This window comes from Danio rerio, chromosome 17, assembly GCF_052040795.2.
Source record: "Danio rerio strain M-AB ecotype USA chromosome 17, GRCz13ab, whole genome shotgun sequence".
Classification (NCBI taxonomy): domain Eukaryota; kingdom Metazoa; phylum Chordata; class Actinopteri; order Cypriniformes; family Danionidae; genus Danio; species Danio rerio.
This window is the reverse complement of record NC_141037.1, coordinates 38,084,208-38,228,386: the sequence shown is the minus strand read 5'-3', so window position 1 is coordinate 38,228,386 and position 144,179 is coordinate 38,084,208. Positions and strand designations below refer to the sequence as shown.

General features: G+C 35.1%; 2 protein-coding genes across 3 annotated transcripts; both read left to right on the top strand.

Moving 5' to 3' along the window:
- Positions 1–40,523: 40,523 nt before the first annotated feature.
- colec11 (collectin sub-family member 11) lies at positions 40,524–51,885 on the top strand (the record flags this gene model as incomplete). The annotated part of the gene is given in 7 exon segments (NM_001007331.1): positions 40,524–40,676; positions 41,082–41,212; positions 43,760–43,831; positions 49,041–49,112; positions 49,205–49,258; positions 49,385–49,480; positions 49,739–51,885. Coding segments are annotated over 6 exon segments (816 nt in total). The 5' UTR covers positions 40,524–40,676; position 41,082.
- A 1,894-nt stretch (positions 51,886–53,779) lies between these two features.
- dcdc2c (doublecortin domain containing 2C) lies at positions 53,780–122,798 on the top strand. 2 transcript variants are annotated; one of them, XM_087290827.1, is made up of 13 exons: positions 53,780–55,245; positions 56,436–56,481; positions 59,910–59,986; positions 62,306–62,437; positions 62,509–62,652; positions 63,470–63,524; positions 78,511–78,604; positions 84,434–84,534; positions 84,649–84,774; positions 99,318–99,387; positions 107,696–107,745; positions 118,845–120,148; positions 120,495–122,798. In XM_087290827.1, the coding sequence occupies exons 1-11, from the start codon at positions 54,977–54,979 to the stop codon at positions 107,737–107,739; spliced, it is 1,158 nt and encodes a 385-aa protein (XP_087146953.1). In that variant the 5' UTR covers positions 53,780–54,976; the 3' UTR covers positions 107,740–107,745; positions 118,845–120,148; positions 120,495–122,798. The 2 variants fall into 2 exon arrangements, with proteins under 2 accessions (XP_087146953.1, XP_087146952.1); XM_087290826.1 differs by lacking the exons at positions 99,318–99,387; positions 107,696–107,745; positions 118,845–120,148; positions 120,495–122,798 and having other exon boundaries at positions 54,984–55,245; positions 62,341–62,437; positions 84,649–86,905.
- The last annotated feature ends 21,381 nt before the right edge of the window (positions 122,799–144,179 follow it).

Here is a 144,179-nt window from a genome sequence, read left to right as displayed (position 1 = left end):
CACGTTATAATTATCAACTCAAGAAGTTCCTTATTTCAAATATATAGACACGCTGCGAACGCAAGCGAGAAAGTGAAACCGTTTGTGCTTCAAGGCTGGTTTACACTTCTGCGTCGAGTGATCGGCGTGACCCACGGCGCATGCCTTGCGCGTTGCTTTGCATTTATACTTCTGCACGCTGTTTCTGTTCCTCTGCAATAACACTTCCGAAACGCTAGCTGGCAGTAGGTGTTTGTTCTTCTGTGTCGAGTTTCTTCAATGTTTTTTTTTTCTGAACACTTCCTTAATGTACAAGTGGCTCAAACTTGCTCATTTTGAAGCAGGAAACGGCAGACGTGTAACAACTTTAATCATAAGGTAAACACAAAACAAAACTATTCGTCTGGAGCTCCTTCACTGGACTCGACACTTGTAAACACTCGCTTCAACAAACTCGCCTGGCTCTCAGTCACACTAGTCAGCGCTACCAAGCCGACCAATCACAGAGCTTGCGCTACACGTCGTTGCGACATGTAGTTACATTTTTTGCATTCAGTCGTAGACTGTGCCGTAGCATATGCATACGCTTGACGCAGAAGTATAAATCAGCCTTTAAATGGCCTTGTAAAAAACTACGGGGCACAGGGTAGATTCTGCTTTTCTTCTTGGCCTTGTGGATGTTCAAGGTTTGTTTGAGCTCGGGTCAACCATGGCTTGTTATTATATGTATATATTATTATGATGCAATGTCTCGGCTGTGTTTTTAAAAATAGCGGTTCCTTTGTTTTCATTCTCCTGGCTTGTTGCACGAGCTAGTGATGTATCTCTGTAAACCAATAGTGTTCAGTTGCACGTCTTGCTCTGCCCTTTGATACCCTTTTGTTGTGTTAGGTACCCCTTTGCAAAGAGTACCCAAAAACTGGTATGGTACGGTTTGCTTTTAGGTACCTTTTGACAGTGAAAACCAAAAGCCAAATACATTTTGGAAAAAAGATATAAGATTTCTATAAAATGTACAGACATTCCATAATCATTTTGTAAAAAAAATAAACATTAAATAAATAAAATTTAAATAAAACCAATAAGTTTTTATTTCCCCAATATTTTCATTCATTCATTCATTCATTCATTTTCCTTACACTTAGTCCCTTGTTTATATCTAAAAGAACCACCAACTATTCCGTCATATGTTTTTATGCAGCGGATGCCCTTCCAGCCACAACCCAGTACTGGGAAACACCCATACACTCTTCCATTCACACATGCTCTCATTCACTACAGCCAATTCAGTTAATCAAATTCACTTATAGTGCATGTCATTGAATGCCAAATCTACGCCAACACAGGGAGAACATGCAAACCCCAAACAGAAACACCAACTGGCCCCGCTGGGACTCGAACCAGTGACCTTCTTGCCTTCTTGCTCAGTGCTAACCACTGAGCTTTTATGATACCCCCTTTTTCAGCCAAAGTTTCCAGAAATATTTTATATTATCTGACCACACAAAACTTTTCCAAGGTCTTATATGTAATGTCTAATAAATGTAAGGCCCTTGGTATTCTTTTCTAAACCATTGATAGCAGCACATCTTTATCTAATAGAATGTGTGGTGGAATGAAACAGTTTGAGCGCATATTCCAGACAAGCGATCAGGTGTGTGTGGTTGTAGACCTACGGCAGCTCCAATGACTGTGGTGATTTGTACTTTACTGCAATATTTGTGTAATTTTACGCTCACTAGTACTGTATTTCACTACATGTGACATATTATTTTGCTCTCGCTCGCTCATATGATCGTTCTCTCACTTTTGCCTTCATGATTTTTTTGGATATTGTATGTAATTCACAGGCATCAGGAATCCACTGTGAATATGTGGGAGACTCCTGGTGCTTCCAGGAGAGGTGAGATGTCTGAATATATAAAAATGCAATTATAGTTCCAATTATAGATGCAATTCTAAAATGCAACCTATAATAGCCAAGGAAATTATTATTATTTTCACATAAAAAATATAATTATATTATCACAGAAAAAGTAATAATAAATTGTAGAGTAAAAATACTCATTGTAATGTAATTTTATTTTCCATTAGATTATTCTAACTTTGATTTCATGTTAATTTGGTGCTGAAATAAGAGTTATGATATATATTATATATTTTTTTTGTGAAAATCATACAGTATAAATTTTCTCAGGATTTTATGACTAAATTGTTAAAAAAACAATATATATTTGAAATAGTATAATAATAATAATAATAATAATAATAATAATAATAATAATTATTATTATTATTATTATTATTATTATTATTATTATATAAAATATGTTATATTAATTTCTTCTACTTCTTTATTTGTTTTTATTATTACATTAATATTATAAATTATATATTATATTACATTATCATGCGTTATTAGGGTGGTGCAGTGGGTAGCGTTGCTGGTTCGAGCCTTGCTTGGGTCAGTTGGCAGCCAAGGCTTTTATAATCTATTTATCAAACTTTTACAGATATAACAAAGTAATTTTGAAAACTTTAAACAATTATTCCCACTCCTACCCTCTAAACAAGATAAAATTACATTTATCCAAGAGAAAAAAATAAGAAAATAATAGTAACAAACAAAATTTAAATAAAAAAAACTGTTCAGAATACACTTGTACCTTGATAACCCAATATGACAAACATTAAGCCTCAGGTATTTAGACAATGTCCTTAAATAACATTTGCTTTGCAATTGAAAGATCCTTAGATTTAGCTTGACAGTCATAGAAATACACACATGCTCAGAAAAGAAAATTCTAAATGGGTCTTATGTTTCATAAAAAGCCTTAGTATTGCAGTTTATTGTAAACCTTTTTTTTCACATGGATGAAGCTCATTGCATCTCGCAACCAGTTGTCAAAACTCAGAAATCTTTATTTCCATAATTAAAGATCACACCGTCTTGCTAACAGTGTCAACAATGCAAGGGCCTTAGCAGTACAGCTCTATTACCCTGCTAAGAGGACAATAAGAGGACATGGTCCGATGTGCATCTTTGTCACAGAAAAGAAACAGTTGAAAATTGAAAGCCAAAAATTGATTGATGGACAAAGCCAAAACATATGTATTAGGTATGCAGGTGCATCATTACAGTGATCACATATAGGGTCCAAGTCTAGAGTTATTTTGCTAACCTTACATTTGTCCAGTATATTTGATGAACAAATTTTAATTGGACATGGCAATGACGTGCACAAATAGAGGAGGTATGAACGCGGGAAAAAATCTTGTCCCATGTCTCGTCTTCGAATGTAAGATTAAGATCTGACTCCCACTGTTGTTTAATAAAGGAAAGAGAGGTACAGGAGATCATCCTGTATAAAAAAGAAAGTACACGGTTTTATCTTAAAAAGGTATGCCATCAAACATTTGGTCAAGTTCAGATTTTGGTGAAACATTCAGAAAATCTGGAAATAAGTTTTAAACAGTTTTTAGGTAGCAAGTAGCAAAAAAAAGTGCTATAGAGAAAAGTTTTGTATTAGTTGTGAAAAGCTGGGGAAAGTATTATCGATATAAAATTCACTAACAGTGGAGATTCCTGCTCTCTGCCAAATATGAAATGCTTTATCATTAAGTGATGGGGGAAATGCGGTGTTATGGTTAATAGGTAAGAAGACCAAGGGCAGGCGTTGAAGACCAAAATGTTGTTGGAATTTCTGTGTGGAGTTTGCAAAGTTCTCCCAGTGTTCGCATGGGTTTCCTCCGGGTGATCTGGCTCCCCCACAGTCCAAAGACATGTGCTATAGGTAAATTGGGTAAGCTAAATTGTCCGTATGTGTATGTGTGTGAATGAGTGTATGGGTGTTTCCCAGGGTTGGGTTGCAGCTGGAAGGGCATCTGTTGCTTAAAACATGCTGGATAAGTTGGCGATTCATTCCGCTGTGGCGACCACAGATTTATAAAGGGACTAAGCCGAAAATAAAATAAATGAATGAATATAATGCTTCATTATTATTACTATCAGATTTTGTATTGTATTTATTTATGTATTTCTATTCTTACATACTTTTTTTGGCCCCTTGCTAAAAAAAAGGGCATAAAGTCTCTGTCCAGTAGCAACAGAAATATGAGGGCCAACTCGCAGTTTATGCCGTAAAATTACTTGTGCTAAGAGTTTCATAAATCATCAAGCAGTGGTAATTCTTTGGACATTAATGAGCCCTGATGAATTATGAAAATAGCCTCTGTTTAGTTTACTGTCAACGCATGCAATTAAGTCTGCTCGATACGTCTTGATTGATGCCTTTTTGTCAGCACAACTGTAATGTAATGATGCTCTCAGAATGTTGGCTGAAAGGGCCGAGACAGCGACATCTGAACACTAGCATTCATCGACTTCCTTTTCATTCTGAAGATGCCAATAAAGTATTATGTGACTAGACGATGTGGGCCAAATTCCCAGACACAGATTAAGCCTCGGTTCTGACAAAAAAAGCACAAATAAAGAATCACTATTAGTTGAAACTTAACCTAGAACATTGGCTACATTTGCATCTGGGAATACAGCCCTGAAAGTTCCCCAAACACAGATGAAATCTGGCCTGCATTTGGGGAATCGTCCCAAAGTCATCTTTAGCAACGATCGATGGTCATACTTTGCATTTAAATGTGTGAAGTTGATCAAAATTCAAGAGATCGTCCAGACACCTCGAAGACCATTTGAAAGCGCCTACAGCCATTTGACCCGAGCGCTTTCATCACATGCCCGTTGCCTTTCGGACTTAATGGAAGTGAGCCAGAAGCCGGTGTTGGGACATTTATGTACGGATGTGATTTTCAAGCATATGATTGGGAATCTTCTCACGGGGAAGAACAAATCTGCTTTTCCCAACACCTTGGCAAGGTGTCATATTGTGTTCCTCAGGTGTTTCGCAGCGCATATATTGTGGGCAAAGGTATGCCATGCACTGTTTTCAAAGCATTTTCTTCAGTAAAAGGCAGAGATAAACGTTGAAATGCAAAGTTCAGTGAGATTCCAGCAAACTAGAACGGGCAGATAACATGGTTCGCCCATGTCTTTAAGTGTGTGCAATGGATTTTTCATGTTTTTCTTTTTTTGTATGGATGGGCTATCTTTTTAAACTGGGGAAAATAATGGACAGATTTGAGCTGATATGCAGTGCCCAGCATAAATGCGTATAAACCCTTTGTATAAGAACTCTTGTATCCATTTCTCATTCCTCAGTGAGCAGTATACATATGCTGGCCACTTTATTAGGTACACCTGTCAAACTGCCACAGCATACCTGAATATTGTTGCTGACCATGTCCATCCCTTTATGACCACAGTGTACCCATCTTCTGATGGCTACTTCCAGCAGGATAACGCACACCATATCATAAAGCGCAAATCATCTCAGACGGGTTTTTTGAACACGCCAATGAGTTCACTGTACTCAAATGGCCTCTACAGTCACCAGATCTCAGTTCAATAGAGCACCTTTGGGATGTGGTGGAACGGGCAGGTTCAAGGATGTGCAGCCAACAAATCTGCATCAACTGCATGATGCTATCATGTTAATATGGACTAAAATCTCTGAGGAATATTTCCAGTACCTTATTGAATCCGTGCCACGAAGGATTAAGCAGTTCTGAAGGCAAGAGGGGGTCCAACCCTATACTAGTAAGGTGTACCTAATAAAGTCGGCAGTGTATATGGACAATATATTTGGTGCATTTAAAAGTATATATACAGAAGGATAAATTCATAAAGGGATGTCACCTACCATCTTTAGGATGAAAAAAATAATGCATTTATTTATTAGCATAGCATAAAATAAAATATTTTGTAAGCCCCTGTCTGGAATTGTTGTAATTTATACAGTTGAAATTAATTATTAGTCAATCTGTGGAATTTTTATTCTTTTCTCATCTTTTGTGCTGTTTAATTGAAAGTTTTTTCAAGCACATTTTAAAACATTAGCTATAATAATTAATTTAATAACTCACTTATTTCGCTTTACAATGCAGATCATACATAATACTTTACTACTTGTTTTGCAAGATACCTGTATTTAGACTAAAGCACAATTTAAAGGTTTAAATAGGTTATATAGGTTAAATACATCGTTTACTAGGCAGGTTAGATTATTTAGGGAAGTCACTGGACAACAGTGTTTTTTGTTTGCAAAAAAAAAAAAAAAAAAAAATTATATATATATATATATATATATATATATATATATATATATATATATATATATATATATATATATATATATTTATATTAGGAAGGATAATAATTTACCTTAAAGCACATTATTTAAAAAAAAATTATAAAACTGCAATTATTTCAGCCAAGCTAGAATAAATAATATTGTGTCTTGAATAATTAAATATAAAAACAAAATTCCACGTGCAATTCTAAGTGCAATAAGCCAAATTTTCATAAATATCTCATTGTATAGCATCATACAGAAAGTATCAATATTTAAAAGACGGAAATGTTAGGACGTACTCATTTATGTTGGCCACTTTGTATCAAACACTAACCAATGATTTTGAAAAATAAATATCAAATATTACAAAGCTTCATTTAGACGAGAACCATAGTTAATTGTTCATAATTACAATTTATGACTACTGAAATTCCAGCTACAAAGTTCAGTGAAAGTCCAGCAAACTAGAACAGACAGAAAACACGATGCTCCATGTAGTTAAGAGTGTGCAGCGGATTGCTCATGTTTTACTAATAGCGGAAGCACTATAACCAAGACTCGCTGCAGTGGCAGGACAGAGAGGAATGTCAGAATTGGGATCCTTCAAAAACTCTATATGGTCATGGTGCTGTAAGAATGATGCCACCAGACGATGCTGTGTCTCCTTCCTCACCTCCTCATCCTCTTGCCATTTCCACCTTCAGGCGGTTTCCTCAGTCAGAACTAAAAGCATTGCACTCATGCAGGGTATTTTTTTCGCGCACACATGGAGTCCTCACCTGTTCATCTGTCTATACCTACACAGTATGTAATGCAGCAATATCAACCGAGGCAAGCAGCACTTCCATATTTATAGATTCTCCTGAGAAATCTGTAACCATTTTTGTGTGAAAGATATATTTTCCTTTACATTTACTTTTCATTTGACTAAAAATGAACAATTCACACAAAATTAAATGTGTGCTCATTATTTAGTTGTGTACTACTCATGTTGTTATGTGACAAAAAAAAGAATAAGTGAAATTATCTATTCTTAAGTGATTAATTAATAGATTCTATGTACAATAAATGGTTCATACTGCTAAAAATAAAAGTAAAGTAAGCATTTCATGCAAAATTATTTAATAATCAGTCACATTCCCATCAATGCTATTGTTTTCCTTCAGAGCACCAAAAGTGGACCACTTTGCTGTTTTCTACCTCATTTCTATTTAATAACGAGGTTTAAATACTGCATTTAGTGACATTTTAGCACTATTGTTTGCTGGATTAGCTTGGCAGATGGGCATCATAACCACACATTTTTATTATGGTCATCATAACCAAACATTACAAGATTTAGAATAAAGAACCATGAAAACAATACTTATTTTTAAAACACAAAGTTATTTCATCACGTCATTGGAAAAAAACAGGAATCTGTTAAAGTTTTAAATTAAAATTAGCCATTGTCATTGTTACGAACTCCAACCTTGCTTGGCTCCACACAGCAAGCCAGACCCGTAACAATAAATAATATTCAATTAAAATAATTAGAACTCCTCTAAATTAACGAGGAGCCCGGAGTCTCATCTCCCGTTAAAAAAGTAAAAACAACAACAAAGACGAATGACCAAGTAAATAACATAAAGTCTGATTTATTTGACATTTAGATTTTAAAAGGAGACAATAAAAAGCTAACGAAGGTAATTGCCAAAAAAACAAACAAAACCCAACTGCTAACTAATGCCTAGTTCAGACTGCATGATTTTAGCCCCGATTTTGGCTCGTCGACAGGTTTTGAGAGATCGCCGACAAATGCCTGAAATCACAGGCAAATCGCTGCTCGTGCACGTGAGTGACAATCACACAGTAGTATGAACAATCAAAGACGCGATCTGAGAGAATCGCCGATGAGTCGCCGATGCCTGTGAGATATTTGGGGTGCTAAATATCTGGAGCTGTCCGCGATTAAGTCATGCCGTGTGAATTGAGTTTTGACTGAAAATAACATCAGCGATCGCCTACAGCCAATGAGAGAGCAGCTTTCATTTGTGTGTACGTGTGTGTATACCTGCTGCAGGCCAGCGGGAGGCTGGGGGAGAAGTTAAAAGCGCTCTTTTTCGGTTTATTTGGACCCATGAAATGGAGGAAAAACTAGTGGAGGTTAGACAGGACTCAGGAGCAACCGTGTCTGTTTGACGTTTCATACAGAAAGAAATTAGTTTATTATCAATTTAAGTTGAGGAGAATGGCTAATTCCCTTTAAACCCAGGTGAGCAAACATGTACATGTTCTACCCCATTAAAGGCTTCTTTCTCATTATGTAGTTAATAACAAAAGATATACTACATGTTTTTGGCTGTGAGACGTAGTTTGGACGAAGTTGTTGGTGATTCTCCCTATAGTAAAGTCATGCAATGTGAATGTCTATGTCGCCGAACCATCTTGCAGTGTAAACAAAGCAGCGACGAAATGCTAGCCCAGATAGTCATGCAGTGTGAAAACATCTGTGACACGACTACTTTGAAAATCATGCAGTCTGAACTCGGCATAAGTTTTAACCCTCTTACCTGAACATGAAATTTAACAAATAAAATAACATTCACTTACCACCCTACTAACCACAAAACATGAAGGAAAAGTAATAAAACATAAAAGGCACCCTCCTCAGCTCACGTGTCTCTGTATAGATCTCAAAGTCAACACTCAGCATTCACATTTAACAATTTAGCCGAGTAAAATACAACACAGTTTCTACTCCACAAAACAAAGAACACAAGCTGGGAGAGAGAAGACTCTCAGAACGACGTTCCAGTCCGGTTAAAATTTTCTTCAAACAAGCTGGCCTCCACGTGCTGGCTGGGACCTAATTCACGCACCTGTGATGAAACCTATTCGGAGACAGAGGCAGAGAGAAGAGAACCACATGCAATGCACACACAAAAACAATCAAAAGCCTCATTACTTAAGATATTTATTTATTTATATAAATTATGTTTATATTATTATTTCATTATTTAAAATAAAATACGTAGTCATTTATTAGGTAACAAACTGGCCAGCACATTCAACTTTTCTCAAGCAGTATTTGTGACTTCAGAAGTCACATCAATGCAGCAGCCAATTTAATTCCTCTTAGTCTTTAAGCCTTCTTCGATGGATTATTTTTATAGGTATTTTTTATTTATTTATATTTTTACAATTTATTATGGCATACCGGTCAAAATAGGAAACATGAGCACATGTATGGGACAAATTCTTGATCTTTATCAGTGAGGGGTGGATTTTTCTAAGCATTCGAACCAATGACTGTAAAAAATATGGACGACGCGACAGCCCCTTTTGCCATTGAACGCCTTGAGGGCAAAACGCCTGCTTGACGGGCACAAACTGTCGCAAAAGACTGCTGAAATTGGAGCCAGACATGCGCAGAAGGACTGTCTGATGGAGCCAGAGGAGGAGCCGCGATAATGAGCAGAGTCGAGCTTCCAACCAAACGCTTTATGTAAAATCAACCACGCCCCCCGAACTTCTCACTCGACTGCCGGTGTCTGCACTATAACAAACGCTCACTGATGTAAATAGAAGCACTTACTTTAAAAAAACACAATAATATACGGTTTAAAAACGGTGTGATGTAAGCTGTTAAACTTTAATAAAAGCAATACATGGTGGACTGCAGAAATAAACGATCTTTTATACACTCTAGCCTGAATATGAGCACAAATAATATATTCTCTTATTGTTATATTTGTTGTTGGTATTTGTTATCTTCATAGGGGTAGAAATAACACTTGTAAAATATGAACAATAACATATAAACAACACATACATTTTTAGAAAGGTTTTTATTTTTAATTAGCCATTAACAGAACCCAAAATATAGCCTACACACCATAACGATTTACCATGCGGGAACAATCGTGCGTTTAGAAGATAAATACAGCAAGATTACTAAATATCAACAGGATATTTACACATCCCAACCCTGCAATTTGTCAATTTGTGCAAAAAAACTTTGCACTATTAATACAACGTCTATCTGCTGTAACATCACTAGTATATTGTTTATTCATTTTCGCTTGAATTGTTTATTTATTTAATTTTTTTGCCTCCGTTTTCATTTGGTTTATTCGATGCCTTCATTATATCTGGCAACGAGGAATTTACATTCTTTTTAATGTTAGCTGGAGTGTTCAAATAAAACGCCAACAGTAAATGATGTAAATAAATAATATCTAACATTTACAGCTCTATTAGGTTATATAAGATTCGATTTCAAGAACCTTATAATGATTTATAACAGCAAATTCAGTAGATCACTTAATAACATGCCAAAACTTAAAATGCAGAGACGTGCAAGTTCAAATAACCTTACAGGAGATCAACGTGGAGATTATTATTTAAACACAAAGAGAATTACTGCTAACGATCTCCTGTATACCCCGTACTTAAATGGGTTTATTTTATTGTGCAGTTTTATTGTCATTTTCGTATTTATTATTATTATTATTTAATACTTGTGCAATCGATACAGGTTTATTGTTATTTATTTTGTCCTTTATTTAAATAATTGCTATGCTGTTTGCATCTTTATTCAAAGGTTAAACTCAGTGATACACTTTGCGTTCACATAGTAGCATGCGTTTGTTGTTATATCAACAAAAATGGGTGTAATAACGTTAACAAATGTGAGGGTTTTATATAATGAAGATTCAATCGCGCCAGCTCCGGGCATCAGCGCATAACCTAGTCGCGGCGTCGCGGGCTGATTCCGGCTCGCATGCGGCAGCGCCTGCTCGCTCGGCCGCCGCATCTGGCTCAATTGACTCAGGCTGGAATCGGGCAGTGAGTCCAGGCATCCGGAGTAGGTCCAGCAGAGGTAGTCAGTCTGAGGGGTAAGTCTCCGGCAGGCAAGAACTGGCCCCAGTGTATTTTGCTATCTGGGTGGCTAGGCGTGTATTAGCAAACTAATAAAGCCCGAAAAAAGCTCTGACCTTAGCGAATAAACAGTGTTCCACCAGATCATGTATGTCAGAAACTGTAGTTTACTGCTGAACTCATTTTGTCATAGTAAAATATCACAGAAATCGAGTAATAACACTTCAGTCTTCTGCCGAAGCTCAGACGCCGCGCTTTGAGAAACTGTCAATCACAGCTGTCAATCACGATGACACGCCCAGCATTAAATTACTGCTAAAAACAAACTGTTTACAAAAATGAGGATCTGCACCTATTTCAGCACAATAACCAGTGCCTTAATCGACCAGAACCATCTTTCGGGACATTTTATTGCAAGTGTAATTAATTTTTTTATTTGGGCTCAAGTCTCCTTCATTAACACAGAGGAGGCGGGCTTTATGACTTGTACTGCAGCCAGCCCCCAGGGGGCGATCTAACGGCCGAGACCTTCACTCAAACGCAGGCTTGCGGCACACTTGATTCGAACCCTTCCTGGCTATATTAGCCACTATTGTTTTACTGTTATGGCATATTTTACATGTTCTATGGAGCTCAACAAATGATGTTTGTTGTTTGTTTGAACTACTTTCTCAAAACGAGCTGAAACAACAAAATTTTAAAATCTTTTTGGGACAAGTCACTTGTTTTATTTTCAAACCGCATAAATTGGTAAAAACGAATACGTTAACTTAATTCCTTCATGTTGTTCCAACCCAGCATATTTCTACAGCGCAGAAATTGTCTCTATAAACTTAATTTTATGGCAGGAATTCACAAATTTATGATCAGCCTTTTAAAATATTGTATTTACCCCTCTTAGATATTACATTTTTACTTTTTGGTTTGATGTTTGCTTATGGTGATATAATATGTAGACTAGAGGAATAAATATATTTACTCTCTCTTATTTTAAATAAAGTCAATTTGTTTCTTTAAGTCTACTTTGTATAGTGTCTTGATTATTATTTATGATTTTTAAAAACTTTTATAATTAAATTTACTATTTAATTAAATACATCTGTTTTCCATGAACTCATAAACCTTTCAGTTTGAATGGAAAAAGGTTATGTAAAAATGAGTTTTTGTGTTCACCTGAGGGTGAATAAATAATGACAGAATTTTTATTTTTGCATATAATATTCCCTTATCCAATCTTCACGACAACTCAGTGCCACAAACCCTCTGGGTGACCTCGGGCTACTCGGTTTTCAAAGCAGTTTGTTTTCCAGGAGATTACATGTGAATACAAGTTATGTTTACGAACAACATGACGAAATCCATATGACAGAATGTGAGTACTGAGAAATAAATGTGTCTTTGCCAATTACAATATTTAGACTGTTGAACAGCTTGTTGTGACGGGTTGTTTTTTATATCACTTATGTGGATGAGATGCTAAACATATCTCATGGCTTGGACAGAGAGTATCCATCATGCCTGATGGTTTACAGTAATAGATTTCTTCAGAGAAACTGTTGTAAAGCCGTATTTATTTTTAAACCATCTGTTGAAGCAATTACCAAAATCATGCATTTTGTTTAAAAAAGGGTTTACTTGATTGGGTGTTCATATGACACCTTAATTATCATTATGACAACTGTCATTAGCTCAGTTATGTTAAAACACAAACATGATTTGGTTGAGATGTCTTTATGGCAACTTGACAAACAAATACAACATAACATGTAATTGTATTTCTCACAATAACTTGACATTAATAAGACAATATAACTCTCATAAATCTGTCATAAACATGATTGTTGTATGGCTGTTAAAATTAAATGGAACAAAATAAATTTGTCATCAAAAGTTCTCAGTGAAACTGTCAGTACAGTACAGTAGTTTTTTTTAACAGAGCTATTTAGAACTGAAAGCATATTGTGCAAGCGGCGCATGTGACGCATGTGCATTTTCCAGGCACACCTAGTTGAAAACAGCTCAACCTTTCCGAATGCTGCGTGCACACCGTGATTCATGTAAGTAGAACTAACCAGTCTGCTTCAAACTTTGAACGGAATATACACATTTCAGTAATAACGGTAGACTAATTACCTCAGACAAACACAGCCCACCCAAACAATTAATTTTCTCCATAAACTTGTATCGAAGATGCTGCAATGGTTTGTCTGTTTGTCATCTTCTGAGAAAATGGTTGGTGGGTGCCTAGTTACGAGAGACGACAGGGGGCATGGGCGCATTAAAAATGATGAAGGAAACTACATACTCTTGTCACTTCAGGTGAGAATAACAACACACGTGAAAATGAGTACAGTGACTAGCAGCTGTGGGGAGATTGTGAATAAAATAGGATGTAAGGATGTCGCAAAAATGGCTTTTTGGTTTCTTTTCTTGTGCATCCCAGCCACTAGCTCCCTGTCTGAAAGATTTTTTAGCATAGTGCTAATGTAGTCATCCAACTTCACAATTTGTAATGTAGCAAAATGTATTTGAATAATGATGGTTAGTTCCTTTACTTGAAAGCTCAGATTTGATTGTCATAATTTGTGTTGTTGACAGAGTTTGAGGTTTACTGTATCGTTACTATTCACACCTTAAAGTTTGCTTTGATTGTTCAGCACATGCACTTTACCACTGAACACAGTTTGACACATTTTATTTATCAAGTTTAAGAGTAACACTTATGTTTATTTTATTAGAGGATCAGATATTTTGTTTAAATATTTTTGTTTATGATTATTAAAAGTATCCGCGTTAGTTGGTAAATTAAAATAAAGTGGTTTAAAAAAAAATCCTAATATACTTAAATGGATTATTAAAACTATTTAATAATTATCATTTCCGAATGATGTGATATATCATGAAACATGATATCGTGATTTTTTTTTTCAATATCGCCATGCCCTAGCGCTATTAATATTCATTGACATTTTAATAACAATTTCACTTTGTACCAGTGCTGTTGAGGTCAAGAAAAATATGAATGACTCTCTTATAAACTCATGACACAATTAATGGCCTCATGACAATCATGTTGCTGACAGAATTATATAAAGATATATGCTGTCTTAATGATGGAAAGTTTTCTTGACAAAAATATCTCAAACCATGTCTCACCTATGCATTTAAAATTAAATAAGTGTGTAAATGACACTTAATGACAGTTTTCATAAGCGTGCATAAAATCTCATTCATGTTCATGACAAGTAATGTCATGTTTCTAAAAGTTTTATGGAAGTCTTGAACAACCCTTCAAGTAAGGTGCTATCAAAATATGTTTTGGTCCCATTTCATATTAGGTGGTCTTAACTAATGTGTTCTTACATCAAAAATATAAACCAGATGTACTTAATTTGTTCATAATGTGTCACAGAACAGTTCTGGTGCTATTGAGGTATGGTAAGGTTTGGTTTTATGTGTAGGTTTAAAGATGAGTAAAGGAGTAAGGAATGGTCAACAGTGCTGTTAAGTGTAAATGCAATTACAAAAGTTTATAACAGGTGTAATTTCATGCAGATATTTAATCAAGGATAAGTAAAATATTTACACAATAAGTACATTATTATTAACAAATTATTACATTACTACACTGAATTATTCATTTCAGTGTAAGTACATATTAGTTTAGGTCGCTCAATTATAAAGTAGGACCAGATGTTTTTATATGACCATTTACAGTATACTTATTGAAAAAATAGCAACGTTGAGTTTTAATTTTGATACACATACAGTACATCTGTCCAGAAGAGCTCTGTGTTTGGAAAATAGGCCATCAGCACACATCTAATCCATCAAGTCAAAGCACTCTCAGATGGATGCATTAGCTGGAGAATGCTCACCGCAGACTCAGTAAAGCTCCACGGGATGGGAAAGACTTAAATGAATTACCGTTAACCGATCAGATGGAATTCTGATCTGTTTCTGGCTTTAAAATTGTTCCGAGAGTGGAATCCAATTTGAATGATGAATTAGTTAACCCGCTGAGGAACAGTTGTGTGCGTCTTCCGGCCTTTGGATTCAGCAGATTCTTACACAAATCTGATGAAGCTGTTTTGTGGAAAAAACTGCATACTAAGGGTGTGTCTCAATCAGCTCTTTTGTTCAGTCCAGTGATCAGGGAGTCAGCTATTTTAAGGCAACATTTTTCCTTTCCACTGCACTGAAACATTCATTCCCTGAAAAGTTTTTTTTTTTTTTTTATATTGGGTGCAAACCAGGAAGACGGGGAGTGTAGAAGTGCTATGCACTCTTAACGAACGTTTGGAAATGCAAAATCATGTGAACCAAATCCACAAACATGCATTAACAACAAATGAGAGATGTTTTTCCAGAAGTACACGGTTTTTATGTATACAGTTGAAGTCAAAATTATTCACCCTCCTGTTATTTATTTTTTATTATACAAATTCTTTTCAAACGATGTTTAACAGTGCAAGGAATTTTTCACAGTATATTTTTTCTTCTATAGAAAGTCTTATTTGTTTTATTTTTGCTAGAATAAAAGTAGTTTTTAGTTTTTTAAAACTATTTTAAGGTCTTGCAGCACCTAATAAGGGGGCATGAAAATTTGAGGCAGGCATGTGCCTTTCGCTATTCTGGTCCCCCCCAACCCCTCTCTTCAAAAAAAAAAATTCTGCACATGCCGCTTGGATAGTCTCTGCACGGGGCTGATTTGAGGCGTCCACTTCAGTAAATTATGATGATGATTTGTATGCGTTTACTAGAGGAATTATTATTACCATTAGCTCGCCTGTAGAGTTAATGCATTCAAGTTAAATACATACAAATAAAACGGACCGGGTGCTTTTTAAATTTAATGACGGTGAATGAAAGTGAAACCGGTGAGCCATCTAACAAAAACAAGGCTTTCTTAATCAAATCAGCAGGATACGTTTCTGGATGTTTCACTTACTTTGAACACATACTGACTACATTTACATGGACATCAGTAATAGTTATTTGCCTTAATCTGAATTAGACGATAATATAATTAAGGTGTAATGTGAAGTGCTTTTTGAATGTTGCTTCAACGCGCTATCCACGTTTCCTGCAGAGTCGCATGTAATTTTGGGTGTTTCATCTTTAATTTTTCGACTTTAACTGCAGTTTCACTTACACTCATGAACATTTCATTCATATCCCCACGACAAACTGGGGTTTGAACTGGTGGAAAATTGTTGTTTTATTGGAATTTAATACCGCATGCCGACTGAAAATAATTAATTTCGTGGTGTTTGTGTTTGCGGTCCTTTACTGACAGCCGTGTGTGTGGATTTGGTCACAAAATATGGCAAAAAGGTCCTACATGATGGTAATCATTTGATTGTGGTGTTTACTTCAACAATGCCACTAATTTATGCACCGGTTGGGGGCGCGAGTGAAATTGGACAAACTTGTGGGAGCATGTGTCCTAAAAGGTTGAAAACCCCTGGTCTACTGAACAAAATGGACTAATTTACCCTAACTTGTCTAATTAATTAACCTAGTTAAGCCTTCAAATGTCACATTAAGCGGAATACTATTATCTTGAAAAATATCTAGTCAAATATTATGTACTGTCATCATGGCAAAGATAAAAGAAATCAGTTATTAAAAATGATTGTATGTTATATTTAGAAATGTGTTGAAAACTTCTTTCTGTTAAACAGAAATTGGGGAAAATATACAGGTGGTAGATAAATCCGGAGGGCGAATAATTCTGACTTCAACTGTATTTAACGTGAACAACCAGCTAGACAGGTCTTAAACAATCTAGCAAACACTTATAGTTGTTTTAAGGTTGAAATGCTGCTGGTATATGAACAAACTAATTATTTTACTATAATATAATTTAAAACCTTCATACAATAATATATGAAAAATAATAGTTTGTCTGTTGTTTATAAATTTCACTTTTGATTTTGTACGACAAACACTCTCAAATGTGTTGTGAGCCAAGCTCATCACAATCCTTACTAATTGCTGAATTAATGTACACGACCTACTGATCCACGACCTCTGACACTGATTGACATGCATCCTTACGATGGTGATACTTGCTGAGCAACTTTGGGAAATGATGCAGCTGATTCGGATATTATCATTCATATGAATGAGTGTCATGAGTGATTATTAGCTGATAGATATGGGCCAGTAGGGGTCTCAGAAGGCTGTTATCATCCATCCACATGGTTAATCAGCTATACATCCCATATGGCTGCAGCTGGAAGTTAACAGCTGGTAACAGCCCCTACCAGTGGTAGACCCTAAACCCAACCATCACAGTAATGTAAAAACAGATGTGCATCTAGAGTCTTCACTATTGGTTTAACTGGTTAACCATGTTGATGGATGATAACAGCCTTCTGAGCCTACCCGTATGCGCAGAAGGCCTCTTCTGGTCCATATCCATCAGCTAATAACCACTGATAATGCCCATTCAATCGAGTGATAACATCCGAAGTAGGTGAATGATGCCATAAATGTTCAACCAGGTGAGACATAGGGTAACTAATTAGTTAATACAACACTGTTTTTCATTCTTAATGAAAAAAATAGTCATGCAACATCACTCAGCAAAATTACCCACCCAAAAAGCTGCCCTGTGTATCATCAACATTAGATTGTTCTACCGTATTGAATGCAAGCAATGGTTCATGAGCAGTTGGCATTGCTCGCATTCTCCACCATATGACATGAAATATTTCACTCCCGCTTGTGTTTGTGAGTCAGTCCTAGATCTGTTAGATTATAGATTTGATGCCTACATCGAGTTCAGAGCGTTGCCAGCCTTCTGGAGCTGATAATATTCCGCCACCACCCAACCAGCCTCAAGCTAAGAAGAGAAATCCCAGGCTCCCACAAGCCATTGAACAGATTCCAGTGTCCACCCCCCTCCATTTCAGCCTCTTTCCACTGAGAAGGGCCAGAGAAGCTATTTTATCTGCAAAATTGCTCTAGAAAATCTTAAAGCCCCGTGAAGCGTGGTGTCCTTTGGCAAAAATGTCAGTTGTTTAGATTTTTTTTTCATTCAAACACTTGCAAACCTCAACCCATTTGTGCATTTAAAAAAAATGGGTTTATGCATGTAGCCTTGTTAATAGCGTCCTATTTGCACATGTTTTGCATTTAATTTTTTTTTTCAAGAAAATTGTATTTTAATATGCAGAAAATATAGTTGCCAGTGGGCAAATATGTTGTAAGAACCCTTCTGTGTAAAATTTGAGTAGGAGAGGAACAACATTCTAACTTAAAACAACTACTTTAAAAAGATCAATTCATATTTATAAATGCATTTATTATGTTTAAAATTAGAAAACCATTTGATATCAACCCCCCGAAAATTATCTATCCAATAATTTAATGAATATGAAAACACGCATATTAAAGAACTGATCCATTTATCTTAAAGTGATAAAACACACACTAGTTTCCCCAACAGACTATTTTGTGTCCAAAAGAATTGCCTTTATTTGGGTAAGTTTGGGCGAAGCAGTGGCGCAGTAGGTAGTGCTGTTGCCTCACAGCAAGAAGGTCGCTGGGTCGCTGGTTCAAGCCTCAGCTCAGTTGGCGTTTCTGTCTGGAGTTTGCATGTTCTCCCTCTGTTCGCGTGGGTTCCCTCCAGGTGCTCAGATTTCCTCCACAGTCCAAAGACATGCGGTACAGGTGAATTGGGTAGGCTAAATTGTCCGTAGTGTATGTGTGTGTGGATTTCCCAGAGATGGGTTGCGGCTGGAAGGGCATTCGCTGCGTAAAAACTTGCTGGATAAGTTGGCGGTTCATTCCGCTGTGGCGACCCCGGATTAGGAAAGGGACTATGCCGATGACAAAATGAATGAAAGAATGGGTGGGTTTGCACCCATTTTGTATCCTAAAGAAAGTTGAAGGCCTCATGTGACAGGAAATAAATCAATTCCTTTTTTTGTTTCTTGAAATATTTTATTTGGGTGTTTGCTTGTGTGCTATTGAGAAATTAAACATGAAAGGAAAATGGCTACTACACTACAAATTTTAGATAGTAGATTAGCGTCAATTTAAGCTTTAGAGTTAAAATTAACACTTCTTTAGAATTTATATGAACCACTATAAAAGTGTTAAAATAGCATTTTTTTAAAAGAGTTAACATTATCAACACTCAAGGTGTTAATTAACAAACTCTTATAGTGTAAAAAAGAACACCGCAAAGGATCATATAAACACCCTCACTGTTATGTGTTATTATGTCATATTTTAACCAAAAGGAGCAGTTTTAAGACAGCTTTATTTTCTTTAGTTTTAATTTAACATAAAATAAAGATTAAAAATTATGCTATTTTGTAAGATATATATATATATATATATATATATATATATATATATATATATATATATATATATATATATATATATATATATATTCAGTGTGTAACAATACGCGTATTCGTATTGAACCCTTTGTTATCTTTCGGTTCAGTACGCAATGCAAACCGAACGATTCAGACTAATATCTAAAAAAATAAAAGAGAAAAAGTACAAAAAAGCCCACAATGCTTGCCCCGCCTTCAAGCTCTTCTTATTGGTCCACTGCGCTAGAACAAAACGCAAATCCATTGGTTCAAATCAGCTGTCAATCACTCAGTTCCGATGAACTGGAGCTCCAGCCGCGAAAATGTAAAGGTCTGGATACAAGAGAATGAAAACAACACTGGCAGATTTAGTTTTAGAAACCAGAAAGAATTAAAACAAATGACACATCTGATTAGTGATCGTGCTGAATGTCAGTCCAGCATTTAAACTTATTGAAGAGTGGATAAAAGACTTCCAGTGGTTAAAGTCCACTATGACTAAAGCATTCACCGTAAAGCCGATGGGACGGAGTTTTCAGGTAACAGTGTTTGTCTCATCTACACATTTTAAGCACGAGATGTTCTAACATTATTTAATCATTAATTTAATCGTCATGATGCTGTCAGCTACGAAAATGATACCACATTCACCATTGCATGCATTCACTAAGATGAAACTGACATTGCAGCTCACAAAAAGACCATTACTGCTATTAAGATGACGTTTGCAAATAATAAGTTATAATATCATCTGTGCAACATCAGACAGCACCCGTGAGAACAGCACAGTGATTATTGTTAATTCAGTTCATCTCATTCACGTCGATCAGTGTGTGCAGGGGCGAGAGCGCATGCAGATTTTTGTTTATTTGTTAATTGTGATTAGAGTGTTAAGGTATAATAGAATCTGTTAATATAAAACATGTAGTAACGGTGCTCATAATTTTTGGTGGGTGCGACTAAATTTTGTCTGGTGCGCCTACATATTTGAAGTTAGGAGCACCGGTGCTACTAAAAAAAAAGGTTAATTTCGAGCCCTGTTAGATCTTAATTGGTAGTGGAAATTTCAGGTTTTAAGAAAATGTTAAATGTAATAGAGCCCCGTTACATTATTCCTTCATAAGCCCATTTCAGTCAGATAATTCCTGCTTTCAGATCCAATAAGTGACAGTCAAATCAAGCAGATTTGTGCTGTGTGAAGAAAAGGTGCACACTCATCTTTCTGAAAAAAAAACAAACAAACTTAAAAATAGATTGAAATTCCATTTAAAAACGAAATTGTTGTTTTATTTTTTTATTTGTTTAACTACTTCATAATTACATTTATTTTTATAGGATTTGTTTTATTTGCTGCTAAGCAGAAACCCTGGAAGTGGGGCTGCACGATGTTGAAAAAAATTGACATTGCAATATTTTTTTCCCTGCGATATATATTGCGATATATATATATATATATATATATATATATATATATATATATATATATATATATATATATATATATATATATATATATATATATATATATACACATACCTAAGACTAGGTGTGTTTTAATATTCACTGCTGAGAGTCCAAACACTGAAGAGCAAATTTATCGATACGTAGATCCACGGGTCCCGAACCATGCAAGCTAGTGGCGATTGAGTGTGAGGGAAAAAAAAGCCATGTAGGCTTTAATCAACTCCTGTCTTCTAAACGCAAAAGCCTTGCTGAGCCAGGCATGGCAGAGGCATTTGCAAAAATGGCCAGATACAAAAGAGAAAGTGATAAATGGAAGACATTGACGAGAAATGGAGCAACATATTTGGTAACTAGTTAAGAACGTGCCGCTCCGCAGAGTAGAGAAACCTGCTTTGCGAGAAATGCGGGCGGTGGAACAGAAGCAAGAAACCCTCTCTTGCATGGTTGTGAAAAAGTAGCCGGTCTGTGCATTTTCGCTACAAGCACACCGTGTATGGCTGGAAACATTATAACCCCATTCTTTACTTAAACCGGACAAAGTCAACACGTTCGTTTTTCTGGCAAATACAGTAATTTAAAATATAAATATAAAAGGGGGAGAGAACCTACACTGTTTTTTTAAACATCTGACTTATATTGTTACTAGGTTAATATATCGGCTCCACCCATAATATATATAGCCTATGTATACAGTTTTTTTTTTTTTTGCTTTGCATCGCAACTCCTGCGATGTGAATATCCCGGATGCGCACATCGCGATTTCGTATTTCGATGTATCGTGCAGCCCTACCCAGAAGTATAGCTCTATCACTGTTTAAACTAAACTTAAAAAAAAAAAAAAAAAAAAAAACAGGATCATACCTTTATAATGTTAATTTTAATACATTAAAAAAAATTAAAACCAGAAAAAATCCTTTGGCTTTTTTATTTTTTTGCTTTATCGAAAACGTACCGAACTGTGACACCACTGTATCGTATCGAACCGAACCGTGATTTTTGTGAATCGTTACACCCCTAATATATATATATATATATATATATATATATATATATATATATATATATATATATATATATATATATATATAACGATTTTGATGTCAAATGTCTATATCCAAACATTTTAAGTACTTTTACTCACCAGTTGCCTCTTCTCATTGCTCCTCGTGGCAAATGAAAATGGCATCTAGAATGATCCTAAAGGGATATTGCTGCATAAATGGTTGCAGTAGTCAACACTGTTTTAACTGCATGACAAGGAGGCAAATCAGCTTCTTAAACTGAGAGGGTTATTTTATCTTTATCTAACTATTTTAACACTTTACTCTAAATTACCGCAACATTCGAAATTTAATACTAATGAATTTGCTGTGTACTTTGGTTGCCGGTGGCCTTAAATAGGTTAATAGCACTACATGATTTTTTCTGTTGATAGTTTTATTAGGTGACAATGTTGGCTATATGGAAATGCAGATCTCAGTTGGAAGTGGTTACATAAGCTCAAGAATTTTTTTTTTAAAGCAATGCACTTTTCCGATGACCCTAATGATACTGTCGATATTCCCCAAATTGTAAAAGCCATCCTGGGGGTGTTGACCTATATACTGTAACTGCGAAGAGTTCTGCATCACTGCCCCTTCCCAGACGATCCATTACGATATGTTTTCTGTCAAAGGAGTGATCTCTAACTAGACTGCATCTGAGATATTTTTCTCTATTTCTGGGTTGAAGCATGTGCCCACATTTAGAATGTTGGTGCGAAGTAACCTGGCAACCGTAATCTGCAATATGTGGCGCTCCATGAGAGAAATGATCTCTCGCAGTCGGAGCGGTGATGCACGACGCTGGAAAGATTCATGTTAATAGAGCGCTGGTCGCTGCTTTGACACGTGAGTGAAGGAAAGACACGGAGGACAGCCGATACTGGGTCAGCCACTCATATCCAATCCTCTTGCTAAAATTGTTACCTCTGGAGGGGAGATTACAGATGTAAGAGCCAATGATAGGGTTTGGGGTTCGAATGGGACTCTAGCGGATGCCAGATGATGATCTAGTTAAACCCTTCTCCTAGTGAAAACAGAGTAGAAGCGTGTTTTTATTTACACTCTGCTCCCGTTTTGGCATTTTAATTATGTTTGTTTACCTCGGTGGCACTTGGGGTTTCAAAAGGTCTGTTTTCCTGGTATGTGTCAGGGTGATTGATGACTGTTGGTCGGGTTATTTTTTGACTGAGATGTCACACTTCTGATTTAATGTCCATTGAGTCAGGAAATGGGAATTTGCCTATTTAAAGGGGTAGTTCACTCCAAAATTGTTACATTTATTCATAATTTAGTTACTCGCATGTGGTTTCAAACTTTTGAGTTTCTCTCTTCTATTGAATGCTTAAGAGGATACGTTGAAGATTGCTGAAAACTTGTAGACATTGACGTCTGTAGTAGGTAAAACAAATACTATGGAAGTCCAACATATCTTTTGTGTTCAACAGCAGTAAGAAACTCATAAAGGTATGAAACAAGTAAAGCAAGTACATTCATTTTCAGTTTTGAGTGAAATATTGCTTTAAAGTTGAGCTTGGTACAATTTATAACATACGATTTATTATGAATCCCCTTTTGCTTTTCGCTGAAAAGTTGTAAAATATTAGTGTTCTTTAGTTAAAGTAATGCATTCCTTATTAAACATTTGTGGCATTGCATGAGGCGTTGTATGTGCTCACAAACTTTTGCTTCCCTTCTGAATTTTGTTCTCATTAACATTTGCATTCTCTCAAACATTTATGCCTTCCCTCAAGTAACTTTCCATTCACTTGTAAATTATTTGCGTTGTCATGGCAAACTTTGCATTCACTCACAAAACATTGTAATTCATCATTTGTGTTCCCTAGTTTCACATTCTGTGTTATTTTATATTTGCTTGAACAGTTTTTGATTAGGACACAACATTATTTGGCTACATCCATTTGAAAGTTTGAAATCTAAAAAAAGAAAAAAAGAAAGTAGCACTTCAGGGCGTACCAAGTTCGAATCTCGGCTTGAGGACATTTCCCAAACCTACCCTCTCTCTCTCTCTCTCTCTCTCTCTCTCTACAATTATAAGAATAGATTTTTTAAGTGATGTTCTCTGCAATGCACACTACTAATTGACATATTAATATATTTACTGTAAATAATATAAAACAAAATCTTTAATGGAATATGATCTTAGTATTCTAATGATTTGAGGATATTTTTGGCCTATGTTGTTTTAAATATTGACAGAAATATGCAGGAGCAGTGAAACTTGAGTTTTGTGGTCCAGGATTAGATTCTTAAATTTATTATTATTTTTTAGGAAAATTTTGTTCCCTTTATAACAGTTGTATTTTAGTTGTTAACAATAAAACAAACGCATTCATTCATTCATTTATTCATTTTTTTCAGCTTAGTCCCTTTATTAATCTGGAGTCCCCACACTGGAATGAACCACCAACTTATCCAGCATATGTTTTACGCAGCAGATGCCCTTCTAGTTGCAACCCATCTTTGGGAAAACTAATTTTTTTTGCAAGAGACTTCACTTACTAAGCTATTGGGCTCTATTTTTTCAATCTAAGCATAAAGTCTATCGCATGGTGCAAAAGCATTAAGGGCATGTCCGAATTCACTTTTGCTATTTTAAGGATGGAAAAATACAGTTTGCACCGCGGCGCATGGTCTAACAGGGTTGTGCTTATTCTCTTAATGAGTTATGGGTGTGTTTTGAGCATAATGTGCATTAAAGCAATCAGAGTCTCATATCCCATTCCCTTTAAGAGTCAGTTGTGTCACGCCATAGTGTATTGGCTATTTTCATGGCAGACTTTGTAAGTGGAAAAACTGAACTCCTGACTAGTGAGAAAACAGTTCAACGGGCCATCTGCAGAGCGAGGATAAAGAACGAGCCTTCTCCATTTGGCCTTTTTACTTTCTCTTTACTTTTACTCTTTACTTTAATCCTTCACTTTCGTGGATAAGGAAATGGTGTTCTACGCACTACACTGAAGACCTCCATATCCATATATATTTATTTTGTTTAAGCGCAAAGATTTGTTTCAAAACTATTTCTAAATTCAGTTTTAATTTCTAAATGAATAAATGAACAACAATAATGAAGTGTGGTCAAAAAACTGAGTTATATCCAAACACACGTCCTATTCTTATGCCCCATATGGTGATGCATACGTCTACAAAACCCGACTGAAGGATAAATCTAAACTTGTTTTTATTAAAACAAATAAAAATATGCATATAATAAATAATACTGCTAATAATAACAACATTATACAAATGCAAATTGTCATGAATAAACTGAAAAAACAAGTTCTTAGCAATGTACAATACTATACTATAACATTTTTTATATTCAAATAATATAAAACAAAATATTAATTATCGTTGGGGGTAATACCATTACAAGTGATGCTTTACTTAAAAAAAAAAAAAAACGTAATGTGAGTTACTTTTTTAGTGTAGTTAATTCACTTTTTAAAAAGATTTTTCTTAATTAAAATGATTGTAGTTGAAACCCGCATGCAACGAGAGAATGCAGGAACAGGCAGAAAGGAAGATGGCAGAGCCTTACATTTCTGAAATAGAAAAGGGCAATGCCAGGTCAGCAAAAGTAACGCAAAAGTAACACAATGCATTACTTTTCTTAAAATGAGTGCAACTAGTTACTTTTTTTTGGAAGTAACTCAATATTGTAATGGATTACTTCCTAAAGTAACTTTCACCAACATTGTTAATAATAATTGGGACCTATACAATGTTGTTTTGACTATTGACAGAAGTCTAGCAATGCAACTTAGGACTCGTTTTGTGGTCCAGGATGAGATTTTTTAATTTCTTTACAAAACTTTTGTTCCCTTTATAACAGTTGTATTTTAGTTGTTAACAAATTAATGCAATCCCTCAAGAAATTGTTCGCAAGAAACTTTACTTGCGAAGCTATTGTGTTTACTTGCGTTTTTCAAGCATATAGGACAACGTTCTTGCAAAACTATTGCATTCCCCCTATAAACGTTATGTTCTCTTTCAATACACATTGTTCACTTGATCCCCCTCATGCTTGTGAAGCGCTTTGGGTGTATAGCCATACATGATAAATGCGCTATAAAGATACACACATTACATTACACATTACTTGAAACTGTTGTCGTGTTTACTTTTACAGTATCTTTTACTCCATGGCAACATAACGCCTAAATAAATGAGTATAGAAAAATACAAGAACAGTTTTAGAGCTGAAATATTACAGCTCTAACTGAACAGATGAATTCATGTAAGTGCTTTATATAAAATTATATGCTTTACATTTCTGCTTTCACATAATCCAGAAAATGTCACCATTTACAACCACGTTATGAGTCTTGTCGTAACCTTGCGTAACCTTGTATGTGCAAACGCTGCTAATTGAGCCACAATGTGAAAGTCATCTTTTCCATATGTTGGCATTGTCTGCCGCTTGCCCTCTACCTCTTTCTGTTGCTCTCCCTCATTCCTTCTCCATTCTTTATTTATATGATGAGTCATCAATGCACTGCTTCACCTGAAGGTTTTTCTGCTGAAATGATATATCAAACGCATGGTCCCCCAGATCTGTCACCGGCTCACCAGCAGCTAATATCCTGGCTCCAGATTTAGGTATTGTGTCTACACTGCAAAGTAATTTTGTGTCGAGTCATCAGATGGTAGATAAGCGCTAAGGTCTCTATGAAAAGTTTACAATGCAGCAATAAAGCACCATTATCATGTCGGAGGGAAATAAACCCGGGCTGATGAGCAATTCCTCAAGGCATCAGAATTCACCGCCTGCCTTTTTCATGAACGGGAGTGGGGGGGCATGTCTCTGAGGTAACACTTTCAGGCGAAAGAGTTCTTTCCGTCATATAAATGGATGTCTGTGTGAGCATGTAGTGGCTCGTGGCACGCATTGTGACTGGTGTGAGGTTGTAGGACTCCGACTTCATTGATATTCTGATGATTTTTCCAGCCTGTCTGAGTAAAATGAAAATGCAGTCAGTGAGTAATCATGTTTTATATCAAGACCAAACGCGCCACATTCTGTGCACACACACACACACACACACACACACACACACACACACACACACACACACACACACCACAGTGACCACACACACACACACGCATGCATATCATAGAGTCATTCCACATCATAGTTGTGCATCGGAATAATGAAGAGAAAAATGATCGTTGAGGTCATTTTGTGTATAGTGAAGTCGCTGTCATGGTCAATCACAGCAATGTATGTCTATATATATATATATATATATATATATATATAAATATATATATGTATTCTAATGCTCGGTTTGAACTGCAGCAGATTGCCTTGACCATTTGTACATGCTTAAATGCATTGAGTTGCTGCCATGTGATTAGCTGATTAAAAATTTGCGTTCCCGGGCAGTTAGACAGGTATACCTAATAAAGTGGCCGGTAAGTGTATGGATCCGAGTAAAACTTTTTTTTGTTTTGTTTTGTTTTGATGACTATTGATGCCATTTTTTTTTCCAAATTACAAATAAAATATTGATAAATGGATTTTAAGACAAAATATTGTATCTTTTTTTTTTTTTTTTTTTTTTTTTTTTAGCTTCACATGGGTTAATAATGTAGTATTTGGTGAAATATACCTGACTATCAATAATAACAAATGAAAATGTTATTTTGTATTTTGAATAGCCTTTGTTGCAAATAAAATAAAGGATCTAAATGCTAATTTTAACATTTTTCTCAATCCTATACATAATAAATCGAAAGAAACAGAATCAAGTGATTTTATCCACATAGCTGTATGGAGTATATAGAAATAAATCCTTATGCTGAGTCATATGGTACTATCAGTACCATAGTTTAGATAACCCAGCCAGACAATTTGCTACTAAAGATGTCAATAAAGGTAATTTAGTTCAGAATTTCCACATCAAACGTTATTGAACCATATATTCCGGTCTCATATTGCAGTTTGAAAGCATGAATAAAGATAAATCACCCATGAATCACAAAGGACATGAAATGGTTAATTAACAGATACTTTTTTTACAGTGAATATAAATATTTGAAACTAAAGCTTGAACCATGGATCCATTATAAATTAACTAGCCTTGTAAAGACATTTAAAAACGAATCTACTTTAATTTGAGACATCAGGGACAATATGATCTCATGTTTTATTAACAATAAGGAATATTATCTTATTGCTCACTGTCTTTCATAATGGCTTTTGTTTCCCTCCTGTTCTTGAAATAGCCCTCACAGCACTCATAATAGACACGTCAAACTGTGAACACAAGGCATATTGTGATGAAGAGAGCTGCGTAATGTGGAGGTGTAGCAAAGAAAAACATTAAGACGAGCCAAGGAATATAATGATATTCACAGCTAGGAATTTAGTAATAGGTTTTAAATATTTATTTATTTTTAATTATTATAACAGCTATGAATATGTGTATGTATATTAAACACTTTATTAGTATTAGGAAAATGGAAGTATTGAATTTTCATTTAGCATTAATTGTTGAAGCTTTTATCATGCTGTATGGTAATGCCATAATATTATCCAGGCAAAGGCTGAAAAATGTATATACAATTGCAAAGGGATTGTAAAACATAATATAATGTAAACAAATCACAGGTTAATTAAAAGGTTTATACATTTTGTGATTTTTTTCTTTTAGTTTAGTTATGAATTGCATTATCGGACCTTTATCTCTGCTATGTAAACTTTTGATTTGACTTTTATTGTCATTTCAGAAGTTTGCAATGATATGTTTTATAAGAAATTATATAGAAAGAATTATGTTCGTAAATAAGAGCAAAAGCACTGGACGTTTATTATCAGGCTTTTGTACACTGGAAAAAAATATTCAAAGATGATTCCTTGCATTTACTCTTTTTTTTTTAAAGTGGTTGTACACTATTTGTTTCAGCTTAATTGAAACAAACAAATTAAGATTATCATTACTAAATGTAATTTGTTTGTGTGAATTCAGCTCACATAAATACTTTGCAACAATTTTGCAGAAATCTTTCAGTGTACATTAATTTACAACAAGGGATGGCCAACCCTGTTCCTGGAGAGCCACCTTCCTGCAGATTTCAGTTGCTACCCATATCAAACACACCTGAACCAATTAATTAGGACCTGAACACCACGTGATAATTACAGGCAGGTGTGTTTGATATGGGTTGCAACTGAAATCTGCAGGAAGGTGGCTCTCTAGGAACAGGGTTGGACACCTCTTACAACGTCCACCAAGAATAAGTCACTTTTTCTAACTTTTTAAACTCGAGAGTTGTTGGAGGAAAAATTTATGTCTCAAAATCAAATACAGTATATAATAAAAATTTTTTTTTTTTCATTTTAATTACATTTTGGTTTTAAAATTGTATGCTTTAGTTTGATTTTCAGTAACGTTGCAAGTAAGAAACTACCTGACAAAAGTCTTGTTGTCGATCCCAGTTGTAAGAGCAACAAATAATAACCTGACTTCTAGTTGATAATTTGGAAAAGTGGCAGAAGGTAGACTTTTCCAGATGAATCATCTGTTGAACTGCATCCCAGTCATCCCAAATACTGCAGAAGACCTATTGGAACCCACATAGACCCAAGATTCACATAGTGATCTGTCAAGTTTGGTGAAGAAAAAAATCATGGTTTGGGGTTACATTCAGTATGGAGGTGTGCAAGAGATCTGCAGAGGGGATGGCAACATCAACAGCCTGAGGTATCAAGGCATTTGTGCTGCCCATTACATTACGAACCACAGGAGAGGGCAAATTCTTCAGCAGGATGGCTTCTTCTCATACATCAGCCTCCACATCAAAATTCCTGAAAGCAGAGAAGGTCAAGGTGCTTCAGGACTGGCCAGCCCAGTCACCAAAGATAAACATTATTGAGCATGTCTGGGGTAAGATGGAGGAGACACTGAAGATGAATCCAAAGAATCTCTGGGAATCCTGCAAAAACACTTTCATTGCCATTCCAGATGACTTTATTAACAAGTTATTTGAGTCAGAGATGTATGGATGCAGTCGTCGAAGCTTATGGGAGTCATACACAATATTAATTAATTTCCCACTGCACCGTGACTTTATATTCTATACTGGACATTATTTCTGTTAAGTGACAGGACTTTTGTCTAAGCAAAGTCAGACCTTACTGTCCTAATTAAATCATTAAAAATCAAGGCATAAACATATTTTATTTTGGCAAAATAAGTATAATCTAGAGGCATTGCTTGTCATATAAGCCACTTTAGATACCAAATGTTCAACTAGAAGTCAAGTTATTATTTGTTGTTCCTAAACTTGGGTAGGCGCAAGACTTTTGTCTGGTAAATGTCACAGAAGTTATGATAAAATTAAATAAAAAAAATTCATCTGAACTTTATTCATTAGCTGTCACATCTGTTTAGCTGTGCCTTTACTGATTGAGCACTGTGCTACGTCTGACAGATCGCACTATTATGATTTTCTCTTCTTTTTCATTATTTTATAATCATTTTTAACACATTTGATCTGTTTTTACCTGTTTTTATAATAGTTTTCCTAATTTTTTCCTTTATGTTATATACTTTTATTCCTGTTTATGTAAAGCACTTTGAATTGCCCCTGTATGAAATGTGCTATATAAATAAACTTGCCTTGCCTTAGCTCCATCAAATAAAAGTTTTGAAAACTCAATGAAATCAAGTCTATTAAACATTAAGAAATGAACACCTAACAATGATAAATGCTTTAGTTTATGCTAATTATTGAATAAAATTACATAAACAAATTGCCTGATACTATACAAATAGATTTCATTGTTTGCTTAGTTTAATTACTAATGTTAACAAATTAAGCCTGATTGTACATTTGTTAACAAACAATAGGCTTGTGAAAAATGAAAACATTTTCTATCAATATCTTGAGCAACATAAACATTAGAGACATTGCTGTTGCTGCAATTGTAACAAAAGTTATGATGCTAGTATTAGCTCAAATACATGACTGATCTTTATTACCTATAATGACTCCATTAATAATAATAATAATAAAAAAGTTAAGGCTTTTTTTTAAACTTAATTATTGGTATTATCCATAGCACACAGTGCAGGATAAGAAATTACAAACTGTATTCGTTTCAATGCACTCACAAGACTACAAATAATAATACACATACAATGCAGAATAAAAGGGAAATTACAATGGACAGATCATACAATCATGTCCTCCCACTATTCACTCAAAAACAATAAATAATAAATAAACGAGTCACAAATTAATAAATAAATAATATTAATAATAATAATAGTAGTAGTAAAACAATAATAATTCCTTACATTTATACAGCGTTTTTCTGGACACTCAAAGCGCTTTGCACAATGGGGAATCTACTTATCCACCACCAGAGTGCAGCATCCACCTGGATGACTCGAAGGCCATATTGAACCAGACTGCACACCACATACCAGCTGATTGGTTGAGAGCAGACAGTGATGAAGCCAATTATGAAATGGGGATGATTAAGAGCCAATGATGGATGGAGGCCAGTGGGCAAATTTGGCCAGGATGCCAGGGTTAAACTACCCCTACTCTTTTCGAAGGACATCAGGGCTCGAAATTGCGACCGAAAATTTATCTATGCGACCTCATAATATATTTGGGCGCATTAGTGCGACTGCAGATAATGGTTGTAGTGCGACCTGTTTTGATTTTTTGTAAAAACGTGCTGAATCGCTCTTCCCTGCCGCTATATTGGTTCATAATAGCTGTCATTCACTCAAAGTATTCCGCTGTCAGATGACAGGGAAGGAGCTTTTATGACCACGGGAAATGCAAACGGCAGAAGAGTAAACACTTAAAGCACACAGGTTTGCAAACCCCACCTAAAGTTGAGGCGCAGATGAAAGCGATCATGACACGTCACGTGGTGAATAATGATCCGCCAGCTGAGATCAATCGAGTACGCGCTTCTTGGAGAAGATGCCCGAATCTCCATGCGTTGCATTCACTGCGTGTTCAGCGCAAATGTCCGCTAAAAGTCAAATCTAATACTGTACATATCATCGCCAAAGAAGCTCACCTTTACTAAGTTTACACTGAAACTGCGGCTCATAACAAAGACCGGTATTGCCAGCCTGATTGCGCCGATGGTTAGCGCAAGAATCCTGCTCTGCCTGCTCATAAATTGGGCCGGCTGACTCGCCTGCTTTTCCACTAACACAGAAAAATGAAGATCATCTCAGACTTAACCTTTAAATTGACACAAACTGAAACCAAAACTTTTTAAGAGTGATAAAAGTGAGACTACTTACTTTCTTTTGTCTATTCATTTTTGAGGTGTATATATATGTTTTTTTTATTTACTGATGACTGCTTTGCAGCTTTCATCATTGAATTGAATGATTTATTATAATCTTTTGTTTGTTTTGTAGCAGAAATATTATTTATTAAATTGACATGCATATAAAAACAGCAGTACAAAATAAATATTTCTTACTGCAATGCTTCATTTTTGTTTGATGCAAACTATACAATTATTTTTCATAAAGTAACCGACTTTTTATAGCAGATAACCTACATTCATGCACATTCAAGGCAGCATCATAATGAGAAATGGAATTCATTGTTACTATTATTGTCATTTTTTATCATCATTAATATTCTATGGCCTAATTATTAGACATTAATTTTGGAATTATTGCACACAAATATCAATGTCTTCGCAGCATTAGTTAGATAGTTGTTTCTGTTTTTTGTCAGTCCTATTAATGTTGCTTTACAATACAATAAATCCCTTAAAAAACTATTTGCAGCTGTGTTCATTCATTTTTGGTGGGTGCTCCTAAAATTTTTCTGGTGCTCCTAAAATTTTTTTGGTGCTCCTAAATATTTGAAGTTGGGAGCACCGGTGCTACCAAGTAAAAAAGTTAATTTCGAGCCCTAGACATCGTGTGATTTTTAACAACCACAGAGAGACTTAAGCAGTATAGAGTCCCCTTCACTATACTCTTTTTTTGCGTTTCCTCTTTTAAATAGCTTATTGTGAATTAGAGATGATATCAACAGAAAGGGCTACTTTAATTGAAGGCACTCTAAAGTTTAAATATTTAATCACAGTGTTTTAAAGTTGCTGATAACGATATCATGCTTGTTCATTATCACCATATAACTGAAAATCACCATGTCTAATCAGAAAAAAAGTTGATTATATCTAATTATATCAGAATTTTCTCCTTTCACCCCTTCCTTTTTTTAAAAGCTTGACATCCAGGTCGTCGGTCTCATAGGTTTTATTGCATGATTTACTTCAAGCATCTCTTGATTAACAAGCACAGGTTGGCACCCTTGAACGGGGTGATTTATTCAGCCATCTTTCAAGAAAATAAGTGGCTTTAATGAGCTGAGATGGTTGAATGGGCGTTTCGTCCGACGGCCGCGACGCCTGCCAACCTCCTGATCCTGACACAGCATAAAGTGGCATCTTTTCTGAAGGTGCCCTCTAGTCAGACGGCCCTCTATAGCTGTCATGCTCCGCTGGTCAAGGCTTCGTCCTCTTCGGGCTCTGATCCACAGAGAGCTTTTAGCCTTAGCTGAGCAGAATGCAAGAGCAAAACATCCAGCAGCACACTTTACAATTCAGACTTTATCCTTGTCCGCTCTGGTTCAGAGACGGGACAATGTCAGACAGAACAAAGGGGGTTAAGCTATCAGTGGAAGAAAATCTAAAAACATAACTGTTTTTGTTTCTTCTGCTTGGAGACATTGGAAGCTGTTTTATAAGATTGTAATAGATATATTGGCATTCATTCATTCATTCATTCATTCATTCATTCATTCATTCATTCATTTGTTGATTGTTTATTCATTCATTCATTCATTCATTCATTTATTCATTAATTCAATCATTTTTGTTTATTCATTCATTCATTCATTATACATTTGTCTATTTATTTGTTGAAGTCTTCATTAATTCATTTGTTCAATCATCTGTTTATCAATATGTACATTCATTCATTTATTTATTTGTTCAATCATTCTTTTTGTTCATTCATTCAATCATTCATTCATTCAGTTATACATTCTTTTATTTGTTAATGTCTTCATTAATTAATTTGTTCAGTCAATCATCTATTTATCAGTATATTCATTTATTCACTTGTTTGTATGTTCATTCATTCATTCATTCATACATTCATTCATTCATTCATTCATTCGTTTTTATTTATTTCTTTTTCATTCATTAAATTATACGTTTATTTATTTGTTAGTGTCTATTAATTCATTTGTTCAGTCAATCATCTATCAGAATATTCGTTCATTAACTTGTTGTTTGTGATCATTCGTACATGTATTTTCATTATTTTCTTTGTTCATTCATTCATTCAATTAAACATTTATTTATTTGTTGAGGTCTTCATAAATCTTCAGTCAATCATCTATTTATCAGTCTCTTCATTCATTCATTCATTCATTCATTCATTCATTCATTCATTCATTCATTCATTCAATAGTTAATTAATTCATTCACTTGTTTGTTCATTCATTTATTATTTTTTTGTTTAGTCATTCATTCCTTTCATTATACACTTGTTTATTTAAGTGTTGATGTCTTTATTAATTCGTTTGTTCAGTCAATCATCTGTTTATCGGTATATTCATTTATTCATGCCTTTATTTATTTATTAATTTGTTAATGTCTTTATTCTTTCATTTGTTTATACCTTTATTTCATAATTCATGCATTCATTTTTTTTCATTTATTTACTCATTCATAAATAATAAATTTGTTCATTTATTTGTTTAGTATCTGTTTATCTGTCTTTTTCACAGATTCATTTGTTATTCATTTAATCCTTTTTCTATTCATTCATTTTTTCATTCATATATTTTTTCATTTGTTTTTGTCTGTGTTCATTCTTTTTTTCGTTGTTTATTAATTTGTTAATGTCTTCCTTCATTCATTTTCTGTTTATTCATTTGTTAATTGTATCCATTTATTTGTTATTGCATTCATTCATTCATTCATTTATTCATTCATTCGTTCCTTTATCCTTTAATGTCTTCAATCAATAATCCAATCATCTGTGTTCTAATATCTTCATTCATTCATTTGGTAATGTCTTTATTCTTTATTTTATCCCTTCATCTCTTTATTCATGCATTCATTTAATCCTTCATTTATTTTACTCACTCTTAATTAATTTGTTAATTTACTTGTTTAGAATTTGTTTACATTTTTCTGTATTTATTCATTTGTTTGTTTATTCATTTGTTTGTTTGCTTACTCATTTATTCATTTGTTTGTTCTTTTAATTATCTGTTAATATCATTGTCCATTTTTTGTTTTGTTTATTCTTTTGTTAAGGTCTTCATTAATTCATTGTTTGTTTATTTATTCATTTATTTGTTAATTTTTATTTATTAATTCATTTATTGCATTAACCAATTCCTTAATCAGTTAATGTCTTATTTATTTATACTGTTAAGGTCTTCATCTAATCACTTGTTTTTTACTAATGTTTTTATTCATTTTTTCTTCCATATTTTTTCAATTATGCATTCATTTATTCATTCATTTTTTACTCAATCATAAACAATTAATTAGTTAATTCATTTGTTTAGTAATGTCTTCTTTAATTCACTCCCTGAATTTGAACCAGTGACCTTTTTGCTGTGAGGCGACAGTGCTAATCACTGAGCCACCATGCCGAGAATAGTATAAACGGAGGTCAGAGCCAGCTCTGAGCTCAGCTCAGAGAGCTCAGGACTGCAGCCATACCCACTTTACCATGCAACCCACTGCATATATTTAATTGTGTGTTAATTAATGCATTCATTCATCTTTTCATTCATTCATTTGTTTAATGTTTTCCATAATTCACTTATCTGTCCATCTGTTTATTATTGTTTTTATTAATTCCCTAATTCATCTGTTTATTAATGTCTTCATTCACTCATTTATCTATCTTTTTATTAATGTTTTCATTAATTCATCTGTTTAATATTGTCTTCATTAATTCACTCATCCATCCATCTGTTTATTGTTTTCATTTATTTACTCATTTATCTCTTTAATGTCTTCATTAATTTATTAATCGTTATAAATCTTTTCATTAACTAACTCATTCATCTGTTTAAGAATGCATTCAATCATTCACTCATTCATTTATCTGTTTATTATTATTTTCATTAATTCACTCATTCAATTTGTATTAACATCTTTATTCATTCAGTCATTCATTCAACTGTTTATTAATTTCTTCATTCATTCACTCATTAATGCATCTGTTAATTAATGTCCTCATTCATCCGTTTATTGTTTTCATTAATTCACTAATCTTGTTATTAATGTCTACATTCATTTACTCATTCATCCATCTGTTCATATTAATTTATTAATATCTTCATTCATTCACTCATTCAACCATCTGTTTATCATTGTTTTCATTAATTCATCTGTTTCGCGATGTCTTTAATTTTTCATCTGATAATTAATGTCTTCATTCATTCACCCATTCATCTATCTGTTTTATTAATGTTTTCACTAATTCACTCATTCATCTGTTTATTGATGTCTTCATTCGTTTGCTCATTCATCTGATTATTAATGTCTTCATTCATTCACTTATTCATCCATCTGTTTATTAATGTTTTCATGAATACATCTGTTTATTAATGTTTTCACTAATTCACTCCATCTGTTTATTAATATCTTCATTAATTCACTCATTCATCCATCTATTTAAAATTGTTTTCATTAATTCACCCATTCATATGTTTATTAGTGCCTTCATTTATCCATCTGTTTATTGTTTTATTAATTCACTTATTTACCTGTTTATTATTCATTCACTCATTCATCCATTATTACATTCATTCACTCATTCATCTATCTGTTTATTGTTGTTTTTATTAATTCACTCATTCATCTGTTTAATAATGTCCTCATCCATTCATCTATTTATTGGCATCTTAATTCAACCATCTGTTTATTGTTGTTTTCATTAATTTACTCATTCATCTGAATAGTGATGTTTTTGTTCATTCACATATTCATCTGATTATTAATGTTTTCATTCATTCATTCATTCATTTACTCACTCAATTATTTATCTGTTTTGTTATCTGTTCATCTGTTTATTGATGTCTTCATTCGTTCACTTATTCTTCTGATTATTAATGTCTTCATTCATTCACTTGTTCATCCATATGTTTATAAATAATAATATTATATTATAATAATATATAATATAAATGTTTTCAATAATTTACCCATTCATCTGTTTAGTAATGTCTTCATTCATCCATCTGTTTATTGTTTTCATTAATTCACCCATTCATCTGTTTAGTGATGTATTCATTATTCACTCATTCATCTGATTATTAATGTCTTCATTCATTCATTCATTGTCGATCAGTTTTATTAATGTTTTTACTTATTCACTCATACATCTGTTTAGTGATGTTTTCATTAATGTCTTCATTCATTCATTCATTCATTCATTCATTCATTCATTCATTCATTCATTCATTCATTCATTCATCCATCTGTTTTATTAATGTTTTCACTAATTCACTTTCATCTATTTATTGATTCCTTCATTCGTTCACTCGTTCTTCTGTTTATTAATGTTTTCGCCAATTCATTCATTCATCTGTTTATGATTGTCTAAAGTCACTCATTCATCTGTTTATTGTCTACATTCATTAACTTATTCATCCATCGGTTTATTGATGTTTTTGTTAATTCACTAATTCATCTGTTTATTAATGTCTTCATCCATCTGTTTATTGTTTTCATTAATTCACTCATTCATCTGTTTATTGTCTACATTCATTCACCCGTCTGTTTATTGTTGTTTTCACTAATCCATTATTTATTCACTCATTCATCTGTTTATTGATGTCTTCATTCATTCATCATCTGTTTATTATTGTTCATTCATTCGCTCATTCACCTGTTTAATAATATCTTAAACATTCATTCACTCATTCATCATCTGTTCATTGATGTTTTCATTAATTCACTCATTCATCTGTTTATTAATGTCTGTTTATATATATATATATATATATATATATATATATATATATATATATATGTATATATATATATATATATATATATATATATATATATATATATATATATATATATATATATATATATATATATATATATATATATATATTGAAGTCAAGGAAATTCAGCTTGCCATTGGTGGAAAAAATTAAATAATAAAATACACCAAAATAATAAAGTAGTTAAAAAAAAAGTTAAAAAGTAAGTAGTTAAAAAGTAATATGTATTAGAATAATAACTACACAAAATTTGATGAGCACACATATTATGTGATCAGGGTCTTTTGAATGATATAGTGAATTTAGACACTTTGAAATGATAAGGACACATTTTAGGTTTGATTATAATATACATGACCCCATAGATGCAGAAATAATAATAATAAGTGCCTCCGTCATGCGGTGTCAGTTCAGAAGTGCTGTGAGTGAGAGTGAGAACTGAGCTGCAGCACAATTTCAATTTCAGGAGATTGATTTATGTTTTTTCCCTCATCACGTTATCATGTTAGTTTTGGTTACCAAGGGAAGGATATTCCTTAGCAACAAACGCAAGGAGCAGCACAAAGCACTGGAGATGAATGACACCTTAATGCTTTTATTAAGCTTGTTTATTAGTTCTGCGAATATAAATAGCAGTGCATGATCAGATCTGATTCTTCCCATCAGCAACTGGCTTGTCATTTATTTGTAAATACAATACAAATATGGAAAATTAATTCTATGGTTTCTAGTGCAACCCAGAAAGGAAGCATTGTACACTTACTAATTGTGTTGCTTCAGTTAAATACAATCAACATAATTAGTGCAAAACAACATTAATTGCAATTATGGAAAAAACATTAAACTAATATTGCAAAATATAAACATTGGATCTGCAATATTATTTAAAATAATCTTGAATATAATCATATCCAAAAACATATATACAATTAAAATAATAAGTAAATTACAAAATCAAAAATAGATTTAATATACAACAATAAGAACTGTGTTTTTTTCAATTAAATCCAAACAACTTTAATACAAATCAAAATTAAAATAATGATAAAAAAATTTACTAATAAAAAAACTAATATAATATAATATTATTTGCTGTTTTGTTCAGTCCAGAAACATTACTGCCAAACAGCATTAAGTACAATTAAGAAAAACATAATCAACTAATACAAGTTTAAATCATTTGAACTTATTAAACTAATATTCATTCATTCATTCATTCATTTATTTTATTTTTGGCTTAGTCCCTTTATTAATCAGGGGTTGCCACAGCGGAACGAACTGTCAACTTATACAGCACATGTTTTACACAGCCTTCCAGCCACATCCCAACACTTGGAGATTAATATAATATAATATAATATAATATAATATAATATAATATAATATAATATAATATAATATAATATAATATAAAATATAATACACTTTCTGGCCACTTTATTAGATACACCTGTCCAACTGCCCGTTAACGCAAATTTCTAATTAGCCAATCACATGGCAGCAACTCAATGCATTTTTAGACATGTAGACATGGTCAAGATGATCGGCTGAAGTTCAAATAAAGCATCAAAATGAGAAAGAAAGGTGATTTAAGTGACTTTGAACATGGCATAGTTGTTGGTGCCAGATGGGCTGGTGTGAGTATTTTAGAAACTGCTGACCTGCTGGGATTTTCATGCACAACCATCTCTAGGGTTTACTTTGAATGATCTGAAAAAGAGAAAATATGCAGTAAACGACAGTTCTGTGGGCACAAATGTCTTGTTGATGCCAGAGAACAGAGGAGAATGGTTTGAGCTGATAGAAAGGCAACAGTAACTCAAATGACTACTCATTACAACCGAGGTATGCATCTTGAATGTTTACAAACATGGTAATTGGTCTATAGAAAATCTTTGGGATGTTGTGAAATGGAAGATTTGCATCATGGATGTGCTATCATGTCAATATGGACCAAAATCTTTAAGGAGTATTTCCAGTACCCTGTTGAATCTATGCCACGAAGGATTAAGGCAGCTTTGAAGGCAAAAGTGGGTCCAACCTGGTACTAGTAAGGTATACCTAATAAAGTGGCCGGTGATAAGATAATATAATATAATATAATATAATATAATATAATATAATATATTATAATATAATATAATATAATATAACTCTTTAAATCAGTATGAATCCATTCTTTTTTTTCTTTTCTTCTGGATTTTTCCAGCCAATATTCCACCACATATTTACTGCCACCCTGTGCATTAACACACAAACTGCAGCATTTCCTTCCTCATCCCAAATGACCTTAAACTAAATAATCCCCAATGCAACATCAGTGTTACACTGCAGCACAATAAATAAAGTATACCCCAATGCAATGTAAAAAAAAACAACAAATGCACATTTAGCATCATTTCTCCCCAAAATACGCATCTTAACAAAAACTTGAGAATGCTGGAACCCCCTCAGATGTTTAATTTGTGAGGAATGCGCTGTCAGTGACCCTGATGTTTCACATGGATTTATCTGAGAGAAGTGTTGCAGAGCTGCTTCTTATCTTTGTGTTTACTCGTTCTCACTGGCTCTCAGGCCTGTGTGTGTCTGTGAGATGAACCATTTTAGAGCGACCACCAGTGAGCAAACCTCCATTAACTCCCTCAGATCCAGATCCAGGCTGCTGCATATTATACAGTATAGTGCACTTTGAAATTCAACACAAGGTAAGTCTATTTTACAAGCAATACTATGTCCTGCAGGTGGCAAAGACAACAACGGGATGACTCAAATGCTTGCTTTAAAGTCTGTGGTTACTGGAGACGTCAAGGTGCGAAGGTTTACACTTGAAAATTGACTTCTGAAATGAAGGTGATGGTTGAAATTGGTACTCTTTTTTTGATGTTTGTGGTTTTGGTATGACTGTCACAGCTTATGTTTGTATTTCCATAACCGGGGAGTTGTTGCGTGTTATTGAATCCGCTAATGTGATTTTTTTTTTGTTGCATTTTATGAGTACCAAAGGCTTTGTGAAAGCCATAAAAGCGGCTGTTATGTTTTTCGATTGGCGAGGGATTGTAATTTGTGTTTGCTGTTTGATTGTAAATGAACGTGAATGTTTTTGTTTCTAGGATGGTTGGAGAGAAGCTGGTGGCTTACATGTTGGTCAGTGTGTTAGGTCTGGCACTATTGAGGTCAGTGTTTGGTCAGCATATGCCAGAAGAACCGTGCTCAGTGCAGATCCTCGTCCCTGGGCTCAAAGGTACTGTAAAAAACATAAATAAAACTACATCACAGTTCAGCAAAACTACTAATGACACATTTATTTGAACAGATGTAATGCATGTATGTGACATCTGACACTAAAAAAATTTATGATATTACATTTTTAAAATAAATGGTTTTTATACATTTCAGAGTGTCCTTGGGATGTAATTAGTCAAGTCTTTAATTTGACTGATTTATTGGTGATTTGCAGCATCATCATCATAAAACAAAATCAAGTAATCTTACGACAATTCATAACTTTTTGGTTTAGTGGCTGATTTGTTTGAATTTGTACGATCTCATTCGTACAATTTAATATGATTTGCTCATCCCCAATGATGATTAGATTGGTTTAGGGGTGGGGTTTGTTGCCATACCTCTTTTTAAAAATCATACATTTTCATACAACTGGACGAATACGTACATGTAAACAATTACAAGTGCCACTAAACTGGCAAAACAAAAAAGGGCATAGTTACATTAAATCTGTCTGTCTGTCTGTCTGTCTGTCTGTCTGTCTGTCTGACTATACAACAGTTCTGTCTGGTTCTTGAATCTGATTGGCTGATAGCCGTGCAATATTCTGCAAATAACATCACTAGTACAGCCTTTTCACCCTTCACTCTTGTGTATTATTGTATATCACTCCACCCACAAACAGCGGCAAGCTGAGGACACTCTACAGTTTGACAAAAATTGCTGCTGTTGGACAACATAATGAACTTTTGAGGCTTTTTTTAGTGGAGAAGGTAGTCATAATTTCGCAGCATCAGATTCAGTGCATCGGCTGCCATCAGCCTGTCTGAGCAGATCAAAGAAAGTGACAATTGACGACTGTTCCCTCACAAGATGGCAACAGAGACCACATAATAAATCCTTAGGGGAGAAAAACAGCATTTTCTTAGCGTAAACTTCAAACTACAGCTTACATTCTGATTCGTTCTCTCTCTTTTTTTATGTTTGTATTATACCACAGAAACTGATAGTGTTTGCTTTGCTCTGGCCTATATGGGGTAAATTATTGTGAAATCCCGATTGCAACTGACAAATTCTGGGATATCTCTGTAGATTGATGGCATTTCATGCCGTTCAGTATAATCTTGAAATGTGAGCAAAATCAACTTTTTTGTCATCACTTCAAACATTACGCTAGAGAATCATTAAAACACTAGCTCTAAAGTTTTTTTGTGAACTGACAACAGTTTCTGCTGTTCAAAAGAAAGTACTTCCTCATACAAAAGGTTTTTTTATACACGATTATGCTCCTGAACTGTTGTACAAACGCAATATCACATGAGTAGCAGTGCGATATGTATATGCATACAGTATGGTGGCAGGCACTAAGGCACTCAGTCTGTAGCCTCGAGCCAATGCACGCATCCCACCAGTGTTGATATATAGCCATATCGAACTGCTATCCGAGTGATATTGCTCATATTAATATATGCAATATTGTAATTTAATTACATTTAAAAACTTCAAAATTCAGTTATTTGTCATTAATTAATATATTAATAATTATTTAAAATGTAATATTTTGTATGACTGCTTATTTGTTTTAATATTTAAAAAACTATTTTGAAAATTTCAAAGTAAGATGTGATTGCATGAATATTGATTCATTATTTCAACCATATTTTATTCTTCTTAAAATAGTTTGAAACATTTAAATAGACCCTTGCATTTAATTGACATTCTATGTACAAAGTCAAATGACCCCCCACCCCATGATGATTTTGTCTTTTTTAAATACTTACCAAATTATGTTTAACAGAGCAAGGACATTTTCACAGTAAATCTGATAATATTTTTTCTTTCGCACAAAGTCTTGTTTTATTTCGGCTAGAATAAAAGCAGTTTTACATTTTTTTTTATTGACCATTTCAGGGTCAAAATCAATAGCCCCTTTAAGCTATAAATTTTCCGATACAAAACAAACTATCATTATACAATAACTTGCCTAATTACCCTAACCTGCCTATTTAACCTAATTAACCTAGTTAAGCATTTAAATGTCACTATAAGCTGCATAAAGTGTTTTGAAAAATATCTAGTAAAATATTATTTACTGTCATCATGACAAAGATAAAATAAATCAGCTATTAGAAATTAGTTATTAAAACTATTATGATTATAAATGTGTTGAAACAATCTTCTCTCAGTTAAACAGAAATTTGGGAAAAAAATAAATGGGGGTAATAATTCAGGGGGCTAATAATTCTGACTTCAACTGTATATAATATATAATAAGTCTATTTAATTTGATGCAGACACCAAAATAAGACATCATGTCTTTGTCCCCTTAACTTCTGGCAGTCTGTTCACCACAAGGGATATGAGAGTTTGAATTGTGTGCACTGAACTCTGTGATAGTATATTTATATGTATTTAGGTCATATTCTGAGAATACATAGCATTTGCATACTGTACACAGTACACGTACACACACTATATTAATGCACCAGCAGTAAAAGCTTATGTGATATTCTGAACCGCTTGATATGCAAGTATGATGGCCTAAAGCATTCCTGCTTTTCTATAGGTGAAGCAGGAGAGAAAGGAGAGAAAGGAGCACCTGGAAGGCCTGGGAGAGTCGGGCCATCAGGAGAGCAAGGTAATACTAAACCATTCTCTGAGAAGTTCATTAAATTCTTTGTGCTTTTTAATCAGTATACACTTAGTGTTAAGTCTCTTGTACTCAATAAGGCTGCACAGGCTTGTTTATATAAATTTTGAATGTAATTATTTTATTGAAATGTGTTTTAAAAGTACTATCCATCAGTGTTTTGAAATATGACCTAAATTCTTTACAAATAGATATAAAAATAGGCTGTTTTGCAAAAATAATTGCACATTTTTTAAGCAAGTAAGCAAAAAGGGAGCTGCCAAACGTACACACTTTAGGGAACCCCTGAAACTTCCCTTATCTTGCTTTTAGATAGTTGAGCTCATCTGAGCCTGTATTGACCAATCATGACTTGTGTTTATAAATGCCTTAAATGATTCCACATACTGATAAACAAGGGAGTCAGACTGAATTGACCTATTGGACCTTGATTACAGTTGCTAACTTTTGCTAACAAGATGTTTTTGATACATTTTGGACACCAAGTTCCACCTCTGATCATGAAGGACTTGTATGGAATTATACCTAAGGGATCAAGTACATCCAGGTGGTTATTATTGCAGAATAAAGCTTGGCAGGCTTACTGTATGAGCCGCCAGACGTGTAATGGACACAAAAAGTTATTTTAACTATTTAATTAAAGACAAAGTAGATAGAAACTAAAACGGATGAATGAGGCATACACTACCCTATGTAACAATCAGTCACAAGTTGGCGCCAATTAGTCAAAAACTCTGAAGTGACAGACAAGTATAAAGCCCAATCCCAATTCTATTTTTGTTCCCCTACCCCTTCCCCTTGGCCCTTAAAACTGAGTGTAAAGGGGAAGGGCTTCAAAATGTTTTACCTAAGAAATGGGACACCACTACAACACCTGCACACGTCATCAGATGTCATCGCGATCTCTTGCTTCATTTGAGATCAGATAATGGTGAATTCTGTACTTATTCTATTTGCTTTATTTTTTGGTATTCATCTTCAGGAAATCACTGAAGGCATGTATTATGTTTTCATAACGATCTAATGTGGCAATAAGATCGTAACTGCACTGCGCATTTACACCATATTAATGGCCGTATTAATCTATGTAAACAAGCCAAAAACAACATTAACATTAAAGCAGACACTGTAAAAAGCTCATTTCCAGCCACTAGACTTTTCTGACAGGGTATTTGAGTTTCATCGAGTGACAGAATGTTGTAGGACTGTAATACAGGAGTTATGATTATGAATTATAGATTGCGAAATTTAGCGTTTTTCATTAAGCGTTTTTTATTTTTTATTTTTTTAAGCGTGACAGTAAAACACAAACGCGGTTATAAATGTATTAAAACATGTGCTTGTTTGTTGCAAACATTCGTAATAATGACAAAAATACTAATTTGTGGATCTCCTGACTTCTGGGTGCAACTATCCTGCCGCTGTGGCTAGTGTATTCTGGGAAATTTTCTTACCCCTTGGTTTCGAGTGTGCTCCTGAAAAATCTTCATTCGAAGGGGCATCTACCCCTTCTCCTTAGCCTTACGCCTTCAAGCTTTAGAGAACTGGGACACCCCTACCCCTTCACGGAATGTGCAAAACGAGGGGGAAGGGCTAAGGGGTAGAATTGGGTTTGGGCCTAAGTATAGATGTGAATGTATTGGCTCACAGCCAAGATGATAGAAAATGTTATTATTTTCAATATATAATAATGGTTGTAAAGCCAAACAAAATACCTTGGATCGTTTGGACTGACCAATCAGAATCAAGTAATCCAGAGAACTGTGTAATTAAATACTTTAAAATATACACGACGGATAACTAGATTCATTGAAATTGAGGCTTTACAGATCACTACGCAAGGATGAAAAGCCTTGCGTTATGTTTGCCTGTGATGTTCTTGATGTACAACCTGGCCTGGCGCAAGCTCAATTGCCACTTTAGGGCGAAAAACCCTCGTCCCACCCCTACATCCATCACAATAAATATGATAACTAAGACACATGTGAAGGATGGAAGATTTTGTTTGTTTGTTTATAAAATTGCACTAAAATAATAAAAATACTTAAACTAGTTTTCTTTTTTTCTATTCTGCATTGTAACAAAGCATGTAACTACTATGTTACAGCTGCAATTGCATATTGTGAGCATACTATAATGTCTGTAGCCTTTTGCACAATCCCGAAGAGAATTCCCATTGGCCCGGTCATACATCGGGCAGCAGTAGCAGCACCACTTTCACAAGCATAAGGGATGTGTAAAGCACAATTCTCATGTTCGTTTTCACCAGGAAAGTGGCAGATCTATTGTTTCAGCACAAGTGCACAATGGTTAAGTGACGGTTTATACATAGCTGTTCGTAGTGGTTTTAAAGATCATAAATATGAATATATGTGCGTGTCATGGTGGCACAGTGGGTAGCATGATCGCCCTACAGCAAGAAGGTCGCCAGTTTGAGCCTCGGCTGGGTCAGTTGGCATTTCTGTGTGGAGTTTGCATGTTCTCCCTGTGTTCGCGTGGGTTTCCTCCAGGTGCTCCAGTTTCCCCCACAAGTCCAGACATGCGCTATAGGTGAATTGGGTAAGCTAAATTGTCCGTAGTGTATGTGTGTGAATGAGTGTGTTTCCCAGTGATGGGTTGCACCTGGAAGTTTATTCGATGCATCAGACATATACTGGATAAGTCGGCAGTTCATTCTGCTGTGGCAACCCCAGATTAGTAAAGAGACTAAACCGAAAAGAAAATGAATGAATGAATCAATGAATATATGTGACTCATGATTCTTGTCTGCTTTTTGTCTTACATTACATAAGACTTTCTTTTGGGACATTCTAAAATGCATAAAGTACATTGCAGAGTTCAACCCTCACTGCTGGGAAACACCCATACATTCTCTCATTCAAGTTTTAGTTTATTCAATTGACCTGTCTTGTCTTTGGTTTGTAAGGGGAAACCGGAGCACCCGGAGGAGACCCACACAGACACAGGGATAACATGAAAAACACAAACTCGCGTCTTGGTTCTGCCTGGACTTGAACCAGCGACCTTCTTGCTAACCACTGAGCCAGTAAACGCATTAACTATAAATCATGATAAATGATAAATATTACTCTAAAGCCTACAGACAAGGAGATGATTCCATAATAGGAACACAACGTACTCAATTAAATGTTACTAAGGCCCTGGATGACATATTTTGAAAGTTTCTAGGCAACCACAGAATTAGTTGTCTGTCAGTCTAGCATGACCGCTCGAAAATGTGGTTTGCTGTACACCTTTCCATTCATTAAGTTGAACAATGAAAAAAAAAAAAAAAAAAAACACACACACACACAAAGAAACTGGCTGTTGTTGAATTTTTGCGACTTCAAGTGCTCAGTGCCCCTGCAAAAATAAGAGCTAACCAGGGCAAAACAATGATTTGTTTACTTGGGTGCGATAATTACTACCAATTATCCAGTGATTTAAAATGAATAATTGATTAAATCTCTCTATATCTTGCCACCTCATATGTGTTAATACCTTAAAGTTGATTTATACTTCTTTGTTGAGTGATTGCCGTGACTCAGTGTCTGCATTGCGCATAATCCTACATTTATACTTCTGCGTGCTGTCTGTGTTACACTATACACTTACACACTATACAATAACACTTCCAAAACACTAGCTGGCATTAGGTTTTTATGTTCATCTGTGTCTAGTATCTTCACGGGTGATTTGTTTATTCCGAGTACCTTAATGTACAAGTAGCTACAACTTGTTTATTTAGAGGCGGGAACCGGCGGACGTGAAACAACTTTAATCATAAAATAAACGCAAAATAAAAGTTTCCATCTGGATCTCCTTCACGGGAATATACAATAATCACAGGGCTTGCGATACGTGTCGTTGTGACATGTAGTTACATTTTTTGAGAGGTGTGCGTCAGCGGATGAATGTGAAGAGTGGATATGGCGGGGGTAGGGGTGTGGTTGTAATGGATGAATGTAAAGAGGGTTAGGGAGTCGCGGAAGAAAGTGAAAGTGAACAGCGGATGGGAGAGGAGGGCGGTTAAGGAGGGGGATCGGTAAAATAAGGTGCCGGATCAGATTTCAGAGGTTCCGGATCTGGTGTGTTCTGACAAAAATTAAGCCCTGAATACGCATCATTGTGATATGTAGTTACATTTTTGAAAGGTGTGAGTCAGCCACAGTGAGGACTATGCGACGGCACAAAGCTGTGCCGGACCATAAAGAATAAATCATCCTTTAGGCGACTATCTAGTTTACCTATATGCACATGCCATCTCTGTTTACAACTATAATTGAGGATTTTAAAACAGTTCTTATTGATATAGAGAATAACATCATTAGGAGTTAATATTGCGCAACTAGACGTTTAGGGTGCTCTCACATTATCTATTTTGGTCCGCACCCAGGTTTGTTTGATGTCAGAGCTCGGTATGTTTAGCTTTGATGTCTACTAAACTCTGGTGTGCACCCGAACTCTAACCGAGTCTCCCTAAAAGAGATGGTCTGGGGTACAGTCCATGCAAACTCTGGTACAGTTCACTTCTGATATGAATGCAATCATACCCAATGACGGAAGTGAACCACCAACTGTAGAACAAACTTTAGTTTTCATATCGTTCATTTGTGTGTGTTTGTCTGTGTATCACCTACCTTGTCGACAAGCGGGACTGACCCAGTGCAAACAGTGATAATGACTGCTTGTCTTTACCAAAAAGGACTTCTGCAGACATCACATGATTTTGCAGCAGCAGCAACAGGCAGACGCAAGTAGTTCTCTGTATTTTAGTTTTGGTAATAAAACGTTTTCAGTAAAAGCAGAACGACCGTGATTTGCGGATGTCTCCATTTTGCCGTTTTGCTTTCGTGGTTGTCACCTATTGTAGCAACAGCTGTACACAAAACAGCAGCTTGATGACGCAAGCGTACCAGGGTTCAGAAGGAAAAAAGACAGTGTGAACACAAACCAGCCGAGAAGGTGGCAAGGAGGGACAATCAGAGTTAGGTTCGGTTAATTTGTCATGGACTATCCAGAGGTCACCTGAGTCACATGTAAACAACCAAACCAACGTCATAAGCCCTACAATAATGAGCCAGCATGTAACATCTGTAAATATTTTAAGGAGTACTATAAGCTCTGTGTTCATTTAATCCTGACTAAAAAGCACTGTTAAAAGCATAAAGTACTCTAAGTTTAAGTTATATTGTAGGTCCCCCTGGAGACAAAGGGCAAAAAGGCAGTCCAGGACGTTATGGAAAGATGGGTCCCACTGGGCCCAAAGGTGAGTACAGTTTGTGAAAGCATCTGGACTTTTGAAAGTATTCAGGTTTGCTTGGTCTTACTGCTTGAAGACATAACTCTCTTTTTTCATAGGTTTAAAAGGTGATATGGGGGATCCAGGACCCAAGGGCCCAAATGGAGAGCCAGGTATAGAACTTGCTGAAATATAATTTAATTTATATCATAACTCATAATTGGTTCGAACTCATTAGGAACCAGTTTAATGCTTGAACTGCTCATGTGAATGGCCTACTTTTTAATTTATCTCCCTAGGCGTCCCCTGCGAGTGCGCACCCTTACGGAAAATGATTGGAGAAATGGATATTCAAGTGGTGCAATTAACCAATGAGCTGAAGTTCATTAAAAATGGTACGTCCAAAAAGACAGAATGAACCCTCTGCACTCTCTACCAGTGTTCCTGAGATTACAGTAATGTGAAGTTGTCAAGTTGATTCGCGCAGTTGTTCATTTTGATACGCAGGGTGAATGCACTTAGACAAAGGTATTTAGCCATTAGCCAGAAGCTCTTTTGTTTGACTGTCAGAATGCACTTGTGTGAACGCTGGCTGCTGCAGTGTGATTATAGAAATTCAGATCCTCATTTTTCAGCACTGCCCTCCCCCGCAGCTGTCGCCGGCATCAAAGAGACAGACAGCAAGGTCTATCTGCTTGTGAAGGAGGAGAAGCGCTACCGGGAAGCGGAGGTGTTTTGTCAGGGCCGAGGTGGACACCTGGCTATGCCCAAAGATGCGGCAGCTAACAGAGCCATCGCCGGCTACGTGACTGACGCGGGTCTCAGTCGCGTGTACATCGGCATTAATGACCTGGAGCGAGAAGGCCACTTTGTTTATGTGGAGCGCTCACCCATGACCACTTTCAGCAGGTGGAGGGAGGGTGAGCCCAACAACGCGTATGACGACGAGGACTGTGTGGAGATGGTGTCTTCAGGAGAGTGGATTGATGTCGCTTGTCAACTCACCATGTACTTCGTGTGTGAGTTTGACAAGGACACCGTTTGAGCTTCACTGCGCATCTGTAGAGGGGGAAAAGTCAAGTGTTTAAAATACTCCAGTGGCAAATTTCAATGAGAAAAGGCTACTTTTGTTATATCTATGTTATATGATGTGTTTTATGTACAGTATAGCTGTTAAAACAACAATTAAGTATTATTTTTATGAACTATATATTGTATTTTCCTAAAGTTTGGGTTTTGGAGATTTGAAATGTTCTAGTCTCTAATATCCAACAAGAATGGATTTATGTGATCCAATATACAGTTAAACACAAATATATGTTTTATATTTATATGATTGCTAAATAGTTCTCCCAAAAACAGGCCCATAGCCAGCCTGGTGAAAGTGGTGGGGTGGGACCTTTTTGCAGTTATTTGCCTCATTTTCTATTTAATTATGAGATTCAAATACTGCATTTTATTGACATTTTAAGCACTGTTTTTAGCTGAATTAACCTGTCGGATGGTCATCATAATCACACTTTTTGATGTACCAAATATTTACTAAAGATTTAGAATACAGATTTTAAAATACAAATTAATTACATTATCATTAAGAAAAAAATTAAATCTGTTAAAGTTTAAAAAAAAAAAAAAACTGTAGCCTATTGTCATTTATTAGGAAAATAACAAACTGGCCAGCACATTAAATTTTCCTATTCCAATAAAAAATAATTAAAAGATTTAGAATAAACGTTACTTGTAAAATGTTTTCTCAATTTAAAAACAATACATTGGTGAAAGAAGACTTCTCTTACTTAGATTGTGTGTTTTCTTGCACAGCTTGATGAAAAATATTTGTTAGCATTGGCCAAAACTAGCTAGCTGAAGTCACACCGAAGCCACAGCCAACAGAGGATTCCGCTTAGTCTTAAAGCCTTTTTCGTGAGGGCTATTTTCACTATTTATGATGGCATAGCAGTCAAAATAGGACAATTGAGCTCGTTATGGGAGAAATTCTGGACCTTTGTCAGTGAGGGGTGGGTTTTCCGAATCACCCGAACCCCCTGTCCACAAAAATAAAAATAAAAAAATAAATAAATAAAATTGTCATCATTTACCCATTACGTTTCAAACCTTTATGAGTTGTTTGAATCTGTTGAACACTAAAGAATATATTCTGAATAAATACAAAATTTTGGGTGAACTGTCCCTTTTAATTTGCAATAACTTGAGTCTTTAATGCCACATGATCATTTAGAAATCATTCTGACATTTGTGTTGGATTATTATTTTTATTATATTATTGGAACATTTAAACAGAGTTATACTAGGTATTTTTTTGGAAACCTTTTTTTGTAATATCTGAGAAATAGATCATAATACCGACGAGAAATACAGGTACTGCCATTTGTGAATATTACTGTACAGTACATGCCGCTTAAATTAATTTTAAGAAGGTTACTTGCATTTACTTTTAGGTATTTTTGTAAAAAGCCAGACATAATTGTGAAAGTTATACGAATGTGAAAGTCATTTAAATTACTAAACTGCATTTAAATGTGGTAATGAACTGTTTGTGTAATTTTATGTGCTATAATTATAATAATAATTATATTATATTCCACTGATTTGTCCTTTCTGTGTTTCCTTTTACTTGCTTTCTTTTCTGTCACTGGAATTTGAATTAGCTTTTTTTTTTAATTAATTTACTGAACAGGTCAGAATACTAATTTTATTAAAGCAAACTTGCATTATACAGTATTTTTCCTCTAGACGGAACTGCCAGATTGAGGTTATACTTTATATTTTTATAATATCCCAGATTACCAACAGTGCACCATTCTGTTATTTCATACTTTTTTGGCAGATTAGGCCAGTATCAAGGCCACACAACAGAGAAAAACAAACAAACAAACAAACAAACAAACATACAAACTGTGAGATCAATATTGTATTTCTAACAATAAACCACCATCACAAGCTACCATCATACTGACTTATTTAAATACCCCCTGAAAAACCCTTTCCCAAAGCAATTTTGAGTTTAAATTTAAATCAATGTACACTTTCTCTAATGAATTGTCAAAAACGAAATAGAAGATTATATATTCAGTAAGGATAAGATTAATTATGACAATATATCTTAAACAGAAGAAACTTTACCAATGTTGTGAAATATCACTAATTATGGAAAGTTATTTTAGAATACATTAGCATAAACATAATAGGTACTCCAGGGATTCATTATACTGCATATATTTCATGTCTTATCATTAAATGAATGAAAAGGAAAACAATAACAGCAAATAATTGTACATTTATATATCATGAATTTTACTTTTGTGTAAAATGTCCTTTTGTTGTTTTGTATTACTACAACAAATAATAATCATAATATTAAATATTATTATCAATATTATGGCTATTATTTGTTTTTGATCAATATTACTATTAATATTAGTGAGTTATAATATTATTAATTCATGTTTTCAGTCTGTGTGTTTCTGAAACGCTTATGAATCTCCATTGCTCTGAGATGATGGTTCTGCGTTTTCCTCAGAATGATTTTTCTAAAGTTGTGATGTGACGCTCTCTTGTGGTCAGATGTGGCTCTACATACTGTAATAGTTTAACCCTCATGGCTCAAATTGCACTAACTATAAGGGCTTATGACTAGGTCAAGCCGTCGTGGAATTAACTATGCATGAAAATTTAACCGAAGGGCGGAAATATGATTCATTTGTAGCAAAAGTGACAATCTTCACACCCCTGTTGCCCTTAATAGATTTCCCCCATAAATCTTTTAAGTCCTAGGGTGCTTACATTTCATAATAGATATTCAGAATGAACTTTACAAACATAACCAGGCAACCTTGTTGTGTAAAGTGATCTGTTATTCTACACTGTGAAGCAGACAATGAAACAGACAGACATGAGAGGAGCCCATCCTGCAGGATAGTATAAATGCAGTAGTATAAATAGCAGTTTATAATACTGCTGGTCTTAAAATATTGCAGCACTTTTATTTGACCTTTTTTAATAATAATAATAATAATAATACCATAATCTAAAGACACTATGACTTAAAAGGTTTACCATTTGTTTTAATTATTATTAGTTTATGACAGTGTTTGATCATATACAGATAAAAATTTGACAAATATAAACCCAACTCTGGGTCAAACATGGAATGTTTGTTAGAATATTTAAAAATGTTTTAAATAGAATTTAAAATCTAACCTAATGTTAGATTTTAAAAAAGTTTCAATATAATGTTAACATTTACTTTCGATGTGAATTTATGTTTTGAATTTTTACTGCAAATGTCACATCCATAACGCTGGAATTGCTCATATACGTACATATATACTCTCAGAAAAAAAAAATTAAATGTTGTGGTACAAATTGTGGTACAAACTTTCATGGTAAAAATCAGATCCATGAAGGTACCACTACAGTGACAAGACACTTTGTACCTTAACAGTGTCAAAGGTGCTTATCAAACATTTATTTAAAGTGCCTTAAATTTTTAGTCTACAATACCCGTTTTATGTTTTACCAGTTGTTTTGTATTAAACAACTTAATAAATTATATTTATGAGTTTCTTTAAATATGCTTAAAAATTATGATTTATATTTTAATATGGAAATTATTCATAAAATCACTTTGCCTTTACAGTAATAGTCATTTTCATAGGTATTGTAAGAAAGGAGTGGTTCGACACTTATGTACCTTTTTATAGGAAGAATTGTGTACCTTCAGTAAAAGGCACAGAACAGTATCATAAGAGGTCTTTTCTGTTCATATAAGTTACAACTTTTACAAAGGTACAAATCTTTTCCTCAAGGAACATTGAACCACAGTGTACGTTTTTTTCTGAGAGTTAAAAAATGTCACATAAGCTTGTCATTCTCAAAAAAAAAAAAAAAAAGGAAATCATACAAAACAAGCATAAAATCATACAATTCAATGATAGAACACATCCTTAATCACTGTTTGTTGTCCATCAAATGTGACCTCCAAGTCATAGACTTAACCATGTATTGCATGCATTTTATGTTTAATTTTATGCAAATGGGACGGGACTGACAGAAACACGGGGAGGACTGTTAATTTATTTGTATTGTATATTTCTAGCATTTATTTGTAGAATTTATAATTTCATGTTTTAATCAAGTTTTTTGTTTCTAAATAACAGTTTTTAGCATAACAAAACTATTAAGGCTGTAGGTTTAATTGGGCTGAGGACAAGGACAATGACAGGGTTAAAGAGTTTTTAATTAAGGACAAAAATCTGAGAATCAAATGAATGACAAGTTTCTTTACAGAACAACTCAGAGAAATCAACCACCAGTTCATTTTAGAAATTTTCTGGCATTAAATATTTTTTATTCACTGTATTTAGGCCAAGGTATTTTTTTTTTTTTTTTTTTTTTTTTTTTTTTTTTTTTTTTTTTTTTTTGCAGGGACAGTAAGCTGACACCTGATATTTTGGAGAAGTTGACCTAGAATACGCTGTCTCATACGACGGTGATGTAATTAATACACTGATTAAAGTTTAACCAATTGTTTATTCTTGTCTAAGACAGGTTAACCGATCCCTGATTGCCGCCGTTAAATCTCCAGTTACCTCAGAGCACAGACTAAACTAGAACAAACTTTTAGAGGTAACAGGTAACGAAGCAAGAAGAAATGTTATGGCTATAAAAAATATATTTTTAGTTTATTTTTAGAGACAACATTTTTTTTGACAATTTCTTTAAGTCCTTTAACCTCTGGCTGTCTCCAGGACGAGGGAAACAACGGTTCAGACAACGTTTAACTATTTTCTGTCGTTTAAGTGTTTTCTCTATTCTGTATACAGATTTATTTTTGGGCTTGTCAGCACCTCCTCGTGGTTTACTTTATAATGTCTCATCCACAGCTTCCTCCGACAAAAACGGTGACTGTGTTCAGGAACGGAGATGCTTTTTACCCCGGCCGAAGGTTTATCATAAACCAGCGCCAGTCGGTGACTTTTGACACTTTTCTGAACACTGTCACTCGAGATATCACGGCACCATTTGGGGCAGTGCGAAACATTTACACCCCTAATGGTCACAGGGTGGTGAGTCTGCAGCAGCTGATGCACGGACAGATGTATGTGGCCGCCGGAGGAGAGAGACTGAAAAAAATGGAGTAAGTTAATTCATACACGTGATGCTGATGGCATTCATTAACTTCTGTATGATCGGGCAAAACTGATTGTCACTTTTAAAATGTTTCTAGTCTTGCCTGTAGAGTACTTACATTCACTGTTACTGAAGGAAAATTTATATTTTTATTTAATTAAACGTGCTTTTATTGACCTAGACTAGGGCTGAAAGTAACATTTTTGGTGAGGGTCTGTTGTTCATGTTAGATCTCTCAAACTGTTTTACATTATAGCCACATCATTTTGACTATTATAAAAATAATGAACTTTTACTACTACTACACAGTTACAGATTATGTGAGTTAACGTCAAATACGAAGACTAATGTAACAAGTTGTAACACTATCTGGGAAAAGAAGTAACAGGTCATTTGGTGAAATAATACTCACACTCCAGAGTTTAAAGAACCTTGTCAACAGTTTAAATTGAATATTTGCAGAACTTAAAATTTTTCTATAACAATTTACTTTTTGCCTGTGTGTGCATTTGCGTGTAAAGTCTATTTGTTTGGAAACTTTCAACTAAACACTATAACATGTTGCTGTGGGTTTAATGCATAAAGCATGTTTCAAATAGGTCACTATATATTTGCCACAATTTCAGACAAACTTGTCTGGATCTGGGATGCAGGCTTTGTGGACACAGAAACAACAGCATCTGACAGTTTCTGCACTGTAAAAAAACAGTTGACTCAATTCAAAATTTTAAGGCAACAAACCTCAGGACATTTTTGAGTTGCTAAATTACCCAATTACTGCATTTGACTCAATTTAAGTTGAGTAAACTCATGTCTTGAAGTTTGTTGCCTTAATTTTAGGTTGGGTACACTTTTTTTTTTTTTTTTTTTTTTTTTTTTACAGTGTGCATGTACACCTGTCGGCTCTTTATTTTTATGGCCTATAAGGGGCACACAGTATACAGTGTGTGTGTATACCGTGCACACACACACACACATGACAAGTTACAAATAACTTTGAAAAAAAAGTTAAAACACTCCCTGTTTCCCCCTACAATTTGCATTACCACAGGTTTAATACAGATAGCATGAATAAACTGTGGTTGGTGTAGTAATCCATGGCTAATTTGTGGTTGTTAAAATAAAATAAAACAGTGTTTGCTATAATGCCAAAGCAATTATATTAACTGTATTCTTTCTCTTTTCTTTTTTTCATAGCTATAATAACATAACACAGAAACCAGCAAAAAAGAAAAGTGAATCGGTAAGTCATGGTATCTACATTCTTAAAGGGCAAAAAGTTATCATTCTATCAACGCATTAATAATTTAAAAATATCAAGCTTGGGGAAAAAATTACTGACAGATTTTTGTATTAAAATATACTTTTGTTGTCTTGCAATAAAACTATAACTGAGCTCCTTACAAAATATTGTATATTTATTTGTGCAACTTTTAGAATTTATGACAATTCACTTGACATAGCCTTAATAAAATGATTAAAAAAATTAATAAAGCACTGATGCACATTGGTTATTGTAGATGTGGGTTAATTTTTTTTTTTTTAATTTTCTATATATAAAATGTGCATCTCCTACCCATGCTCTGACCAAAGTGACTTAATCAATTGCAAAATGCTCTTTAAAGAAAGTTTGGCTTTGATTGTATCATTATCCTACCAGAATTTAGCACAAGTTTAAAGATTCTAACTCTAAAGCAGATATTTGTAGATTACATTGAGGTTTGTTTTGCCTTTCTAATTCCACCAAATTATCCCTGTTGTTTACTGTAAATCATATACGAAGTTTCAGGTTTAAATTAGTCTGTAAACGTACCATATACACAGTAAGTGTGCTATTCTGAAGCCATGTAATACTTACTTGCATACAATTTCAGCAATGTATTCAAGTTACTTGTTGGGATGGGATTATAGCTGACCATTAGGTACATTTCAAAATGCATGAGATTTGTGAAGTCACTGCAGAGTGCAACCATATTATAGTGAAAGTTTATCCTTTGCACATATTTTTAAGACCTGCAGGTGACTCTTTATGAGTATTTCATGATAGTTTTAAACCTTAAATTATTTATACAATTAAGACAATGCAATGTTATTTTAATTTTGATTATTTAATTTTTGTTTACCTGAACACTGTTAGACTCCCCTAAACCAAAGCACTGTTTATATCACTTCTGTCTTTTTTCTCGTAATTTGATCATTATAGTTTATGCATGATTCTCTCCCCTACAGAAACCTCCCAGTTTATTTATTTAATAAAGTTATTAATAATAAATCACTAAATTCTTTCTAAATAGAGCTATTTACAGTAGGTGAGACTTTAATATGGCCATTACTACCATACCATGTACTGCCTAAACTCAACAAGTGAAACAACAAGTTTTTTAGTTATGACTACAATTTGCGACTATGCCGCCAGGAGGCACAAAGGGACGGGATGCGAACCGACAGAAACAGCCTAGACATTAGCTGTAAATACTCTGCTACTTGTAAATAAAGATAAACAATGAAACAAAGCATTATAATTCCATCATTAATCATTAAAAAGACATCTAGGCCTCAAAATTTAAATGAATAAAGAATAACAAATAACCTTTGGGGTAAAGTGCTTCAAAACAAGTCCACTATTTGCTTCAGCACCAAAACACGAGTTGCCGTGAGATTGTGTTAGTTTGTTAAATAAAATAATAATCTAGCCTAAATAAAAATAAAGTGAAATAGTCACAGTTTCAGAGAAGCCTATATTAACTGAAAGAAGGATATTTCTGGTCAGTTTGTCACAAACAAGTTGACAAACCAGCGCTGGTGCTGATCACCTGTGTGCTGCCTGGAGCCGCGTCATAAACTCTACAAATAGGCTATTAATGATTTAATGTAGGCTACAACCAACAAACCAACCTTTTTCCATTTGGGAAATTACAGTTATTAATAGTTCCTAAATAATATACATTGTTAAATAGCCTACATAGCCTAATCTACAAATCAAACAAATCCTAAGTTTTTCTTGATGTTTGCATAATGAAAACTTTGCATATTTCTGTGGAGAATTATTTCTGCAGAGAGGTAAAAGTCTGCAGATTTCTGTAGAATTATTTTGAGAGTATCATAACTAAAACCTTAATATATGAAATAAAAATAATACCTTTTTAACTTTTATTTAATGTTTTAAATCCAAATCCAATTAAATTCACTTTATTTGTTAAATAAAGCAAGTTTTTTATACTATATCAAGTAAAAGACAGAAAATATTACTGTACAAATTGCATTGTACATAAATCAGATGAACATTTTCACATTAGTCAATAATATTACTGAAATTAATTTAAAAACTGAATAAAAATAGATGTACACACATTTACTCAAGTAAATAAACAGAATAGTGATGGGCTAAAAATCTGCGGAATTCTGCGCGCGCAGATTCCGGGTGGGCCTACCTATACTTTACAAAAAGTCAACAAATGAGCCTTAAGGCTTATTGTCATTGTCTTTCTTTACACGCACACATGAACCGCGAGTGAGACAGAAGACATAAGACATAATCATAATTAAGACATAATCTTTAAACTAATAACTTCTATTAAAACTGTTGACAGAGGTTTTGTAATATATTACTTCAGCGGAGTATTAATTAAATGCTTATTTCCGTGGAGCAATCTATTTGAGGTAACCTAATATTTTTATTTGACAGGAGAAGAAAAAAACATGATTGGACAAACAGCCTATCCCGGTTTTTAAAAAGGGTTCAATCAGTGTTTTGTCATTTAAGTAAAAAATGTAAAGCAGGATTTATTTATTCTTTTTGTTTAGTTTATCTGGGGTCTCATTTATAAAGGTGTACACTCAAAACAGTGGCAGAAATGTGCTTACGCCACTTGCCATGCAAAAGTTGTGTTCTATAAACCCAAAAAGTGACAGGAGAATGTGCACAGCTGCAAAGTAAGTAAACTTTAAGTAAATTTAACTTCAATGTTGACTTAATTGAACGCCTTCATGACCCATGTTTAAATAATAAATTCTGGTGTACATTCACTTTTAGGAACTTTTCTATGCAAATTTTACAAGTTTTCAAATCTCAATATACATTGCAGAAAAAGCTTAGTATTAAAATATAAGATTTATGGGGTCCTTATTTTTTTGTAAAACTATGACTAAAATGTTGTGTTAGTAATTCGTTGGCTAATGATAAAATGCTTATCCCTCATTTGTAAGTTGCTTTGGATTAAAGCGCCTGCTAAATGAATAAATGTAAATGCAAATGTGAACCATTGGCGTCTCTGCATGGGATCCTAACCCATACGACTGTTGTTTTAAATAGGGTTCAAATCGAGAGTCAGAAAGATGCCGGCTTTGTACTATTTAAAGTTCGGACTATTTGAAGTGACTTATTAAGCTCATAGTTTTTTATAGCTTTCCTCAGAGACTAGAATCCAATGGACCATAATACAGCAATAATCATAAAAATGGCCACTTAGAGTGACTTTGCTTGAGGTTATGGCACTATATGTCACTGTCTGTCACCCTTTTAGCTGCTTGTTTCCATCTGAACAACAACCAACATAGCATTTAAGAAGGCTGATTGAAGAAAAGCAGATGTGTAAGTGCCCTAAATGAGCAGTTGGAACAGTTATTGTCAGTGATGCTCAGCGGGGTCCTGTTCATTTGTCTCCTCTGCAGATTCAACCTGTAGTTCACAGCAGAATAATTGTCCCAGCTCGATGGAAGAGAATCAGTAATGAGTCGTGCACCATCAAGTGAGCCCTGCTTTTAATGTGTCCCTATTGGAAGTCTTCAATGGCAAACCCTCAGGCTACTGCAAAGTCTAATTCTTTAAACAAGTAATACTGTCTAATGGTATAAAATCGGATCAGTGGGCTCTGCTTTACTTCATTATTTATTTCTAATAGCGTCTCTTTTTCTCACATGTTGTTAAGCCCAATGTATACTTTGGTTGTTGCATGTTTTTAATCTTGTACATTAGTGTACTGTTTTTTTTTTATTTAATTATTTCTCAATACTGTTAATTTTTCACAGTATTTCCTTTTTTGTCTGGAGAAAGCCTTATTTCTTTTAATTTGGCTGAAATAAAAAACAAAATCTGCTAAGGTTATTATTATTAGCCCTCTTAAGTAATTACTTTTTTTTCTATTGATTATATAAAGATTCATCTTTGTCCCGTGTCTGCACCTTTTCTTTAAAAAAAAAAAAAAGCAGTAAGTTAATCTTTGCACTTGTTTAAAAGTAGATTTAAAGACAACTCATTTAAATATAATTAAGTCAGGGTCAGTGTATGTTGTTTTTGTTATTCTCAAGACATTTTAACATTAAATCTATTTAAAAGTGCTATTATTTCATTAGATACTTGTACTTTTTTATTCGATGCTTGTACATATAAAAAAAAACAATTTTTTATAACATAATAAGAATAAAATATAAAAGCAGCTGTGGCTAGTTAGATAAATTATTACTAGTAAGAATGATAGAAGTTACTAGTGCGGAATAAATAAATATTATCCATTAGGAAGAATTATTTAATGAATATGTATTTATTTAACAGAGATTTATATTTAATAAACAAGATCATTAATGCTATTATATAGAATAAAGAGCTATATAGTTGAAGTCAGAATTATTTGCCAACCACTTCAGAAAACTGAAAATGTCCTTGTTCTGTTAAACATCATTTTGGAAATATATATATATATATATATATATATATATATATATATATATATATATATATATATATATATATATATATATATATATATATATATATATATATATATATATATATATATATATATATATAAAGGGGGGTAAGGGGTGGGCTGATAATTCTGACTTCACATGTATATTTCAGTATATAAAGTATAATTTAATAAAAGGCACTTACATATAAAAAATAGACAAATATTAGTTCCTGCACTCAATTTTTTTTTACTCGCTCAAACTACTTAATTAAAATGAACTGAAACAACACAATTCTTGAGATTTCATTGGGACAACAAAATTTTTTATGTTTAATCCACATAAATTTGTTAAAAATGTTAAGTTAACTTAATCGATTTGTGTTGGGACAACATGAATGAATTGTGTGGAACACTGCATTTTTTACAGTGTGAATAACAATTAGTATGTCAAAAAAGTAAATGTATAGATTTTTACAGAAGTCAGTTGCATTTTTTTGTTAGTGATACTAATAAAGTAGGTACTATACATTTACAAAAAAAAAACCCTGCTTGCTCAAACTATTTATTTAAAATGAGCTGAAACAACACAGTTTGGGATATTTTCTTTGGGACAACGTATTTGTTTTATGTTCAGTCCACTCAGATTTGTAAAGTTCACTTAATCATTTTGTGTTGGGACTCTGCAGTTTTTACAGTTTAGTCACTATTGATAAAAGTAGCAGTGATGATTGAATAAAGAAATACTAGCATAAACACTAGCAATTAAGTACTAGTAACTACTAAAGTATTTAATGAAAAATGACTAGTACCCATACTAGTATCTCATGAATAAGTACTTAATTATATATATATAAAAATATATGTATCTAAAAATACTTGTAACTTGTAAAAGTACTACTAACTAATGAGTAATTACTAATACATTAGTTACTAGAACATAAAAAGTACATGTGTGGGTAGATCTTTTCCATTAAATATATATATACATATATATATACATATATATATATATATATATATATATATATATATATATATATATATATATATATATATATATATATATATATATATATATATATATATATATATATATATATATATATTTATATTTAATGGAAAAGATCTACCCACACATGTACTTTTTATGTTCTAGTAACTAATGTATTAGTAATTACTCATTAGTTAGTAGTACTTTTACAAGTTACAAGTATTTTTAGATACTAGAACCAATTTAATAGATTCTAGTTTTACTTATTATATTACTTTGCTAGTTGTATTTATTTATTCAGGTGTATTTATAGGTGGAAAATTAAGTTTACTTTGGGCTTTAAAGATCAGTCTGATTTTCTTAAAGCCATAACTGATTTTATCTTGTAGTGTTTTTATCAATGGAGATATCTTGGTTCCTCCAGCACGAATTTTGATTCCAAAACACACGCTTGCTAGCTGGGAAAATGTATTAGCCATGGTGACCGAGAAGGTTTCCCTTCGCACTGGAGCTGTGCACAGGTATGTGTTGAATACATAAATGTGCAGTACATGTGTAAAATGTGAGCGTTGAGTGATCTCATTTCTTTCAGATTGTGCATGCTGAATGGAAGGCCTTTACGTGGAGCGTACGAGCTGCAGAACAACCACAGTTATGTTGCTGTAGGGGCAGAGAGGTTCAGGTCTTTGCCATATCATCTGGCACCAAGCAAAGGAGCAATTCACAGCTTCACCGTGTAAGAACGATTACAAGACAATGTAGTTGGTGAAATTTGCTATCATTTGCTCACCTCTTGCCATTCAGAATCTGTATGATTTTCTTTCTTCCACAGAGTACAAAGGGAGAAGCACTATAGATATGTAGTCCTTTTTGAAGTTATATGATTGCGTCTATGCACAGATTGAATAAATTGCCCTTCTGTTTGAATATATCTAATGCTCAACAAGACAAATATAGTAAATAAAGTAGTATTCATTGTTTAAAGGAATACATTTTAGAATATTAATTAATGTGAAGGCAAACTTGAATTTTTAGCAGTATTACTTCTGTCTTATAAATTCCAAAATGCTGACTTGGTGCTAAAAAAATATTTATTATTACTATATTAAAGTAATTTTACTTAGTTTTTTTTTTTATTGGAATGTATTATTGTGAATTTTTCAATAAAATATTTTTAAATAATAACTTATTATTCAACTATAGTTTATAGTTAATTAATTTATTATAAATTATTGTCATATAAAAATTTATTTAAATAAAATACTATTGTTGAATGACTGTGTATTTAGCCGAAAACAATCAAACAATAAATAAATAAAATAAAATGAATGCATTGGAAATTAACCAATTAAATTGTAAACATTTTAAAGAAGTCAACATTAATATATTATTTAGTAATTATTTAATCTCACATCTAACATACTGTCTTTTTGGTTTTACAATATTGGGTTATTCTCATTTGTTTTCCACAGAAGGAGGATTGGAAAAACCAGAGGAAGAGTTTTCTCTCGTTCTTTTTTCTTCTTTAAGTGACTTTTTTTGTTTATTTTTAGGATCAACAATGACATTCTTCCATCTCTAAGAAAAGAAAAACAACACCGAAATCTGGTAAGGACACCAAAGCAATGAGCATAGTGTAGTGGTGTAACATATCTCAAATCGTTTTGGATCACATAATGTTTTTTTAGTCACAGATCAGATTATTTTTCAGATCAGAAAAAAGAGGAGGAGACAAATGTAATTTACTTTTAATTTACTACAAAAATACTGCAAGAAACTTTTGGTTTTAACAAACAAGGGATCCGCTCTTCGTACGTGGATTACTCAGTTAGCTGGATTTTGTTATTGATGATTTGACATGATTCAGGATTGTTTTATTCTTCAAAACGCATCCAAGAGTTTTTGTCATAGCAACAGTTCTGGCAGCTCAAACCTGCTCGCGAGCAGGCTTATTTTATATAAACAGGATTGGATTGGGTCTTTTCAAGAAAAGGTAATGCTAAAAGTATGTACCAAATGCTGATATTTCCTTATAGTAGTAATTATATACACTTGGAAAAATAGTAAAATAGTTTAAATAAAATAAAAAAGTAAAAAAATAAAATAAAACGTATGCAATCTGCACTCTAAAACGAAAGTGGAAAAACTGTTCTCCACAAAGTGGTTTAAAGAGAACATTTATTAATATGGACTTTTAGATACAAATGCATGCTATTTTAAGGACCCAGCTTTAGTACAATTTGTCTATGATAATAGACATGCACAATATTCAACAGTTTTTTTTTAAGGAATAATAATTTATGCAGTCATGCACTCGTTTTGACAGCTAATATAATGGTGATTTGATGCTTCACTAAAGTTGCAGACACTTTTACTGATATTAAAATGCTTTTATGATGCAAAATTAATTTAAACAGCCAGCTATTCCTTAAACCGATTAAGAAACCTGACTATAATGAAGAAAATCTGCTTGTAATTTAAAATTAACTAAATTGCTAAATACTCTTGACAAATACAGTAAAAGCGTAACACCTGCAGCCCACAACAAAGGTGTAAAGTTATTGCGTATCATATTTTACAAACCGTTTACTGTGAATTTTTATGTAATTTTGCTCACATGGATAATTGAAAATTAATCAGATGATGTCATTGCGCTTCTGTGCCATCAACCAGTCAACCCAATCGTTGGATTGCTAATCATGATTTCAAGGATCGATAGAGCAGTCCTTCACAACACACACAGCGATCTCAGATCAGTTCATCCAGACATTTTAATCTGATCCGCAAACTTGTTTGAAGAACCAAATTAGCCAGAGATCAGTTACCAAGATTAACTGATCCAGGATCTGCCAAATCATCTTAGATCATTTAAGCAAGGTACGAAGAACAGACCCCAGGACTTAGAACCTGTAATTTTATTAATAATAAAATAAAGAAGTAATCAGCTAAATAAAAAAAAAGTAAAATATTCAGTATTGTAAAAAAAATCACTGTTATAATACTGTTGCTGATAATGCTAATTGTATAAATCTAACATAATAACAACCCATATTTTTTTTGTACTTAATTATTAAAATTATAAAAAAATAAAAAAATAAAAAAAAATTAAATTTAAATTAAAAATTAAAATTATTTAAAAGATTAAAAAATAAACCCCACTATAATCCTCACATTGTGCAACTAACAAAATATGATGTTGATTATATGATTCATTTTACAAATTAAGCAAAAAGGTCAGTATTGAAAGTTGAGGTTGGCAGCATGGTGTATTAGGTAAAATAAATAATGATAACAAAAGGGAAGATCATAAAAAAGAATGATGAAATTATAAAAAATAAAAGAAAAGAAAAGGAACATATATTAAACTGAATTGGCTGGGTGGGTGGCATGTTCTTCAAACTTGTGGTTTTATGTCAAGAAGAGTTGTATGCTAGTGCTATATCAGCACTAGTACTCATCTGGAAGGTACAAACTAAAAGTGCCAGATGGTCAACCATTCATTCAACAGTAACTGCTTCAAGTTTCAGAGATTTAACATGCTCCAAGAATGGCAACTAAATATTACAAAACTTGATCACTTAAAATATCGAAGACTATTGTTAATTTTTTAATGTGTCATTTTTGAAGTATTATTCAGTGGCATATTTTTGATGGCTTGTTGTCGCCACCTATTGGTTAAATAATGTAATTGCTGCCTACAACCTTCATTTTTGAGCATCAACTTAAATGCACATGATGGTGATTTTAATCTTTACCATAAACATCAGTGGTTATATCTAAACTTTATACAGTACTTCTGTGTCATTTGACTGTTTGTAACTTCATAACTATCTCAAAAGACTAAAGACTTAATCTCTTTCTTATACTTTGCATTTTTCAAACACAGATTTTAATGCAGCGATTCGATGAGTTAATAAACATATGCAAATCACCATCATTTATAAATTACTGTATGTTGCCTTTGTGTTGAGATCCAGATTTTTTTTAAATAATTAATTGTGCAGCTTACATTGATTGCATTGATGCAGGCTAAAGATCAGTGACAGAAAAACCTTTAATAACCTAAGCAACCCACCACTTCCCAAATAACATCCCACAACTTCTTCCATCGTCATTATGTTTTACAGGAAAGCCTAAATGTTTGCATTCATGTGATTCTAATGCCGCAAGAGGCGATGTTTCTGCGATTGTTACAAATTTAGAATTAATCTACAAGTAAAAAAAAAATATATAAAAAATCCACGGGTCAAGTATGTTTTAAACCGTGGGTTGTGATCTGTATGAATCACGGATCAACCGTGATCCGTTACACCCCTAGCATAGTCTCATTTATTTTTTTTCCTCAACCTAATCTAATGTCTTGAACTAGATTGATTCTGATCAGCCTCCGTCCCCTTTGACCAATCCCAATTAGACTGAAAATCTATCTATCTAATTTCAATCTGATCCAGATATAAATTTGTCTACAGTTCATTAGTGTTGAGGATCAGATAGTTGAGGAAAAAAATGTTACCGTCACAGAATCTCAATGTCTCCAGTCAGGCCGGCGAGTGGGTACATTCCCCTCATCAATCACTGTCTGGAGCGGGTATTGAGTTCTTCTCACCTCTCCTTTTTCAAACTGTCCCACCGCTCGCAGTTTGTGTTACTTGATCAAGTGAGAGCTAGAATCCCTCACCAGGGGAAGACGCTGAACCCCTCGCCTGTACCTCGCCTGTAGAATGAGGATAAATTGTTTTGTGATAGCGCTCGTGTTCGCGTGATGCTTTTGGGATGGTCCAGACTACAACACAAGAGCTAGACCTGGCAAATAAGTGATGGAGAACAAATACACATTTAGTGGACTGGGAGCTGGAGCTCTCCGAAGTAAAACTTTGAGACATCTGGTCATTGTAAATAAGAGGAACGTGTGTGTTGTGTGTGTTGTTCTCGGATTGATTTCTCATGCTTCATCAGCTTCATTGAGTGGAGGAAATAATTTGAAGAAAGTGGCCAATTATCTTTGCTACAATGAAGATGGAGGAGCAATCAAAGTCTCATCAAAGTGTCATTACATTGCGAGGTGTAGTTTTATAATCGGTTTATATTTACCTGTAATGTGTGTTTGTTGAGGGGAACGCAAACACTTTAGCATGTATTAGTTTTCCCATCAGAGAATAAGTAATCGCAATTTGAAGATTTGTTTCATGCACTAGCAGACAATTGTTTTGATGTTTATTGAGTTTGTTTTAATCATTTTAAGAACAGTTTGGGTGCTTTTAGGGTTGGTTTGGTTGCTCAGTTCGAACCAAGTTCAAGTCAATGGATTCCCCTTGTTGGATTTTGTGTGTGTTTGTGTTTTTTTTTTCTCTGAACCATTGTGTGTTTGCATCATTATAGTGGCATCTGAGCAGCAACCAGTTGCTATGACTCATTTCTTCAAAGATATGTTTGGAAACATTTGATTAAGATATTAAAACTTATGCTTAACAGTTTAAATGTAATTCTATTCTATATTAACAGGGTGTCCGCGGGGTCTTCAAACATCTTAATGTCTCAAATCTCAAAATCTAAATTTCAGGCCTTAAAAAATATAAAATTTACTGAAATATTGTGTTGTAGGTCTTAAATCTTTTTTTAAGCAGGTCTTAATTTTCCTTTGTTCGTGTATTGCTGTTCAATCTGGCCATTGACACCTATACAATCACCAACAATCCCAATCTCAGTAAAACTTTACACTTTTGTTTTAACTTAAATTTTTTTACTTATGTATTTTTTTTACCATTTTTTTACCACAATTTTTTTTTACTATTTATTATTTACCATAATGGTTAAATTATTTTTTCTTACTATAACATTTGTTTAAAAGTGCTCCATGTATTTACTGCTGAGGACATCGACCTGGACAGATTGTTGTGCAGATAGATTTAGTTTATATAGTTTTTAAAACATTTGTTCATCTTAAATATATAAATATATTTTAAATGAAGTTTATGATATGGAAGTGTATTGATATATAGTTGAAGTCAAAATTTATTAACCCCTCGAAATATTAGCCCCCATGTTTATTTTTCCCCCCAATTTCTGTTTAGTGGAGAGAAGATTTTTTTAACACATTTCTAAACATAAAAGTTTTATTAACTCTTTTCTAATAACTGATTTATTTTATTTTTGCCATGATGACAGTACTTAATATTTTACTAGATATTTTTCACTTCTATATACACTTCTATACTAAAGTAACATTTAAAGGCTTAACTAGGTTAATTAGGTTAACTAGGCAGGACAGGGTAATTAGGCAAGTTATTGTATAACGATGGTTTGTTCTGTAGACTATCAAAAAATATATGTATCTTAAAGGGGCTTATAATTTTTGAAAAAAATAAAACTACTTTTATTCTAGCCGAACAATTTTTTTCTCTAGAAGAAAAAATATTATTAGACATACTGTAAAAATTGCCATGCTCTGTTCAACATCAATTGGTAAATATTTAAAAAAAGAAAAAAAAATCTAAGGGGGGCTAATAATTCTGTTATGATTTTAACTGTGAGTAGAGCTTGCTTGTTTTTACAGACTATTTAAAATATTTCGCTAAGAAATATCTCAAATATTTAATTTAAAATTATTATTGTATTCTAAAATGTAGCAAATTAGAATTTTGTTTTGATAGGACAAAGAAAAATCTCTTCCATCTGGACCATTTGAAAAATTCCTTAGTGTTTGTTATAGCCTTTTATTAGTCTAAAATTTCATTCATAGTGGTCCTAAAAAATCTTAAATTTAACTTTGTGTAACCTGCAAAATCCTTGATTAGGAATTAGAATTTTGTCATTTTTTAATTTAAAAGTGATTAAATAATTTGAAACGTTATTTAACAATGTCAATGTGATGTAATTATTACAGATTTATCAATATAAAAATAATGTAAAATAGTAATTAGTGACAAATAAATTATGGTTAGACTTTACCATAAGATTTCATTAGTTAATGTTAAATAATGTATTTACTAAGACAAATTAAGAATCAACAATACTTGTACAGTATTAGTTCAACATTTACTAATGCGTTAAAATGTTTGCTTGTTAACATTAGTTACACTGTAAGTCTAAAAATGCACAACTGTATTTTCATTACGTCATTAACTAATGTAAACAAAGACAAATATATACTTTAATCAATGCACTTTTCATTGTTTGTTGTTAATAAATACATTAACAAACAGTAAATAATACAACCTACCAAAATTGCTCACATTGGAAGCTTTGAACTGTTTTTTTGTTTAATTTTTTGAGAGAAATGAATACCTTCAGGTGTGGCATGGTGGCTCAGTGGTTAGCACTGTAAAGAAGGCCGCTGGTTTGATTCCCGGCTGGTTCAGTTGGCATTTCTATGTGGAGTTTGCATGTTCTTCCTATGTTGGTATGGGTTTCCTACTGGTCCTTCAGTTTCTCCCACAGTCCAAATGCATGCACTATAAGTGAATTGGGTAAACAAAACTGGCCCTAGTATATGAGTGTGTGTGTGTGTGTGTGTGAGTGTGTGTGTGTGTGTGTGTGTGTGTGTGCGTGTGTGTGTGTGTGTGTGTGTGTGAATCTATGGGTGTTTCCCAGTACTGGGTTGCAGCTAGAAGGCCGTCCGCTGCGTAAAACATATGCTGGAATAGTTGGCGGTTCATTCTGCTATGGTGACCTCTGAAAAAATCAGAGACTAAGCTGAAGGACAAAGAATGAATGAATACTTTCATTCTGGAAGAATGCATTAAGCTGCTTTGAAGTGGAATACTTTACATTGCACATTTAAGTAGTAGTCTTAGTAATAGTATTCATTTTACTGAAACATTAATTTAAATTACGTTTTTTTTTTTTAGTATTCATCAAAGAACAAATCCTATAAATTCACTGTTTTCACAATTGTACAGAGTACAAACTGTTTTCAGTTGCAAACAACATGTAACTTGAGAACTAAATCAGCATATTATAATGATTTATGAAGGGTTGTGTAACACTGAAGACTAAAGTTATGATGCTGAAAATTCAGCTCTACCAAATCTTAGTATTTCATATAATGGTTTAGATCATAATAAAAAAAAATCATAATAAATGCTAGACATGTACTTAAAATTAAAAGGAATATAAAGTTCTCTGCACAAAAGAATGATTGTTTGGCAAGCTCCTGTTCCTTATTTCTCTCATTTAATTCAAAGCTTACATTGCATTTACCACATGAGGGAGACAAAGACTCATCCATATCCTCTATCCACCACCTCTAAAAACACCTTTCTTTTCTTCATCCCACTGCTTGCCTTACCCAATGATGTCATCCTAACATAAACATTTTGATAATGGAATTGAGTTAGGGAAGAATCTACCTCATCTTCCCCAAACAATCGATACAGTATGTTTAAGCTTATATTTTATTGTCACATAAACGGTACGCAGAGGCTTGTGTATATTACTAGAAATCTCACTGTATACAGGCTTTTCTTTCTATTTTTTCTCTCTCCATGTGACAGAGCTGGCACTGCACCGACAGATGAAAGCAGTAGCGCGGCATTTGGTGTTTATTCTCCTACTGGCCTAACAGATGTTGAGCGAGGTGTCAGCGAAGTTGACACGGGTGGAAAAGTGCAACAGTGACAGAGACGATCACACTAGAGGCCATGCACACATCCGCGACTGTGACATGCAGCGGCAGAAAAGCCCCTTTCTGTGACACTGCAGGGTGAAAGTGTCCCCTCGTGTCTCTCGTGACTCGCTCGTGTCTCGCTCGTGTCAGACCTGCTGCCGTCCCTGCGGTGGCTTCCTGTTTTGAAGAAGCACTGGTTTCTCTAGGGAATTGGCGGAGACACCCATCCAGCTGCTCTCTGTCAGGCCTGTCCTGTGCAGGCAGGGGGAGTGGTTCACTGATGCAGCAGGGGGTCTTCCACGCCTGGCTTCAGAGTCATTATCACATCACTCTGGAGTCAAGCTGTACAGTGGCATCCCCCCGGTGTTCGCAGTTCTTCCATGCTTCAGTTAATGTAAAGGATGCTACAACCTGTTATGAGGCCCAGCGTGGACTTGGTGCTAAAGGAGTAGTTCATCCGAAAAAGAAAATGACCTAGTCATTTATTGTTCCTCATGTGGTTTTAAACCGTTATGACATTCCTTCTACTGTTATTATAATGATAATAGTAGTACATTTATTTTATATAGCGCCTTTAAATTTACTTTCTTAAGGTGCTTTACACATGAAGACCTATTTTACCCCTTTTACAAGATATAAGATAAGTCTTTGGTGTCTCCAAAATGTGTCTTTAAAGTTTAAGCTCAAAATACCCATCAGCAATGGCAAATTTAGGCATGGGCGATCACTCAGGAAGGCATCTTGTTATAGAAGGCTTGGAGACCCCCCCCCCCCCCCCCACCTCAATTACAATTTTATGCAAGACACCATATCCCCACTCCGGCCACCATTCTTCACTTTCCTCCATGACACCAAACCCACACTCCCCCCCGTCCCCCCACCCACCTCCACCCCTTTTCATTTTCGTTCACAACATCCCCTGCCACCCCTGCTCTTCAATTTCATCTGCGACATCCTTTCCAAACCCCTCCATCCCACTCTTCACTTTTGAGAGGGTGGCGTGAGCACTAAGAGGATGGCATGGTCGTCTTTGCCTAGAGCACCAGTTAGGCTTGCATTGCTCCAGCCCATCAGATTATTTATTATAGCCTCCAGTATCGGCCCTTTTAGTGTTTAAATGCATTGTAGCTGTTTTTATAGTCTGTGGCTTTAAATCCAAATGAGCTGCTTCTTTTCACCCAGCGTTTCCACGCTGTGCGAGTCTGCGTCTCATCATGCAGTGCGATAAACAGCACAGTGACAGAGACGGATTCGGATGAAGCTGAAATACAGCTCATTAGTCAAATATACCAAGTAAGGTTATTTGATCTATTTGTGGTGGAATTTATTCAAGCCTTTCTGATATGATAAGTCTCACACAAATGCAATTTACAGTTTACACACACACACACACACACACACACACACACATACACACACATACACACACACACATACACACACACACACACACACACACATTAGTATTTACTGATACATTGTGGCTGTGATGATTATTGCTCATAAGAATTACATAATGATTTTACTGTCTTTATTACAAACATGTTCTGTTTTTAAAACGTTTTAAAGTTATATAACTTATAAACATCACAGGGAGTTGGAACAGATATGTTAATCCCAGTTTAATCCCAGTAGGGAAAAACGCACTCCCACATCACGTTGGATTTGGTCCTATTTTACCCTCAGGAAATTTTTAAAAAGAGACTTGTTGTGTTTAAATCACCCCAATATGACAGTGGACACACTATACCAACACACAGCTCTGTCCAAACAGCATACAAACGCTGATTCCCTTTAAGGCCCAATCCAAATTTTATTTTATGACCTTATGCCTATGTCTACCCCTTGAAACAGAGCGTGAAGTGGAAGTGGAAAGTGTAAACTTCCTCTAAGAAAAGGACACATAATTGTTGTCATACAGTAGTTGCCTAGTAACATAAAAATCATAGAGCATTGCTCTGTACTAATGTCAACAAATGGCAGTTTGGTGCGTCTCAAGTTTTCAGAACTGAAAATCACATTTAGTGTGATCAGTCCCACTTGCAAAGTTTTGGGCTGTATTTGGATGAACGCTGTTTGTTTATAGCTTGAACGTGTTTTGAGGTTTTGGGTTTCCTTATGCACTTGTTATGACTGGTGGATCATGTTGCAAGAAGCATTTAACTTTTTCAACTCAATTCAGTTCAGTTCAATTCAAGTCATGTTTATTTATATAGCATTTTTCCCAATGTAGATTGCAACAAAGCGGTTTAACATAGAAGTTCTAGTAAATTGAAAATTGAAATTCTAGTAAACTGTCAGTCCAGTTTTCAGAGTTGATGTTCAGTTCAGTATGGTTTAAATTTCACTGCTAAAAGTCCAAAGAGAAAATCCATCTATGCACAGCTCCACAAGTCCCAAACCAAGCAAGCCAGTGGCGAGGAACAAACTTCACCAATTGACAAAGTGATGGCAAAAAAAGTACTGTGTATTTACACAGTGGTCATGCTCAGTGGTGGAAAGAACACTGAAAAATCATACTCAAGTAAAAGTACCATTACTTGTCCAAAATGTAGTGCAAGTAGAGTAAACATATCTGTAGTAAACAGGGTGTGAATTTGACGATCGTGTAATTCTGTAATCCCTGTAAACCTGTAATTCGCACCCTGGTTGTAAATATTACCCGAAGTATGAGTTAAAAGTACCCCTTTTAAAAGTACTCAAGAGTACTGAGTGAGTATTACACTATGAATGGCTGATGTGTATACATGCCATTTGTGTATGTTTGTGAAAGCGTAACATTATGAAGTGCATTAAGTTCTTGTTTAAGGCCATTTGGCGATTTCAGTTGTCATACTCTAAACATCCTTCATCTTCTCATCAGTGGCATGCCGTCTAGACAGTCTCTCGATCATTGCATGAAAAGATTTTGGACATCTCCTTAGACACTTTCAATGCTTTCAAGCATTTATAAAGCTCTCATGTCTTGAGGTTGTTCAGAATGGTGCGATTTACCGTCTATGTGCGATTTGATTGGACAGTAATCACAGGACTGAGTTTTCTACTCAGCCAATCTCCATAGACAAGAAAAAATTAAGTAGTGACTATAGGAAAATAGTGGAGTTAAAGTACCAATACAGCACTAAAACTGTACTTAATGCAAAGTAAAAAGTAAAGGTTTTTAAATCTACTTAGCAAATTACAATTACAAAATTACAATTACAAATACAAAAGTATTTGTTGTGTGTTACTTTACACCACTGCTCATATTCATGGACATTATACCAGATGTGCTGTGAAAAGCTAATTCCTTGCCACGGGACTCTTCTGACCGACTGGACTATTTAGTCAAATCATTGAGTAAAGTTATCAGAATTAAAATTTTGTGAAGTACTTTGCAGTGATTGTTGGGGACTATTGGGACTATTGCTAGCAAAATGTAGTGATATTAGTTAAATTTTTATTTATTTTTTTTCGAAGATCATGATTGGAACAGGGCGGCACAGTGCGTATGCACATAATGGGTGCATGGAATTTCCAACTACATTTATTTAAAAAAAAGGCACTGTATGGACACCTTAGACTAAGTGAATACACACATTTACTGGTGTAAGGGAGGTAATGAAGTAAGCAATGATTTTTAAATTCTGTTTCCCTGTTAATATATTTATTAGATAATATATTACATTCTCATTAGTGGAGTTAACCACTCAAATTCTCAAATTACAAGACATTATACCCACACGCACACACAGAGGTTTGTATTTGTTTATTAAAACATGTCAAAATACTGAAAGATGCAATAAGACAACACAAATCCATTTATAGTCAGTATTTCTTATTTTCATACTTTTTAGAGTCTGATACGCTTAAACAGTCACGTGGTTATGTTTCAACAGATTAGAATTTACATATGGAAATCATATGCAGATGAAGTTATGCATAGTAAATCTAGGCAATTTAAGCACCATGTGTGTTTTTTTAGAGAAGTGATGATGCATGAAAGCACAATCTTCCACTGACTAGAGGGATTTGGTGCAGGTTCTTGTGTACACTGTTTCACATATCTGAAAACTTGTGTGGTTAGCACAAAAATTGCCTTTTGTGTGCACATGCATTTTTTTCAATAGAATCTACCAAACACTTATATGAGGCCACACAAACCCACAGTGTCTACTTTTTATGTTCATAAATTGTGTGAGCTTATTTCGCAATAATAGAAAGAAAGATCAGAAAAGCCCATATATACTGTACACCTGTGACTCAAGGGACGGATTGTGGACATGAGATGGATTAAAACACCAGGTGAAAACAGGTCCTTTGTGTAGTTGTGATCCAATAAGCCAATTGCAGACTGTATTATCACCTTGTCACATTATTTTGGTTCTGTAATTTGATTGTAAATGGAAAAGAGAACAGTCATTGACCAACTAGCAGGAATATTCTGCACGAGACTAAAAGATACACATTTCATCACTCAAAAATACAATATATGCCCACTAGGGGTGTAACAGTTCAAAAAAATAATGGAGCGGTTGTATGACACAGTGGTATAACGGTTCGGTACGTTTTTGATTGAATTTCGTTTGATTTATTATCAAAACTACAATTTTTTTTCTTATACTTTGAACTGTGATAGAGCTTCTAGGGTTTCTTCTAGCAAATAAAACAAAACCTCTTTTATACCCAAAACAAAAATGCTTTATATAAAAAATTATATATTATACGGAACTCAGTGGGCTTCACGATGGCACAGCGGGTAGCACAATCGCCTCACAGCAAGAAGGTCACTGGTTTGAGCCCCAGGTGAATCAGTTGGCATATCTGTGTGGAGTTTGCATGTTCCCCCGCGTTCGCGTGAGTTTCCTCCTGGTGCTTCAGTTTCCAACACAAGTCCAAAGACATGTGGTACAGGTGAATTGGGTAATGTAAATTGTCTGTAAATTGTATGAGTGTGAGTGAGTGTGGATTCAGTGGATCTGATAGCAGGAATTATTATCTAACTAAAATGGGTTTATGATGGAATAATGTAACGAGGCTTAATTAGTTAAAACCTGAATTTTCCTCTACCGATTAAGGTCTCATTTACCTGGCTATAATATAAATGTACCAGTCACCTCAGTGATTTGTTTTGTCCTCTTTAAAATATGTAGGAAGTAACTACATAACTACAGGAAGTAACCCCCCCCCCCCCCCCCCCCACACACACACACAGCATAATTGATGTATGTTGCTGTTAAAATAATGTATATTTACATAATTAACTAGTGGATGAACATTTTACTCTGTAAAAACAACATTTATTCGATCGCAGTTCAAAAATTAAAAAGCAGAATATTTAAATGAATGCTACATTTCATTTGAAAATATCTTGTTTTTATTGCAATCTCTTAATTTTGATGGTTCCTTTAACACATTTTTTAACAGATTATTAGTGTATTAGTGTATTATTATTAGTGAGTATTAGTGGATTGTAAAAATGGGGATAGAGTTAGGGTTAATGTAGTTGACATAGAGTACTTGCATAGTTTCTGATAGTCAGGAGAATGTCTGTTGGTGGAGAAGCAGATATTAAGCAGACAGCTACTAATGCTCTAATAAGAATTAGTTAGCATGTAGTTACAATATAAGTTATGGTAAAGAAAATTATTTAAAAATATGACCATCAAAATAAATGGTTAATGGTAAAAATAATTCCTAAAGAAAGAGACAAAAAAGAACCTCCAGGATTCCTAACGAGAAAGCTCATGAACATTATGTGCTTGTAATTACAACTTCATAATTGGAAAATGTAAGCAATATTGTCAAGGGCCGCCTAGTTAGATTGGAAGAAACTATCAGACTGTCAAGTAAGGCAGCAGGCTACAATTTGTTGTACATGCAGCTTAAGAGTAGTTTATCGAAACTATCTAAACTGGTGTTAAAAAAGTATGGGGCAACACGGTGGCTCAGTGGTTAGCACTGTCAACTAACAGCAAGTTGGCATTTCTGTCTTACCTTTTCTGTTTTCGCGTTGGTTTCCTCCGTGTGCTCTTTTTTTGTGCTCGTTTTTTTTTCCCACAGTCTATAGACATGCGCTAGGTGAATTGAATACACTAAATTGGCAGTATTGTATGTGTGTGCATGTGAGAGTGTATGGGTGTTTTCCAGCACTAGGTTGCTGCTGGAAGGCCATCCACTGTGCAAAACTGTGGCGACCACTGATGAATAAAGGGACTAAACCAAAGGAAAATTAATGAAAGAAAGAAAGAAAGAAAGAAAGAAAGAAAGAAAGAAAGAAAAGAAAGAAAGAACAAAACTACAGCACTGTTAGTCAGCAACTTTCTGTACAAAGCTAGGAAACCTTCGATCCAGCTAAACAAGTAATAAAAAGTTTCACAATTTGATGAACATTGATGAAGCTGTCTCTTTTAACAGGATAATGCACACTAGCAAACATTGTTTGCAACTAGTCTGAACCGCAATGAAAAGTTCAAGGTATTTCTCTGGCTTCCAAATTCCAATTCTTAAGCCATTTGAGCATTTGTGGGATGTGCTGGACCAACAAGTTCCTTGGCAGTTCTACCTCGCAAACTAAAGCCTGGTGATTATAGAGTCTGACTTGTAACCCAGAGGTTGCAAGTTTGATTCCCAATACTGTTGTAGGTTGAAGTAAGTGAATGAACAATGTTCTCAGTATACACAACTAAGGTGCCCTTGAGCAAGTCAGATAACCTTTAGTTGCTCTTCGGGCAGCACAGCAAAATGGCTTCCCACCGCTCCAGGATTGTGTCACTGTTTGGATGGCTTGAATGAAGTAAAAACACATTGTGAGTATGGGTTACCATAGTTGTCAGTCACGTCACTCTGTTTTTAAGGATCTCCTGCTGATGTCTCCACAGGACACCTTCGGGGGGTCTTGTAGAGTCTATACCTTGGCGGGTTGGTGCTTTTTTGACAGCAAACTGGGAATGTTTTCTGTTTCACAACAACCTCTTGAGTTTCCTGCATTTTCCTCCAAACTTTTTTTCAGTCTGTCAATTCCACACGTTCACCCTAAAACTTTCATTTACGAAGTTGAATTCTGAACGAATTCCTCAATTGAATATTCTAGCTGAACTTTTGGCAGTGCTGTTGTTTTATTTCTCCTTTGCCCACCAACAGCTGTTCAAATTCAAAGGGATGTCAGGCAGAGTTTGCTTTGAAAAAGCAAGCGAGTAGAACAAATATTCCGCTATTCCCCAGGCCCCATGTTAGTGGGCTTGCAAACACCATTGCCCGAAGTGTGTACCACTGGAAGACGGAGATCAGTGAAGTACCCCCTAGCTGCCTCTCTATGGAGCCAACTAACAGTGGCAAGAGCTGGAGAAAAATGTATTAAGCCTTCTCTTTCCCTCACTGTGCCAGAAATGGCTCACCTTGCTCCCAATGGTGGATCCGGTATGCAGTGCCTGCTGCAAGAAAATTACCTTTTGTGGGAGTATTAATTCAGACATGCATCCTGCTGTCAAAGCATCACTCTAAACTTCTCTTCCCACTGTTCCGTCTCTCTCTCTCTCTCCGGGTCTCCAGAGCCCCAGTCTTCTTTTTTCATCATCAGTAACTGTCTGCCGTCTGCTGAAGAATAAGTTATTCCCTGCAAGTCTTTTCCTTAAAGCTTGTTTGGATCCTCATTGTTTGATCTGGCTTGATAAATAAGACTATTGCAGTTAGAAATTCATGGCTGCCCTGTTTCATCAATAAATGATTAGTTTGCTGTGCTCTCTGGTGATTGATAGGTTGTGCATGGGATGTATTGGAACCAGATGAATTCAATACGGTGCCGGTCGCAGGGGAGCTACAAAGCATATCAGCTCATGAAAAATTGAGGTCAATGGAAAATGTGAAAAAGAGAGTAAAAGAGGAAGGAACGGGTTGTGCTGGAAACAGTTGTTTCTTGTTATCAATGGATTGTAGACACACTTTAAGCATCAGATCGAATCAAAGCCATGTATGTTCTTTATTTGAAGATTGCTTTCTTTACTCTTGCAGTTCGCAAAACCAGGAGTGGACGGCGATGGCTCCATTTTCTATGCCAAACAGTCCGGGCAGGGCTCGAAAATCCCAGATCTCTTCGCTACGGAGGGTAAGTGTGGCAAGTCGTGATACGATTTTCCTTCTGTCTCCCTGGAGTTTCATCCCCCCCCTCTTCCTTCGGCAGATACAGCCGTTTTACATAATTGCTGATAGGCACTGTGGCTGTTGTTTTTGTAGGAGTCTTATTCTCTTGCGCTCCATCTTTCTCTTATGCCATCTCTGCTGTGTGATTGTGATGCATTTATGATTAAGGGAGTGTGAGAGTTAGAGAGAGAGTGGCAAAAAAGAGGGATCTTGTACTCTTGCATGTGTGCGGCGCAATACAGCGAGCGCAGGCGTGTGTGCGCCACAAATTGCTTTGAATTGACAGGCTGTTCTCCAAAGCCCACCTACATTAGGGAAATACGCTCTCATTCTTGGATAGAATGCCGTCCTGTGAGAGGAATATTAAAGCTCAGCATGGCTTCAAATGCTGCGGAGGGCTTTAAATCATAGATAAATTCAATCAGGCCGTTTGGTTTAAAATGTATGCAAGTGCCTTGTTAGCTATGTGCCAGGGAAAACAAAATGTTTCCGTTTTTTTCCTGATAGGTAATCAAAATGTTCATAAGTTATTCATGAGGAATTTCTCTGTCTCCTTCTTTCTGCTTTTCCTCTATATTGGTTTCTGGTCTTTCGCTTTCGTTCATTCCACTCTCTCTCATTCTGTTGCATATAGAGACTTATACTGTATAATTTCATGTGTGAGTGTGTGTGTTTTGTTATTTTACTAATAGTGTGTTCTGTCAGCTCAGAATTCTGTACTTTTGTTCTGTACTCAATATATTTCACCAAACCAACATAAATCAAACTGCTAAAAATGGAGCAAGACTCATTTGATTGATTCATTTTCAAAGATCACAGTGCACTTACAAAATAATAACTATTTGTCCTTTTAAGTCCTAATCATAATTTTTAATAGGATGTATATAATAATAATAATAATAATAATAATAATAATAATAATAATAATTGAAAATAATACATAGTTATTTGATTTAATTTAATCTGTGATAACATTTAGTCTGATCATTATTTTATCTTTCGTATTATTTTATATATTTCAATAAGTAGAGATCAGAATAATAAGCATTCTCTTTTATTTGTGAATTATTATATCTAGATTATTATTTTAAAAGATCACAGTGCAGCCCCAAAATATTAACTAAATATTAAAAATCTTAATAATAAAGACATATTATAAAATAATAAGAGTAATTTAAGTTAATTAATAAATATCTTTTTAATTATATTTAATATAATTTAATATTATAAATATTATAATTTAATATTTAATATAATAATATATGATATAAGTTATTCTTATTTTATCTTATTTGACATATTTTAATAAGTACAGGTCAGATTCTTTAGCCATTTCTTATATTTGTGAATGAATATATCTATATTTTAATTTTAAAGATCACAGTGCAGCCCCAAAATACTTATTAAATGTAATTTATAATCGTGAGAATAAAGACGTGTTTTAAAATAATAATAATTTAAATAATAAATAATAATCAATAAAATAATAAGGATAATTTAGGTTAATAAATGAACGTCTTTGATTTTTATAGAATATAATTTAGATAGATCAGAATAATAAACATTCTCTTTAATTTGTGAATGGATATATTTATATTATAATTTTAAAGATCAAAGTGCAACCCAAAAATACTAATTAAATATAATTAAAAATCTGAAATAATAAAGACCTATCGTAAAATAATAATAATAATTGTAATAATAAATAATAATAAATAATAATAAATAAAATAATGAGGATAATTTAAGTTAATAAATGAATATATTTGTAGTAATATGATATAATCTGTTCTTATTTCATATTTCTCTCTCATTCAATTGCATATAGAGACTTATACTCTGTACAATGTGTGTGTGTTTTATTCTTTTACTAGCTCAGATTTTTGTACTTTTGTACTGTACTCAATATATTTTTCCAAACCAATATAAATTAAACTGCTAAAAATGGAGCAAGAATCATTTGATTGATTCATTTTCAAAGATCATAGTGCAGTTACAAAATATGAATTATATGTTCTTTTAAATCTTAATCATAGTTATTATTAAGATGTATATAATAATAATAATAATAATAATAAATGAAAATGAAATAATGAATGAAAATAATACATACAGTTATTTAATTTAATATAATGAACTAATTTAGTTTGATCATCATTTTATCTTTCGTAGTATTTTACATATTTCAGTAAGTTTAGATCAGAATAATAAGTATTCTCTTCAATTTATGAAATAATATATCTATATTATTATTTTAAAAGATCACAGTGCAGCCCAAAATACTAATTAAATGTCAATAAAAATCTTATCAATAAAGACGTATTATAAATTAAAAATAATTAAAATAATAAATAACAATAAATCAAATAATGAGGATAATTTAAGCTAATAAATACATATTTTGATGTAATATAATACTATATGACATAATTTGCTCTAAATTTATCTTATTTAATATATTTTATTAAGTACAAATCAGAATAATAAACATTCTCTTTTATTTTTGAATGGATATATCAATATTATAATTTTAAAGATCACAGTGCAGCATCATAATACTAATTAAAAATCCATAGAAATCTTAATAATAAAGATGTATTATACAATAATAATACTTAAAATAATAAATAATAATAAATGAAATTAAAAGAATAATTTACGTTCATAAATAAATATATTTGATGCAATTTAATAATATATGGCATAATCTATTTATATTTTATCTTATTTTACATATTTTAATCAGAATAATAAGTATTCTCTTCAATTTATAAATAAATATATCTATATTATTATTTTAAATGATCACAGCACAGCCCCAAAATACTAGTTAAATGTCATTAAAAATCTTAATAATAAAGACATATTATAAAATAATGAATATTTAAGTTAATAAATAATAAAAATAAATAAACTAAGGATAATTCAGTAAATAAGTAAATATGTTTGATTTAATATAATAATATATAATTAAGTTATTCTTATTTTATCTTATTTTACATATTTTAATAAGTAAAGATCAGAATAGTTAGTATTCTTTTTCTTTTGTGAATGAATATATCGTTATTATTATTTCTAAAGATCACAGTGCAACCCCGAAACTAATTAAATATATTTAAATATCTTAATAGTTAAGTATTATAAAATAATTAAGTTTAATAAATGAATATCTTTGATGTAATGTAATAATATATGGCATATATATTTTTCTTATTTTATCTTATTTAACATATTTTAGTAAGTGCAGGTAAATAAAAATGTTTATTTTATTTCACAGTAATAATTGGAATTATTTTTTTACTCATATTCAGTTTTTCCCCCTCAAACATAAGTAAAACGTTAACACAGACACTTTATTTGCACTCAAAATGCTTTTTACCATTTGCCTCACAAATCTGACACTTTTGTTAGAGCATGCCCCCTTTGCACACTGGGTGAAATAGGCAAGACTGTGACTGAGCAAGTGCATTGTGTCTTTTACACGCCATGAGGTCATTCAGTGAGTAATTGCAGGCGCTCCGGAGCTGCCATCACTTTACTCATAAGAGCGGAGCCAGCAGTCCTCGTGATGGAGTTGAGTTTCCCTTCGCTCATGCAGATTTCACATTAGCCTTGGACGGTACGTCTGCAGCCATGCTTATAAAAGCCCCTCGATGAAGGCTCATACCTACTCTGGACACTCGATCACGTCCCATGGGGCAGAAGATCCACATAATGTCATTCCTAATGGCAGAGAGCGAAAAAAAAGAAATAAAACTAGAAACCTCCTTTTAACTACATCAATTGCTGCAGAGGCATAATCAAACATGCCATGACTGAAAGAGCCATTCCCATCACCTACCGAAGGAGGAGTGCATCTGCTGTCAGCCTATCATTAGCCGAGATTGTCTTACCTTTGAATGTCAAAGGCACCAAGCAATGCAGTTTGCATCTCAGGATCAAGAAAGCCCATTAAATGCTTTGTGAAGTGCTGAGCTCGGTCGGGCTTGATTTGATGTGAGGTGAAGTGTTCTGGGTAATGCTGAAGAGTGTTTATCACTTTAACCCTCATGTCTTGTCTGCCGAAAGAAGACGTTCCATCTCCAGACAGGTTTTTTTTCTCTTTCTTCTTTGTCTGTGTTAATGGTCTGCATTTTGTGAGAAGCTATTGAGCGTTTTTGTAACAAACATTAATTGATTTGTAGTTAGTCCCAGCAGGGCCTGTTCATTTATAATGTCATCTTGCCGTGTGCACTGCGAACAATCAGTGGAAACAGGGTTTCAAGGTTCTTCCTAATGCACCAATCTGATTCTTCTTAATGCTGCTCTCTCTAATTTGAAGGTTACTTTGAAAAATTGTTTCAGAAATGTATTGTCAATTACAAATCAACATCAAGTAAAACACTAAATTAAACATAAGATTTTAAAGACCATAGTCCTGAAAATAGTATTTCTTGCAAAATGCTTTCCAATAATCTGTGTTCCTTTTGTATTTTCGCAATTAGTTTACAGTAAAAGCCTGAATGGTTGTTTTTGATGAAAAACATATCTATCTTATCCTATCTTTCATTTATTTATTTTTTTTTCACCTCAGCCCATCCAAAATGTAGAATACTTGGTCACATTGTATATTTAAGGGGTGGTCCACAGTGTATTTTTTACTAGTGGTGGGCCGTTATCTGCGTTAACGTGCTGTGTTAACGCAAGACTCTTATCGTGTGATAAAAAAATATTGCTGTTAATCTATTCTCAAAGTTGGGTTGGGAGCTGGGTCTCATCTACGCAAGCTCTGATGACTCGATATTTTACCTGGCCGGTATTTTTAATAATGCACGCCAAATGTAAAGAAAAAAAAACGTACACATTTCGCGATGTGTGTGTGTGCGCGGTCCTTTTCTGACAGCCACGTTTGTGGATCTTGGCAGAAAATATGGCAAAAAGTTCTACATGACGGTAATAGTTTGATCGTGGTGTTTACTTCAATAATACCACTAATATATGCATACTCCACGTGTCTTAATTCTATTTCTGTTTAGTTCAGTTATGACTTTAGTTGGATTAAGGCAGGGGTGCTCAATCCTGTTCCTGGAGATCTACCTTCCTGCAGATTTCAGTTGCTACCCATATCAAACACACCTGAACCAATTAATTAGGACCTGAACACCACGTGATAATTACAGGCAGGTGTGTTTGATATGGGTAGCAACTGAAATCTGCAGGAAGGTAGATCTCCAGGAACAGGATTGAGCAACCCTGGATTAAGGTGATAAAAATCGTTGTTTGGGGATTATGTAGGCCTACAGTTTAAAATTCATGTTTAACTGAATAAACAGTTCGTAAACAGCCCTGTCAGTACAAACATCTCAACTGCATATTTAATCTTTGACCTCTTGTTAAAAGTAATTTTGTCATTCTGAGTTCATAATAGTCCAAAAGGCGATGATAATAATTAAACATGGTAGTTTGTTCATGTTTTAGGTTGCTGAAAGAATCATTTGCTCCTTTATTTTTTTACTTGTCACTCTTGTTTGTGCTCCTGCTTGTGCACAAGCTAGTGACCTTTTTAAACCCAGAGCGTTCAGCTGTGTATCTTGCTCCACTTTTTGGTACCCTTTTGGTGTGCTAGGCACCCTTCCAAGAGGTTACCCAAAAAGTGGTACTGTATGGTTCGCTTTTTAGTACCTTTCCACAGTGACAACGGCCATAAAAGCATATTGAACCATACCGTACAATACCAGTCAGTGGAAACTGGCCAACATCTGGTAACATCTGCATGTGAAGTACTGTACAGTAACTGATTTATTGCTCTTTGCAGAAAGAAGTGTCTTCAGAGCCACCAACAAAAGGAAGGAGGCAGTAGTAGCATCTGAAGTCCCGGAAGATGAAAATATAAAGGTGGATCTTCCATTAGAACAGGTGAAGATGAAAAGCATTATGCATAATGCCACCTTCCAGCCTTACGTTTTATTGTATGTTAAAACTACAGTGCAGCAAGTACTATAAGAAGCTGAATGTTTCCTTATCCTACAGATGGAAGTGGAAGAAGTCGAGGAGGAACAAAACTCCTATACAGACGCCCAACTAGAAGACAGTGGTGATAGCCCTGCCAAAAATGTTCAAAACTATCCAAATTTATCTCCTTCCAGGATCAATAAGGTCAAAGAGAATTTAGCTTGCACTCTAAAAATGCCTTCTCTGCATACAATCTGAATGTCAACTGTTTACTGACCAGCGACAGTAGGGTGTGCTGAAATTGTTTTGTTGGCTTGTTTAGATGTATTTGGTCTGTATTGCATATTACAGTCAAGCCACAGAAGTTTTCAGAGGTCTCAGTCTACTTGTTTGGTTCACACCAAGGATCAGATTGGAACGTTCATACTTAATGGGCCATATTAACAGAGCTGTTGTACGAAAGCTACTTTGAACTGTATGTTATGTAACTTTACTGGCCACTTTATTTGGTACACCAGTCCAACTGCTCGTTAATGCAAATTTTTTAATCAGCCAATCACATGGCAGCAACTCAATGCTTTTAGGCATGTAGACATAGGCTGCGTCTGAAACCGCCTACTACTCAATAGGTACTGCATTTGAATTTAAACGTACTACTCTGCCATTAGAAAAGTATGTTCTATACAGTATGAATGTGAAAAGTATGAATGGAATTCGAACGCACTACATCTGCCATTTTGTCATGGTCACGTGACCTACCTGCGTCAATTGCCTCACTTCCGTTCATGAATTCTCTCACGGGGCATTATGGGATAGCACAGCATGCATGGGATGCGCACTTCAGAATCTCGCTGGAAGTAGTAAGTCATCCAGGTACTTCTCGCCTACTGATTTTCGAATTCTATGAATTCGGACATACTACTCGGCTCGCATACTGATTTTAGCGTACTATATAGTATGGAAGAATGCGGTTTCGGACGCAGCTATAGTCAAGACGATCTGCTGAAGTTCAAACCAAGCATCAGAATGGGGAAGAAAGGTGATTTAAGTGACTTTGAACATGGCATGGTTGTTGGTGCCACACACTGGCTGGTCTGAGTATTTCAGAAACTACTGATCTACTGGGATTTACACGCACAACCATCTCTAGGGTTTATAGCAAATGGTTAAAAAATTTGAAATGGTAGGGTCAGAATTTGGCATCAATAACATTAAAGCATGGATCCATCCTGCCTTGTATCAGTGGTTTAGGGTGGTGATGGTGGTGTAATGGTGTGGGGATATTTTTTATCCCTTTATGACCACAGTGTACCCATCTTCTGATGGCTACTTCCGGCAGGAAAACTCACCTTGTCATAAAGAGCGAATCATTGCAGACTCATTTCTTAAACATGAGTTTACTGTACTCAAATGGCCTCTACAGCCACCAGATCTTATTTCAATAGAGCACCTTTGGGGTGTGGTGGAACGGGAGATTTGCATCATAGATGTGGAGCCGACAAAACTGCAGCAACTGCATGATGCTATCATGTCAATATGGACCAAAATCTCAAAGGAATATTTCCAGTACCTTGTTGAATCTATTCCATGAAAGACTGAAGGCAAATGGGGGTCTAACCCGGTACTAGTAATGCATACCTAATAAAGTGGTCGGTGAGTGTATGTATTTGACATAATGTAGTAATTTCATACATATAGTCATGTAAAAGTAAGGACACCCTATTTTAATTCCATGGTTTACTTTATCAGAACATCATAAAAAGACTATATGGTCTTAGGGAGGTCTTAAAATTTGCCAACTAAAACCTCAGATGAAACACATCAATTGACATTATTTGTGTAACAAAAAACAAAGCTAATATAGAAAAGCTATGGGTGACAAACGTAGGACGTCTTATATGATTCAAATTCCTGTAGATCCACTTTTAGCAGTAATTACTTAAAATTTTCATTTTCTTTATGACCTTATCAGTCTCTCAGATCATTCTGGAGGAGTTTTACTCTTTTTTTTTGTTTGTTTTTAAGCCGTTCTATTGTAGATTTGCTGGTGTGCTTGTTATCATTGTCTTGTTGCATGAGTTATTTTTTCTCAGCTTTTCTGTGGGATGGACATTGTGTGCACAAACACCTGAAGGCTCCAGCAGACCAGCAAACTCTTAAAACTTAGGGTTAAGTTTGGGCATTTGATTAGCTGTTTCTTACTTGTGTTAATTCTATATATCAAAAGTTCTCAATTTCTACATTAAAAGGTCCACATCTTCATTTTTATTAAGGTCAAAGGTCCAGAACAATTGATATTACATAGCTTGTTTTTAATAAACATCCATAACATGCATCACAAGTCAATACTATTTATTCTTTTTTAAATAAAGTGTCAGGCATCACGGGTGCACAGTGGGGAGCATGATCGCCTCACAGCAAGAAGGTTGCTGGTTCGAGTCTTGGCTGGGTCAGTTGGCATTTCTGTGTTGAGTTTGCATGTTCTCCCGGTGATCGGTTTCTTCCTGGTGCTCTGGTTTCTCCCACAAGACAAAAAATTGTTGTGCAGTGTATGTGTGTGAATGAGAGTGTATGGATGTTTCCCAGTGATGGGTTGTGGCTGGAAGGGCATCCACTGCGTAAAACATATGCTAGATAAGTTGGCAGTTCCTTCCGCTGTAGTGACCCCAGATTAATAAAGGGACTAAGACGAAAAGAAAATGAATGAATGAATTAATAAAGTTGCATTTGCATTCGAAACATTAAATACAATGAAAATAGGGCAAAACCACTAAAATAAATGCTTTTTTTTTACAAAACACAACAAAAGGTAAACCATGATGATGCTAGTTGGTAAAAAGTACAAAAGGTGTGTAATGAAAACTTTAGGTGTTGTAGTTGCTGTTTAAAATGTCTATGTTTTGTTTCATAGTGGTGTTTCACATTTCCACTCTTTACAAGTCCAAATGTCTCATTACAAATCAAGCAGAATGGCTTTGTGCTGGCTTGTGGCAAAATAAACGCATACTTAATACTTATCTGTCCATTCAACTTGGAACTGTCTATTGTTCTCATCAAGTTTTCTTTTCCATAAGACCGACATCTTCATCCATTCAAATGATCGCTTTGCTGACATGCACGTGAAGCCTCATATGATCACTGGCATAGAAGGAGGATGAACAAACTCCAGGGTAAAGCTAAGATAAGCGCTGCACCTTAATGCATTTAAAAAGATTTGCAACCGACCCAGAAGAGGTTTCAACAAAAGCATCACCTATAAACAAACGTCTATTATATTCAACACATACATTAAATTATTTTTTTACTGGAAAAGTATATATTATATTATATTATATTATATTATATTATATTATATTATATTATATTATATTATATTATATTATATTATATTATATTATATTAATGGTATTAAAAAATAAGTTAACTGCAAATAGCAGTTACTCTAAAAATAATTATATATAAATAAATAAATAAATAAATAACACATACTTTTACATTAATTTCCTTCAAAAGTAATTAACACATTTAGCTACTTTTTAAGTGACTAGATCGTAATGTAGGCCTATTACTTTCTCCCAGCACTGCAAATAGGATTTTCTTTAATGCTGAAAACAAGTTACCGGAATAACCAGAATAATATATTATTATACCTCTCATGTAATACTAATTTGTCATTTTTTTTACTTGTGTCCTTGACAAGCAAATCAGAATAGTTTGCTGGCCAGCATTTTAGGTTTTATTTTCAGAACTGCTGCGAACTCCAGTCAAAACAGCGCTCATCAGTGCAAAGTGCGGAGTTGGACAGTTTCATTTTTGTGCGGAATGGGACTTTAAATTTGATTGACAAACTTACAATAATTAAAGTATTCTGTTGATCATCAACAGTAAATTACATTCATGTTCCGTTTTACACCCATTACATGTTTTCAATTCAGTTTTTTTTCTTTGCTGCTTTCTCCATGGTCTCTGACCAGGGGGAGGCTAAGCCTCTGCCTTACACATGCTCTGCTTATGATCACTGGATATCATGAGTTACGCAGGAAAACTTTGAACAGTTTTTTCTTCGATGTTATTACTAAACAGTTGATTTACAAGGTTTATGCACTTTTCAATGAAGAAAATCCACAGTTTGAAATCTTTACACATGGTCTTGCAATACAAAGTCGGGTCTGGATTGAATACCCAGACTTTGAGAAACCCTACTACTGTATATATTGTTGCTCATCTAAGGTTTTATCTTCCTAATTTAAAGCCATGTAAAAGAATTTCCCTCAATATAATATACCCCTGGAAAAAGAGTAATTTCGGGCTTGACTGTATATGCGGTTGTCACATTTGCCCACTACACATTCATTTAGTCGCCATCTTGCTGCAGTCAAAATGTTGCCACTCACATTTTCAACATATTTTCAAAGCTGCCACAACATTCTACAAAGTCTACTGGTATATTTCGACTATTGCTAAAGTTTTAATTTCGGAAACTGTGTTGGTTTGTGTTTGTTTACAAAAAAACAAAAAACATCTGCATTTATAGCAAACAGCTATTCATCTGTGTATAACCATGACTGCAAAGTCAATGCTCTTTAGAGTTTACAAAAGTTTCAATGTGGCTGAATACACACTTGTGTATAGTGGCCTATAGGAACAGCTTCTTATGAGGCATCTCCTGTTTGTGTATGCATTTAGGAGAGAATCCGCCACTGACTCAGAATGCAGCATAGTACAAGTCTGTCATATCCCTCTCTGCTTTCTCCTCACACAGTAGATGAACTCATGAGGATAGAAGCTGCGATTTGCCTCTTTTTTTTTTCTGTGAACTAACCTCCATAAAATGACTCCATTTAGATACAGCAGTTATTGTGTCCAACCGTCCTTGACTCGTTATAGTGTGAATCTCATAACATTGATGAACAGACACAACAATGCATCGCAATATTACAATGGCGTGCAATTTCACAGCGCTTTGAAACAGGAAGATATCGAGTCTTATTTAAACAATCAATAACATGCAGCATTCCGTTTAATGAAAACTATAATTTCAGACAAAGGCAATTACACCACCGGGTATTGTTTTGGTGCTGTGACTTTCTGCTGTAGTCGGCATTTTCATAATAAAGATATTCTTATCGGAATAATTATTGACCGGGGAGCCGCGGTTATTACCTTGTTAAGGACCTCATCAATAGTATAATTCATTTCTTATCACGTTTAGTCCTGTATGGAGATTGCCAAATCGAGGGGGGTGCTATAGATCTCGGGAATGGTCCGTGTGTAATAGCGAGTAGTAATTTTCACCAGTCCAGCCTCGGCTAATTGGCAGAATCATCATCACCGCTCAAAACATGATTTGATTTACAAGAGCAGACGAGGGCTCACTTTTACGACCGTTCGCAGCGTCGGCACTAAAGACATGTAAGTGCTAATCTTGCAGGACTTGCTCAGAAGGACTAACCATTAACCATGTTCCCCAGCACTCAACAATGTCCAATAAATATTCACACTCTGAAGGGTTGTATTCCCATCGCACACATAGCGGCGACACACGCTGTTCCTTTTCCCATCCAGCCGGGTTTATCATCCAGCATCATAACGCTTGATTATGACCCTCCAACTGATCTATTTCATAACAATCTGACGTTAACGTGTATATTATGGCGCAGATATTTTTGCGATAATGAGTTAGTAGGCTGCTGTGCATTTCATATGGAGGTGACTGTTTAAATCTGCCATCACAGAGTTGATATACACTATTTTACAATGGCAGTGAGAATAAAGCATAATAAATACCTTCTTTTGCTGGAGCCCTAATGTAAAACGCTGCTTTGTTGAAGAAGTGCTCTGATGTTTGAAAGCATGTAATATAAGGAGGCTTCTTAAGAGCTTGATGTATTTGAAAGCTTCTTAAAATATTTCATTCACTCCATATGAGTCATGCTTCAAAATAAATATTACCTCATCTTGGACGGGCCTTTGAATTATATCGCTCCCCCGCTACTGTTACCGGAGTTGCGCTTTTTATTGATGAACAGATTCAATTATATGATAGTGTTTTAGCCGTCTGAACAGAAATGATGCCGTTTTTGATTTGCATTAACACACAGTGAACCCCGGCCCGTAGATAAAAGAGAAGCTAAGCTGTCACCAAGACATCAACGCTGTTTACTGTAAGCATGTTCGCTTATGAATAAATCACAAACAAATCTGCTGAAGTGTGTTTTGGTTGTCCATTTTCATAGTGCGGAAACTGTCACGTTAAAATAAGTGAATAAAAAAACGTGCTGTTATGAAATTATTAGTTACACTGGCAATGTGTTATTATATATTTGTTGATTTACATTTAGTCGTTTAGCAGACGCTTTTATCCAAAGCGACTTACAAATGAGGACAAGGAAGCAATTTACACAACTATAAGAGCAACAATGAATAAGTGCTATAGGCAAGTTTCAGGTCTGTAAAGCCTAAGAAGGAAAGTATTAGTAATTTTTTTTATTTTTTTTTTGAGTACAGTTAGTGGTATATCCAGAGAGGCAATTGCAGATTAGGAAGTGAAGTGGAGACTAAATAGTTGAGTTTTTAGTCGTTTCTTGAAAACAGCAAGTGACTCTGCCGTTCTGATGCAGTTAGGGAGTTCATTCCACCAACTGGGCAGATTGAACGCAAGCGTTCGGGAAAGTGATTTCTTCCCTCTTTGGGATGGAACCACGAGGTGATGTTCATTCACAGAACGCAAGTTTCTGGAGGGCACATAGATCTGCAGAAGTGAGAGCAGATAAGAAGGAGCAAAGCCAGAAGTCGCTTTGTAGGCAAACATCAGAGCTTTGAATTTGATGCGAGCAGCAACTGGCAGCCAGTGCAAACGGATGAGCAGCGGAGTGACATGTGCTCTTTTAGGTTCATTAAAGACCACTCGTGCTGCTGCGTTCTGGAGCAGCTGAAGAGGCTTGATAGAGTTAGCTGGAAGCCCCGCTAGTAGAGAGTTGCAGTAATCCAGTTTGAGGAGAACAAGAGCTTGAACAAGGAGTTGAGCTGCATGTTCAAATAAGAAGGGTCGGATCTTTCTGATGTTATAGAGTGCGAATCTGCACGATCGAGCAGTTCTAGAAATTTGGTCAGAGAAGAGATATGTTTAATTAACACAATAGCTTGTCTGTGGATTTGTAGAGTAACATAATTTTATTTCATTGTAGTGTTTAGCTTAGACCAGGGGTCATCAAACTTGTTCCTGGAGGGCCGGTGTCCTGCAGATTTTAGCTCCAACCCTAATCAAACACACCTGAACAAGCTAATCAAGGTTTTACAAGGTATACTTGAAACACCCAAGCAGTATGTTGAGGCAAGTTGGAGCTAAGCTCTGCAGGGACACTGGCCCTCCAGGACCGAGATTGGTGACCCCTGGCTTAGACATTTAAATGATTCATGAGGAAATTTAATTTCTAGGCATTTTTTGTTGTAGTTATTTAATATATTATTTATATTTTACTTCTTTTTGTTTTAGCTTTATTTTATTTGGAGTGCTAAAGTTCACTGTAAAAAATTACAACAAATGTCTTTGTATTGCTTTAGTTCTAATAATTTATTGGAGTTTCAGCTAAATTTTTTTAGTTATACACTATCTGACAAAAGTCTTGTCATCGATCACAGTTGTAAAGGCAACAAATAATAACTTCAATTCTAGTTGATCATTTGGAAAAGTGGCAGAAGGTAGATTTTTCCAATGAATCATCAGTTGAACTGCATCACAATCATCACAAATACTACAGAAGACCAGTTGGAACCCACATGGACCCAAGATTCACATAGTAATCTGTCAAGTTTGGTAAAGAAAAAAAAATCATGGTTTGGGGTTACATTCAGTATGGGGGCGTGCTGGAGGATGACATCATCAATAGCCTGAGGTATCAAGACATTTGTGCTGCCCATTACATTACAAACCACATGAGAGGGTGAATTCTTCACCAGGACAGCGCTCCTTATAATACTTCAGCCTCCAAATCAAAGTTACTGAAAGCAAAGAAGGTCAAGGTGCTTCAGGATTGACCAGCCCAGTCACCAGACATGACCATTATTGAGCATGTCTGGGGTAAGATGGATGGGGCATTGAAGATAAATCCAAAAAAAACTTGATGAACTCTGGGAGTCCTGCAAGAACACTTTCTTTGCCATTCCAGATGACTTTATTAGTAAGTTATTTGAGTCATTGCAGAAATGTTTGGATGCAGTCCTCCAAGTTCATGGGAGTCATTGTCACGGTCACACAAAGATATGGATGGTTATCTTTAAAGGGTTTTATTCAAAACAACGTTACTGAGTGATGAAGCAAGAGAGTGGTGTTGTAGATGGTAGTGATCTCACCAACAGTTCACAAGGTAAACATCTGATGGTGAGCGATCTCACACACAGTTTGTTCTGGGAAATATCAGAGAGTGAGTCTTCTCACACACAGTTCATCAGGTAAACATCAGATCTTCAGGTAAACATCAGAATAGCTTAGTCACTTCCCTTATTCAGTTGTTCATACATCCACAGGAGAACTGGAGACATCCATGAGAGAAGAAGAGTGGAAGAGGGAGAGAAGGTGACGTAAAGCATCCAACTTCGATACCGGTCGATGAGCGTGAGAATAAGGTGGGTATTTATGGTGTCCGGTGATTGTGGGTGCAGGTAATTAGTAAGCTGGTGATTGTTTATAAGTGTGGTGAGAGATGGTTACTGAAGGGGAGCAGTGATTGGAGCTGCAGGGTCAAGCCGTGGTTGTGACAGTAATACACAATAATAATTATTTTTCTACTGCACCATGACTTTATATTCTATACTGTACATTATTTATGTTAAGTCACAAGACTTTTGTCTAAGCAAAGTCAGACCTTACTGTCCTAATTAAATAGTAAAAAATCAAGGTATGATTATATTTTATTTTGGTAAATTCAGCATAATCTAGATACCAAATACCAAATAATCAACTAGAAGTCAAGTTATTATTTGTTTTTCCTTAAACTTGGATAGGTGACTAGACTTTAGTCAGGTAGTGTACAAAGCTGATCTTAACATTTTTTAGTCAGTTTGAGAACTGTAAGTTGAGATGACTAGAAATGTTCACTTGATTCAACTAAAGTTTTAGGCAGCAATAATAGTTTACTGTGTTTTAGTTAAGGTGAACAATGACTGTGACATTAACAATGCAAATTCTATTTTAAATCAGTTGATTTTCATAATGGTGTGGTGGCGCAGTAGGAAAAAAGTTCACCTCACAGCAAGAAGGTCGCTGGTTTGAGCCTTGGCTGGGTCAGTTGGCATTTGTGTGGAGTTTGCATGTTCTCCCCATGTTGGCGTGGGTTTCCTCTGGGTGCTCCGGCAGGCCTGGATTAATAATTCAGATGGCCCTGGGCACAATGTCTTGTAGGCCCCCTATAGCCGTACGCAATAGTTCAATTAAAAAATAAGATTAATATAATATTTGTTTTTAAAAAATTATCTGTAAAGTATTGCCACATTTAAAAAAAAATACAGTACATATATTTCTAGTCTACAAAGGTTTAACTTATTTTTTAAAGCATTTAAAGAAAACTTAAAAAAAAATACTAATACGGGAAATTAATAGATTTAAATATACTTGTTCAAGTTCACTGAAGCAGAACTAACATACATTTTTAAGGGTATTTATAATGTATGACTTCTACAAACTTATAATACACATGATTTGGATAACACCTCTCCAATCCAGTTTGAGGAATCTCTATAATACACACACTTATTATTGATTCCTACTTGTCTTTCTCGTGATTCCTACTTGTCTTTCTCGTGATGAGGGGCAGGCAAAATCTAAGTGCTCCGGTTTCCCCCACAGTCCAAAGAAATGCACTATAGGTGAATTGGGTATGCTAAAAATTGACTGTAGTGTATGAGTGTGTATAGATGTTTTCCAGTGGTGGGTTGCAGCTGGAAGGGCATCCGCTGCATAAAACATATGCTGGATAAGTTAATGGTTCATTCCGCTGCCGGAACCCCAGATTAATAAAGAATAAAGAAAATGAATGAATGAATTTCATAATCAAAAATATCATAATCAGAAAAGTACATAGACTTAATCACAATTAATAAAGGACTAACTGAAAATGGTTCAACATATCTGTAGGTAACTATTTTGCTTATATTTAGGTTACCACCAATAGATTGTTCAGATGTTTTGAAGACATTTATAAGGTTTTGTCTGCATTTGTATAAAAAAGTGCTTTCTATTGGTAATTATATGCAAGTATACTCATATGTATATGTAATAATAGAGAAATACCTTGCCATTTTTATTGTGTTGGTATAGCATATCTACTTACTCAGTGTTTTTTTTTTTCTGTTGTAGGCTATAAGGAATTTTAAAATAACTGAAATCATTTATATACAGAGCTGAAACATGCGCAAGTCCTGCCTGGAACTACTTTAGCTGGGCTTTTACTTAGAACATTCATCAGTCAAGCATTCATGAGCTCCAAGAAGTGTTTTAATATTAAAAACATGAACTTTTATTGTAATAACTCTTCCTAAGGGCTCATTTAGCATGTCGAGACAACTACTTTTGTTCAGCGCTTACAGTAAATCCATCCTAAAAAAGAGTTAGGCCGCACACGTGAATGCGGCAATCGTTTGTTTTGATTTTAACCATATTGACTGATTTAGCAATCAGTCAGCTAAGCAGTTTTTCTTAATTAATATTGTTAGATATGCCGATGTGTCCCGGCGCATCTGATCAATCGTCTTCCTCCTCCACAGAGTTTTGTGATAAAAATCAAATAGATATTGATCACATTATCGATCTCCTTTTGCCGTGTCAATACAATATCTGTTCATTTATCTTCTGCTTTGCTCTCTGGCTACAGTTCCCCAGCTTAGACTCACTGTTTCGAAGTGCGTTTTTCACAAGGTCAACCATAATCAACCCCAGACGAGAGCACGGGCTGCGAGCGGCTCTCTCAGGCTTTCAGGCCTCTGCAGCAGACCATTCAATTACTGTTTATTAGACGGTGGACAGTCATTAATCAGATGGAGATGCACTGGTTTTGTCCAATAGCCCACTGGACCACTTAAGAAAACACAGCCTCTCTGTCTTCAATCCCTTTTAGAGAAATACCTGAATATTGAACTTTTTTATTTTTGAATTTCTTTCATCTTTTGCTCACCTTCATGTCAGTTAATTTCATTTTTGTGGACAACACAAATAGAATTTTTCTAGCTGATGTTCTTTAACAATGAGGGAAAGTAAATGGTGATGCAGTATAGCTGTCAAGGAAAGTTCTCCATGAACGGAGCTTCTTTTTTAGTCTGTTTCTCACATAAGGCTATGCAAGTTTCATCTGTATTTTTTAGTTATATTTGTAGTCCAATAATAGTTGTTCTTATGCATTTTGATTTATGCCTAAAGCACACTTAGGTCTGTTTTGAGATGCATGGGAACTCCAAATATGAAATAAAATCACTTAAAAGACCTAAAATTCACTTAATTTTATTATTAATCATTTTAAACTCCTAGGGCTCGAGTGTACACATACTGTACGTGGACAGCACACTTTAGCTCTTAAGTGGCTATTTAAAATACTTTGAATGTTTTATATTTTGCTACAGACATACAGTGTCATCCTGCAACTGTTTTGCACCATTTAAAATGTCCCAAACATTATTCTTAACTGTCCAAAATGAAAAAAAAATTTTTTTTTACTCTCTCATAGTCAAAGCAAGTTAAAATATATTTATATGTTATATATTCATTAAAAAAACAGTCAGGAAAAAGTGATTTAGATAAATTAGGACCACGAGTCCACATATATGGACATAATTTTTCTCTAAAAGTACATGATATCAAAAGATGATACTTTTTTATTCTAATCAGGTTCTAATAAGCCCAAATAGCAAAGAAAAATAAAAAAAATGCATGTTAAAACACCTTGGTACTTAATATATGCATAAAAATTTAACTATTTTGTTATGTTTTGTGTTGATTTGGACTGTAATACATAGAGAGAGAAAGAGAGAGAGAGAGAGATGGATGGATGGATAGACGGACAGATGGACGGACGGATGGACGGATAGGTTGGTCAAATTCTATTAAATAAAATTTCACAAAGTTATGTTTCAAACACGTGTGTATGTTGATATATATATATATATACACATTCAGTTTTTTTTCTTTTTTTCCCCAATTTCTGTTCTGTTCTAGGAAGATTGATTCAGCACATTTCTAAGCATAATAGTTTTAAAAACTTTTTTCTATAACTGATTTATTTTATCTTTTCCAGGATGACAGTAAATATTTTACTAGATATTTTTCAAGACACTTCAATACAGCTTAAAGTGACATTAAAAGGCTTAACTAGGTTAATAAGGTGAACTAGGCAGGTTTGGGTAATTAATCAAGTTATTGTATAACGGTTTGTTCTGTAGATTATCGGGGAAACAAATTAGCTTAAAGGGACTAATAATTTTGTCTACAAAAAGTTTTTTTTTTTAAATGAATAACTGCTTTTAATCTAGCTGAAATAAAACAAATAAGACTTTCTCCAGAAGAAAAAAATTTATCAGACCTACTGTGAAAATTTCCTTGCTCTGTTAAAAATCATTTGGGAAATATTTAAAAAAAGAAAATCAAAATCAAAAGGGGGGCTAATTATATATATATATATATATATATATATATATATATATATATATATATATATATATATATATATATATATATATATATATATATATATAAATTATTATCTAGAGTTTCAGATGTAATATAGCATTAAATATAATCATGTAAAGTTGTTTAAAATAATAAGGATTCTTCTGGCCAAAACAGAATGAAAAAGTAGACAAAAAAGCAATGGAATAATGAGAAAAAAAACTAAATATATAAAATACAAATGTATATGTTTAATAATTTTAAACCCAAACCTTAATGAGTTTCCATGAATATATTGTATATTTCTTATTGTAAGAATATAAAAAAAATATATGATTAGATAAAGCATCAGTAAGGATTTCTAAGCACTTAATTTGAAACTTTAAAAACTTATAAATTAAATTTAAACTTTAAAATCCTTTTATTTATAAATTTATTTTTAGCCCTCTTTACAGATTTGAACATTTATGTATTAAACTTGACAGTTGTGGTCCAGAAAGTAAGCTCAATTTAATGAAGCAACATGTGACTTTAATAATGTTTTAGTATATCTTCACCTTAAAATTATGAGGTTCTACCTGACATTTTTGTTCAAATTTAGTCATTGACATATTCTTATTAAATGACAATTTACAGTATTTTCATCATGTGATGTTTATAGAAGTTGTGTACATTTTAAGACTTTTTATTTAAAAAAACAAAAAAGGTTTTACCTACAAAGTCAAACTCTAGCTTGGCTCTACAAGGTACTTTCTGTGAGCCAATAAGCATTTCGAATGCACGCATGAGGACCAATCATGATTAGATTTCTTTGTCATTTCACCGGACAGCTCTGTTGACAATAGGACAGGCAAGAAAGAAGCATAAAATCAGTCACCACACAAAATTGAGAAGAAACCTGAAATTGAAAACGTGTGTGTGTAAATGTGATGATTTAGAAGCATTGTTTGACAACGAGATGAAATGTTACATTTTACATTGCTGAAAATGAAACGGTGATTTAAAAAGTGTAATATATTAACTGTGAAATATTTTTATTTGTTTAGATATAGTCTGTGAATGTTTTTTGTGTTTATTAAACAAATTTGCTCATCGTCTGTTTTCTTTTAAAGTCTTTAAATTTGATATTAAACCTTGAAGGCAAATACATCATACATATTTCAATAAATATAATTCAATAATTCATATTGCAAATAATTCAATAAGTATTACCATATTAATAACATAAAATAACATGTGCACTGGACTGGATTTTGCACAGCCTTGTATGCTAAATTTTAACAAGAAATACCTTTAATCCTAAAACATTAAATAAATGGTATAGAAAGCAAAAATGTAATTTTCTCAAGCATCAACATATTGTTATAACACCAATTTTTTTTTTTTTTTAATGAAATTAATAAGCAGACTGATTGTATTTCTTGAAAAACCAATGCTTCAATGAATGATCTGCCAGATAAAACCTTATAATTCCAAGTGGAAATGGCTGTTTGGAAGTGGAAGGTTCTATCCGCATTTGCCCTGTTTTTTACTCCAGTTTGTAAATTGAAGAGAATTTTTAAAATTTACATGTTGAGTACTTATAGGGTCTCTGTCATGTTAATGTATGAAAGAAAACTGTTACACACATACTGTTTGCTATATGGAATGCAAACACTTTGAAGCTCAATATCTCAAAATCATTTAGAGCGCAGATAGAACCTTATAGTTCCAAGGTGACAATATGCTTCTTACTGTAATTTTTTTTTTTGTGTGTGTGTGTGTTTTATTTATTTATCTATGAGTGAACTATCCCTTTAACAAGCCGGTTAACTAACTAAATGTCTTTCAGTGCTCGTGAAAATGATCAAATGCAATCCAAACAAAAGAAACACAACAAACTTGGTTAAACATCCCAGCTGAGCTGATTATCATTTATATAGTACTCATGTGGCAGTGCATGAGTAAAAGCCATATTTCTTTCCTTTCAGGAGCCGCATTAGCTTGACTTTAATATATCATTTTAAGGCGTAACTTGACAGCTTCACTAAATGAGGATCGCACTGCATTGAAATGTAATTAGATCAAAGGATGAGATTCTGATTTATGTTTTCAGGACACCAAGGGGGAGGAGATGCCCTCAAAGAAGTCGGCAATCCGATCGCACATGTCGAAGTTTTTAAAGGGTAAGTTCCTGAATGTCTGCAAAAACCACAGATACGGTTCCTAGAAAACAAGTGATATGCGTATAGAGAGACAACTAATGCAATGCACAATATTATTAGAGTTCAGCCTGTCATGAAGATCTTCATCACTAAATAACATGTTTGAAAACATCCAGCTATACTGATTCCATATGAGATCATCTTTAATGCTATTACTGTATATCCACCTTTTCTCAGCTGTGGCTATTTAATGGAAAGAACGTCATGTCATAATTAAAACAACACATTCACACATACATTTTTATTTATACAGTCTATTACTGTATATTACACTGTAAAACAATGCTGGGTCAGGGTTTCTGCATGTTTCACTAAGTTAAATTTAAGACTTTTTAAGACATTTTAAGACCATCATGAATGAAATTTTAGACTTATACAGAGCTAAATGCTAATAAATGCTTTGTTAATGATAAATTATGTTAGTAAATCAAGTTAGTAGTGTTAATTAACGTTACTTAAGCATTAGGTAATGTTGGAATAGTGTACACTTTACAATAAGGATCACAATTCTATTAATAAATGCTTTATTAATGATAAATCATGTTGGTAAAGTGTTAATTAACGTTAGATAATCATAAGGTAATGTTGAAAAAGTGTACACTTTACAATAAGGATCATAATTCTATTAATAAATGCTTTGTTAATGATAAATCATGTTAGTAAAGTGTTAATTAACGTAACTTAAGCATTAGGTAATGTTGAAATAGTGCACACTTTACAATAAGGATCATAATTCTATGAATAAATGCTTTGTTAATGATAAATCATGTTAGTAAAGTGTTAACAAACATGAATAACAGATAAAGCTGAGGTTCCGATGTAATGCACTCCAAAAGAGTCCTCCTTTGTCCCTGACATTGATCAGGAACTATGCACTTATTATAAACTTTACCAATTATGCTAACATGTTGTTCATGTTAACTAACGCGTTAACTAACATTGTAAGTTTTCATGAACAAGGATTCAGTATTGCTTTATAAATGTGTTGTTCATTATAAGATCAAGTGATCTAATCCATTAACAAATGCGTTAGTGTATGAGTGGGTAAACATGAACTAATTAAGCTGTTCATGTAAAGAGATGCATTAGATAATGTGTAAATAAACATTAACAAAGATTAAATAATGCTGAACAAAGTCCTTAATTACTGTTAGATCATGTTTACTAATGCATTAGCTAAAACATAAATAAATGTTTAGTTAACATTAACAAAGGTAATGTAATGCTTAATAAGTACGTTATTCATTGTTAGTTCATGTTAACTAATGCATTAACTAATGCACCCTTATTGTAAAGTGTTACCGTGTGTATTACAATTTACAAGCAATCTTAAATTTTGATTCTAGCATTTTACATTGATTGAGGAATTGAATTATTATTATTTTTTTATAAATGTTTGTTAATAACGGCGACAAAATTTACAGTTATTTTTATTTGTTCAGGTATTTTCCAGTCAGAAACCTAATATCATATGACTGCAAGCTTTGAGGGCATATTTAAATGTATAATCTGGTATTTGTTATTTTTATGAGAAGCATACAACACATACATTTAATGTACATTTCTTTTTCTAATGAATTGGCCTTAAACAGCTCTAGTGCTTTTAGCTGAAAACGCAAACACATTTAGAAATGTATTGAATTCCCATATTTCTCAATACTCGGTTTTCATTTCTTTAAAGACAATAATACACGATTATACAAGCAAGATTGGAAGAGAGAAACATAATCAAATCATAATCAATTTTCCAAATGTCCCCATGATTGCAAATGTGACCAATTATTACAGTCAATACAGATTTAATATTCTGTTTTGGCTGTCAGTGACAATAGAACAACAGCTGAGTTGATGTGAAACACATGATTTGTTCTCAAAGAATTAGATGAGAAAATAGTTCAATTATGGAAATACAAAATCATGTTATATTATATAATGACATGAATACTGCTTTCAAAAATATGCTTTAAGGTCTCGAATATTAATGGCCAACATTTAAAATATAAATAAAGCTAGAAGGAAGGAAAGAAATAGGAAGAACGAAGGAAAATTATTTAGGGAAAAGTTAATATTAGAATGTAAAATAATAAAGTCCATAACATTTTAATTTTTAATAAGAACTAAAATTATCTTCATACTAAAATAACACAAAGAGGATGGTTTCATTTTACAACAATTTGCATACCGCATTTGGATTGATCTACATTTTACTGCTATTTGTGAGCTGAAATGCATTTATAGTTTATACAAATGTTTATGGCTTCCTTCACACTTTTCTTCACACTTCCATAGTGCAGAGTATCCAACAGAACCTCAACTAAGAAGTAACAATACTAATATAACCTCAAACATTTGCTCCATAAAGCCATGAGAGCTGAAAAGCCGTCAGACCTGCAGTTTCTATTTTCCATGTCAGAATTCTATAGGTTGAAACTAGTATAAGCTTAACAAATGCAAGCCTGGCCTCCTGGGTGGATCTAACAACACCATTATCCCACATATGATGGGCACCAAACATCTTCTCAGCATGCTTGCTTCCCTCTCTATGTAAATGTCGCATTTGAAGCTGCCATTTGTTTTGCATTCTCTTAATAGCTTTATCTTTCATGCAATAACTGCGAGATGTAAAATCGTTTAGATGTTTTCATAGTAGCTTCTGATGGTAAACAGGGTAAGATGTTTTGTTTGTGCCCAGCATTTTCCACTTGTGATTTCAAGTATTTCTCATACTGTAGTCTTTTTAAAAGAAGCTAAATATAAAAATGTACTTTTATGTTATTTTAAACCTCTGTTCTAGTATTTTAATCCTTAAAATGTTAATCCTTTATTCTATTATTTCTAATTATTTACTTACATTTTTATGTAGTTTATTTTTTTCTTTCATAAAACAAACTTAATTTGAATATTTTGACCAATCATTTCCATTTAATAATAAAGTGAAAGAGGTCTCAATCTAAAAATACACTACAGAAAACAACCTTTCAGATGAAGAAATTAAAACAATTATATATGAATTACATTTATTTATTTTTTTAGCTTTTAGATGAGCTTTTTTTCTCCAAGCTAAACTAGTATTCTACTGAAGGGCAAGACTTTTGAAACCTGCCTGTTTAATATCACAATGTTTAATCCGTGCCAGACCTCAGAATGGACGTGGCAGTCCTCCAGTGGTCATTGGAAACAGGAAACTCTTCACAGATGTAAAAAGTACATCCATGTTTTCTTTGGAATTTCATTTGAGTTCGAGTTTAGTGCTCATTTAGTGTAGTATTACATTATCTACAATGTGTATCAGGAATAATGAACACAAATCATGTAATTTGCCCCCCAGAAAACAATAATCGATTTTTTTTTCTTTTTTTTTGCAGAAATTGTTTTAATTTCCCCCTTTTTTTTCTCAGGGATTTTCAAGTTTTAAGTTTTAAGTGTGCAATTAAGAACAGGAATAATATAGAAATGTAAAGTATCAATTCTGGTTCTGAATTTGATCATTTGTCATTAAAAGATTTAGCCAGCGTCAGGACGTGGACGCACTGGGCCGCTGTTTTTTAACATTTCAATATTTACGAATAGATTACATCAAAAAGAACACCAGTAATTTTGACAAACTATACATCAGTCTAAAGCTACAACCCTCAAGCAGCCATTGTTGCTAGTTGCCTTTTAATGGGAAGTTTATAAAGATTGTATTTGCTAAATTTGTGTTAGTTGTACAGAACATGTCTATTAGAAATGGAGTAAAAATCATCGCAATAACAAGACACACATTCATTGCTTACATCACGGTTTACTTTGAAAGGTAAGAATCCTCAGAACAGCATCCCAAAGGGCACATTTTGTACAATGACACAATAGTATTGAATTATGAATAGTTATTTGTTTGTTAATGTCACTGTTTCTGCCAGAGACCTGTTGTTTACATTGTTTACTATGTTATTTGCACGCGAAAACTGCATCTTTGAAGTTAAAAAGGCAAGTCGATGTCATAGCTTACAGTGTTACAGACAAAATAAGACCACAAACTGAATAAAAAGTTCAAGTTATAGGTACTAAAATCTAAACAAAGCACTCGAGTGTATTGACATTACAAAATTGCTATCTGCGATCCACTTTTAGCCAGTAACTTACTTTCTATTTTGACTGATGGAGAATTTAGCCAATGGGTCCATTTTTGTGCACGGCCACTTGTTCAGTGACCTGCAAATCATTACGTGACGTGACACACCAGCCTTCCTTAAAGTCTGCACTAACCAAAAGATGCTGAGACTTTTATTTTACTATGGTGATGTACTTCCAACTGACAGCAGGGTGAGGGGGTTTGTTTTTGCACATCATTCCCTCATTGCAAACTAACGGTAAGAGGGTCTTGGTCAAAAATATTTTGACTGAAGTGTTACTGTAGATCACTATCTCCACGCCAAATAAATATGATCCAGCCCTGGACACCAGGGGCCTCATGTACGAAGACTTGCGTGGAAATCTTACTAAAACATTGCGTACGCACAAAAAATTCAGATGTATGAAACACTGCGTACACCGAATCTTATGCATATTCTTTTGTACATCCGAATGAACGTGAAACTGAGCGCAACATGCACGAGCACAAAACTCCTCCCTGCCTCCTCCCCTGTATGAATATGCCAATGACTATGCTAATGGCAAAACCCAACGAAAAAGCAATGGCAAAAGCAAGCAAAAAGAGAAACTTTGAACAGAATGTGAATTTGAGGTGCTGCTTTTAGAGGTAGACCAGAGAAAAACGGTGTTATTTGCAAGTTTGTTCTCTGGAATTAACAACAAAAGAAAAAAATAGAGTGGGAGAGTTTAGCTGATGCGGTTAACACAGTTGGGTCTGAACATCACACTGAGTGCATAAAAAAAAGAAATAGTCTGGTTTATAGCTGTAAAATGTTGCACTACCCTTAACAGTCTCAGTGGCGCAACTCGTAAGACGATGTGATCATGGTTTGACACGTTCGAGCATGAACTCTGCTCGAATCCAGCGTCTGATGAACTCTTTCTTCTTTATTGCCCCGCTACATATCAGATTTTGCCAACTATTTATCAAAAGAAAGACAAGTAGGAATCATCAATAAGTTCATATCAATAAGCATCATATTTTATTTGCACATTTATTGAATGGAAATGTTTCTGATTCACGCATGCAAATTCATCTTCAGATAGTGTCTTTATAGCAATGTGCGTGCGGTAGATCGCTTAGATTACATTGGGAAAACAGGCGACTGCTGCAAATTGTGCTTTAATGTTTAGCTGGTCAAATGTATGGTATGGAAACCTTATATACCTGCTAGATGAACTCGTCTCATACAGCTGCCATTGCAAGGCTCAAAGACACTTTGTAGAGAGGAATTTAACACAACTGCCTCTATGAGTCGCCAATGGAAATAAAACAGACACGCACAAAAAATGTGCGTACGCCTGCCATAAAGCTGCCGTGAAGCTGCGCACATTCCCACGTTCAGTTCTTTGTTAGTAAATCCAAACGTGAGCGATTCTGAGCGTGAAACCTGGCGTACGCAAAGTTTTTGTGCGTACGCAGCGTTGATACATGAGGCCCCAGATCTTGTCAGGAAATGTCAGTTTCTCCAGGTTTTTGGACAACAAGCCAGCAGAGTTTTCAATACTCAAACCTGTTAAGTGTTCAACTGAGTTAACAGTCTCCTATTATTATATCAGTTGACTGAAAAAAATCAGAGAGGAGCAGATGAGATGAAGTAATGATGATAAAAAAAGAACAAAGTTTATTGAATAATCTTAGTTCCATATGATTCAATGCTCAGACTTCATCCGACCATGATAAATCCAACAAGTGTTATTATACCGCAAGCAACAGCAATGTAAAATTACTGTGTCATAATATTGTCCAGAAACAATACAGACCTTGAAATGGAGACATTCTCTTATATCTTACTCATGAAAACAAGTGTCGCTTGAATCCACAGTCATACAATTATAACAATATAGAAAAATGGAAATAAAGCAGTAATTATATGAAAATATTAATAATAAAATATAAAACATAATAATAAAATGACAAATAATAATCAATAATAATGAAATCATTAACTAAAGATCAATAAAATGATATAATGATAATTATAAATGACTAATGATTATATGATTAAATAAATAATTAAATGAAGAATAAATAAGTCAAAACAAAATGAAAATAAAACCTAATACAAAATGAATGGTTGCTTTCTTAAAACAATACACACATAACTTTGCTTCAAGGATTCTCAGATCCTTAGTTAGATTCTTCAGAAGCCATCAAAAGGACATCAACAGGAAGGATCGCCTTTTTGAAATGTGGAATTTTGATTGACGATTACCAAATCGGCTTGTTTTTTTTATTTGGGTGAATTAAATTGCACAGATTAGTTGTTCGCCCAAAGAATAACAATGCGAGCTAGTAAAATAAACATTCTACATTTGGTTTTCATGTAGACTTTAATATATATATATATATATATATATATATATATATATATATATATATATATATATATATATATATATATATATATATATATATATTCCTCTTTATTTCTATAGCACTTTTACAGTGTAGATTGTGTCAAAGCAGCTTAACATAGAAGTTGTAGAAAACTGAAAGTGCGTCAGTCCAGTTTTCAGAGTTGACGTTTAGTTTAGTGTAGTTCAGATTAGTTCAGTGTGGTTTAAATTTCACTGCTGAAAGTTCAAACACTGAAGAGCAAATCCATAGATTTATAGCGAATATATATATATATATATATATATATATATATATATATATATATATATATATATATATATATATATATATATATATGGTTGTATGGTTGTATATGGTTGTATTTCAGCACTGCTGGGAGGCATGCGTTGACTCGAGGCCTTAGGTCGGGTGCCTTAGTGTCCCACCAATGCTGATATACAGCCATACCGCACTGCTATAAGTTTGATGGCACAATCGTGTATTAAAATAAGAAAATCAAACAAAGAGAGTCTAAAACCCTTTTTTTATTAGGAACTACTTCCGCCATTCATTCACATCTGCAGCTGACAGCAAAACAGCAGAAGCCGTTACTAATTTATCAATGTTGCTTTAGAGCTAGTGTTTGAATGACTCTATAGCATAACGTCTAAAATGATTACAAAACAGCTGATTTTGCTCACACTTTAAGATTATAAGGCTGAACGTGATATGAAATGCCATCCGTCTACAGAGATATCTTCCTACAGTTTTACAGTCTAGTTTTTCTCAATCGGGATATGACAATAATTAACCCTGAAAAAAGCAACGCAATCACTACCAGACTGCTGTTGTGCTTGTGAGAAGGAAAAAAAAAACTATACACATGCAGACTTTGCTTCTTTCTTTCTACCAACACAACGCACATTCCAGAAATGCAAGCAAATTTGTATAAATACAGCACTACAACATACAAAAGAGAGAGATCTACTTTAAATATCACTTACCAGCATACCTGCCAACATGTCTCTGAAAATACGGGAGACCCAGGGGGTGGGGGCGCTCTGAATAACAATGTTGAGACCCGGGGTTGACAAAGAGAGAGAGAGGGGTGGGGGGGTAGGGGGTAAACTTACGAAATTACGGGAGTTTTCAGGAAGAAATAAAAAACAGGATGGTTGCGGGAGATTGGTCTGATATACAGGATACTTACAGGAAAAACAGGAGTGTTAGCAGGTGTGCTTACCAGTTTAAAAATGATTTGATCTGCTGTAGTTAGAAATCAGACAGTTATAATCTTCTAAGCGTAAGGGCTTATTATGCGGTTCTGTCGCCATCTTGTGGATTGAAAATGTCAACCGTCTTTGGTCTACTCTATGGCAGCCAATGGCCACTGACAAGCTCTCTTAGAAATTGTAAAGATTTTACAATAGGCACTATTCTTACAAATAAACTGCATTGCTACATTCTAAACAACTACATTCTCTATTAAAAATGGCTCAAAAGTACGTTATGTAGTCTAATAGCAGTAATATTGTCAAACTGTAGCGTCTCTCTGCTTGTTGCTGACTGTATGTGGGCGGAGTAATACACAAAGGTGAAGGGTTAAGAGGCCTTTGTGTGATTTTACTGGCAAAATATTGCACGGCTATCAGCCAATTAAATTTAAGAACCAGACAGAACTGTTGTAGAAAATATATATACAGCATGTATATTCACCGTATGAACTAAATTAGAACCTGTCACTCTGAATGAAACCTGTTTAATTTCCTGCTACTTATTTCTGCTATTTTACAGAAAAGAAAGCAGTGACCTTGAACCGTGGACCTAATGGTCTTTAAATATAGGTACGTACTGAATCAAAAGAGCCATTGAACAGTGCATTTTTAAATTAGCTGTAGCATAATGCAAACATGAGATGTTCTGTCCTTACAAATGAAAAATTCAAGAGAGAATTGATCGTAAAGTGTTCTGTATATGAAGACTTGTGTTCTGCTAGATGGCTCTTGAAGTATGAGGATGTCTCTCACACAGCACATGCTAGTCATTAAAAATTCTCAAAGCATCTCCCATAGCTTCTAACATGAAAAAATTACATGTTCGGAAGACCTTGTATGCTCGAGATGAGGAGTCTGCTCTGACTCTGTGTGATCCCATGCTGCCGTCCTGATGATAGGCTTTGTGAAGTGCACAACTGCCCCGCTTACACATTAGTTTGATTGCCAGTTTGCTCTGTTCGAAGCAGGCTTTGAAGAGTATCTGGAGATGAAAGCCAAACTTCTCCAGTGAGTCCATTGTAGCTGGGGTTCCATATTTGCTTCAGGCACCATCAAGACCTTCAATAACCTTCCAGTGCTGGCATGAACATAATATATAATTTATCACACAATGCTGCAGCCTAATTCTGGGGCTCTGTTTGTTCCCTTGCTGACAGACCTGATGAGATTTGTGCATATGATGAGTGCAAATGTGATATCGATTTTATACAAGAGTTCAGTAAAAAGTTCAATTAGAATTCTGTTATATTATATTAGCTTTAAAAAATGCACATTAGATTGTGCAAAACAATAAACATTTTTAAATAAATCACCATTTTCATCAAATGAATCAAAGAGAACTAACTCATCACTTGATGATGAACTTCCTGTTATACCATAATAAATTACTTGCACCTCAGAGGAAGAAGATGAAATGCAATGAATGTGTGTTGGGTTTTGGAGAGACAAGAACACTCTTTATTAGTGCAGCCACTCAAGAAGTTCCAGTCAACTGGTTTGTTTATTTATGCTGTCCCATCATCATGCTACAAGTAGTGACGTTACTAGCTGAACTATATTTACATGGCTGTAGCGTCGCTACTTTCTAAATCAAATAGCTTTTCAGTAGCAAAGCTATTTTATTAGTCAAGTAGCGCAGTAGCGTCCACACAAGCTACATTTACCGATCGTGGATCAATAAGTGACGGCACCGACATTTACTGAGCTGTGAGGCCGCTGTCTAGGCGATGGAAGTAAATCCATATGATAGGGAGAAGGATGATTTCTTCTTCCTGTTTTACGGTTTTCGACAACAAACTTTTTGGTGTGTTACTGCCACCTCTGGTAAAACTTGCTTGATGTTAAGCTCAAAAAATAAAAATACTTTAGTTTATACTTTAGTATATTTAACACTATAATGCTTATTACAATATATATATATATATATATATATATACAATATATATATATATATATATATATATATATATATATATATATATATATATATATATATATATATATATATTAGCGCTGTCAAAAGTAGTGCGTTAACGCATGCGATTACTTTAAATAATTATGCGTTAAAAATTTTTTTTACGCAATTAACGCAGTTGCCGGTTTTTTCACAGCAATAAAACTTTACAATGAGTGCAACAGTTTGTATTCTATAGTTTATTATTATAATTTTTCATTTTTCATATCTGCAATTCCTGTATTTTGGCATTTTTTTTTTGCAGTCCACTTAGAATCCAACATGGAAATCAATGTTTTCTTTATTGGCATTGATTGTTTTATAATGTAAATGTCATTAACATGCCTGTGTTTTAATTTCTGTAATAAATATGGCTGTCAAGCCAGGATCTTGATGGTTTATTGTGGGTATGTTGTTTACATGAAGAAATCTGTGTTACAAGTTAAACAAAAATTCTATTAAACAATTATATTTTTAATTTTAATTCTAATAAACAATTATATTTTGAATTGAAATATATATATATATATATATATAAATATATATATATATATATATATATATATATATATATATATATATATATATAGATCTATATATATATATATATATATATATATATATATATATATATATATATATATATATATATATATATATATATTGATCTATAAGTGATAACACTTATAGATCAATGATGATTCTTGATGCAGTGCCATCCGAGGGATCAGAAATAATGGTTGTTCAGGTTAGGCTTGCATCCTTGTCCTTTACGCACTGAAATTCCTCCAGATTCCTTGAATACTGATGTTATGCACTAGTAAAGGTGAATCATTAAGCACTAGTAAAGGTGAATGTTGTAAATAATTTTCTCACATACCTGTTGGCAAACTGGCAATCCTGGGCGCACCTTTGCTCCTAAAAGACAAGAGCTTTCTCTGATATTTTTATTTGCATTCTCCATAATGTCCTAACCATTTCTGATTTGGGGTTGTAATTACATTAGTCTTTAAATTGCACATTTTTAAAATAGCAAGACTTGTAAAAATCAAAAATGGAGGCATGTAAAGTTAGCAAAAACATCTATAGATCTCACACACACAAGAACATTTATGCGCATATTAAGTGGTTTTCCAGGCAAATAGAAAATGTGGCAAAACTGCAATGGAAATTGACATAGGTCACCTGTCAAACATAAATAGTTTAATTATATGGGTATACTTTGATCTGTGTTAGTAACATGACATTGGCGATGGCATCACTTTGCAATGGATTTTTAAATAAATAAAAAAAAAATAAAAAATAAACAGATTTTATGTGAAAATATGAATGCTTCTATGATCACTGCCACTAAAGGCAGATTCATATTAGTTTTTTTGTTTTATTTTGTTTGAAATTTGAAACATTAAAAGGAGACATCAAAAAACTATATTCTTTTGTATATATATATATATATATATATATATATATATATATATATATATATATATACATAGATTTTTTTATAGTATCTATTTTTTTCCAAAACATTACAGATATTGTATATATATATATATATATATATATATATATATATATATATATATATATATATATATATATATATATATATATACACACATTTTTTTTATAGTTTCTATTTTTTTCCAAAACATTACAGATATTTTGAATACTGCTGGTAAACAGTACCAATACTGTACAAATACAGTACAATAGAGTACAAATTAAAAAACAGCAAACTGTTTTGGGGCTACAATAAACAGTTTGCAAATATATATGAAGAGTCTAATGCAACTTCTGAATGAGTGAATAAATAAATTATGAATTTATTAATAAAATATTAGCTTGTTGATTCTTTTTGCATTTAACAAAGTAATAAAAATAACATTTTCTTTTGGAGGTAATCTCTCTGTTTAGCAGCTACTTAGATTAATTAATAAACATTGTGTATTTAATTAGAATAAACAAAACCGATTCACAGCCCTTATTAGTAATACAGGAGTTCAATAAAACATCTGCAGTTTTAAATCAGTTTTAAAAATAAAAAATCTTGTTCGTCTCAAACCCACTGTGGATGCGTAGCTTCTTAAGTCTGGAATGAATTACATATTATGCATCGATATGAATATTGCATCAGCCCTCACACTCAGTACATAGCAAGCCGCCTAATTGCAGGAATTAATAATTAAGAAGCAAAGGTCTTGAGTGGGAACCAGCGTGGCACTTTTGATAAATTATTTTATGCAATTAGTTTTTAATCGCGTGAACTTTTGTGGAGGTTGGGAGGTTATGAGCATGAAACCAGTATTTTAATATTAAGATTCTTGCGTGAGGTTTTAATCCCTTCAATGGACTACGAAACCATGAATCAACAAATTAAATATGTGCCTCGGAAAGTAAAAACAGAAGGTGGAAACTGAAACGGATGATTGACCTGCAGGTCGTGGTTTATATCATTGTTCAACGTCATTCCAACAATAAGAAATGCAGAGTAATTTCTTAGGCTACCTCGACTCTGGGCTCCATGATTGTTCGCTATGTAAATGTGGCACTTTTAGAAGGACAATGCTCTTATTAAAAGCACTTTGATGAAGTGTAGGGACACACATCCTGCCTAAATCCTTGGGTTCACCCCTGTGTTAATGGGCCGGAAGCGGAGGTTTAATTTGCTTTGTTCATTTGTGAAATGGGCGTATAGATAGCCTGCTCTGTGATTGATAAAACGCACACACGCATCATTGTCAGAGTGGCCTATGACATCATGCAAGCTCTGCATTGGCATCGCAAGGACAACATACTTTATTTTTTATGTCTTCTGCCCTTTGCTCCAAGATCAATGGTTATTGTGCATGATATCATAAGGCACACGTTGGCTTATTTAATTTTACTTGACATGCAGGCTTTTAAAAGATGGTTGGTGCTTTAAGACATGAACTGTAGCATTTGCATTAAGTTATCGGTCTTTTGTTTTGAGGAGTCTAACATCATGTTCTAACAACAAGATTCCAGCAACAAGCTACAGTACAGAAACGTTTAATTTCCACACACATTACGAAGTGCACTGTACTTCTAAGTAATTCGAGAGGTTTATCATCCAATATATAGAAATGAAACCCCATTAACATTAGTAAAAGTACATGCTGAGTAAGTTATGTTGTTAGTTTGCACTGAGATACAGTTCTGCTTAATTCATGTTTAAATTGTATGTTATTCATTTTAAGATCTGAGGTAAACTTTGTTAATTGGTTATTTCAGTATGGCTACAGTATATAAATGTCATGTAAAGGGGTATTCAAAGTTATACATTTAACCAGTGCTTAATTTGTGAATTGCGAGGTCCCGGAACAGATCAGGTTACGTATCCGGCATGTTACCCATGGATGGAGAGGAGGGGGAGATGGGGTGGATGGCAGAGGGGTGTCACGGACAAAAGTGAGCAGGTCGGGGGTTCGCAGACAAAAGTGAAGAGGGTTGGGGAGTCGCGGAAGAAAGTGAAGGTGAACAGCGGATGGGGAGGATGGCGGTTGAGAAGGGTGATCGGTAAAATGAGGTGCCGAATCAGATTTCAGAGCTGCCGGATCCGACATGTTCCGGCACAAATGAAGCCCTGCACTAAATAATGCTCATACAGTATTGTGATCAGTGCTGGAGGTTTTTAAGTTTATGTTGTTGTTCAGCCATGGCGTCGCAGAAATAGTAACCGTTTAAAAAGTAGAAACTTTGCATGGACGATTCTGATAAAAGTTCATTTTAACATGGAAAAGACACCTTTGGTCAAGTGTCGTTAGCGTTTCGACACATCTGACACTGGCTTGTTTAGCTAGCATAAATGTAATACAGTAAAATAAATAAAAAATACCAAATACAATAGTAAATGCAATATTTGTTCAATATATGATATGTTTTTTTTTTTTTATAAAAAATTAAATTATATCATGTATTTTGTAAACTTTCATTCCAATTTTTTTTAGTTGTCAGGGATGTATTAAATTGATTTAATCTTTCTAGTTCAAATAAAGCTGGTTCTTTTTCATAAAAGAATCCTAAAGGTACATGATGTTTACACAAAATAAGGAAATAAGGAAAGAAAAAAAGAGGAAAGTTATTATTGTAATAATTAGATACATTAATAATTAAAGAAATAGTGTAGTAAAAAAAATGGACGGGCAAGAAGGTGGCTCAGTCAGGTGGCGATTCTCATTCATAATAAAGGTGTATGACCTCCGTGAAGTTGGCCTCCCACCAAACAAAACGCTGGCAACCCGCAATTCAATGTGTGCTTAAACTGATCTTTCACCAGCAAAAACCAGGACAAACTAAGCACAAACAAACAAGACTATTTTGGTTAAATTTGAAGCATGTTGGGGGGCTGGTGATTTCATCGGAAAGAGGGGCTGCGAGACTGTTGAATGACCTATAAATACTATTTCAATATCTCTAAAACCAAAACAGCAAAAATTTATATTTTTGCAGCACAAACCAGAACAAACATAGTACAAATGAATGAGACTATTTTGCCGGCATTTTGTGTTGGGTCGGGGGCCAACTTCACGGAGGTAAACATATGCCATAGGTTTTTTTTTTTTCCATTTTTTTTTTTTTAATGAAAATTAAATATGCTTTGTATTTTGTAAACTTCCATTCTAAATTTTGAAGTGAATTTTTAAAGAAATTAATACTTGTTTTATTTAGCAGAGACACATTAAATTGATCTCATATTGTTATTTCAAATTAGTCCTGTTCTGTTCAACTTATTTACAAAAAATATTTTCTCCAAAAAATAAGCAAAAAAGGAAAGAAAAAAGTTAAAACATTATTGTAATAATAATTACATTTAATTACATTTAACATACATTTTTTTTCTCTTACACTGCATCTATTATTGGTCCAACAAATATCTATGGAATAGATCAAAATTATCATTTATCTCTCAAGCTATTAAAATGTGTAATGGTAGTTATTGGTCAGGATATTTATTTATTTAAATTAGTTGTACCTTGGTTTTAAAAATGACCATAAATGCCAAATGTGAAATTGTCAAATGTCTCTGTGCAGGTTTACTGCATGTAAATGAAATCTCCGTACAGGGATAAATAAAGTCAACTAACTAAACTATCAATCCCTTAGCACTGGTAAAGCTACTTATACAAGTTAGCCTAATCAGAGAGTTGAGTTAGTGCAATCCTGTTGGTAGATGTTGGTACAGTGGATGACTGCAACATTTCAGTCAAAATAAATAAATAAATAAAATTATTCTCTATAGATGGCATACAAAAGCAGTTTGAATATATAGCTACAATTGATCTATTATTGTTATTATATAAGTGTAACATTAAACTTGAAAATTGGAAGATATGAACCACCAGCTAAATGTTTTCCTGCATAAAATGCTATGGATGATCATGGGACAGCATGAACTGTTGGTAATCAAATGTACTGTGTATTTATACAATCTATTATTGTAATGATTAATGTTAGGCTATTATTTAAGAGACAGATTAAAGCAAACTATTTCTCACCATTTACACACACACATCTTGTTTTAACTTTATTCAGAGGGGATCAAGTATATTTATACAATCTAAAATTGTAATGAGTAATGTTAGGCTATTATTTAAGAAACAGATTAGTGAAAACTATTTACCCACACCTTGTTTTAACTTTATTTGGTGAGAATCAAGCACTAATTACCATATTTCACACCCTGGTTTTAATAAGACATAAAAAGAGCAGTAAAACTACACGTTACGCATACAGCAAGTGTATTGTTTCACGTAGTTCAGTACATAGTTGTTAAGCCACACAATTTAAGGTTTGACCAATCCTAAAACTGCAATTCTAGGTTCTAACATTGCTGATAAAAAAAGAGTCTTTATTTCATAACTTTGCCTGAAAGTTTTATTATGATGACTGCCAGATGGTAAAGGATCATGTCACACACCTTTGGGAGAAATTCAGCACTTATTAGCAGGAGTTCAGGCGAGCTGTCTCAGTGCATTGTGTAGCTGTCATCTTAAACCTACTTTACTGCCTCACTTTCGCTTAATTAAATGTCTAACCCAAAGTATCACAACCCGGTTTATGTTCTTTCAGCTCGAGCGGCATCTTTGAAACTAGCAATCCCGACATTTTTCAAATTATGTAAGTCCTTAAATTAAACACAGCTGAACTGAAAGCACCCCGTTCCTTTGGCCGTCGGTTAAAAACATTGACTTTGTTTATTGAAATAACATGCATCTCGGAACTGCTGGAAACTTAAAGCTCTCTCTGAAAACCCTTTTTAGCACTGACATCATGCAGAACCACTAGGATGGCTTTTTTTTCATCTGCTTATTTCTTGTTAATGACTGAAAGAAGGGATAAAAGCCCCCGGTGTCTGATAAGATGCCAGGCAGGGAGATGCTGGTGTTGCTGGGGCTCGTGCGCTGATTAGATGCTCTGAGGAAATATGCTAAAAATAAAAGTGAACAGATTGGTCTGTGGTGAGATCATTCTTAGCCTGGTCTGTCATCATTCTGAAGTAGGCGCTAGGTGCGGAACCATTTATACTGTACTGATAAATATGCATTTTGTGTAATAACTATAAAAACAATAACAATTTTAATGTAAAAATGTATTCAACAGTAAAAAATATTAAACTGCAAGATGGTGAGCCAATCTACAGTGTTTAAAAAAAGCCTCATATAGTGGAAAGTTGTTCGTTCCAAATCTGTGATTTTTAGAATAGTGTATTTTACAATGTAATTTACTTAAATAAACTTAAAAAGGCTTAAAAAGGCTGTCAAATGCATGGAAAGACATGATAATGTAGTGAATCTCTGTGGACAATCAACAATAGGATTTAATAACCATTTGAGTGCTGTGTTGACGTTTTTTATTTATTTATTTATTTTCTGCAAAATGCTTTAATATGTCAAATACAGTCAAAATTGCACATATACAAAAAAATAAAATAAAAATCAGTTTACACGACTTAAAGGGCCCTATCATACACTCAGCGCAATGCGGCGCATGGCGTGACACAATTGTTGTTTGCCGGTTTCAGTTTGGCACAAGAGTCATTTTGACGTTTTGCAGCGCCCTGTTTAAAGAGCCACTTAGGGCTAGTAATCAGGTAAATTGGTTAAATAATGATGTGATTTGAAACAGGTGATGTCAACAGGTGATTGTTATTATGATTTGGTACAAAAGCAGCATTTAAGAAAGGTCTAGTCCTTTAGCAGGAGTCCTTTTATTCTTCTTTGGCTCTCGGCGAAGGCGGTCGCTCTTTTTCCCTCTCCGTCCCATATCTCTCCTTGCTAGCACGTCTTGTCTCGTCTTATTCTATCTCTGAGGCTCTCCTTGTCCTGCTTTCCAAACGAAAAAGGAATTATGGATTTGATCAACTGGTCTCTGAATGCAATTGACACCATCTTCTCAACGAGATCGCTGGGCTCCGGGGAACCCAGCTGCCCTGCGGGGACGCTCGCAGCTGGATATGTGATGGACGGGTGGGAGAAGTGGAGAGTCCTCTGTCTAGCTGCTCTGTCTCTGGAGGATATTGAAGATATCTACCTATTCGGAACTTTGATAACAGGGTTTCTGCTGATGGGCTTATGCGGGGCCCTGGGATATCGGAAACTGATAAAAGCGGTCAGCGCAGCTCAAAACCCCACTAGGCTGGCCGGCTTGATTGAAACACTGATGGGTAGGGTCGCGAATCAGACTATGGTCCTTGACCGCAAACTGGAAACCATCGAGGTGAAGCTAGCGGCTCTGCAACAAATTTTGGCCAGATCGGGAGACGAGTGATGGACATTAAATATCTGTGAAATTGGCAGATATTGACCTAAAGTGGAAGTATCTTACTGTCTTTTTTTCGGCTCTCCTCTTACTCCTGCCAGACGGCCTCGGCTGGAAGTAAACAACTCCCTGGGATAAGCAAGATAAGCAGACGCTCTGAAATTCCTGCCCCTGTCAAGGACACCTGCGGGACTCTGGACTATGCAGGCTCACACACACACAAACATATCTACAGATAAACATTCACCACCGATCCCCATCCAAACGCCTTCGTGTGCTTTTACCCACGTGGGGCGTGGGCGGGGCTGTGACATGCGCCGGAAATGGCTGCTGGGCCAGTTGGCTGCCCGCACTCAACGGATTGTTTTCCATTACCCCTGTTCCCATCCCCTCTGTCTATGTTGTGTCTTGCCGGTGTGCTTATGCTAAGATAGGGCTGTTTTTCTCCCTTTTCTCACTTTGTCCTAATCAAGGGCAAGCTGAGGGGGTGTTTTTTAGCCTAACTGTCCAAATGTATCTTTCTTCGTTTCTAAATGCTACCTCCTAAGATCTGTCTCCCCTGAAAAGTTGTTTGTGATGTTTTGTGTATGGTCTGGGGGGTCCAATTTTCACTATACGAAAGTGTAGTGACAAATAAAGGCTTGATTGATTGATTGATTGATTGAGTCTTTTTGTTTGCCAACAAATACGTGAGGAAGTTATTGAAATGTTTAAAAACTTTCTCCCTCAAAGAAAGATAGGAAAACATTTGAATATTTCACCTTCAATAGTGCATAACGTCATTAAGAGATTCAAAGAATCTGGAGGAATTTAAGTGCATAAAGGACAAGGACACAAGTCTAAGCTGAGCAACTGTGATCTCTGATCCCTCAGACGGCACTGCATCAAGAACCATCATTTATCTAAGTGTTATCACCACAAGGGCTCAGGACTAATTTTGCAAACTCTTGTCAAGTACCACAATACTGTAGATAGTTGCATCCTCAAATGCCGGTTAAATCTGTACTGTGCCAAAAGGAAGCCCTATGTTAACAGTGTCCAGAAGAGCGGTTGACTTCTCTGGGCTCAGAGGCATCTGGGATGGACCATCACACAGTGAAAACATGCACTGTGGTCAAATGAATCAGTATTTCATTTGTTTTTTTGAGAGAAATTAACACTGTGTGTTCCGGACTAAAACAATAAATGAGTTAACCAGGCTGTTTTTAGCAACAAAAGCTAGGATCTGTCATGGTATGGGGCTGTGTCAGTGCCCATGGGAAAGGTAACTTGCACTTCTGAGATGCCACTATTAATGCTGAAAAGTATTATAGATTTTTGAGCACAGTATGCTGCCTTCTTTTCCAGGGATGCCCATGCATATTTCAACAAGACAATGCAAAACCACATTCTGCACACATTACAAAGTCCTGGCTGCGGAGGAAGATGATACAGATATTTGACTGGCCTTTCTGCAGTCACCACCTGTGTCCAATAGAGAATGTGTGGTGCATTTTGATGCAAAAACAATGTGGACGGTTGCCCACCTTTAAAATTTTAAACAATAGTTAATGTGTAATGTAGCTGTGTAAACATAAACAGCATATCTTAATGTAAAAAAAAATAAATCACGAGAAACAAATTAAATAATGTACTGTTCTATTGTCTGCAATGAAATACAGGTCAAAGTAAACTTAGAAATCACCTTCTTTTTTATTCACATTTTCCATCCTGTCCCAACTTTTTCTGATTTGGGGTTGTACAAAAAAGTTTTAAAAATGTTTTAACTGTTTTTGATCTGCAGTCTATAAATATTTTAGCTTCACCTGTGAGCTGCCATTACTGTAGCTCACATTGTTGATCTCAGCAGAGGAAGCCAGTGGTTTTCACTCTCCTGTTTTTGTCTGTTTTTCTGACTCTCTCAACATGTACACAAACCTGTGTCCTCATGAAGATGGATGCGTGTGTTCCCGGGGCAGATGGCCATGATGCTTTGCTATGCATATGGCTCACAGATTATGTCTCCAGCAGGGTGTCAGAACTGATGAGGCAGCACTAGAGCAGAGTGTTGTGCCATTTGCATTGGAGCTTTACTGCTTAGTTGCATGGATGGCCACACTGCGTCTCTTAATGTCAGAGGGCGAATCTTGAAAACAAACATGTGTCAGAGTCGAGCCTTCAGGACTGCTTTCAGTGCGGTTTTCTTGGTGGAAAAAAGTTTTTTAATGTACTAGAGTAGTCTGAACATTCTAATGATCTAAATTTTGTATTTAAAAGTGTTTAAGAGCTATTGCAGATGTTAGAATGTCATTGTAATGAATTATGGTGAGTCCTTGTACTTGTTTTGTACTGATTACTTTAACAGATTTTGAGAACTGTACACATCATAGCCACGTCATGTTAAATAATCCTTCCGCTGGGATAAAGTATTCCAACTTTCGCTGTACATTTTTAGATTGTTCCCTGTATATTCTGACTTAGATGGCAGAATTTTGGAAATGGATTTTCATAGTTGATAATAATCCTGTCATCTTTTCTAAATATTTCCTTTGTTTTCATTTTTACTTGTTCGTAGTTTTTATATTTGCATTCGTATTTTCATTGTTTTTTGTTCAATTTTTTATTTTTTATTTATATATTAGTATTCTTTTGTTTTGTGTTTTTATTGTTACATTTTTATTGTTTTTGTTGTGTTTGCTTGTTTGTTTTATTTTGACCCATATTATTGATTCAAAACAAAAAAAGGTTGGGCTTTGTAGTTTTTTTTTTCTTTTTATTGTTGTAGTTGTATTATTATTGTTTTGATTTTTGTTTGTATTATTGTGCTTTTGGCCGGACCTATACTTTCCTAACAAAATGATTGATTTATTATGTTTGTTTTTATGACTGTATTTGTATTTTTTCTGTTTTGTTTTGGCTCAAAAGATAATTTTATACAATTCTCATTCAGTTTGTTTTAGAGGCTGAATGGAAAAACCAACACAATTTCAGGCCAATTCGTAAACACTGATTTAGTGGCTAATTCATATGAATTCATACAATCTCATTCATACAATTTAGTACGATTTGCGACTTTTTTTTTGACGATTTTGCGAATTTGTTTCCTTGTGAGATCAGGCTGGGAAAATCTGACATTGTGATATTTTGTATTTCTGCAATATATATTGCGATATTAATATAACATCACAATATCACAATATTACATTAAAGTAACTGTTTGACAATAACTCACAATTTTACATTGATTGATATGATTTTGTAGTGGAGTGCATCTGCATTAAATATCCAAAAAATAAGTAAAAATATAATAAAAAGATTTAGGCAAAGATAAAACAAAATAAACAGTGCTTTTTGGTTTTTGGTGGAATATTACTGTCAGGATTCTGCCTCTTCTGTCTTGTCATTTTTTGTTTTGAGTCCAGACGCTAGTCCTGTCCTGTCTTGTATGTTGTGCTTGGCTTGAGCACTCTTGGGCCCAATCCTCATTCTACTCCTTAGCCATTCCCCTTACCCAATTCTCTCCATTCTGTCCTAATTCTCTTCAGCTTGAAGGTGTAGGGCTAAGGGGAAGGGCTGGATACCCCTCGGAATGAAGATTTTACAGGACCACACTTGAAACCAAGGGGTAAGGAGTTTTCCTAAAAGAATATACCAGCTACAACAAAAGCATGCCTGCACACGGAAGTAAAGAGATGCACAAATTAGTATTTTTTGTCATTATTACGATTTTTTTTTTTACAACAATCAAGTACATGTTTTAATATTTTCATAACCACATTCATGTTCATCATGGTTTAAAAAAAAGCTAAAATAAAAATGCTTAATTTCACTATAATTCCTAATAATAACTCCTGTATAGCAGTCTTACAACATTCTGACACTCAATGACACTTCAATACCCTGTCAGAAACTTCTAGTGGCTAGAATGGAATGAGCTTTTTACAGTGTCCGCTGTAATGGTATTGTGGTTTTTGTATGTTTACTTACGTAGTTTGTAAACTGTGTAAATACACAGTAAAGTTACAATCTTATTGCCACACTATATCATTATAATAACATACAGTAGTATATGCCTTCAGTGATTTCCTGAAGATAAATACCAGAAAATAATGCAACTGGAATAACTACAGCAGTCACAATCTTCAATCTCATATGAAGCAAAAGATCGCAATGACATGATGATGTGTGCAGGTGTTTGTTTATGTTCTGTCTGCTGTGTTTTTATTTATCGTGTACCCGCGTCTTGCATTCATTATTATCAGTCTTCTGTTGGTGTTGTGTTTAACATGTGGATCATGTTTACATGCAACGTGAGCTTTAGTGTCATTTCATGTGAACATGCGGTTAATGTGTTCTCTCATTGGCTGCGTGTTCTAGTCCCATTTTACATGAGCACATGGCTTGTGTTGTTTTTTTGTGTCATGTGCTCTCCTGTCTATTGTTTAGTCCCACCCTGATTGTTAACCCATTATTAGTTTGTTCACCTGTTTCTTTGTTAATTATTTCTCTTTATAGTCTCCTCTTGTCTGCTGTTCTTTGCCAGTTTGTCATATGCCCTTCATACGTGATTCCTTGTGCATTGCTTCCAGTCTTTTCCAGGCCTGCCCAGCCAAGTTTGTTTGCCCTTTTATGTTTTAGTTATGTTTGCTTCGATTGTTTTTTGTTGACTTTTGTTATTATTTTTAATAAACCCAGCTTCTGTTGGTCCTCGCTCCCTCATTCTTCCTAGCAACCGTGACAATTGCAATATTAAGATAAAGAAATTCAGATATCAAATCTAAAATAACACTGTGTAGTCTTCATTTGACAAATTATTAAGCTCAATTAATCTTTGGTAAGGCGGCAAAATGTATAATTTCTTGTTCCAAATGGTTTAGATTTGCTTGAAATCTTACATTCACAAGCCTTAAAAAATGTGTAAAAAAGAAACACGCTAATAGATAATTCTTAGGTTAAAAGGTTAAAATTTACAATGATTAGCTAAATCATATGTACTGAACTGTAATTTTTGGTTCACTACACTCTCAGAAAAAAAAGGTACACGGTGGTACAAATAATGTTCTTTAAGGAACAGTTTTGTACTTTTGTAAAAGTTGTACCTTATATGGTACAGAAAAGACCTCTTATGATGCTGTTCTGTACCTTTTTTGGAACAACTGAAATAAAGGTACACAATATTTCTCATAAAAAAGTTCCAAAAGTGTACCTTAATACCTTAATACAATAAACATTACTGTAATTTATGAATAATTTCCATCTTAAAACATAAATCATCAGGTAAAAGCATGTTTAAAGAAAGTCATTAGTTATTATGTTCTATAATACAAAATAACTGGTAAAAAAAAAATTGTAAACTAAACATTTAAGGCATTTTTAATAAACATTTGGTAAGCATTATCTGGTAAATACAGTTTCATTATTAATATCTGCACCTTTTGGTATTTGCTTTCCACTACACATATGAGCTGGCAAAAGTCCTGCATATGCAAAATGTTCATGCAGACATTTTATAATTGTAAAACTAATCACACATTGTCCATATCTCATTACAATAAGCTTGCATAATTCTATTTCTATTTTAACATTAAGTAAATTAAATAAACCTTTCAGTGATTATAAAGCTATTGTGTGAACATTGGAGAAAAAAAAGATTTATATTGTAGACGCGAGAATGTGTTTCTTTAACATTTCTGTGAAAAGTGTGACGTTCAGCAAATATAGATCTTTTGATTTGTTAAAGTGTTTTTTATTATTTGTTGTAAATGGAAAAGCTGCATTAAACAAAAATATACTTAAAAAAACTTTTTGAAAATGTATTTGATGTTTTATATTTACTGAAAATAAATTAAGGCATTTTGAAGGAGCACATTTGACACTGTTAAGGTATAAAGTGTATTGTTACTGTAGTGGTTCCTTTCATGGATTAGATTTGTACCTTTGATGAAGACACAATATTGTATCTGCAGGTTTTAAAAACCAAACGTACATTTTAGTTTCCTATGGTGCAAATCATGTCCAAATTGCAATGGTACAGATTTGTTTCTTTGTCTTAAGGTGCAATTCTGTCCCATGAAAAGGTACTGCCCCAGTGACAAGGGTTTGTACCTTCTTTGGTACAACACTCTACCATTATTTCTGCGATGTGACTATTGCGGATGCGCACATTGCGATTTTGATGCTGAAACACTATTTTGTGCAGTCCTAATTTATTTGTTTTTATTGTTTTGTTAGGATTTTTACTGGTTTTGCTGTTTTTGTTTTTTGTATATTTTGTTTTTGTGTTTGTATGTGTGTTTTTAATCCAAGTGATAATTTCATTTACATAAGTGGGCTATTCAGAATGTAATTTGATTACCATTATTTTCGTTGTTGATGTTGTTTATAATTTCAACAACATTTCTTGATAGCCAATCATTTACAATTGTAACAGATTCATTACACTAGTGTTTTTTTAAAGTTATGCCTGCACATTTAACAACAATAGACATGCTTCACCTTCACTACCTTTAGTATATAGATGCTCTCTACATGCCCATGTCCTGCCCTTCCTCTGAACACCCTGCCAGACTCAAATCTGTTTAGCATATAACGATGACCCATGTTATTAAAGATTTATGCTATTTCATTGCAGTAATATAATATTTTATGAAGGCCATCATTTACCTGCCACACACACACTGCCCTGTTTCCGAGATATGACACATTCGAGCAAATCTCCAACTAATAAATCTCATCAGACAGCCGCCATGTCCATAATACTGTACTTATGCATATGTAAATCCACTCAGGCTGTGTTTGGGTCTGTAAAATCACAGTCTCGGTCGCAGTACAGCACCTAATCTTGACAAGGGGAAGGACATTGTCTTTTATCTGTTCCTATTACGTTTAATGAATGTTCTGCCCCAAGGGACGAACACTGTATCTGATGTAAGAGAGCACAATGTTTTGCTCCCAGGTTCACGGGTGTCTGGAAACATCAAAGTCCTCTACGGTTATAGAGTTTAATTCTGTCAGCGTAATGAGGAGTGTTAGAGAGCGCTCTCGGGTCACTTCAAAGACAGACTAATCATAGTGTAAATCAAAGATAGATTTTAGTCACAGCTGTACAATACACTCACACCTGCCATTTTATCAAGAGCTGTGTTATAAGCAGATGAAAAACCTTCTCTATTTGCTGTGCATTATGGGGGGAATTAGGCCAGGGGTTATTTTGCAACATTTGCATCATTATTGTGGTGGGCCAATTCGAGTATTTTTTTTTTCTCCAGCTTTATTAAAATGTACTTTATGCTATGATGGGGATAATATAACAAGAATATATAAACATAATGTAAATAAGTATTTATTGTATTCTTGTGTCAGCCAATATACTGATCTGTAGATCTTTGGAGACTACATTTCAAAACATATATCCTCCTAGAACGTTTAAGCTAAAACTGCCAGTGACCTTTAGGCTGTTTTGTTAGTAATATAAGTATTGAATACGTCACCATTTTTCCCAGAAAACATATTTCTAAAGGGGCCATTGATTTGAATTTTCCCATAGATGTTGGTAACAACCAAAGAAATCCATATATGCAAAGAACACAAATCTAATTAGTTCACAAATTAAGTTATGCGAAATAAAATGAAATGACACAGGAAAAAAAGAAGTATTGAACACATGAAGAAAGGGAGGTGTAGAATGGCAGTGAAAGCCCAGACAGCAGCTGAAATTTTTCAGTAGTTATTCAGCAACCCTCTGCCCTTGTAAATTAATATTAGCTGCCTCAGTCCAACATCTACATTACCAGTGTGGACATCTTAGCAAGACGATGATCCAAAACACAGCCAAGTTAACTCTCAAATGCTTTCAGAGAAAGAAACTCAAGCTGTAGAATGGCCCAGCCAATCACCTGACGCCAATTCAATATAAAATACAAAATAAAGATCAAATTTGATAGACGAGACCCACAGAACCATCAAGATTTTTACACTTTTGAAGTCTGTGGAAAAAATCACACCTGAGCAATTCACATGACTTCATTCTCCATATGAGACGTATCTTTGAGCCTTTATATAAAGTATTAAATAAGTTTCAGTAGTTCAGTACGTTCACCTTGTGTCATTTCATTGTTATTACACATAACTCGTTTTTCATATTTTTTCTTTATTGTTTTGGTTCGTTTTATTTTTATGTTTGTATTGTTTGGGTTTTTACCAAAATCTGGTTCAATTCCAGGTCATCAGCTTTTTTACAAATATTATTCCCATGAAAAAACATGACGGGTATAATACTTATTTTCTAACACGCTATATTTTCTAACAGATCGGAAAATTTTGCTAAAATAGATTATGAATAAATTTTTTTTTTTAATTCTTTAGACTTTCATTGAGGGTTTGAAAACTTTTACATTTAATCTGACAAAGCATTTAATATGTTGTACAGTTCAAGATCTTCATCATGATAATCATGCTAGCAACATCTTAACCAATGTAGTTCAATTATTTTAGACTAGAATATCTGCAAAAAGATCTGATAAATATCTTTAAAATACTTGTTTCGTAAACATTCTAAATGATAAACTTCTTAAAGAAATATTCACTGTAGATCTATTTGACATCCTATTTGACAGGAGACATCTCATAGACATATTGCAGTTGAGCAAATGCTTTAAGAATAGAGCGTCGTCCATAGTGCAACTACGTTGCTTGTTTTTGTTGTTCTTGGCATTAGATAGCTCAATGCTACTGCCATATGTTAACTTAACTGTTTTTCTCTAAACAGTGGTACACTGAAGGAGCACATGCAAGCAGCATGACATGCTTACAACCCCACCTCCTCCAGCACAGGGGTGTTAGAATGTTCAGATACAGTATTACGTTGCTCAGTCTTTTCAAACGAACGAACAACAAAAAAGTACTTTGTCTGCAACATACTGTATCCTAGTCTTTAAAATGCAATATACATGCAAACACCGCCAGTTAAATGTGAACCAATTCCGATTTTTTGCTCATATGTGACACTAATCGGATCTGTTCTGTGACCGTTTCAACACGAAAAAAAAACCCGCATGCATTCTGATATTCAGAGATCAGAGTTTCAGGCCTCCTTCATATGTGGAAATAAATCAGATATAAATTGGATACGTAACAATATGACTATTATGTAAACTGGCAGATTGGATTTATTGAGGCATACTGTTTTGTATGTCATTACACTTGCGACAATGTGGTACTTCTCCGCAGTTTAATGACGTAGAAGGAAGAGCATGTGTGGAGCTGCCAACAACAACAACAACAGAGGAAACATGGAGGAGGAAAGTGGTCAGTCACCGCAGTTTGCTCCCATCAGACCTGAGATCTCTTTCGTACCCACAAATTCCTCTGAATGGTGGAGGACACCTTTTATAAACCATAGCTGCGATGATGGCCCTTTCCCTCCTTCTCTGCCTTAAAATCGTTTTAAAGTTGGGTGAACTTTGCATATTTCTCAGAACTAAAAGCAAGACCATTTCTTCCATCGTGGCTATTTTGGTGCAGATGCTAGAACCTGCCTTTAGGGATGCACGACGTTGTAAATTGTATGGCAAGTGTAAACACATGAATCAGATATGGGTCACAATTAAAAGAACGTGCAAACGGACAGGCAAAAAAAATTACATAAAGACAACAAACCAGAATCGGGCATCAAGACCTGACAGTCTAAACGTGGCCAAAATGACAAAACCTGCGGTATTTTTGTATACAAACATACCATATAGCTTAATCTTTGGAAGAATCATCAGAGAAGTTAATTGGAAAAATGAAATCGTTTAATGTAACCTAATTTGCATTCAAAGAATTCTGGTAAATTTCCCAAATATTTACAAATATATGAAATACTAAACTGTACTGAGAACATATTTTGTATTACATTTTTGTTGATATTGATGATATTCATACACTTTGTTGTTCAGAATCATATCAAACTGATTTAAATTAAATACAGACCACGTAAACATTTAAGCTCTTCTCCACTCTCAAAAAATGGGTTGTGTTAACCCAATGTTGGATTAAATATGGACAAGCGCATCATTGGGTTATTTTTTACATTCAATTTAAATGACATTTTTTCCCCAAATGTTAAGTTTGTCTATTGTGTATGTACATCCAAAAATTTTGTATTTTCTATAAGTCTGTTTTTGCTAAAATATTAGTGTTAGCCTGACGCTATAGTCTACCACAGTTGGTTTGAGGGATAATAACCACGCGTTACTGCTTTATGACTGATTTTGTGACCTGAGGGTCCATTCTTGCACAAAACACCCCATACAGCCTATTAACCACTGCTCAGGGTCTTTATTTGAATGACCTAAATGGGTCGTTATTGGTTGTGGGGCAGATAACAGAGAAGACCCTCCGTCGTCCTCTTGCCCAGAGAGAGAAATCAGACTCATTTGCTGCGGGCTCAGAGGTGGCACTCATTACACCTGAGCTCTCCATGTTTAATTGGCCTCATTAAGTGATTAACTTCACAAATTTACCTTTCCCCTCAAGGGCGCGACGCTGAGCACTATATCACTGGGCTTCCCGGAGTCACTCCATTAAAATAACCCCGTCAGCGTCCAACCTGTTCCAGGAGTTCAAGGGATGGCGTTTTAGGGTGATTCTTTCCAGAATTACCATCAGAAAGGATTCATTTGTGCCGTGGGAAACGCTCCCTCTGGCGCCCGGCTGAAACCAAAGGCTGTTATTATTTCTATATATTCGATCATTGACTCATCATATTCCCTCTGACATTCGATAAAATTGGAGGTAAAGTGGCAATTCAAGTAGTTAACTTGTTAGACAACTCTACGGGCTTCTTTATTGGTGCTCTTCCTCCTCCAAAGACTGTAGGCTTGCAGCCTTGGATCGGAGCAGAGAAGCGGGCAAATTGGATCCATCATTTTTCATGCAAGCAGTGACATCCCCGTCAGCCAATTTCACTCCAATAGCCTCTCTCAGGGATCATTGATATCTGCATTAGAGACCTTTGTTAAAGGTCTCATCTAAATGCATTGAAAAATGCCTCACTCTCCTGTGTACTTCCAGCTGAAAAGGCGAGGGGGGTCTGGCTGTGTGTACTCACTGAGATTTGCCGACTTGGCTCTGTCTACATTAAGGTTTGTTTGCGGCCAGACAATGTAGTGTCCCTGAACTCTGGAGAAAACAATGGGAGAAAAAAAAACTAGCGCAGAAACAAATGGCAAGGCTCGTGGAGGGGCATTTGCACAGTGAGCTCTTATTGGAACATATGACAAGTCCTCCATCATGTCTGTGGCACCGGTCCATCAATCTCTGTTTGACTTGAATGTTCACTATTTGGTTGTTGGGGAAAACAGTGAAAGTAAATCTCCAGCTCGCCTGCAATAAAGTCTGGTAAAGTAGGCAATTGGACGGGGAGTACAATTTTTGCCCTTCAGCTAAGTCATGAAAGACACATTTGGAGTTTTGGTTTCCTTTTCCCTTCCAACAGTAACCCAACACAGGGGACCTGACAGAAAACAGCAGATTTCTTTAGGTAATGCTTTTTTGGATTGCAGGCTTTGGTTGAAAGTTGCACTGATATCTTTAGTTTTAAAGGAAAAAGGATTTTAAGCAAGCCTTTGTTCTTAAACCTTAAAGGGAGACATATCATGTACAAGAGGCTGAGTGTATTTTTTTCTTTTAAAATTTACTACGGTTTTCAAATTTAATATGACATTATTAGAGTCAATGATTACAATGTTAAAATGTATTTTATTGAAATTACAAAACACAAAGACTTTGGAGTATTTCTGCCTAGAATGGCCATACGGATCAAATTGACAATATGTATTTCAACATCCAATACTTGCTCACGTTAGGGTTGGGGGTTGAACTGTTTTCTAACTCTGAGCTTCACTGACATTAAAAAATCCAAATCTTTAGAATATGATTTTGATAAAAGAATATAAATTTTGTATATCAATTTATTTTGATGGTCCCTTAAGCACATTTTGTTGAATTTAAGTTACATTATATCTACATGCCAACTAATATTCATTAGATTATAAATAGACTGTTTTGTTGGGGTTGGGGTAATGCTGAGTTCACACCAGACGCGGAACGCAAGTCAAGCGCGAGTGATTTACATGTTAAGTCAATGCAAACACGTTAATAGACATCCTGCGGTTCGATATGCGCTAATGGCGTGGCGCGAATGATAAAAATTGCGCGAATGGTGCGGGGTAAATCTGGTGAGAACACAGCATTAGAGTTAATGTAAATTGACATCTACTTGTTTCTTATAAGTAAGTTTCTTATAGTCAGTTAAATGTCTGTTAAAGGGGCAGTATCAGCAGATATTAAGCAGGCAGTCTACTATGGCCTTGTTCATTTGTGGAAATTTATCTGATATAAATCGGATTTGTGCCCTCATGTCTGCAGAAGCAGGTCGGATTCTGTCAAAACGAGTCACACACCATTAAAAAAAACGTAGTGAGTGACGTCAAGGCTCAAACCCAATTCTACCCCTTAGCCCTTACCCTTATCCATAGCCCATGTTTTGTGTGTTCCCGTGAAGGGGTAGGGGTATCCCAATTCTCTTTAGCTTGAAGGTGTAGGGCTAAGGGGAAGGGGTAGTTAGCCGTTCGAACGAAGATTTTTCAGGACTACACTTAAAACCAAGAGGTAAGAAATTTTCCCAGAATACACCTGCCACAACGGCAGGATCACTGCACCCGGAACTAAGGAGATCCACAAATTTGTATTTTTTGTCTTTATTAAGAATTTTTACAACAAACAAGCACATGTTTTAATATATTCATAATCATATTTGTGTTCGTCATGCTTGAAAAAAAAAAAAAACGCTAAAATAAAAACTGCTAAATTTCGTAATCCATAATCATAACTCCTGTATTGCAGTCCCACAGCATTCTGACATTCGATGACACTCGAATCCCCTATCAGAAAAGTCTAGTGGCTGGGAATAAGCTGTTTACGGTGTCTGCTATAATGTAAATGCTGTTTTTGGTGTGTTTACATAGAAGAATATGGCCACTGTGTAAATGCACAGTACAGTTATAATCTTAATGCCACTTTAGATTGTTATGATAACAATACTTGCCCTGAGTAATTTTCTGAAGATAAATACAAAAAAATCACACAACTGGAATAACTACTTGTGGCGAGGGGGCGTGGCCGAGAGCCGTGGGAACGGGGTGAGGCCACCGCGTGAGTGGATACACGTGCGGTGCGCACCTGCCTCGGATCCCACGGAAGGAGCTCTGGACCATAAAAGGAGGACCGATGGCAGAGGAAGCCGAGAGAGGACCGGGCCCGGGCATGTTATTTTACTTTTGCTTTCAGTTTGACGGCAGTCTCCGCGAGGAGCTGCCGTCCGTTTGTTTTGATTTTAAATGGCAGTCTCCGTGAGGAGCTGCCGTCATTATTATCAATAAATCATTTTAAAGCTCCGTCGGTTCTCCGCCTCCTTCTTCCCGGCGGCCAAAGGGCCGTAAACTTCATTACAGTGGTGCCGAAACCCGGGAGAAGGAGGGACGCGTTGTCCAGATGCCCTCGCCGCTGAGAGAGGGGGCGAGTGTTCGGGAGTTAACCCGAGTGGGGGAGAAACCCGTTCGTCTGCCCAGAGTGCCGGGGCGGCCTGAGGCTGGCGAGGAAAGGATCTGCCTGCTGCCGTCTCCCAGCATGGGGAGGAGCAGGGGACGCGGGGCTCACCACCGGAAGGGAAAGAGCTGAAGGGAGCCATCCCACAGAACCCGGGGGAGTCGCCGCGATCCGCCATGATGCCAGAGCCTGCATCCGTCCACCGAAGCGGGAGCGGAGCAGGAGACCAGAAATGCCGCCAGCCAGCCAGGAGAACCGCCGCCGGACGCCAGAAGACGGACGGGTGGATAGATTCCTCCACAGGGCTCCCAGCACGTCGTCGCATCTCTCAGCTGGTGGAGGACCGAGTGGCAGCGTGTCTGGAGAACCGAACCCCTTTTTTTTTTTCCTTTTTCCTCTCTCCCCTTTCTCGGTCTACTCTGTCTTTCCTCCTTTTTTTTTCCATCTCCTTTTCTCTCGGCCCGTCTCATATAGGTCTCGCGGGTGCTGTGGCGCCAAACCCCCCCCCCCCGGAGTATGCACAGCCACGGGGTGCCCCCGGCCTGTGATGGGAGATGGGGGTATGTGGCGAGGGGGCGTGGCCGAGAGCCGTGGGAACGGGGTGAGGCCACCGCGTGAGTGGATACACGTGCGGTGCGCACCTGCCTCGGATCCCACGGAAGGAGCTCTGGACCATAAAAGGAGGACCGATGGCAGAGGAAGCCGAGAGAGGACCGGGCCCGGGCATGTTATTTTACTTTTGCTTTCAGTTTGACGGCAGTCTCCGCGAGGAGCTGCCGTCCGTTTGTTTTGATTTTAAATGGCAGTCTCCGTGAGGAGCTGCCGTCATTATTATCAATAAATCATTTTAAAGCTCCGTCGGTTCTCCGCCTCCTTCTTCCCGGCGGCCAAAGGGCCGTAAACTTCATTACACTACTGCAGTCGCGATCCCCTTCACACTTGGTTTTAAGGGCCAAGCGGAAAGGAAAGGAGTAGGGGTCCAAAAATAGAATTAATATTGGGCCCAAGTCTAATGCTTTCATTTTAAAACAGACTTCAGCAGAGTCCCAAACCTTAAATCTCATTTACTAGAACAAAAAAGCTTTTATATTGTCTTGTAGCACAAGTATTTAAGCATGTTAGCAAGAGGGAGAAAAAGCACAACGTCCACCACGTAAACAATATAAGCTAAACTTAAACTGTTGCATAAATCAAGTGCATAAATCATGTCATGGAAATGTAACAAAAAATAAAACCCTGCAAACATTAAATACAGGAACGGAGAAAAGGACACTCTTTAATTATTAGCTGTTAGTAGGCGCCCGCTCTTTTTTTTCCAGGTCATTGCATCTTTGCCGTGTCTAGTGTAAATACAGACAATTGGATATGAGTCACCTTTAAAAGATGATGTAAGCAGGTCGTCAAAAAATCAGATACAGTCACAAAATCGGATTTGACCATCAAGATCTGCAGTGTAAATGCAGGCTAATAATATTAATGTGCAATAAGGACCATCAACATAAGACCTATATTTTTAGCAAAGCATACACTTAATGCATCACATAGCGGTATGATCCATGAATGTGCTCAACGCAGGTTTTATGTACACTATGTTTATATACACTATGAACAGCAGCTAATTATGCTAATTATCCTCTTTATTCTCTATTTTCACCTGGGGATACTTATCCCGAGGCTCCCAGAGACTATGCAGTGCCACTGATGTGATCTAAGACCAGCGACGAGATCATCCCAAGGTTTCCATAATCCTGGACCAGGCCGTATCCTAAGTAGCTGCTGTGGTGGTTTTGGAGGACTGGAGAGCTTGAGACTGATTCCTGTGACAAGTCTTCATTGATGTCCAGCATTCTCCAGCCTTCAGCGCCTAGACTGTAGCTTGGCACAAGACATTTGGCCATAGGAGAAATGTTTGGCCAGGTTTTATTTGGAGGCAGATATTTTCTCAGTCCACCTGTTTGGTGAGTACCACGATTTGAATGCCAGCATTTACATTTCAATTGAACCACATCACCAGGGTTTTCCCACTGGAATTAAGTCCAACTCACGCTGCACAATTTTTAATCTTTTAATTTAATCTTACATGATAGTAGCTTATCAGACTGTATGATCCCTAAGTCACAGGGTAAGATCTTAATTGTCATAATGTCACAATAAACAACAATCAAGACGCACTAAACAATCCATGACACGCTCAGCAACCCAGAGTCTGAAATGATTCCTCACAGCAAATGTAAGCAAACTGCAGCATTAAAGAGCCCATATTATACATGAAATAGGGTCATATCTTGGTTGTAAGGGTCTCCAGCAACAGTTTAATATGCATGCAAGGTCAAAAAACACTTTCGTGGTCTTATAATCTGCATTTATTTTTACCTAATTATCCCAGCGACTCCTGTATGAATCGTCCAGTGATTCATTTGTTCCCAAACCCCTCCTTAGCGCGAAGCTAATATGCGCTGATTGGACCAATGACAGTCTGTTGCGATTGGTCGACTACCTTCAGTCAGAGAGTGAAATGCTAATTTGAACAGCTAATCAACAAAATAAAAGTAATCACAGTTCATACACGCTCGATAGTGTAGGCGTGGATTTTAGCTGCCAGTGGGTCAATGTAAATACAGACTATGGACTTGAAAATTCAGACGACTAACTATTTTATTGAGCAAAAACTCCAAAAACAGTTGAGGAGATCACATAGCTTCTCACTCTGCTCTTTTCACAGACACACACACACATATTGCACACACACACACGCACTTAACACTGCTCCAGGCGACAACGCGCGCACGCGCACGCACACGCACACACACACACACACACACACACACACACAATTACACACACCTCCGGACGACAGCGCGCGCACACGCACACACAGACACACACACTACTCCTCGTCCACGGAGCTCCGTTAACAAAGCTGCACGCGTCGCGTTTTTAACGTGACTTTGCACGCGATAAGAGAATATAGCCAGTTAACCTGATACAGTACACGCGGTTACAAGTAACAAATCACAACTAAATACATTTGCAAGCTAGAGTCAACGAGGCAACTTTAATCGCACGTACCTACACTTGAGAAATGGAGGAAGAAAAATCCATCCTGACGTCCAGCAGTAAGTTACTCTTTACTTATCATTCCTTTAACAAACGCTGATGAAGTATTCTTTGTAGCATGTAGTTTCCAGAAGTTTCCAGTAGTTTCCAACTGCTTGGCTATAATGCTGAGGTTTCATCTTTGGGTAAAGACTCAATATATCCATCTGCAGTGTGACTTCAATCCACCGACATGTTTGTGTGTGTGTGTGTGTTTGTGTGTGTGTGTGTCTGGGTTTCTGCGTCAGAGGGCGGGGCCTCAGGTTTGAAATCTCCCGGGTTTGCGCGTGCACGTGAATAACTTGGTTTCGTTCGTACGTCATGGCGAAACACCTAATAAATCGGTATTAAGGCGACTGATTTGAAGCACTATGAGTCGACTCTTTTATAGATGAATCAACAGTTTTAAACACTATACACTAACAGATTTAAGCCTTAGCTGGATACTTTACTTCACTTAGAGCTGTCTTACACACTACATGGAGGGGAATTTTCAAAAACCCATAATATGGGCTCTTTAATTTTGCAACATTTCCCAGAGTTGGTTTGAAGTTGTCACCCAGTTTGTGTCATCAGGTTCAGCGTTCTTATTGATTCTCGGTTTGACAAAAAAGACATACAACAGGAAAGTGTTTGAAATCTTCTGACACTGATAGAATTTTATTGGAGGGAAAATCTGATCACAATGTTCAGTAATCAACTGTTGGTGAACATGTCAAACCAACAATCAAAGACCAAATATTTTAGCCTAGAATCATTAGAATCTTTTAGGATTTCCAAAATTAACATGACCTGTCCACGCGAACATGGGTGTTTTCAAAACCACAACTTTTTCTTTGTGGTTTGGCCATTTGTCTACACGTAAATAAAGTACTGAGTCACTGAAACCAAAGATTTTTGAAAATTCACCATTTTTGTCATGGTTAAGTTTTTCCAAAAATCGTCGCATAGCAGGCGAAACTGGATTTTTGACTTGACTTCATTATCATTTTCTTTGTGTGATGACAGACATTGAAATCTCTCTTGTTTACAAGATGTGCAATGGTTGATGTAATCAGCATACTTCAGCTACTAACTATGCTTACAAGGCTTGTAAAAGGTTTACTGAAATGGACAATTATTCTACTTAATATTAGAACAGAGGGATCAGATTGCAGCACATTGAACCAATAATAACAATCTTTGAAGCTTCTGATTGGCTAATATGTCTTTACAGTTAGGAGTATATTGCCAACTGTTGTTTTGGCATGCTCTAGCAGTGCCAAAGGGCGTTTTTGCATTTGCCTGTGGACAGTTTTTTTTTTTTTTTTTTAAACCATTGATGTGTGGATGACATTTTTATGTATATAGCTTTAGACAACCAAATTTGAGCAACGCTTTAGGGTTAAATCCATCAAACAAACAAACAAAAAAAGTAAAAACCTCTGGTAAAGAGACTTGTCATTACTCTAGACCAGGGGTATTCAAACTCGGTCCTGGAGGGCCAGTGTTCTGCTGATTTTAGCTTCAACTTGTCTCAACTAACCTGCAAGGGTGTTTCTAGAAATCCTAGTCAGAGCTTAATTAGCTAGCCCAGGTGTTTCTGATTGGGGTTGGAGCTAAACTTTGCAGGACACCGGCCCTCCAGGATTGAGTTTGAGCACCCCTGCTCTAGACAGTAGCATATTTAGAATTAAACAGGAAAATCTACTTGTATCTCTTCTATTTGTGCTATTTTTATGTCTCAGTGCATTTTTATGTAAAAAAAAAATGTTTTCTAAATCACCCTGTGAAATGTCTCAACCTTTGCCGGACGACAACCTCAGGACCCCGGCATGCACAGACCCATAACTTTAATATGACACCAAACTCTGGAATCACTCTGAATGAAAAATCAGCCCAAGGGGGTCAGTGACGGAAAGAAATAGGGTTTCAGACCGGGTCAAGCAAAGCATACAGCACTCCATACAGAAGTATAGGCAAGGCTTTCGTCTATTTTCAACCCATCGTTATTCCTCATAAATTCCAAACTAGCCTCTGACAGCATGACTGATGAGCCTGCCATTGTGAATGTCAAGAGAAATGGTCTCTCAACCTGTACCTCGCTGTTTCTCATTGTGTATGAGACTTAAGGTTTATGGAGGAATGCGGCCATTTTGATGAGCATTATTTGCTGGGAACCAAGGGCACGCTGATCTACTGTCAGATGACGTAAGCACTAAGTTATAATTCTTTTGGCTAACTTTTATTCTTAATCACGGTATACATAATCTATTTTTTTATCTCAAGCACCGTAGAGTAAAAATTAAGGTCTTGTTGAGGAAACAGGTTTGTTTACTTTTTTTTTTTTATTTTACTTTAGAATTTTCATGTAGAATAATATTACAATAATAATAAAAATAGATATATAGTTTTTTTTAAATGAAGCAATTATATTCTATATTTGCCAACTGCATCACATGAATTATTCAGAAGTAAGAAAAGTCAGTTTAGCATGCCATAAAATATGCAAAATATTGATATACTGATGAATAAAATTCAAACTTTGACCCCCCACCAACAAATGTGTTATGTTGCAGGCAAAATACTGGTCAAATTATAGATTTTATCATCCATTCATTTTCTTTAAAGGGCTTTCATAAAGGGCTTAGTCACTTTATTATTCAGGACGTTCTTGCTGTGAGGCGATCATGCTATCCACTGTGCCACTGTGATGCCTTATACAGTTTTCTTTTATACTAAAAATAATTAGAATATCACCTTTCCATGAAGAGCGAGGCAGTGGCGCAGTAGGTAGTGCTGTCGCTGCAGCAAGAAGGTCGCTGGGTCACTGGTTCGAACCTCGGCTCAGTTGGCGTTTCTGTGTGGAGTTTGCATGTTCTCCCTGCCTTCGCATGGGTTTCCTCCGGGTGCTCTGGTTTCCCCCACAGTCCAAAGATATGTGGTACAGGTGAATTGGGTAGGCTAAATTGTCTGTAGTGTATGAATGTGTGTGTGTGTGAATAAATGTGTGGATCTATCCCAGATATGGGTTGCAGCTGAAAGGGCATCCGCTGTGTAAAAACTTGCTGGATAAGTTGGCGGTTCATTTTGCTGTGGCGACCCGGGATTAATAAAGGGACTAAGCCGACAGGAAAATGAATGAATGAATTACCTTTCCATGAAGACTTTTAGAAAATTTTCTTCTGCTAATATCCAAATTTAAGAATATCAAACTTAATTTGAGGAACTTTAAATGTGATTTACTCAATATTTAGATTTTCTTTAAACCTCAGATTTCAGATGGTCAAATAGTTGTTACTCTGCCAAATATTGTCCGATATCTTAAAGAACTATGCGATGTATAAATGTCAATAAAAAAATTGAAAATTGCACTTATGGAGGGAGCACTTAACCTGTAAAGTTTCAGCTCAAAACTCTCATCAGATTATTTATTAAACCCTTCAGAATATTGGATTTGTTTAACCATTTTACATAAACATAAACATAACACAAACATTTTAAACCTAACAGCATCTTTTTTTTTTCTGTGACAATTGTTTAAGAATCATTATTACTGCAGAACTTGTGTGAAACTATAATACATTAGCATGAGATGAAAACATGAATGCATTATTGTTTGCTATAATTATTATGTTTTGCATTTAAGCGAAAAGTCAATAAGAAAATATGCTTAAAATTAGGACATTAGCCAAGAACATGAAAACATTACATATGCAATTGTGTACAGTAGCTGTACCAGGCTTTAGTAAACCCTTGTAAAACACAAATATGTATTTAGAGAGGGTGAGCCCAAAACACAGCATAACACAATGCATAGGTGTTGAGATAATCCTCACTGACTGGGATTATATGCTGCATTGCTAAAACTATAGGACATTTGGTATCCGATCACATAACATGGATATGTGTGTATTGTTTTCTGGTGTCATTTGATAATACCAGAGAGTTCAACCAATGGAAACCAGATCTCAGTGAATGGGCGGTTGGTTATATTGGGCTGATGAGATGATGAGTAAAAACCAACCGGTGACTGTTTTGTAGCAAAAGGGTGTTAAGATTAGACCGACTGTTCAGATTGACAGCTGCTGCATTTATCATTTACCACTGAGGCGCAAATATGTAAAATCGGTACTCACCCACCTGGAGTGTATTGCTTGTAGTGTTTCTCAAGTGGTGGGTCACAGAGTGTGTTTTGGATTTACAAATGAAGCTTAGTTTGCATGAAAGCTGTTGACACCTCTGTCAGATGCAGTTCAAGTAAAGAGTGCCTGACCTACATTGGTGTCAAGCTATATGTAACTGTTATTCTTCCAAAAATAAAACAAAGCTAAATGAAATAATAATCATGCAACTTTAAATATCTTACATGTGCATAGCTGATATTACCTGTAAATTATTAGCATGCAGGTATTAAAGGGGTGGTCCACTACAATGTCATATTTTAAACTTCAGTTGATGTGTAATGTAGCTGTGTGAGCATAAACACCATCTCTGAATGTAAAATGCTAAAAATGTACTGCAAAGGGAGGCCTTGATTTTTACAGAGTTAGCTTAGCAAAGCCTACAATGAACAAATTTTGAGGACTACAAAAAAAAATACTTCCGGGCCAGTGAGATCACAAATGTACTTTTACTGCACACACACACTGCGCAGCTAAGGGGCGTAAATCGGCGTTTACACGCCCTCACTTACCTACTCTAATCTTAACCAAACAGAAAAATACAGAGACACCCCCTACTCCTAAACCTGGTGTGTTTATACACAGGTTCCTTAGGTGGTGTAAAGATGTACTAGATGTAAATCTACCTCTCCAAATTCCCTGGGGAAAAAAGAATATTAGGTAATGATCTCAAATAAAAAATGTTATTTATTTCAAATATAGATACGCAGCGATTTAGACAGCCTTGTAAACAGTTACGGTCACAGGATAGATTCTGCTCTTCTTGGATTTGTAGCTGTTTATCAAAACAAAGACAGGGTTAGGTTAAGCTCGGGTTGACCATGACTCGGTATTGTATATATTATTATGGTGTAATGTCTTCTGGCTTGTGCATGAGCTAATCATGTATCTTTGTAAAAAAGAGGAGTCCAAAGTCGGTCCTGGAGGGCCGGTGTCCTGCTGATTTTAGCTCCAACTTGTTTTAACACACCTGCCTGGAAGTTTCTAGTATACCTAAGAGCTTGATAAGCTTGTTCAGGTGTGTTTGATTAGGGTTGGAGCTAAACTCTCCAGAACACCGGCCCTCCAGGACCGAGTGTGGACACCCCTGCTGTAAACCAATAGTTTAGTGTTCAGCTGCGCATCTGACTCCACCTTTTGGTACCCTTTTGGTTATGCTAGGTACCCTTGCTAGGTATCCTAACTCCCCATAAATTGGTATGATATGATTCACTTTTTGGTACCTTTTGACAGTGGAAATGGCCATAAAAGCATACCGAACACAGTACTGTACCGTACCATGTAGTGGAAACATGCCATTAATGTCAATAGAAAAGTGTGGGTATTTTATACATGCTAGCATTCAGATTCTTAAAAAAAAATTCCTACACCCCACCCAAAATAAGTTTTGTGTTTTATTTGATTGGTTGGACCAGCCATCTGTCTGAATGATCCATTTTCACCCTGGCTCTTATGTGGTCTTGCCATTGAATCCTGTGTAATAAAATACAGAAATGCTGGTTCATGGGCAACTGTACTTTAAACTTTAGTTTTATATATTGAAAGTGCAAGTCTTGCAGTGCTACACCAAAACTGGCACAGTTTCTTGAAAATATGTCTCCTCTTGCTATGACTCGGGTACCAGATCAAAAGGATTCTGTTAAGGGGAAAGCTGAATTCAGCAGGGGCAAATGCAAAACATATTCCCCTGTACTTCGCACCGCAGAGGCTCCCAATGGGCTCCCCGTGGATAATGAGGGCTGAGGCAGGTTTTAGCAACAGCTATTAGCCCACCGATTGCATATTTATGAAAGCTTTATGAAGCATTTAAGCCTCAATTCCACTAGAGCGTTTGTGCGCAGACTTGACAGCCATCCTTAGAGATTAGTTTTCGGCTTCGTGGCTAGATTGCAGTCTGCACAGATCTTTTTTTTTTCTTTGCCTCTTTTTTCATCTTTTTAGTCTCAGGCATTAACGGCTGGGTCCCGTACATGATGCGTACATGGATATCAGGCTTGTTTGCTGTGCGCAGTGGGAGGAAGGAGAAACGCAGCGGCAGGCGCTGTAGTAAATGTCATGGCTGATGAGGTCAGTAGGCCTGGCATCACTCTCACCATTACGCCAACCCATGCAAAGCATTGTCTCATTTGCCCCACTGCAGCGCGCACTACATCAGCAATTCAGGCTTTACAGCACTTCCTGAGTTTGAGGAATATTAGATTCATTTCCTTCGCAATCTTCGGGGATATGCAGGGTTATCCTCTAATACCAGCATAGCAAAATGGAGCGAGCCTGCACTATGAAAAGACTCTTATATAAAGGAAATAATGCTAAACAATTTACTATGCTAGATTGTGTTTTGTTTATTTTTTATTACTCTTAAGTGCGGCTTTCAGGTTTTCTCATCATATCAGGTTTTCTGCTGTGATATATTTTTCTAGTTGCTTGAGTTGTTGTCAAGCATAGAATATGAGTTGGATTGATGCAATTTTAAAGCAGGCCTACAGTATGCTTGCTTTATTATTTATTTTTTTAAGCAATGACACATTTCTATTAGTAGACTTCCGGGTATTTTGATGCTCTCGCCGCTTTCGTTGTGAACGCACAGTATCTATTAAAACACACGCATCTATTAGATGTCCAATAACACAAAACTACTTGTTGTGATCACTCTACAAATCAATTTTTCTAAAAACTAGAGGTGTGAACCTACACTGGTCTTATGGTTTGGTTCGGTTACGATTATCATGCCATCAATTCGGTTTAATTCGATATCTCGGTGCATCACACTGCATTGACGATGCTTTCCATACACAGTTTTATATTTTCACAGCAAGTCTTGTATTAAAATTAGGGCTGCCTGTCAAATGATTAAAAAAAATTACATAATTAATCACACTTTTTTGTAATTTATAATGATTAATCATAAAATGTAATTAAAGTAAATTAATCTTGATTAATCACAAAACCCCATATTTATTACAGAAATAAAAACACAGGCATGTAAGTGCCATTTGAATTTCAAAACAATCAATGCCAATAACAAACGAAAATTCTTTTAATGTTGGATTTTAAGTGGACTACAAACACACGCACACACACACACACACACACACACACACACACACACACACACACACACACACACACACAGACAAACAACACGCAGTACAGTGCACGCGGAGAGCGAGGGATCCCTTCAGATTCATCAACACGCACAATCGCGTTCATCAAATTTGATTAAACTGAGCATTCTAAAGTATGCCTGTATTTTACAAGCAAGGATTCTGACACAGCAACGTGAAGCACAACAAACTTATGAAATGTGAGGGCCCATGGAAGTCGCTTGAAGGCAGAGAATAGGGCTGTGGCTGTCTTTGACAGCTTGCGACTTTATCTGCCACTTTCACTGGGTAAATTTACATGGAAACCAATACTCCACTTTTATGATTAAGATAATACTGATTAAGAGTCGACCATGTGCATGTTTTTGATTACCTTAAAGGATCACGCGAGTCTTTCTTTCTGTTCGCCATGAGGTATCAAACTCCATTAAAACATCCTGAATGAAAATATGCTGAATGAGAGTGAACTGCTGAACTGCAGTAAAAGTCTAAAGATTAAAAATGAAACACCTGAAATTGCATGTAACTCTGGAGGAAACGCTGGATAGCCTGGTGATGCGACATTAATTGTTTTATACTGAAAATTTCCTTCTAAAAGCACGTCTTTGGTCTTATCCAAAATTTTTTGCACCTTAAACACACGCCGGGCCAGAGCAAGCTGAACTGGCGCTCTAGGCAAACGGCAATCACGCCACCCTCAACCCGAAAGTGACTGGTTTGTGGATAAAAGTAAAAGCCGTGAGGGAGGTGGTGGGTGTAGCGGATGAAAGTGAGGACCGAGGGGTTTGCTCACAAGTCGGCTGCCTAGGTCGCCTCAATGCACACGCCGTCCTTGAACACACATCAGCCAGAACAGGAAAAAAAAAAAAACCTGTAAATGGGTTATTTGCGTTATTTCTTTTAACACGTTAAATATTTCAAATAAATCATGTTCGCTAATGCGCTAATTTTGACAGCCCTAACTAAAATCTATAAATATATTTTTAATTGATATACTATTTGTAATACAATTTTGTCCTTTAATACAGTCAGATATATAAACTGTACCTTTAAACAACACGAGCATATATAGCAAGTAAACAAATATAAAAATTTGCTTCCTGAGCATCTAGCAAGTCCTTTTTTACCCACCTTTGATTGGTCACGAGCTTAACAGAAAGGGCTGCGATTGGCTCTTACGTACTGGCGCTCTTCACACATGAGTGACATCAGGGGCGGATTGGCCATAGGGAGCATCGGCACCACCACCACCAATTTTTATAAACAGCAGCGGCGATCACAGCTGATCCATGAAGTATCGCTGTAACAGCCGAGAGGAACAGTCATGCCAGCAGGTCAAATGTGCCACAATGAGAGAGAAATGGAGTTTAATTTCATTCTCTCAATCGCAGTAAAAGAGGGGCTTCTGCTGTAAGTGTCAGTGAAAGACTGTCCAGCAAACACACACACAGTGAAATTGTGCACAGTTCTTGCGTTTTTCAGTAGTTGGAGCGTTGTAAATACTCGCTGCCAAAATATTGCCAAATTCATAAATGAGACACTCGCTTGCCTCCCTCGCCATAGTACGCTACGGAGACATAGCGCATACGAGATAAATGACATCAGTGCATAATAACTGGTTATTATTGTTACTGACCCGGTAATGAATTGTCCGTGTCTGCATTGCAGTGCACCAAAGAAACAATTAATTGTGACACCCTTATTAAAACCTCTAATGGTTTCTCAAATTATATTTGTCCCGCAAGCTCTAAAATCCCAGTACTATGAGTGTACAAGCATTCTGTGAACCATTTCCAATTTTAGACAGTGTTCATGTAACTCTGTATAAGTCCTGGCCATGATTCTTTAATGAGCTGTCCAGACATGCCGTTTGCCAATTCAGCATTCTCCGAGCCCAATATCTGCCATGGACAGAGTCATATCATTCTCAATGTACTGCAATTTGAATATGTAATACACCTGGAGATATGTAACACACCCCAAAATGTAAACCTAGTTTAAGGGCAAACTTTGCTTTGCTTTATGAAACATTTACATACAAATCAACAAGAACCACCAAAAAATACCGACCACCCATTTGACTCATAAACCAATTTCAAGGCCATGTTTTATTTGCTAAATGAGTTTTTAGAGGTGATTTCCAGTTCCACACATTGATTGTGTGACTAGCCTCAAGCATGCATAAAGATGACCTGGAAATGTTTCTTTCAGATATGCAAATGGGTTTCAGTCCCAAACAGGTTGAAAGAGTCACAATCATGCACATTTATATGCTAAAATGGATTAATTGGACGTCTTCAGAGACCAAAGCCGGAGAAGTCATCAGCGAGTCTGCACACTTTGTCTAAACCCAGGAGAAAGTGAATGTGAGAGAAGCTGCCTGTCAATCAATGTGCATTTCACTCGCATTGGCCCTTAATTTAATCACTGTTTAATTAGGGCCTTTCCCTCAGGGGCCTGCTCTGTGAGCTCGGTTACAGAGCTTTTTCCTTCCTCTACGGGTGCGAATATAGCCGACGGACAACTGCAGGCCACTGTCTTCACTGTATCAGCACTATTTAGCCACCTCAGGGCCTCATAAATCTGCTGATAATGTCAAGGGCAAACACATATGCATAGAAGTGATGAAAAGTATCTATGGGAGGGCAGTTATAACTTCACCTCAAGTGCTGAGAAAAACGTACCTCCCTCAGCCAAGTCCCAACTGTCATCTGGCACATGGATGAAGAAAACACCTCAGAGTTTGGCGATTGTTTGGTTTGGGACTGTGGGTTATTGCTTGACAACCACATTGCGCATCTTGTAGTTGGATTACCCGATCACTTCAGACCATATATTGTGACTGCATCTAGGGAATAGCTTGAATTTAGCTCTTAAGCTACAGCAATCAATATAAATCTAGCATGGTAATAATCAGGCTCTCTGGGTATAGTTTTGCAGGCCCCCTGAGCCCCTCGTACAAGCTGCTGCAGGCAGTCAGTGAAGGAGAACCACTCCTCGCTTTCTCTAATTTTCACATTCATGCTCTCGCTGTCAAATGCACTCAATCCTGTGCCTCACTGGCAGACTTTAAGTCTAAAAAAAAACAAGAAAAACTCAGTGTGCATTGCATGTTGAGGTCATGTTTAGCATTAGCTTTTAGCATTTCTCTGTGATGCAGTCAGGCTAGAAAGTAAACATGCCTGTGTTTCTTTAATAGGTTGTCAAACTGAATCATAATGATGGCTGCTATAAGAAACAGTTTGTTTTGAGTGTGGCTTGCAAAGAATTTAATCTCTATATACAGTATAGGTAATTTTAGTTTGTGGTAGCATTATTATGCTAACATACTGTAGT

Bases quoted from the DNA above. Each gene is read 5' to 3' on its own strand.
- dcdc2c (XM_087290827.1), top strand. From the start codon at position 54,977: ATGTCTCATCCACAGCTTCCTCCGACAAAAACGGTGACTGTGTTCAGG. The intron at 56,482-59,909 runs GTAAGTCATGGT...TCTCCTCTGCAG, and splicing joins CAAAAAAGAAAAGTGAATCG to ATTCAACCTGTAGTTCACAG. The intron at 99,388-107,695 runs GTAAGTTCCTGA...GCTATTTTACAG, and splicing joins CATGTCGAAGTTTTTAAAGG to AAAAGAAAGCAGTGACCTTG.